Source organism: Narcine bancroftii, chromosome 7 (genome assembly GCF_036971445.1).
Source record: "Narcine bancroftii isolate sNarBan1 chromosome 7, sNarBan1.hap1, whole genome shotgun sequence".
Taxonomy (NCBI): Eukaryota; Metazoa; Chordata; class Chondrichthyes; order Torpediniformes; family Narcinidae; genus Narcine; species Narcine bancroftii.
The window spans coordinates 212,009,059-212,118,966 of record NC_091475.1 but is presented as its reverse complement, the minus strand read 5'-3'; the positions used below and the strand labels follow the sequence as shown (position 1 = coordinate 212,118,966).

At 47.2% G+C, this 109,908-nt stretch overlaps 3 protein-coding genes and 1 long non-coding RNA gene across 4 annotated transcripts; 2 read left to right on the top strand and 2 right to left on the bottom strand.

Moving 5' to 3' along the window:
• Nucleotides 1-13,025: 13,025 nt before the first annotated feature.
• Nucleotides 13,026-21,461, bottom strand: LOC138740166 (secreted frizzled-related protein 2-like). The gene is made up of 3 exons (XM_069892566.1): nucleotides 21,068-21,461; nucleotides 15,520-15,600; nucleotides 13,026-13,822 (listed from the first exon to the last, which is right to left on the bottom strand). Exons 1-3 carry the CDS (start codon nucleotides 21,426-21,428, stop codon nucleotides 13,509-13,511), a joined length of 756 nt encoding a protein of 251 aa, XP_069748667.1. The 5' UTR covers nucleotides 21,429-21,461; the 3' UTR covers nucleotides 13,026-13,508.
• A 12,902-nt stretch (nucleotides 21,462-34,363) lies between these two features.
• lamtor1 (late endosomal/lysosomal adaptor, MAPK and MTOR activator 1) lies at nucleotides 34,364-54,168 on the top strand. The gene is made up of 5 exons (XM_069892207.1): nucleotides 34,364-34,502; nucleotides 45,696-45,847; nucleotides 47,126-47,203; nucleotides 50,743-50,866; nucleotides 53,686-54,168. Exons 1-5 carry the CDS (start codon nucleotides 34,455-34,457, stop codon nucleotides 53,776-53,778), a joined length of 495 nt encoding a protein of 164 aa, XP_069748308.1. The 5' UTR covers nucleotides 34,364-34,454; the 3' UTR covers nucleotides 53,779-54,168.
• An 11,129-nt stretch (nucleotides 54,169-65,297) lies between these two features.
• Nucleotides 65,298-93,856, top strand: LOC138739673 (folate receptor gamma-like). The gene is made up of 5 exons (XM_069892205.1): nucleotides 65,298-65,487; nucleotides 73,463-73,592; nucleotides 79,733-79,921; nucleotides 81,546-81,681; nucleotides 90,620-93,856. Exons 1-5 carry the CDS (start codon nucleotides 65,324-65,326, stop codon nucleotides 90,907-90,909), a joined length of 909 nt encoding a protein of 302 aa, XP_069748306.1. The 5' UTR covers nucleotides 65,298-65,323; the 3' UTR covers nucleotides 90,910-93,856.
• A 1,116-nt stretch (nucleotides 93,857-94,972) lies between these two features.
• LOC138740165 (uncharacterized) lies at nucleotides 94,973-99,642 on the bottom strand. The gene is made up of 3 exons (XR_011342715.1): nucleotides 99,020-99,642; nucleotides 97,009-97,078; nucleotides 94,973-95,187 (listed from the first exon to the last, which is right to left on the bottom strand). It is a non-coding gene; the product is annotated as an uncharacterized lncRNA (long non-coding RNA).
• Between the last annotated feature and the right edge of the window lie 10,266 nt (nucleotides 99,643-109,908).

Sequence of the window (109,908 nt, the reverse complement as noted above, 5' to 3'; positions counted from 1 at the left end):
CCCGCCTCGACCACGTCTGCCAGAAGCTCATTCCACATCCCCACCACCCTCTGCGTAAAGAAATTTCCCCTCATGTTCCCCTTATAATTTTCCCCTTTCAATCTTAAACCATGTCCTCTAGTTTGAATCTCCCCCTTTCTTAATTGAAAAAGCCTATCCACATTTACTTTGTCTGTCCCTTTTAAAATCTTAAACACCTCTATCAAGTCCCCTCTCAATCTTCTACGCTCCAGAGAAAAAAAGCCCCAGTCTGCACAACCTTTCCCTGTAACTCAGACCCTGAAATACTGTCAACATTCTCATGAACCTTCTCTGCACTCTCAATGTGAGGTTATCCACTTTGATAATACAAACCGGAGGGCAGATTACTATTTGAATGGCAATAGATTAAGAGATGGGGAAGTGCAGAGAGACCTAGGGGTACTTGTACATCAGTCTCTGAAGGCGAGCATGCAGGTACAGCAGGCGGTTAAAAAGGCAAATGGGATGTTGGCCTTCATATCAAGAGGGTTTGAGTCTAGGAACAAGGATACCTTACTGCAGCTGTGAGACCCCACCTGGAGTATTGTGTGCAGTTTTGGTCACCTTATCTAAGGAAGGATGTTCTTGGAATGGAGGGAGTGCAGAGGCGATTCACCAGGCTGATACCTGGAATGGCAGGAATGACTTAGGAGGAAAGATTGCGCAAATTGGGATTGTACTCGCTGGAGTTTAGAAGATTGAGAGGGGATCTCATAGAGACCTATAAAATTCTGGCAGGACTGGACAGAATGGATGCAGATGGGATGTTTCCAAGGATGGGAAAATCCAGAACCCAGGGCCATGGTTTGAGGATAATAGGCAAACCATTTAGGACCGAGATGAGGAGGAATTTCTTGACCCAGAGGGTGGTGAATCTGTGGAATTCATTGCCACAGAGGGCAGTCGAGGCAGGTTCATTAAATATATTTAAGAGGGAATTAGATCTCGCTGGATGGGTCACGTCTCCAGAATGGAGGACCATCGCCTTCCCAAGATCGTGTTATATGGCGAGCTCTCCACTGGCCACCGTGACAGAGGTGCACCAAAGAAAAGGTACAAGGACTGCCTAAAGAAATCTCTTGGTGCCTGCCACATTGACCACCGCCAGTGGGCTGATAACGCCTCAAACCGTGCATCTTGGCGCCTCACAGTTTGGCGGGCAGCAACCTCCTTTGAAGAAGACCGCAGAGCCCACCTCACTGACAAAAGGCAAAGGAGGAAAAACCCAACACCCAACCCCAACCAACCAATTTTCCGCTGCAACCGTGTCTGCCTGTCCCGCATCGGACTTGTCAGCCACAAACGAGCCTGCAGCTGACGTGGACTTTTTACCCCCTCCATAAATCTTCGTCCGCGAAGCCAAGCCAAAGAGATCTATTTCTTCAGTATAAGGGTATTAAAGGTTACGGAGAGAAGGCGGGGACGGGTACTGAACTTTAAGATCAGCCATGATCTCGTTGAATGGCGGAGCAGGCTCGAAGGGCCGAATGACCTACTCCTGCTCCTATCTTCTATGTTTCTATGTTTCTATGAGAGGGATAGTTTGACAGGAAGTTTAAAGATTCGAGCGCCACTGGCGATGCATAAACATGGTTTAAATTAATTTAATCATTAGGACATTGTAATTGTCCCTCCATCAAGTCATTAATTGAAATGAGTGAAATTGGCCTTAGGATGTGGCTGAGATAAAGTGAGATAGAGTCAAATTTAGGTTCTTGGGAGTCATTATCTCGGAGGATCTTTCCTGGACCCAACACACTAACGGCTTCGTGAAGGAAGCACATCAGCCCCTCTACTTCTTCAGGAGTTTGTGGAGGTTTAGTACAGCCCCAGAAACCCTGGCAAATTTCTACAGAGGTGCAGTGGAAAAATGTGTTGGCCGGCTGCATCACGACCTGGTGTGGGGGACACCAATACCCCTGAGCGTAAAGTTCTCCAAAAGATCGTTGCCACAGCCCAGGGCATCACAGGCAAAACCCTCCCCACCATTGAGAACATCTATAGGGAACGCTGCCGTCGGAGAGCAGCAGCGATCACCAAGGACCCCCACCACCCAGCACATGCTCTGTTTTTGCTGCTGCCATCTGGAAAGAAGTCTCGGTACCACAAGATTCACATCAGCAGGTTTAGGAACAGCTGCTACTCCTCCCCATCAGACTTCTAAACAACAAACTTGATCAGGGACTCATTTAAGGACTCTTCCTTGGGAACTTTATTGGTTTTTTGGTTCTCTCCATATCGCACAGTCAGTTTGTTTACATTCATTATCTGCTTACAGGTCTTTATCTGATTACATGTTTATGCTGTGTACAACTTTGCACTACCAATAAGTGGTAATTCTACCTGGCTCATAGGGAAAAGGAATCTCAGGGTTGTATGTGATGTCATTTATGTTCTCTGACAATAAATCTGAAATCTGAAAAGCTCAGTTGTGCATGTTATCCAGCCATAATGAGAAAAGTCACCAGAGCCACAATGGGTTTACAAATTCACTGAATATAACGTGGAAGCGAAGTGATGGGATTAACTGTTTACCATTGTATAAACGGGGTTTTTGCATATCAGGCAAATCAGGTTCATTCCCAGTGGATTCCTGCCATTCCAGGAGCCCTTTGTCATCTTCGGAGGGACGGTATCCAGCACAGATGGTCGCTCCACGTCGCCAATCGCCATCCCCATAAGGGGAAGATCTTTCAAAATGGAAAACGCGAGAAGTGCAGACAGTTTAACCTCAAGCGAGAATGGTTCCTGATTGTGTTGGAGGTTTGGACCTGGACCTGGAGCTCGGGCGGCCGATGGATCGAACAGGAGTCCGTGCAGCTGCAGAGGCTGTGGGAATCACTGGAGGCAAATCCACGGACACTCAGTGTCTCTGACCAGACTCTCTTTGCTTCTCTTTCTCTCGTACTCTAAGAGGTACCAGGCGACAGTAATGGTGACTCTTTGTCTGCCTTACAGCAGCCAGAAGGCAATATCGTGTAATATTACATGACTATTACATGACAATAAAGTCTTAGGAACATAGGAACAGAGGAAGTAGGAACAGGAGTTGGCCAAAAATGGCCCATCGAGCCTGCTCCGCCATTCAATACGATCATGGCTGATCTAATTTATGACCTAACTCCACCTACCTTCTCCCCATATCCCCTAATTCCTCTTGAATCTTGAATCTTAAGACTCCGAGGAGCTGAGGGGGTGAATCTACAGAAAATTGCACCTACGGCAAGCACTGAAATTAAGCCCCTGCCCACACATCTGAACGTGCAAAACGGCATGATGGTAACAGAAATATCGCAATGGCGTACGCTGCTGCTTCTCCCCTCCCCCCCCCAATCCGAGGATGGCTTGTCTGACTTTAATAGGAACTGCTCAGTGGTGCCCCCCCCCCAGCTTTGTGGCGCCCAAGGCACGTGCCCATACCGCTGTCAGCAGGTCAGGCAGTATCTGTTGGGAGACCACCATAGAACATCTGTATAGGGTAAGCAGGTGGACATCAGAGGTAGATATCGGACTGATTGAAAGTGATGCTGGAGAAATTACAATGGGAAACAGAGAGATGGCAGAGGGACTCAACGAGTATTTTGCATCAGTCTTCACTGAGGAAGACAACAGAGGTCTCAGGGAATAGAATTAAGTACAGTCAGGATTACTAGAGAGTTAGTGCTTAATAATCTGAATGGACTAAAGTCTCCCGGACCGGGTGAGGTGCGCCCACGGGTTCTGAAGGAGGTGGTTTTGGAGATTGTGGAGGCATTGGAAATGATTTTCCAGAAATCAATAGCACGGTTCCACAGGATTGGAAGGTCGCAAATGTAGTTCCGTTGTTTAAGGAGGGAGACAGAGAAAAGGAAATAATAGGCCTATTAGTCTGACATTAGCGGTTGGAAAGTTATTGGAGTCCATCCTCAAGGACGAGGTTATGAAATAGCTCGAGGCCCATGACATGATCGGTCCAAGCCAGAGTGGGTTCATGAAGGGAAAATCCTGCCTGACTAACCTATTGGAATTTTTTTGAGGACATCTCAAGTAGGATGAACAAGGGAGAGGCTGTGGATGTCGTGTATCCAGATTTTCAAAAGGCCTTCAATAAGGTGCCACATAATGAGATGAGAGCCCATGGAATTCCAGGAACGATATTAGACTGGGTGGAGCATTGGCTGAAAGGCAGAAAGCAAAGGATGGGAATAAAGAGGTCCTGTCCTGCTTGGTTGCCGGTGACTAGTGGTGTCTGCAGGGGTCGGTGTTGGGGCCCCTTCTTTTTACAATGTATATCGATGATTTAGATTATGGAGTGAATGGTTTTGTGGCCAAGTTTACAGATGAGACCAAGATAGGGGGTGGAGTAGGAAGTGTTGAAGAAACTGAAAGGTTACAGAGAGATTTGGAGAATTTAGGAAAGTGAGATCTAATGTTGAGGGGCAAAGAAATGGCCGATGAGATCCAATGTTGAGAAATGTATGGTTGGACATTCTAGAAGAGGAAATAAACAGACAGATTATTATTTGGATGGGGAGAAATTTCAAAATTCGGAAGTGCAAAGGGACTCGTGCAGGATACCCTAAAGGTTAATCACTAGGTTGGATTAGCAGTAAAGAAAATGAATGCTACGTTGGCCTTCATTTCGAAGGGAAGAGTAAAAGAGATGTTGATGAGGTACTATGGGGCACTGGTGAGACCTCACTTGGGGAACTGTGTGCAGTTTTGGGCTCCTTATCTTAGAAGGGATGTAATGATGTTGGAGAGAGAAGATTTACCAGGATGGTTCCTGGAATGCAGGGGCTAACATATAATGAGGAAGGTTTATCGGCTCCTGGACTGTATTTATTGGAGTATAGAAGAATGAGAGGGGATCTCAGAAACATTTTGAATGCTAAAAGAATTGGACAGAGTAGATGTGAATAAGATGTTTCCCTTGGGGGTGAATCCAGGACAAGGGGGCACAGACTTAGAATTAGAAGGTACCCATTTAAAACAGAGATGAGGAGAAATTTCTATAGCCAGAGGGAGGTGGATTTGTGGAATTCGTTGCCACATACAACTGTGGAGGGCTGGTCACTGGGGAATTTTGAGGAGATTGATGGGTATCTAATTAGTCAGGAGATCAAGGGATAAGGGGAAAAGGCCAGAAATTGGAACTAGATATATGAATGGTTTAGCTCAGGGAGGATTTGCAGAGCAGACCCAATGGGCCGAATGGCCTACTTCTGTTCCTTTATCTCGTGTGACAATCCAGGATGAGCAATGAAGGGTGGTCTCCTGCGATCCCTGTACCCCACAAAGTCAATAAATGTAGCTGCATGGGAGATAGATAAATGAAAACTTAAAATCACCTTCCTCTCTCCCCCACTGCCCTCCTGCACTGGTTAGAGTTTTGCTGAGATTACCTTCCCTCGTTGAAGTCTCTCCGAATTTCAGGACTTGTCTAACACACTTCCCTCAAGTTGGTAGTACAGTATTGGCAGCACTAAATACTCTGGCACCTGAGCTCTGACATCCTTCTAACAGGGCAGTGAGCAGCCTCTTGGAATATGGTGTGCATTTCCTGTTAAACACTCCTGCATCTTAAAAGACCCTTGGGGCTGACTGAGCTCAACAATGTGCTGCAGACCATCTGTTACATTTCATTACATTAGGAGCTAATTCTCCCTGAACGCACTGCTCCCCTGTGTCTTTCACTGGAGCCTTGTTGCTAATTACATTATTATTAAACAACCCCGGGAGCACTGCTAGGATTTCAGTCCCCTGTTTTAATCGTTCCAAAGTACTTTGTCTGTCTGTATGTGCAGTCTGGATAATTCGCCAATAGAAGCACTGTTTAAAACGCCGGGGGCATTGAGTTGCAGACACAGAATCAGGATTTATTGTCACGAACAGTCACAAAAGTCGGTGATTTGCCGCAGCATCACAGGGTAAACATTCATATTATAACCATCTTATGACGTTACTATAAAAAAGTAAAAATAATAATGCACAAAAAGTAAGGCCGTATCTTTGGTTCACTTTGGAATCTGATGGCAGCTGGGAAGAAGCTGTCCTTGTGCCGCTGGGTGCTCACCTTTTCCCCGATGGTAACAGAGTGAAGAGGGCATGGCCTGGGTGGTAAACCACTGTCTGTATATTTATCTGTCAGGTCACACCCATTGACTGACTGTACCTGTAGCTCCACCCACAGCCCCCTCCCTGCCTAAGGACAGTCAACCAGTATTGCATAACTTGCAGTCTTTTGGAGTTATTGATGGTGCATCAGCCTGGCTGGTGGGGTCTTTGAGGATAGAGGTTGCTTTTTTAAGACACCGCCTCATGTAGATGTCCTTGATGGAGTGAAGTCTGGTGTCTGTGATGTCGCCAGCCAACTTAACAATCCTGTGGAGTATTTTCTTGTCCTGAGTGCTGGCACTTCTGAACCAGCCAGAATTTTCTCTCTACAGTACATCTGTAGAAGTTTTCAAGAGTTTTCAGTGACACCTTTCAAAGGCGAGTCTTCTTTGTGATTGCATCAACATGGAGGCTCCAGGATACCAAGGAATTTGAAGTCCTTGACCTTCTCCACTAGTGAGACTCTTGATGAGGACTGGGTCGTGTTCCCCTGACTTTCTCCTGAAGTCCACAATCATCTCCTTGGTTTTACTGACATTGAGCACAAGGTTGTTGTTGTTACACCACTCAACGAGCTGATTTATCTCCCTCCTGTACGCTTCCTTGTTGCTGTTTGTGGTTCTACCGACAACCGTGGTGTCATCGGCAAACATGTAGATGGCATTGGAATTGTGCCTGGCCAAGGTCGTGGGTGTATAATGAGTAGAGCAGTGGGCTAAGCACGCATCCTTGTGGTTGACCATAGGTCCAATTCAGAGCTGATTCCAAATTGGGAAGGAGGGCAGAACAGCAGGATGGGAAAGGATAGGGTGACATGGCAGCGTCAGTGGCCTGGATTTGAATCCCGCACTGTCTGAAAGAAGTTTGTACTTTCTCCTCCATGTCTGCTTGGGTTTCCTCTGGGGGCTCCCACTGTTCAAATACATACTGGAGTTGAAGGTTAATCAGGTGCAATTGGGCGGCTCGTGGGTCGAAATGGTCTGTTACAGAGCTTCGAGTGTAAATTTAAAAATAAGGCTTCACAGTCCCTTCAAGGTGTCCCCAAGTCCATTGCAAGCAAATAACGAGTAGCTGGAGAGACAGGGAGTGTGGGAGCATCTGTGGGGAGGAACGGTTCGGATCAGGATCCAAGATCCCACGAACATCCTGTGTATAAATACAGGCAAACCCTGCTCTACGCTACGGCCAATCAACGTGGAATTCAGTTACCGCGATTCGGAAAACCGCGACTGTCCCGTTTCACACTTATAATTATTCATTTACCGCGATTCGGAAAACTGCGACCGTGTCAAAATAATTTGGTTATGATGTAATTTTGAAATAAATGAAAAATATCTTGATTATTTTTTATTAATCTTAAAGCTTTGGCTTTATATGCAGCTAAAAGTTATTTTTGAAGGACATTTTTATGTCTTGGCAGACAATTTGAAAGGATGGGGATTCGTTGTAATTATTCCCGTCGATTCTATTAATCGCTCAACGTGAATTTGTCTTACGTGAGTAGAAATTGGGACGAATTAATCGCGTAAAGTGGGGTTGGTCTGTACAAAAGATGGGTTCACGTCTATTTGCTTGGTATAACCACTAGTCACCAGATCGAGGAAGAGGAGCAAGTGAAATGTGTAAGTCCACGGATGCTGAGATTGTGGTAAAGACACCGAAATGCTGGAGGACCCCAGCTGGTCCTGGTGGGGGCCGGGGTCTGTTGGAGGTAAAGGTGGATTCCCAACGACTCGGGCCTGAGCCCTTCTTCAAGGTATGAGTTAAAAAGCAGGCAGGTGTCGGGATTAAAAGGCAGGGGGGAGGAGCACAGTGCAGACCTAGAGAGCAGCAGGGAGTGCAGAGGTGGGTGCAGGCAGAGAGAGAGACTCTCACAGAACTCCCTTCAAAGGGAGGAGAACTTCTTCAGGGTTGGCATTCTTGGCGGAGATTTCACAGAGGATCAGCTGGATGGAGTGAAACGTGGAAGTCCACGGACGCTATGATTGTGGTAAATGCTGGAAGACCCCAGCCGGTCTTTTCTGCATCCATAGGAGACTGAGATACGTTTCAGGCCTGAGCCCTTCTTCAAGGAATGAGCCGGAAGCAGGAAATCTCAGAATTCAGACAATGGGGGAGGAATCTGGACCGACAAAAGGTGTTTAATTGGATGTGATCAGGGACGAGGTGAAAATTGATTTTGTCCGTGTGAAAGGAGACAGGGGGAAAAAGGGAGAGAGAGAGACAGGGCTGGGGGAAGGTGATAGGGGAAGAGGTCGGTGGGGGGGGGGGGTTAAATGAAAGCCGGAGAAGTCGATATTAATGCCATCTGGTTGGAGGGTCCCAGTTGGAAGATGAGGTGTTTTTCCTTTGATTTGCGGGTGGTCTTAGTCTGGCCGTGTATGAGACCACGGACAGACATGTCAGTGAGGGGATGGGATGGAGAATTGAAATAGGTGGACAGCAGACAGAGAACTCCTCCACCTGTCTTTTCTTTCCTTCCCAACCTTTTAATTCAGGCACTTGAAGAGGGGCTCAGGTTCGAAACATCGATAATATTTCGTAACCTCCTATGGAAGCCACGAGACCTGCTGAGTTCTTCCAGCAGTTTGGTGTCTTTAATGAAGAGAAGCCAACGAGGTGCCATTCAGAGGCACCAGGTAGCTTTGAATCTCGGCACCTCCTCCAGTGCCCCAGTGACCTCCATAGCCCCACGTTCTCCTGTCTGGTTCAGTAGTGACCCCGAGCACCAGGCGTCCGAGTCTCCCTCCTCGGTACCTTTTGTAGAACCTGGTAGGAAGGGGAGTTATCAATGAGATCGGGGGGAGGGGCAGGGGGAGCCTGAGAAGTAGTTGAGGTATTGGGCAGAAGGTGGGGGAGGTAAGTCAAGAGAGAGAAGGGGTAACTTTGGAGAGGAAGGTTGGAGGAGGAGGTGAAGAAGAGATGTGGAACCAGATGGGGGCGGAGTTTAGCTAAAACTAGAGAAATCAATGTTCATGTCATTGGGTTTCAGATTCCAGATTTATTGTCAGAGTCCGTGTACAACATCACATCCAACCCTGAGATACTTTTCCCTGTGGTGGGGCAGAATTACCACTAATTGGCAGTGCAAAAAAAAAACTGTACACGGCATAAACAAGTAAACAAATAAAGAAATGAAAACAGATCACGAATGTAAACAAACTGACTGTGCGAAACAGAGAGAATAAAAAGAAAATTAATAAAGTGCACAAGTATGAGTCCTTAATCGAGTTCCTGATTGAGTTTGTCGTTGAGGAGTCTGATGGGGGAGGGGGAGCGGCTGTTCCTGAACCTGCTGGTGCAAGTCTTGTGGCACCAATACCTCTTTCCTGTTGGCAGCAGTGAGAACAGAGCGTGTGCTGGGTGGTGTGGGTCTTTGATGACTGCTGCTGCTCTCCGATGGCAGCGTTCCCTGTAGATGATGGTGGGGAGGGTTTTGCCTCTGATGTCCTGGGCTGTGTCCACAACATTTTGGAGGGCTTTGCGCTCATGGGTATCGGTGTTCCCATACCAGGCCGTGATGCAACCAGTCAGCGCACTTTCTACTACACCTCTGTAGAAATTTGCCAGGGTACAAACTCCTGAGGAAGCAGATTATGTCCAGAAGAAATGAGACGTGTCATTTCCCTAAGTATCTCAAGTGTGAAGTACATTTCCCAGTGAGGATGGAAGTGTATGGGGCCCTGCTCTGTGTTCATTCGCCTCACACAGTCAAGGGGATGAGATTCCTAAAGGGGTGTTGCATGGGTGGGTAAGGGGGTGGTGAGAACTGGGTGCTAGCGAGAGTTCTCAGAGAGGTGCAAAGGTTTACAACTTGGCTGTGCAGGTTGTAGGGAGCAGGATTGCATATCGGTGGGATGACTCTTCCAGCACGGTAAGTACAACACTCTACAGAGCCAACGATTGGGACCCGTCTATGGTTCAAATCCCACACTGTCTGTAAGGAGTTTGTATGTTCTCCCTGTATCTGTGTGGGTTTTCCCCAGGGGCTCCAGTTTCCTCCTATCCTTCAAAACGTACCGGGGGGTGTAGTTAATGGGGTGTAAATTGGGCGTCACGGAGTCATGGGCTGAAGAGGCCTATTACCGTGTCTACATTAAAATCGGTGAGATAAGCCATCTATTCAAAAGGTGAAAGAGGAAACATTTAGGGGGAATGTTAAGGAGAAACCTCTTCATACAGAGAGTGGTGGTAGTGTGGATCGAGCTGCCGGCTGAAATGGTGAATTCGAGCTCAATGTTAACGTTTCAGAAGATTTGGACAAGTCCGTGGATAGGTGTCGTGTTGGGAAGAGTATGGGGTTCGGTGGATTGAGTCTGGACACAAATTTTACAATCACACGTAACTTGAATTAACAAAACAGGGGAGAATGTTAAATGGGACTCGATCACTCTTTCACATCAGCAATGTACAGAAATTCATCTCAGACTTAGGTTGGACTCTGACAATAGTGAATTCTCTACTCAACCCGCTCATACACTACAAACAGGGACTTTTACACACACACCCAGTTCTGACCAACGGGGGTGCAGCTCCCTGCAAGTATTCATCTATAATACAGTTCAGATTCAGTGTAGTGCATACCTTACCTGCGACACTTCCAGCGATGTCCACAGTAGTGACCTGGCATGGAGCGATGTCCAGGGCTTGGACCACGAGGCAGAGAGAAAGAATGTGCTGTGCATTGGTGTTATGTAGGGCTAATCTGTGCTTCTAGCCAATAATGACAGTGGGTGATTTAAATTAGCCAATGGCAAGGTGTGCACCAATGGGTGGCCGGAGTCCAGCCTTGATTGACAAGTGATATAACTTTGGAATAGGTTCCAGATGGGGAGGACATGTGACCACCTGCAATCCACACATTCCAGACAGGCAGGGAGGCCACGTTTCCTCCACACACAACAATGGGAGAGGTATGGAGGGCTAGGGACTGGGTGCATGTCAGTGGGACAGTTATGCTATAATTGGCTGCCATCGACTGGACATGCCTCCTGAGGCTGATCCTACCCATAGCCCCTTGCAGGCTACCCCTTTCATTTTGCTGTGATCGGTCAAGGAGGTGGATGGTTGTTCAATGGTGTTCCAGTCTTTAGCTATTAAAAGCCTGATGGCTTCACTACTCAGCCTTAGGTGAATTAGGTACATCAGGAACTAGGCAAAATAATAGTTTTGGCACCAACTAGAAGGGCCCATGGGCTAGTTTCATAGCTCCAATGTGCTATGTTCCATCAGTGAGATGAGCCATCAGTGGACCCCCTCCTCCTTCTCCTGCTCCTCCTGTGACCTGCTTATTGCACCCAGCTGAGTTCCTCCAGCATCTTTGTATTTTCACTGCAGCCACAGCGTCTGCAGACTTCCTTCCCTGTCTCACTCCATAAGATTTATTGCGATGCATCTTACCAATTATACTGCAGGACAAGCCATATGTTATGAAAAGAATGTTTATTTTTGGTAAATTTACAATTTGCAGATCAGTGGCAACTGTCCCAGTTTGGCAAGAAATCTTGGCTGTTTTTATATTCGACAGGTAGAGTTTGTATTAATACAATTTGTTGTTAATTTGAGTGAGAATAAGACGCCCCAGATTCAGAACAGGAAGTGATGAACGCTGCTGTAAGGTCCAGACTTTAACGGCCCTGTTAAAGGAGCCAACGATGATTTATTTTAAATGCTGCGACCGTGGGGTTTGTGCCCAATACAGCGCAGCCTATGACTGGCAGCAGCCACGAGGGGTTGCAGACTCTGGGAAAGAATGGGCCAGCGCAGGGAAATCGGGGAGACTAACCACCCTGCCCCCCCCCCCCCCATTGAGAAGGAGAAGCAGAGGAGACAACCCTGCAGGGCAGTGGCGGCAGGCCAGCGAAGGGCTCTGAAGCCTGAAGGACCCACGCAGACGAGGGGCTGTTGGTGACTCCGAGGTGAAGACTCACGCGGGCTGTGGGCTGCTGGCTCGAGACTGGCTGAGGGGGCGGTGGGAGGGGTAACTATGTACCGGAACTGGGATGCGAGGGGGCGCTGAAGGGTTCCTGACTGTGTCGGAGGTTCAGAGCTTGGGTTACTGATGGCTGTGTCAGAGACTGCGGGAGCACTGGAGGCGAATCGACGGACACTCTTTCTTTGTCTGGAAGGGGCGCTGGGCAATTTCTGCTGATGGCAAATCTTCTTTGGCCTGACAGTCAACTAAAGGAAATTTCATGCTTTACATTTTCTGTTTCATTACATGACAATGAAAGAATTTTGAATTTGCCTGGATTTTACTCTCTCTGCGCTGCACATCTCGATTTAAACCCGCAAATCCTGTTCAAAGGCTCTCAGCTCCCTCAACCGTCGAATTCCCAACCCAGGATCCCCGCTGGAAGGGCCAAAGGGCCTGTCTCTGTAATATTCTCTGGATCATCAGTGGACTTGCTCTGGGAACGGGTTCCCCCCTCCTCCGATGACCTGTTTCGGGCAATTCCTCCAGGGTTGTTACACAATTTACATAATTCCTGCCCCAGCTCCGTCCAATGTTGGGGCTGGATCTGGAGGCTGAAGGTGTTATTTACCATCACATCAAAGTGTTTCTCTTTATCATTTTAGAACATAGAATGCTACAACACAATACAGGCTCCTTGGGCCTCGATGTTGTGCAGACCCATATATTCTTTATAAAAAAGTACTAAAGACTCCCTACCCCGTAACCCTCTATTTCCTTTCCATGTATGTGTCTGTCTAAGAGTTTCTTAAATGTCCCCAATGTTTCAACCTCCACCACCAACCCGGGCAATGCATTCCTGGCCCCCACAACTCTCTGTGTAAGAAACTTACCCCCGACGTCTCCCCTAAACTTCCCTCCCTTCACTTTGTACACATATCCTCTGGTGTTTGCTATTCCCACCCTGGGAAATAGGTGCTGGCCATCCACCCTATCTATCCTTCCCAGAATCTTGGAGGTCCCTATTAAGTCTCCTCTCATCCTTCTTCGCTCCAAAGGTTTTTCTCTGTTTGTCAAATCATTCTCGGTTTCGCGGTGATCTGCCTGCAAGGAATCTAGGTAATAGTCTCAACTCAGTTCAGGATCACAACTGCCCATGACGGAGGTTCGTGGATGGGTTGGACCTTCCAGAATTCCCACGTCGTGGCTTCAAGACGACTGCAGTCAGCCTGGGATGTAGCCTATTCCAGATCTAGACAGATCATACTGAGGGAGCGTCACAATGAGGAGGAGAGAATGGTGCTTCAGGGTGGGGCTGTCAATGTGGATGAAGTGTTCTGGCATGGGGGGAGTTGCTGGTGACGTTCTGTGCTGGGGATCTGGTGTCTTTGACTGGCGGAGGTGAGGCAGGGGATCAGGATCAGAGTGCGGACCCCAGACTGCTGGTGCCAGACTCGGGGCGGTGGCGCCACCTTCCTCAGTTGTCCCTGGTTGTGTAGCAACGCACCCTCCTGAGGGCCCGGGCGAAGCGGCGGAGATCCCTCCTGCTACCCTGCCAACGTCTGACCAGGGAGACCAGCCACTTGCCCTGGGTCCAGGCTTGACCCATCAGCAGATAGGAACTGGCGTGGTCCCTCAGCTCCTCGCAGGTGCACGTGGAGCCGCCGGCCAACCACAGACCCTCGCTCATCTCCCCGGGGTCGGGCCCCCACAGTGACCTTCCCCGCGGCTCCAGGACAATCCGGGCATCTCCGTCGAGGTAGGCCACGGCCTTGACCTTGGCCTTGAGAACTGGGTGCGGGCAGAGACACCGGGAAGGGAAAGGAAGCAACAGTCAGAGGGGTCTGGTGAAGGATTTACACTTCCCCCAAGGCTAAAGAACACCCCAAACCCCTGGAGGTCATTGCTGGGTGAGGCACAGCATGATCCCATTAATGGCGGTCAGCTCATGGTTAGTTTATGGGTTAACTCTGGGCCCCATCCTCAGGGGGAAGTTTCCTCCTGCATCGCACACTCCTTCAGTACCCCCCCCGGTAACCCCTCTGTAACTCCCCCATAGCCCCCCTCTGTAACCACCCGTAACCCCCCTGTAACCCCCTCCCTCTGTAATCCCATCCTTCTGGAACCCCCGTCTGTAACCCCCCACTCTGTAACCCACCTTTCTGTAACCCCCTCCCTCTGTAACCCCCCTCTGTAACCCCTGTAATCCCCCCACTCTGTAAACCCCCTCTGTAACCCACCTCTGTAACCCCCCATCTGTAACCCCCCCATCTGTAACCCCCCCTTTCTGTAACCCCCCTCTGTAATCCCCTCCCTCTGTAACCCCAGCCCTCAACCCCCCTCTGTAACCCCCCTTTGTAACCCTCTGTTACCTCACTCTACAATCCCCCTGTAACCCCCCTCTGTAACCCCCCCTCTGTAACCCCACCCCCTCTGTAACCCTCTGTAACCCCCCTGTAACCCTTTCCCTCAGTAACCCTGTAACCCCACTCTGTAACCCCCTCCCTCTGTAACTCCCCCCCTGTAACCCCCTCTGTAACCCCCCCCTCTGTATCCCCCTCCATCTGTAAGCCCCTCCCTCTGTAACCCCCCTTAATCCCTTCTCCCTCCCTCAATCCCTTCTCCCTCTTTACCCCCTCCTTCAGTCCCTCTCCCTCAGTCACCCTCCCTCAATCCCTCCTTCCTCAGTACCTCCTCCCTCTGTACCCCCTCTCTCTGTACCCACTCCCTCAGTCACCCTCCCTCAATCCCTCCTCCCTCTGTACCCCCTCGGTTCCCCTCCCTCAGTCCCCCTCCCTCAGTCCCCCTCCCTCAATCCCTCCTTCTTCAGTACCCCTTACCTCTGTACCCCCTCCCTCAGTCCCCTCTCCCTCAGTGTCACCCTCAGTCTCACCCCCTTCCACAGCATCACCCTCCTTTTGTAGTGACCCTCCTGTAATGACCTCCCTCAGTGTCACCCCCTCCATTAGATTTGCCCCTCCAGTACCACCCCCTCAGTAGTCCCACCTCCCACAGTCCCTCAGTCCTGCAGCTCTGCTCCGTCTCTGAAGGATTACTGTCAAACATCTCAAGCCTTGTCTGTAAATTTGGAACTCAGAAAGGCCTGAATCCTACACCCCCATTGACTCCCTCAAATCGGACTCCTCACTTTCACACTGGGGACAACTAACCTACCTCCTTAAACCAGACCCCAAGGGGGTGGGGAAACCCACGGCAGAACGTGCAAACTCCACACAGACAGCAGCGGAGTTTGGGATCGAACCAGAGCTGTGAAGCCAGGGCTCCATCAGTGTATACTGTTGTGACTGTGCATTCAGTCGAGGTCCGGAGTTCCCTTTCTCAACTTCTCTTCCCTTTTAAGCCTTATCCTTCATGTCACCTACTGCACTAAACTCCTCTGAGTTGCTGACCAGTTTGTGTCTATTTATCTCCCCGGGATTCACCCTGATTCTGACCAGAAACGCCCAGCATTGTTTTCTGTGTCTTACCAAAGTCGTTTTTGCAGTAATTGGCAAGTATTTCTCTTTCAACTCCAGCTTCCGATCTGCAGGGATCACAGACCTTTGATTCTGAAATAAGAAACCAACAATCCGGTAACCAGTTAGAACTCACTCATTCCGTGGTGACCAGGGTGATGCTGGCACAAGCAGGGAACCTCTGATAGCATCTTGCAAACTCGTGGCTCTTCCTCAAGTTACAAGGGGGGGCATGACCTCTGAGTAAATGTGAAAAATCTCCGCCAACCCCTCACCCGACTGTCCAGAAATCCTGATGGTTCGGCATCTTCCCACTTCCCACTTCCCAGAAACTCTCCATATCCCAGTTATCACTCCCCAGAAACTCTCTGGGACCTCACTTCCCACTCCCCAGAAACTCTCTGGATCCCAGTACCCATTCTCTGAAATCTCTCTGGATCCCAGTACCCGTTCCCCAGAAACTCTCAAGATCCCTGTTGTCACTCCCAGAAAATCTCCATATCCCAGTACTCGCTCCCCCCGAAAGTCTCCGGGACCCCACTTCTCACTCTCAGAAACCCTAGGGAAACCCACTTCCCACTTCCAGAAATTCTCCGGGACCCCACTTCCTACTCACAGAAACTCTCTGGACCCCACTTCCCACTCCCAAAAGCTCTCTGGGACCCCACTTCCCAATCCCCAGAAACTCTCGGGGACCCCACTTCCCACTCCCAGAAACTCTCTGGACCCCACTTCCCAATCCCCAGAAACTCTCTGGGACCCCACTTCCCACTCCCAGAAACTCTCCGGGACCCCACTTCCCAATCCCAGAAACTCTCTGGACCCCACTTCCCAATCCCCAGAAACTCTCTGGACCCCACTTCCCAATCCCCAGAAACTCTCTGGGAACCCACTTCCCACTCCCAGAAACTCTCTGGGACCCCACTTCCCACTCCCAGAAACTCTCTGGGACCCCACTTCCCACTCCCAGAAACTCTCCGGGACCCCACTTCCCAATCCCCAGAAACTCTCCGGGCCCCCACTTCCCACTCCCAGAAATTCTCTGGATCCTACTTCCCATTCCCAAAAGTTCTCTGGGACCCCACTTCCCAATCCCCAGAAACTCTCAGAGACCCCACTTCCCACTCCCAGAAACTCTCTGGGACCCCACTTCCCAAACCCCAGAAACTCTCCGGGTTCCCACTTCCCAATCCGCAGAAACTCTCCGGGACCACACTTCCCACTCCCAGAAATTCTCTGGATCCCATTTCCCACTCCCAAAAGCTCTCTGGGACCCCACTTCCCACTCCCAGAAACTCTCTGGACCCCACTTCCCACTCCCAGACACTCTCCGGGACCCCACTTCCCAAACCCCAGAAACTCTCCAGGACCCTACTTCCCACTCCCAGAAACTCTCTGGACCTCACTTCCCACTCCCAGAAACTCTCTGGGACCCCACTTCCCAATCCCCAGAAACTCTCCAGGCCCCCACTTCCCACTCCCAGAAACTCTCTGGATCCCACTTCCCACTCCCAGAACCTCTCTGGGTTCCCACTTCCCAATCCCCAGAAACTCTCAGAGACCCCACTTCCCACTCCCAGAAACTCTCTGGGCTCCCATCTCTGTTCTAAAGGGACATCTTTTCATTCTGAGGCTGGGCCCTGTGGCCCCAGACTCTCCCATCAATATCAACTTCTCTGGCTTTCTTTAAGACTCTTCCCCCCCACCTTCTTCCCCGCTGCCTTTCCCCAGCTCTGTCTCTTCCTTCCACAGACATGATAAATTCTACCTCGTCTCTTATCGTATCCAATCAACACCTTTTACTGGTCTGGATTCCTCCCCCGGCCGACACTCTGAATTCTGAGATATCCTGCTCCTGGCTTATTCCTTGGTGAAGGGCTCAGGCCCGAAATGTCGCCAACGTATCTTTGTCTCCTGTAGATGCTGCAAGACCGGCTGAGTTCCTCCAGCATTTTGATGTGGTTTTACTACAATCACAGCGTCCACAGACTTCCGAGTTTCGCTCTCCCACCACCAGAAACGTCCACACTATTCAGCTTTCTCAATCCCTTCTCTGAAGGAATGTCAGTGAACTCCTGGGGTTTAGACCATACGACCATGACATCAGAGCAGAAATAGTCCATTCAGCCCATCGAGTCTGCCCTGCAATTTTATCATGAGCTGATCCATTTCCCCTCTCAGCTCCACTGCCCAGCCTTCTCCCCGTAATCTTTGATGCCCTGGCTAATCCAGAACCTATCAATCTCTGCCTTAAATACACCCAATGACCCAGCCTCCACAACTGCCCGTGGCCACACATTCCACAGATTCACCTCCCTCCACATTTCTGTTCTAAGTGGCCGCCCTTCAGTCCTGAAATTGTGCTTTCTTGTGCTGGGGGGGGGCAAAATATGGGGAGTGAAACACGAAAGTCTGTAGATGCCTGCTGTTGTAGAAAATAGCTCTCAACACTAGTAGAGGCCAATCAGCCCTCTCCCACTCTGCTGGCTTTCGAAAGAGGGACCAAACTCCCTGGAAGGAAGAATTCCAAGTCAGGGAATTCTATGCACCTTTCTCACTTTTGGGCACCTCATGCTGCAAGTTCAAGTTCATGTGTCATCTGATTGTACCAGTACAATCCGACGAAACAGCGTTCTCCGGTCCTCAGCGCAGAACCATGCAAACACACGTACAGATGTACACACGTACAAACATGTACAAGACGTGCAAAATGATATTTAAAATAAATATCATTGATAAATAGAGGAGAGTTGTCTTAGCAGTTCATCAAAGTAAAACATCAAGAAGCTGGAGGAACCCAGCCGGTCTCGCTGTGTCCATAGGACATTTCAGGGCTGACCCCATCTTCAAGCCCTTCTCTTGACCTAGACTCTCACCACGAGAAGCGACCTTTCCCCATCTACTCTGTCCATGCCTTTCAACATCCGAAATGTTTCAGTGAGATCCCCTCCCCTCCTTCTCCTAAATTCCAACGAATCTAGACCAAGGCCTGTCAAACACTCCTCATATGATAACCCTTTCATTCCTAGAATTGTCCTCGTGGACCTCCTCTGAACCCTCTCCAACGTCAGCATATCCTTTCTGAAATGAGGACCTCCTCACAGTCCTCCACATGAGGTCTCACCAGGGCTGTATAAAACCTCAACATCACAAACCTGCTCTTCTTTTCTATTCCCCTTGAAATGAACGCCAGTATCGCTTTGGACTTCTTCACCACCGACTCAATCTGCAAGTTCACCTTCTCGAGGACTCCCAGGGCCCTTTGCATTTTCAATTTTTTCCCCATTTAGAAAAATTGTCTGCCCATTTATGTTTTCTACCAAAGTAGACTTTCTGACACTGTATTTCATCTGCCCCTTCTCCTAATCTAAGTCCTTCTGCAGCCTCCATGTTTCCTCAATGAACGCCGTAAAAACGCAGAAATGCTGGAGGAGCTCGTCCATAGGAGGTAAAGACATATCAACCGAGGCTTCAGGGCCGAGCCCTTCCTCTCAGGCCTCCTGTGGACAGTACGAGAGCTGCTGAGCTCCTCCAGCATTTCTGCGTTTTTACTTCAATCACAGCATCTGCGGACTTTCGTGTTTCACTCCTCGAAGAACATTGGCAGCTTTACAAGTGCTTTTATTGAGATGTATTTTTTTTAAAGTTCATTTGTGTTTTGAAACTCTGTTGGGAATTGACTTTGTGTTCTCTGGCTCTGCCTGCTCCTGCTGTTAGGAAAACAGAGGCCCCATTGATTGGAGGGTCTAGATTTGAAACCTTTTAAAAAGAAGCTGTTTCAAACTCAGCGCATTCCCAAAGTGTTTTACAGCCAATTAGTTGCACTCCGTGGAGTTGTCCCAGAACTTGCCAGCACCAACGAAGTCTCTCAGTTATCCCCCGAATCCCACCTGGCTTCTGTGGGACAGCTCGTCATCCACCACTGTGAAGGTTGGACTCACCATCCCATCTTCCTTGTGCTGAAGCCCCAATGGCTGACCAAGCTAGCGGTGGCGGGGGTGGGGTGGGGATTCACCTCGTTCACAGCTCAAATATTCACGGCTTCGAGGAGGAAACGAGGTCAGCCTTCTGCGCAGTAATCCCTGTCCCATCCCCCTGCTGACACATCTGTCCATGGCCTCGTGCATGGCCAGACTGAGATGACCCGTAAACTGGAGGAACAACACCTCATCTTCCATCTTGGCACCTTCGAACCGAATGGCATTAATGTCGACTTCTCTGGTTTCTGTCAGCTCCCTAATCCTCCTCCCCCATGTCCCCTTTCCACTATCTCATCTCTCTCCCACCCTTTCCTTCTGTCTCCTTTCCCCCTGCTCAGCATTCACAGAGCCACTCCCTCCCCTCCCCTCATCTCTCCTCCTACACGTGCCCAATGATCACCCTTTGTCTGTTGGTCTCTGCCCCTCCCGCTGCCCTTTCTTTCCTTCTCCCCCAGCCTTTTGATTCAACTCGAAGGAGGGATCAGGCCTGTAACATCGGTTATCTCTCTTTACCTATGGACACTGTGAGACCAGCTGAGTTTCTCCAGCATTTCTGAGTTTTTACAACGGTCACAGTGTCACAGACATCCATGTTTCATTCTCTGCAGAGTTAATGCAAAGGGTTGTCCAGAGGGAGCAAGGAACATCATCCCTGCCTTTCTATGGTTGGTTGTCATCTGATCACTGACGATGGAGAAGGGTCAACATGGCGGTCATGAGAGCACGGAGGATGGGAGCCTTTGTATAAGAGCTGGCAGGTGCTTGATGGGCTGAGCATCCTCCTCTCCTGGGCTGCTTTGCCCCAGCCAGGAGTGGTCTGAAACCTAAGGCATGGTTGGCGTAGCGGACAGCACAATGCTGTAACAGCACCGGCGATCGGGACCGGGGGTTCAAATTCCACACTGTCTGTGAGGAGTTTGCATGTTCTCTCCATGGTCTGTGTGGGTTTCCTCCAAGGGCTCCGGTTTCCTCCCACCGTTCAAAACGTACCGGGGGTTGTCGGTTAATTGGGAGGAATTGGGTGGCTTGTGGGCCAAATGGCCTCATGTCTAAATCTAAAAATTAAAGAACAATTAAACTGGGGAAAACTCAAACAAAAACCAAGCTGCTGGAGGAACTCGGCTGGACGAGCATCATTGGGAGAGAGAAAGGGTGGTCGACGGGTCAGGCTTGGTGAAGAATTCGGACCCAAAACGTTGTCCCACGGACATTGCTCAACCCACTGAGATCCTTCAGCACATAGTTTTCCAAGGCAATTTGCCACCAAATGCCTGCTGTGGTGAGAAAGGTGCAGTGGGACAGTAAACTGACTTGCTTGAGTTTCTCCACCACTGTTTTACTGCATGGCGAGAAGGATTCTTCTATGAACAGACTGGCAGGTCACCTAACATTCATTTCCTGTAAGCTTGCTTGCAGGTGGACATTTTTTAGACTGCACCAGAAAAATAAAGATAATTTTCTGCAGTCTCCTTGTATAAAATTCAAACTGCGAGCGGACACTGTGGAAAAGCTGAGCGCAGGGGAAGGGGCACTGCTGATGTCTCAGCTCCATGGATGCTGTGCAGAAGAACCTCACTTACCCTCCTGTCGGACTCTGTCCTCCTCTGAGGTGGCGGAAGGGATGCACAGGTCGTCGTCCAACGGGAAACGGTTACAATCCAACATCTCGGGCCAAGGGAAACCAAATGCCGACATCACAGGGGTACAGCCGTCCCTCACCTCTTGGCAGAGTGAGCGGCAAGGTTGGACCGCTTCCTGGAGTTCGCTGAGGCAGACTGGGGCAAAGAGGGAGCAAAGGAACTTGCGGGTGTCCGGGTGACAGTGCTTGTTGAGCAGGGGAACCCAAGAGGCAGCTTGCTGCATCGCCTCCTTCATGGAGTCGTGGCCCAGCAGGTTGGGGAGCCTCATCTCGCTGTACCCCACCCCGTGGCACAGGGCCATGGTGTGCGGGATGGGTGTACAATCGCTCCGGCTGAAATCTGAGACCCCAAGTGGGGAGCTTTGCACTCTGACGGCACGGGCGAGACCTGAGCAGAGGGGCAGCAGGAAGTACCTCAGGATCCTCCAGCTGGCTGATGGGGGTGCTTTCTCCCCTCTGCCTCGGCCAGGTGAGGCACCCCAGCACATGATGTCGGCTTGGGCCTGCGGCGTAGTCTTCCCCGGGCGCCAACGCAAGAGGGCTTGAGGAGACTTGCTGAGCCAACAGTTGACCGCTTCAGTTTGGAGATAACTTGGTCGAACGCCTCAACTTCGAAGACTCTTCCCTCAAGGTTAATGCCCACGGGAAGATCTGAGACTTGAGAGTCTGTCAGAAGAAACCCATCTCTGACAAGTCCTGGCAACTGATCCAGACTTCACTCCTCGTTGAACCTGTGAGCAAAAGGAGAGGGAGGTTATCACTGCAGACAGGACGCAAAGGCTCCAGCTTCTCTCGCTGATCTTCGATTCAGTCTCGTTCCACGAGGAAATTGGAGGGGAAGGGGGTCAGGACTGTACAACGGGAAAAGCCCCTTCCACTGGCAGGACTGTGAGGAGTTGCCAACAATCACTGCCAGGGCAGGGACATGTAGGGGAGCTGTGGTGGAGAGTGTTGGACAGAGCAGCCCAGATCTTTCCGATTTCTTGTTAGGGTACATACATGACATCACACACAACCCTGAGATTCCTTTTTCCTGCAGGCCAGTCAGAATTACCACAAATTGATATGCAAAATTAAACTGTACACAGCGTAAACGTAGACAAACACTGTATTTCATTTGCCACCTCTTTGCCCATTGACTGTGTCAGTCTCTCTGCAGCCTGTCCGTGCCCTCCTCCCTACCCGCCCCTGCACCTGTCTTTGGATCATCTCCGTGAAATGTTGTCCTTGAGGTTGTCGGCTGTGGTTCTCATTTGAGTATTTAAGGAGGCTTCTCCTTAAGTTCCAGTTACAATCAATCCCTTGGCCCCCTGGTGAGAGGGGGGAGGCTGTCGGTGAGGGGAACTTCCTCGTCAGCCAGACAGGTTCAGCCAGACAGGTCCGGAGAGCGGACGATCGGGAGGTAACTCTAGCCATGACCTGCTCACTGGGATAGAGGAAGCTGCAACTTTTCCCAGACAGACAGTGAATCTGTTTTCTTAAGGTTTTAATGAAAACTAAATTTTCAAGAAACCATTATTCAAAGTTCGATCCACAAGGAGTGCATGTGTTAGACACAGAATGAAGCTCCCTCTCCACCCCCAACCCTCCTGTCCTGACAGGCACTCCCAGGGCATAGTTGAACACGAAGTAAATCTCCCTCTGCACTGTCCCATCATGTAGACTGGGTCAGGGGCAACACGTACAAGAAAGCAGACATGCAAGGCAAGGATGGTCAAATAAAAAGAGTCGGAGGGAAGAAACAGCAAACAGAGGCGTCTAGTCTCGGCAGGTAGGAGGAACAGGATGGAGAGAAAGAGAGACATGGTTAAAGAAGACATTAACACAGGGAAAATGACTGAGACAAGTAAAAACTCAATGCTGGAGAAACTCAGTAGGTCAAGCAGTGTCCTTTATATAGAAAAAATACATCAAGGGATGGTGTCGAGAAATTTTTGTGTTTTACTCAGGACTGAGACAAGAACGGGGAGAGAGCAAGTCAAACGTAAAGGGAGAACATGAAGATACGAGAGGGAGAGAGGGAGAAAGAGAAGGGGAGAGAGAGAGGAGGAGAGAGAAGTAGGTGGGAGAGGGAGAAAGAGAGAGAGGAGAGAGAGGGAGAGAGAGAGAGGAGGAGAGAGAGGTAGGTGGGAGAGGGAGAAAGAGAGAGGGGAGAGGGGGGAGAGACAGAGAGGAGGAGAGAGGTGGGAGAGGGAGAAAGAGAGAGAGGGGAGAGTTGGGGAGAGTGAGAGGAGGAGAGAGAGAGGGGAGAGGGAGAAAGAGAGAGAGGAGAGAGAGGGGTGGGAGGTGGGAGAGGGGGAGAGAGAGATAATGAACAAAGATAGAGAGGAAGAGAGGGTGTGGAAGGATGACAGAGAAAGAGAAAGAGAGAATAAATAGAAGGGGGTTGGAGGATTACAGAAAAAGAGAGGCTCTGCAGGGAGAGAGCACGATAGAAAGGGGGGGAGATAGCTAGAAAGGAGGGTAATCTGCAGTGAGAGGGAAAGGGGAGAGAGAGTAAAAGAAAGAGAGGGGCTCTGTAGTGAGAGAGAGAATGGGAGAGAGAGAAAAAGGGGCAGAGAAAGTGGATGAGCAAGAGAAAGAGTCAGAGAGAGAGAGGTGGAGGAGGTGGTCATCAAGCTGTTATCACCTATGTGGGCACGCTGCCCACTGTCTGCTTTATGGCCGGATTCCTGGTGACCATTCAAGCCCCCTCTTCCCTCTCTTGCTTCTTTTCCAACCTCTGCTGTTCCTGCCGGACCTAGGTTGGTGCTTTGGCTGATGAAGCCCAGGCGTTTTGCGAGGGAGGGTCGGTGACTGTGGGAAGTGAAAGCTGCCGTGGCAATAAATCTTCTGCAGGCCCCCAGCTCTCCGCCCATCACTGTCAGCCTTCTCTGCTCCACTCCTCTCTGGGACCCTTACAGCGTGTGCGTCCCGTGGGGGGTTGGGACAGGTTTAAGCACGTTGGCCCAGAAGGACTTGTTTTAATTTATTGCAGGCAATACTTCGGAGTGAGATGGCTGGTAAATCTTGGAGAAGGGATTGTGAGAGGGGGCACCAGGTGTGGGAGAGGCCAGTGAGACAGTCGTGCTGTGACCCCCACCACACTCTGCTCCTCCTCTCCTCTTTGTCCATGATTAATGAGGCTCTGCATCCCTGCCTTCTCCAGCAGTGGATCTGATGAACAACAGGGTTCAGTTAAACATCAATGTCTTCATTCATTCACCCCGGAAAAGGGCGGACGTGGGGGGTTTTGGGGGTGGGGAGGAGGAGAATGCACTCCGCTGTTAAACATAAGACTATAGGAGCAGACAGAGGCCATTTAGCCCATCGAGTCTGCCCTGCCATTCAATCATGAGCTGATCCATTTACCCACTCAGCTCCACTGCCCAGCCTTCTCCCCATAACCTTTGATGCCCTGGTTAATCAACAACCTATCAATCTCTGCCCTAAATACATCCAATGACTTGGCCTCCACAACCGCCCGTGGCCACACATTCCACACATTCACCTCCCTCCACATCTCTGTTCTAAGTGGCCGCCCTTCAATCCTGAAATTGTGCCCTCTTGTCCTAAGCTCCACAACCATGGGAACAACCTTTCTACATCTACTCCGTCCACGCCTTTCAACATTCAAAATGTTTCAATGAGACCCTCCCCCTCATTCTCCTAAATTCCAACGAGTCCAGGCCAAGAGCTGTCAAACGCACCTCAAATGATAGAATCATAGAACATCACATCACATCATTGCCCCCTTCGGCCCTTCTAGTCTACGCTGAATTATTTTACTGCCTGGTACCATTGACCTGCACCCAGTCCATAGCCCTCCATACCCTCCCATCCAAATTCTTCTTAAATGTTAAAACTGAGCCCACATTCACCACCTCAGCTGGCAGCTCGTACCACACCCCCCACCAATCTCTGTGCGAAGAAATTCCCTTCATGTCCCCCCTAAACTTCTCCCTTTTCACCCTTAACCCACGTCCTCTGGTTTGTATCTCACTTCCCCTCAGTGGAAAAAGCCTGTCTATATTTACTCTGTCTACCCCCGTCATCATTTTAAATACCTTGATTCAATCTCCCCTCATTCTCCTACACTCCAGGGAATAAAGTCCTACCCTATTTAACCTTTCAGATTTATTGTCAGAGAACATACATGACATCAGATAAAATCCTGAGATTCTTTTACCACAGTATACACTGCATAGAAATGTAAACAAATAAGGAACCGTGAACCGATAAAGAATGTAAACAAACTGTACAACACAGAGAGAATAAAAAAATCAATAAAGTGCACAAGTCAGGGCCCTTAAACGAGTCCCTGATTGAGTTTGTCGTTGAGGAGTCTGATGGAGGTGGGGGAGGGGGGGGTGGAAGCAGCTGTTCCTGAACCTGGTGGGGCGAGTCTTGTGGCACCGAGACCTCTTTCCTGATGGCAGCAGCGAGAACAGAGCGTGTGCTGGGTGGTGTGGATCCTTGAAGATTGCTGCTGCTCTCCGATGGCAGCATCCCCCGTAGATGTTCTCGATGGTGGGGAGGGGGTTTTGCCTGTGATGTCCTGGGCTGTGTCCACTATCTTTATGCTCAAGGGTATTGGGTATTCCCTGATAATCCTTTCATTCCCAGAATTACCCTTGTGAACCTCCTCTAACATCAGCACGTCATTTCTTAAATGAAGAGCCCAGACTGCTCACGTTACTTCAAGTGAGGTGAACGCATCCTTTCTCCATTATACAGGACGGATGGTCCTGACTAGTAAACCACACAGCAGGATGACAAAACTTCATGGCTCAGATACAGGCCTTTCAGCCCATCTAATCTGCACTGACCATTACCACTGATCCTACACCCATTCCATTTTATTCCCCCACATTCCCATCAACTCCACTTGGGCCAATTAACCCACTGACCTGCATTTCTTTGGGATGTCAGAGGAAAATGGACCCCCGGGGGAAACCCACGCGATCATAGGGGAAACAGGCAGCGTTGGTGGCTGGGATCGAAATGGGGTCGTGAAGCAACATAAATCACAGTGGCTGTACTTTCAGTCTCCTGGACCCAAATACCTTGAAGAAGGGCTCAGGCCCAAAACGTCAGTTATAAATCATTACCTCCGATGAACTGCTAAGTTCCTCCAGCATTTCCATGGTTTTACCACAATTGCGCGTCTACAGACTTTTGTGTGGTACTCTTAGCTGTTCATCATTCATTCAGTGTTCTTGCTGCCTGTAGGAAGAAGCTGTTCCTCAGCCTGGTGATGCAGGCTCTGATCCTCCTGTATCTCTTCCCCAATGGGAGCAGCTGGAAGATGCCATGTGCAGGGTGGAAGGGGCCCTCACTGATTTTGCATCCCCTCTTCAGACAACGATCCTGTCGATGGTGGGGGGTGGGGGGGGGAGGGAAACTACAGGGATCCTCTCTGCCGCTCTTATGGTCCTGTGGATTGACCTCTGATCCATTTCTCTGCAGCAACCGTACCCACACTGTGATGCAGCCGGCCAGGACGCTCTCGATAGAGCTCCTGTAGAAGGTTTTTTTAAAAATTTTTTATTTTTCACACCATAAACCACACTGACCAAGATACATACATTTTCCTTTTCAAATATATACAGTGTCATTTTCTCCCCCCCCTCCCTCCTCCCATCCCACCCTCCCTACTTCCCCCCCATTCATTTAAAGTACAAAATCTAAGACACATTAAACCAGTCAAACAATGTTGTCATTCAATAAAAATAAACAAGAAATTCCACTGAGTCAATTCTTTTCATTCCCTTCTCCTTCTGTCATTTTAGATGGTGAATGTCCCCGGTAGGTTTTCTCTATTGTGTTTCATCTATGGCTCCCATATTTGTTCAAATATTTCAATATTATTTCTTAAATTATCTGTTATTTTTTTCTAATGGAATACATTTATTCATTTCTACATACCATTGTTGTATTCTCAAATTATCTTCCAATTTCCTGTAGAAGGTTGACCTGATGGTGGCCGGTAGCCTTGCCCGCTCCAGTCTTCTCAGGAAGTGGAGACACTGTTGCACCTTCCTGACAAGTGAGGAGATGTTGAATGTTCCCGATAGATCACTAGTTAAAGTGGATTCCAAGGAACGGTGCTCTCCACTCTGTCCTCTACAGAGTTGTTGATTTGTAGTGGAGGGTGGTCCTTCCTAGTCCTCCTGAAGTCCACGATCATCTCCTTCATCTCATCCACGTCGAGACTCGGGTTGTTACGTTCACACCAGATCATGAGATTTTCCGCCTCTTCTCTGTAGTGTTTCTCATCGATGTTGCAGACAAGGCCGACAACTGTCATGTCATCTGCAAATATGATGACACTGTTGGAGCAGGATCTGGTAACGCAGTCGTGGGTCAGTGGCGTGAACGGGAGCGGGCTGAGCACACAGCCCTGAGGTGTGCCAGTGCTCTGCGTGAAGGTGATTAACACTTTGCTACCGATCCGGACAGACTGTGGTCGCTCCGTTAAGAAGCCCAGGATCCAGTGACAGAGATGGGTGCTGAATCCCTTCGAGGACAGCTTCTCCACCGGGCTCTTGGGGATGATCGAATTAAACTCGGAGCCCAAGGAAGAGAGGAAGGTGACGAGGATTCTTTCCTGGGACGAGAGAATCGAGGAAATGAGAGGAGGAGGAGGAGGTGGTACATCTTCACAATGTATTTACCGAGGGAGGACCTTGCCCCATTCCAGGAATCCCCCATTCTCAAGAATCAAGCCAATCACTTCCTCCTTTGGACCTGCAGATCAAAACTGCTCCTTGTTGAAAAGGTAGCCAAGGCCCGGACAATGACAAGGCTTCACTCTGCACTGCAGTCTTGTAGAGAGCAGGGCAAGACCGACGCATCATTTCACAAGGTCACGAAATCACAGGACAAAGGAACAGAAGTAGGCAACTGGGCCCATCGAGTCTGTTTCGTGTCATCGCTGCCTGTCCATTCAAGGCAAGCCGTGGTGATCCACAGTTCCTGACGTGGATGTTTCTATGCAATTTGCTTTAATCTGTTGGTTGCATCAGCTTCTCCTTCACTGCCTGGGAGAGGGAGGAGAAGGGAATCGACCAGGACGTTGCGAGGACTGCGGTCTGTGGATGCTCCCTTTTAGATAGATAACAGGTGCCGGAGTAGGCCATTCGGCCCTTCGATCCAGCCCCGCCATTCCCTGTGATCGTAGCTGATTGTCCACAATCTCCCCTCATCCCTTAACTCTGCTATCTTTAAGAGCTCTAACTCTTTCTTTGCAAGTTATCTCTTGCTACATAAGAGGTTTAATTGAAGAGCTCAAAATGATAAACCCAGTGGGAGTGAGGAGGAATGGAGGCCAATAACCAGGCAATTGTTAAATTGTTTATTGTCACATGCACCGAGATATGGTGAAAGCTTTGTTTTGCCTGCAATCCAGGTGGGTTGATCCATATTTGAGTAGAGCAGGATGTGGCAAGAATAAAAAGTGCAGGGTATGGTGTTACAGTGAAGTCAGAGTACAGGGAGTAGTATTCAGAGGAGATTGACCAGGATGTTGTCTGGATTGGAGAATGTGTCTTATGAGGCCAGGTTGACAGAGGTGGGGGGTTTTCCCTTTTGAGCAACGAAGGATGAGAGGAGACAATAGAGGGTCCACAAGATTAAGTGAGGCATAGATACAGTGGACAACCAGCACCTTTCTCCCAAGGTGACTAACACCAGAGGGCATCTGTACAAGGTGAGAGTGGAAAAGTTCAAGGGAGGTGTCAGAGGTACATTATTTTTACACAGAGAGTGGTGGGTGACTGGACTGCATTGCCAGGGGTGGTGGTGAAGGCTGCAACAAGAGGGACATTTAAAAGACTCTTAGACACATGGATGTAAGAAAAATAGAGGGTCGTGGGTGTGCAGGAGGGAAAGGTTAGAGCTGTGGTTCTTAACCTTTTCCTTCCCACTCACATCCCACTTTATGTAATCCCTATGCCATCGGGGCTCTGTGATAAATAAGGGATTGCTTAAGGTGGGATATGAGTGGGAAGAAAAAGTTTGAAAACCCCTGTTTTAATCGTCCCTCATGGACTCATTATGTGCAGGATTTCATAACTCCAAAGGAAATGGGCCAATGACAATTTTTCTCAAGCCAAATATTTCAGTAACAATTGGGTCTAGAGCAGTGATTCTCAACCTTCCCTTTCCATGTGAGTGGAAAGAAAAAAATTGAGAACTACTGGGTTAGACTGTTGTGAGGTTTATATAGGTTGGCAGACAGTGCAGGATGTAATGTTCAGTTAATTTGTGTCAGGTGACATCTTTTACCAGTGAGGGGCCCAACACGTGTGACGCGCTCTCAGTATCTCCAAAGAGTAGAAGTTACCTGGTTTTTATTACTATAAACAAATGGCGGGTCTCATGTTGCTGACCTGAGAGTGGGGGGGGGGGGGGGGTGGGTGGTATGGCATTGCCACCTTTATTAGGGGAATCAAGGGGGAGGAGCCACAATCCAGCAAGGGCCGAGCCAGCCATACACAGACAAACAGTAACACAGTAGCACCAGACTTCACTCCACTGAGAACATCGACGTGAGGCAGGGTCTTCAGAAGGCAGCCTCTATTCTCACTGTATAATGGTCCTTTGGCAAAAGTGGTAACAAATGAATATGTTTCAGACCACTTTAAATTGAGTAGGTCAACAAGACAGGGATGCCCATTATCACCATCCCTGTTTGCTTTGGCCATAGAACCATTGGCAGAACTGATAAGAAGGGAATAAAAGTAAAAGAGGAAGAATTTAAAATTAGTTTATTTGCGGATGATATTATAATATATTTAACAGCCCCAGATAAATCGATAAAAAGGTTATATACAAAATTGAAAGAATATGGGGCTGTGGTGCACTGAGGTAACAGTAAGCACAAAACTATCTTTTCTTTGGCTTGGCTTCGTTTGTGGCTGACAAGTCCGATGCGGGACAGGCAGACACGGTTGCACCGGTTGCAGGGGAAAATTGGTTGGTTGGGGGTTGGGCGTTGGGTTTTTCCTCCTTTGTCTTTTGTCAGTGAGGTGGGCTCTGCGGTCTTCTTCAAAGGAGGTTGCTGCCCGCCGAACTGTGAGGCGCCAAGATGTACGGTTGGAGGAGATATCAGCCCACTGGCAGTGGTCAATGTGGCAGGCACCAAGAGATTTCTTTAGACAGTCCTTGTACCCTGCCTCTCTCAAAACTATACAACTGGCTTTATTCTAGTAAAAGTCTGAACGCCAGTTCAAGCCTTGGTGGCTCCCTGTGTGACGTGACTGACTCAGGAGGGGCCGGCTCAGGTTTATATTCAGGTCGGCTGATTGACAGCCGTCCAGGTGGAGTCAGCCTTCAGGTGGTCTTCCTGCAGGAACAGAGATGGCCCCCTGCAATCGGCTGGAGGTCGTAGCACCACAGGGGCAATATAATATTGATAAAAATGAATTGACGCCAGTGAACAAAGTCGATTATACAAAATGTAAAAGGAATCCCCTTTTAAATGGCAATCACAGGCCAAACGCTATCTTGGTATCAGGATCGATAATAATTTAAATCATTTGTATAAATTAAATTACCCACCGTTAATAAATAAAATACAGGAGGACTTAGAGAAATGGAAAGATTTACTATTAACTTTAATAGGGAGAATAAACTGCATCAAGATGAATGTATTTCCACGGCTACAATATCTGTTCCAAACGCTGCCGATTCCCTTGACCGGGGATTTTTAAAATGAAATTAAATTAATTAATGAGAAAATTTCTATGGAAGGGTAAAAAATTAAGAGTAGCTTTGGAAAAATTAACATGGGTGTATAAACAAGGAGGATTGCAGCTACCAAATTTCAAAAACTATTACAGGGCAGCACAGTTAAGATATTTGTCAGGTTTTTATCAGATGGGAGAAAACCCGGATTGGCTCGAGATAGAATTATATAAATTAGGAGAAAAGGTCCCGGAACATTTACTCTATAAATGGGATGGGAAACTGGTGCAACACAGCAATCTACCAGTACTACATCACATACTAAAAACATGGAAGAGAATACACCTGGAGCGAAAGATGATAAATGATCAAATACCAAAAGTGTTACTAATGCAAAACCCATTAATTCCTTTTACAGTGGACAATTAATTTTTTTAAGGAATGGGAAAAAGAAGGAATTAAAAGAATAGAAGATTGCTTTTTGGGAAATAATTTATTAACATTTGAACAGTTAAAAGACAAATATGGAATATCACATGGTACAATATTTTCAGACTATTAGTTGAGAACTTACTTAAAAGGAAAGTTCTAGTCTAAGATTACCTGCTATTAATACTTAATCACAGACTCTGCGATTGTAAACAAATTGATCACATACATGTTCAGCAAGTTGCAATACAAGGACATTGATGAAGCAATGTAGAAACCCAAACAAGGCTGGGGAAAAGATTTAAATATACGAATAAAGAGTGAAACATGGAAAGAACTATACGCAGGGACCACGATTAATATGATTAATACTCGGTTTTGTATGATACAATACAATTGGCTCCATAGATTGTATGTTACACCTCAAAAGTTAAAAGAATGGAATCCAACAATATCGGACAGATGTTTCCGTTGTAAACAAGAAATTGGAACACAATTTGGACGTGCACAAATTGTATTTGGGAGGATTTAAACCTAATATTAAATAGAATTACAAAAATTAGGATACCAAAAGATCCAAAAATCGTCCTGTTAAACAACATAAAAGATAAGTTAGGTCTTAACATTAAATTAGACAGGGTTCAAAAAAGATTTATAATGATTGGCTCGCAGCAGCTAAAAAGTTCATAATGATAACTTGGAAAATGGAAACAACCTTAAAAATACAACAATGGGTTCATAGAAATGAACAAGTGGATTCCATTAGAAAAAAATTACTGACAACCTAAAAGACAATTATGCTCTATTTGAACAAATTTGGGAACCAGACATAGAGCATATTAGAAACCGCCGATTTCAGACTCCATCTCCCGACGTGATAAGATACAAGTACGAAAATAATTAAATATGGAATATTGGACAACACGATTTTTCTTTTCTCTCCTTTGTGTTCTTCTATTGTTTATTTATTTTTTCTTCTTTCTCACTTTTATTTGTTGCTTTAAGTTATAAGGGGTGGGGAGGGTAGGGGAAGTGGGGGAAAATGAAAATGTCACTGTGTATATTTTAATGCTTAATATTTGTATATATTGTTACTAACGTGAAGTATTAAATAAACATTTATATAAAGAAATAAAGCAGCCTCTATCATTAAAGACCCCCACCACCACCCAGGCCATGCCCTCTTCACTCTGCTACCATCAGGGAAAAGGTACAGGACCCTGAAGACGAGCACTCAGCGGCACAAGGACAGCTTCCTCCCCACTGCCATTAGATTCTTGAATAATCAACGAACCGCAGGCTCTGCTTTACTTTGACTTTTCTGCGCACTATTTTTATTGATTGTTGTAAGGTGGTTTATATGAACATTTGCCCTGTGACGCTGCCACAAAACAACGAATTTTGTGACTTGTTCATGACAATAAATTCTGATTCTCATTCCAGAGTCCGATAACAGCAGGAAAGGACAGAGATGTGTTGTCTTACAAATACCTCCTGATTTCAGATTTATTGTCAGAGTACATACACGACATCACATGCAACCCTGAGATTCTTTTTCCTGCAGCAGAATTACCACAGTGTAAACAAATAAAGAAATGTAAACAGATAACGAATGTAAATGCAGGAGGGGCATGGACTGGCAGCTCAATGTTCCAGAGTTCTGTTGTTTCAGGCGTGATAGAGGGGGAGGGATGAAAGGGGGAGGAGAGGCATTGCTAGTCAGGGAAAATATCACAGCTGTGCTGAGACAGGACAGCCTAGAAAGTTCACCTACAGAGGCAATATGGGTGGAGGTGAAGAGGTTGTATTGTAGACTGTCCAATAGTTAGAGAGAATTGGAGGTGCAAATCTGTAGAGATACCAGACCAATGTATGAAACAGAAAGTTGTGATAGGAGGAGATTTTGACTGGGATTCCCATACTGTGAAAGGGCTGGATGGCTTGGAATTTGTCAAATGTGTTCAGAAAAGTTTTCTAAATCAATATATTGAGGAACAAATGAGAGAGGATGCAATTCTTGATCTCTTATTAGGGAATCAGGCAGGTCAGGTGACAGAAGTATGTGCAGGTGAACGTTTTGGGTCCAGTGATCATGTCATTAGTTTCAAGTTAATTATGGAGAAGGATAGGTCTGGTTCTCGAGTTGAGATTTTAAATTGGAGAAAGGCTAATTTTGTGGAAATGTGAAAGGATCTAGGAAGAGGGGATTGAGATAAGTTGTTTTCTGGCAAGGACGTGTTCAGTAAGTGGAAGCCTTCAAAGGTGAGATTTTGAGAGGGCAGAGTTTGAATGTTGCCGTCAGGATAAAAGGCAAAAGCCTCTTTCAGGTGGCCAGAATACCCCGATGTAAAACCGCATATTCTACCCGAATGCGGCTGTCGGGAGGCCACCTGAAAGAGCCTGATGTGGCTCGGAGGCGTACTCAGCAACCCTCCTCCGGGAGGTACAATCTCCCCATCAGAGCAGTCCCCCAAGGCACCTGAATGTGGGTGGAGACCCAACTCCCCGCCGCCTGACAGCCCCGTCGTCCCATGCTGGCCGCCCCCGCCCTGACGTCCCGTGTGTTCGAGGCACCTGTCCTGCAGCCGTCCCTTTCAGGTGGACAGCACGGTGCTTTCAGGGCTGCCACTTGAACGACCATTCCACAGGGCTGTATCCACTTCTGCAGGCGCATTCTTGGCGGAGAATGCAACTGAAAGAGGCTAAAGTTAACAGGCAGAGGGAACCCTGGTTTTGAAGGGATATTGGCCAAGTGGTTAAGAAGAAGAGAGGGGTGTATAACAGGTCGAGGCAACAAGGAGCATCTGGAGGGCTCTGCATTTAGACGCTCGAGTTCTGCACGCCCAGTGACCATGGGGAATTGCACAAAAGATTCCACATCCATCACTGACCAACATCGCCAGGCTCCCGGCTCCTTGAAGTGGGCAACCACCCCAGAGCAGAAAAGGCCATGTACGCATGCGCGGTATGGAAGTCCCAGGGTCGAGCATTTGATTGACAGGGGAGGCAGTAGACGTGACGTCACCGCGTCCACCGCCGGCGTTCGAGGATGGTGCCGAGAATGATTGGCAGGCGGCGAGCGGAAGTGAGGTCATTGCCGTTGGGGTCCGTCAGGTGATGCTGTGAGGAGGAGAGGCGGCGAGCGGAAGTGAGGTCATTGCCGTTGGGGTCCGTCAGGTGATGCTGTGAGGAGGAGACGGCGGCGGCGCTGCCCGCGGATCGGTCCCGACATGGGCTGTTGTTACAGCAGCGGGGGCGACGGTGACGGCAGCGAGCAGGTGGGCGCAAGGCCGCGGGGAGGGGGGAAGGGGTCCTGGGCAGGTGGGTGTCATCCCGTCGGGTCGGGGCCCAGGCCCAGCGTCCGTATCCCGAAGAGGCCCAGGGACCGTATCGCGGGAGGCAGGGGCGGGAGGGGCTCCTTAAGGTCCGCGTCATGGGGGGGGCTCCCCGGGGCCCGTGTCACGATGATGGGGGGCCCTGATTCGCGTCATGGGGGGTGGCTCCCCAGGGTCTGCGATGCCGCTGGCCCAGCTCCTTAGGGTCTGAATCCATTTGCATTCGGGGTCCTAGGGATTTGCACCCAATATTTCTCAGTGTATCAATGATCTTCAGGGTCCTGTCTACTTGCCTCGTGTGTTTCCCCTCCCAAAGTGCAACTCCTCACACTTGTCTGTCAAAACTGGAGGAACTCAGCTGGTCTCACACCATCCATAGGATGTAAAGATAGATGGCGAACGTGTTGGGCCTGAGCCCTTCCTCAAAATGTGAGCAAAAATTGGGCAGGTGTCTGAATTAAAAGGCTGGGGGAGAGGGGAATAGAGGGAGAGGGGAATAGAGGGAGAGGGGAATAGAGGGAGAGGGGAATAGAGGGAGAGGGGAATAGAGGGAGAGGGGAATAGAGGGAGAGGGGAATAGAGGGAGAGGGGAATAGAGGGAGAGGGGAATAGAGGGAGAGGGGAATAGAGGGAGAGGGGAATAGAGGGAGAGGGGAATAGAGGGAGAGGGGAATAGAGGGAGAGGGGAATAGAGGGAGAGGGGAATAGAGGGAGAGGGGAATAGAGGGAGAGGGGAATAGAGGGAGAGGGGAATAGAGGGAGAGGGGAATAGAGGGAGAGGGGAATAGAGGGAGAGGGGAATAGAGGGACCGGAGGAGGAGCACAGACAAAAGGTGATGGACATTTGTATGTAGTGAAGGAGAGGAAAGGTGAGAATTGATCGGGGGAGGAGATGGATCTATGAATGTAGAGCTAGAGGAAAGGAGAAATAGGGATGGGGATCGACAGCAGTTGGGGAGGTTTTAATGGAATCCAGAGAAGTCGATGCTCTCTGCTGGAGGATGCCCAGATGGAAGATGAGAGAGTTGTTCCTCCAATTTGGAGCTGGTGTCAGAATATGAACAGGCATGCCAGCAAGGGAATATGACAGAAAATTGAAAATGGGTGGCCACTGGGAAATTCACCCTGTTGCAAGTGGATGGAGCTGACATGCTCAACAAATTGATTCTCAGTGTATCAATGATTGATACAATGACTGTGCCCAGTCTCTCCGATGTAGCCTGTAGCACACATGTCAAACTCTGGCCCGCGATATAATTATATTTGGCCCGCAAGATCATATTAAATATATATTAGAGTTAGCCCGCTGGCTGCCGCGCCAGTATAGCGCATGCACACTGAAGGTGAAAATTAAGACGCCGGAGGTGTGGAGGGATCTCAGAGTCCCGAATCCCGAGGATCGGAGCGCCGCACTCAGCCCGCCCGGCTCCTGGACACACAGATGCGGCTGGAGTTGGGGACCATCCTCGCTGGGTCTGCACTTCAGCGGCGACGCCGGACCGAACGTCTCGTAGGCGATGCCTTCCCCCTCGCTCCGTGCGTGGCGAACCCTGCCTCCCGCTCCTTTTGTTGGAGACGAGCCCGGCGCCGTGAGATCACAATTTAATCCCTCTCCAACCATGGGAGGGGGGTGGGAGCAACGCGCTCTGCTCAGCCAATTCCTCCACCGCCCCGGACGCCGGCGTTTCAACGGGGGGTTCGGGTGCCTTCGTCAGGCGACCGACCTGTTGGTCCAAGACAAGGGGAGAGCGTACAAACTCCACACAGACAGCACCTGAACTCGGGTGAATATGGAGCTGCGACCCCACATTCCACATCAGGACTGTGTGTAAGATTGGGAGCAGTGAGACAAGCTTATTTTGTTCCTGTGATTTAAGCCTTTCTTGGGGTGGGGGGGTCCTTCTCTGACCACTTGCCTAACAATTAACCTAATCAGATGTGGAGTTACCACAATGCAACAGTTCTCAACCTTTTTCTTTCCACTCGCGTCCCTGTGCCATTGGTGCTCTGTGATTAGTAAGGGATTGCTTAAGGTGGTCTGTGGGTGGGAAGAAAAAGTTTGAAGACCACTGCTTTAATCATCCCTCATTGACTCGTCATGTGCATGGTTTCAGAGCTCCAAAGGAAATGGGCCAATGACAATGAAAGAGTTTATCCAAAACTATTATTAAACATTTATTTTAATAAGAAAAAGTTTAACATTACATATGTTGAAAGAAGAGAAAACATGCAGATGTTGTTGAAAATTTTCAATAAATATTTAGTTCGGCCCTCGACTTAGTCCAAGTTTTTAATTTTGGCCCTCCGTAAATTTGAGTTTGACACCCCTGCTGTAGAGCAATAGTCTTCAAATAGCCCCCCTAAACTCACATCCCACTTTGAGTAATCCCTGTGCCTTCGGTGCTCTGTGATTAGTCAGGGATTGCATAAGGTGGGTTTTGAGCGGAAAGGGAAGCTGAGAACCACTGTTCTAGACTCAATTGTTACTGAAATATTTTGCTTGAGAAAAATTGTCATTGGTCCATTTCCTTTGGAGTTGTGAAACTGTGCACTTAACAAGTCAATGAGGGATGATTAAAACAGTGGTTTTCAAACTTTTTCTTTCTACCCACAAACCACTTCAAGTAATCCCTAATCACAGAGCACCTATGGCATCGGGATTGCATAAGGTGGTATGTGAGTGAAAAGAAAAAGTTTGAAAACCACTGTTTTAATCATATCTCATGGACTCGTTAAGTGCACAGTTTCAGAACTCCAAAGGAAATGGGCCATTGATAATTTTTCTCAAGCAAAATATTTAAGTAACAGTTGGGTCCAGAGCAGGGGTTCTCAATCTTTCCTCCCCACTCACATCCCCCCCTTACCAATCACAGAGCACATGGCATAGGGTCCACTTAAGGTGCAATGTGAGTTGGGCGAGAGCAGTTTAAAAATGACTGCTGCAGAGGATACCACAACGGGAGCACTGCATTCACTAGATGACCGAATCCCAATTTGCACTAAATGCTCTCCAGGTGTCGTTAGAGTTGGCAATGCTCCTGTACTTCTGGAGTTGCAAAGGACAAATAAGAGTTCCATCTCGTAGAGGGATGAAGTCAATCTTCTATTAGTTGAGTTGACCACAACACTGTTTAACTTTATTTAATCTTCCCTGGTTGTATGTGTGGGACTTGAGCTGATCCCTCAGGAACAATAGTCTTGCTTATCAATATTGTCCAGCATCAGGTGTACTTCACCTCCTCTCCACCATCTCCAAAGTCCCATTGCAGATCGGCAAGTTCCTCTATTGGTGACTTTCGTCTCCCAACATGGCTACCTGACCACTGATTCCATAACTGCTGTCTTTGGTCAACTCGGCCAATAGGTTGAGGAACAGCAGATAGAGGTTAAATGTGAGGTGTTGCATTTTGGAGGGACTTCGCAGAGCATGGAGATTCCCTGTGGAGTGTTGTAGACATCACTCCACAAAGGAGGCAATCCAGGTCGGCAGAGTGGCTTTAAAAAAAGGCGATCAGCTTGCTGGGCTTCAACAGTCAGGGTGCAGAGTGGAGGATTTAGCTGCACAAAACAGTACTGTGTGCATTTCTTAGCGCCTTGCTATCAGAAGGATGCCATTTTGTTGGAAAAGGTACAAAAAAGATTCATGAGATGGTACTGGCATTGGAGGTTAATGAAAAGTCTGGATAGGTTGGGACATTACCCCTAGAGTGTTGGAGTCTGAGAAGTGACCTTAGAGGTTTATAAAATCGTGACAGGCCTGGATAATGTGATCACCCTGGGGTAAGGTAATCGAAACCTAGAGAACATAGGTTGAAAGTGCGCTGGAAAGATTTAACAGGGATTTCAAGTGGACCAAGCAATCAGAGGAGGTGGTAGAAGTGGGGATAATTACTATGTCCGAAAGATATTTAGTCAGGAATACATATGGGAAGTGTTTAGATCAGCCATTCTCAACAGGGGCCCTACACCACAGCACATTTAAGTAAAAGCCTTGTTTTCTTTTCACCTCGTGACGTACACTTTTTTTGCTTTTCATGTAATTGGTTGGAGAGAAGTACAGAAGAAACCAACCAAAACTTGACTGTCTCACAGTGAAGGGGACCCATAAACTTTAAACAGAATCCTGGGAGTGGGGGGTTGCCGTAGCTGAGAAAAGGCATGTGGGCTGAATACAGGTGAATAAGCCTGAAGAAGGTGATAGTCAGCATGGACAAGATGGGCCAAAGGGTCAGTTTTGGCACTCCATGGCTCACCTCAGACTAACAAGCTCCACCTGATGCTCACTCCAGCCCTGTTAAATGAGCTGTTCCTGCTTTCACAGACTGGAGCAGTATACTACAGCACTGGAGGGAGTCAGCAGGTCACAAAGCATCCAGGGAAAGCAATAGGCAGTTGATGTTTCAGGTCTGTGTCCTTCTCACCTGAAATGTCGAGTGCTTTCCATGGATGCTGTGAGGCCAGCTGAGTCACTTTGCTGCTGCCTTCAGACTTAACTGTTCTCACACTGTCATGGTGGACCCCTCCTATTCTGTCCCTTTCCTCCAAACCCTCAACCCCTCTTCATCCCTAGTGTGCTGCCCTGTAATGAAACCAGTTCAGCAAAGACTCGCTTTAAAAAAAACCCCTCTGTGGCTTCACCTCTTTAACTGAAACCTACAGGTCTGCACTCCTCAGATCTCTGCTCTTCCCTGCTTTTAATTGTTGGACATAAGGCTCTCACACCTTGCCTTGGAGCAATTTCTTCATCCTTCAAGATGCTCCCCCTCCCAAATCTCTCTCAAAAAAAATTTTCAGTTAATTTCCCAGCCCTCCGGTCAAATTCTTGTTTCTAAATTTTTTAAAAGATTTAGACACAGCGTGCTAACAGGCCCTGACAGCCCGTGGGCCCGTGCCTCCCAATTAATCTACAACCCCCCCCCCCACACCCATACCTTTTGAAGGGTGGGAGGAAACCGGAGCAGCTGGGGAAAACCTCTGCATACATGGGGAAAATGTACAGTCTCCTTCCAGTGCTGGATTTGAACACGGTCACTGGTGCTTTGATAGTATTGCACTAACCGCCGCGCTAACCATGCCGTCCTTTTGTTCCTGCAGTGTTACAATAGCAGGTTCTTGGGTCAGTGTTTTGAATGCCCCACGTGGGTAGGGTGGCATGGTTAGTGTAGTAGTTAGCACAATGCCTTTACAGCGCCAGTGAATCTGGTGCTCTCTGTAAGGAGTTTGTACATTCTCCCTGTGCCTGCGTGGGTTTCCTCCCACCGCTCAAAATGTATCGGGGAGGTGTAGATTGATTGGGCGGCACAGACTTGTGGGCTGAAATGGCCCTATTACTGTGCTGTATGTGTATGTCTAAATCCGTTATCATAAAACAGGTCATTCAGCCCCTTTGCTCCATGCTGACATTTCTGCTCTGCACAGGTGAGGCCCACTGCTTGCCATTTTCCACCCCACTCCCTCCACTTGACTGAGATTAGGAAGGGTTAGATTGAAAGTGGAATAGGTAGGTTGGCACAACATTATAAAGGGCAATAACTGTTCCATATGTTCTGTTTATCAGCTTCCCTCTAAACCTACCTGTGCTCTTTGTTAGCCACTCCCAGTGGGAGCAAGTCCCACATTCCTTCGAACTCCTCAGATTTGTAACTGGGTTTATTGGGACCCACCTGGTATTGATGACCTCAGGATTTGGCTTCCCTACCAGAAACAATGTTTGTCCTCTCTAAACACTTCATTCACCGTTCTGCCAGGTTACCTAGAAAGAGATGCAGCATGCAAACAGGCCCTTGGGTCCAGCGAGTCTGCATTGACTGTCAAGCTCAATTTACACTGTTTTATTTTCCCCCGCATTCTCATCCCAGCAGCCAGCAACCCTAGCAACCTCCACATTTATGGGATAGAGATACCACAGGGAAAATGCAGAGTCACAGGGAGGATGTGCCAACTCCACTCAGACAGCACCAGAGGCCGGGACTGAATCGGTTCCTGTGTCCTCTCTACAAGTTTGGAGGTAGGGGTGAGACAAGCTCCCTGCAGCATCCATTCTCACTGGTGTGTCCTCAAATGTAGCAGAATCATTCCCCGTCCACATGTTCCTGCTTCTCCATTTGGTGGATAAATGGTTCCTGTTAGGTGTCAACATCAGCTAAGTGAGCAAGTCCATTTGCAGACAAACTCGTTGCAGACAGAGTATGGACTCTCTTCGGATTAATTGCCCAAGCAGAGAGTTCCATTACTTGTACAGATCTCCTGATACCAAACCTGTTTGTAGGTAAATTACTCTGCGTACAATTAATCAGCTTGTATCTGAGCTCCTTAAAAGTAAAAAAAAAAATGCAATTTTACAAAGCCTTTAAACTTATGGATGTGGAAAGTTAACGCGAAGGGAATTAGTGGTTAAAAATGCGTACCGTTTGCATACAGCAAGTACCTACATTCATTAGTGTGATAATGAATGAACGCCGAGGTAATTTATCTCAAACAATATTTTTTAACTACTGTTAAACAAGAAAATTGTACCTACTTTTAGCATAGCATTTAGCTCAATGCTTTGAATCCCACACTGTCTGCAAGGAGTTTGTACATTTGTAACTGGCTGCATGGGTCTTCCCTGGGTCCTCCAGTTTCCACCTACTCTTCAAAAAAAAGTGCTGGGGTGTAGGTCAATCAGGTGCAATTGGGTGGCCCGGGCTCGTGGATTGAGAGGGCCTGTTACCATGCTGTATGTCTAAATAAAATTAAAATTCTCTCCAACCTTCACCCCCACAGTGGTCTCTCCCTCTACCTGCATCTCCATCTCCCACTGCCAACCCAAACCCTATCACCTCTTGCCCTTCCTGTTTATTTTAACCCTCCTCAGTTTCTTCCACCCCTCGATGTTGCCATCTCCCCTTCCCTCTTCAGTCTCAATATTGGGTCCTGGCCTGAAACATTGATTGACTATTTCTCCCCATGGATGCTGTCTGACCTGTGAGATTTTCGTGCAGCTCATTGTTTGCAGGATCTGCAATTCTTGCTTCTCTCTAATTTATCCCTGTGATTTAAAAAAGAAAATTTGGGACAGGTACATGGATGGGAGGGCTATGGATGGGGTGCAGGTCAGTGGAATTAGAGAGAATAATAGTTCAGCACAGACAAGAACGACTGAATGACTTGTTTTCTGTGCTGTAATAGTCAATGGAAAACTAGATAGTTCTCCAATAATTGTCCAGAATTCCTCATTTTGAGCACACATAACCTTTTTAAATGGTGCAAGAACAACAACCTGAGTCTCAATGTGGACAAGACAAAGGAGATGATTGTGGAATTCAGGAAGATGAAGGTCGGCCACTCTGTTTTTTTGGTAATTCTTTATTTATCGCACTATGAACCATATCAGCCAATATATTTACAGATGCATCTCTTTAAATATTCACAGTGACATTATCTTTTTTTCGCCCCATCCCTCCCTTCCCCCTTCCTCCAAAAACAGTAAATATTGGACATATTAAATACATCAATAAAACATTATCTTTATACAAAAAGAATATAAACTAAAAAGACGCATCATCTACTTATTCAGATTAAATCTGATCGTGTGTATCTTCTTATCATTTTAGGTGGTGGTGGTCCAAGGCCTGCTCTTTCTGTTATGTTCCATATATAGTTGCCAGGTTTTATATGTGATTTTTTTTTTCCCAGTGGGATACACTTAAATTTGGTTATATATTCCATTAATGTTTATATTCATATAGTCCAACGTGCCCATCTTGTATCTTTATTTTCACTTTTCCGCCTCTTCACCACCTCCATCCCTTTTATCTATTACTGTTTTTTAAGTTTTCCTTTTTAATCTCAATATATGACAATGCCTAATTATAGGAAGGATATAAACAGAATGGAGAGAGTGCAGAGAAGGTTTACCAGAATGTTACCTGGGTTTAAGCATCTAGAGTATAGGGAGAGATTGGACAGATTAGGTCTTTATTCTTTGGAGCGTAGAAGGTTGAGAGGGGATTTGATAGAAGTATTTAAGATTATGAAAGGGATAGACAGAGTGGATGTGGATAGACTATTTCCGTTAAGAGGAGAAAAGATTAAAACAAGAGGACATGAGTTAAGAATTAAGGGGCAGAGGTTTAGAGGTAACATGAGGGGGAACTTCTTTACTCAGAGAGTGGTAGCCGTGTGGAATGAGCTTCCGGGAGAAATAGTGGCGGCGGAGTCAATTGTATTATTTAAGAAAAGGTTGGACAGGTATATGGATGAGAAGAAGATGGAGGGTTATGGGCATTGTGCAGGGAGGTGGGGCTAGAAAGGGGTGTTTGGTTCGGTGCGGACTAGAAGGGCCTAATGGCCTGTTTCCGTGCTGTAATTGTTATGTTACATGAAATACCCCAACAATCCCCACAAGCAATAATCCTTTAACCCCAAATGAACCTCCCCTCCTTGGATTGCCCCTTGTCCCTTGACAGCAACCACAACTCCCCTTTCCATTCAGTTTGCAAACTTACTCGGAAGTGTCAACCAATTTCGCAGTGACCATTATTCTCCCCCCCAGCCCCCCCAGAGAACACTATTTTCCTATACATATAACAAAGCTCTCTCTCTCTTTTTTTCCCTTCTTCCCCTTCTCTTATCCATCTTTAAATCTTTATGGATACATTATCTTTACTTTATATTTTTGTATATTTTCTTGTCAATCTTTCTTGTCTCTCTTCTCCTGTCCTGCAGATGTTCAGCAAATTCTTGGGCTTTCTTTGGGTCCAAGAACAGTCTATTCTGTTCCGCAGAAATAAATACTTTGAGTACTGCTGGATGTCTTTATATAAAGTTCTTCCATAAGATTGTTTTCGCCATGTTGAATTCCTTCCTCTTCTTTAAAAGTTCGAAGCTTATGTCCAGGTAAAAAAATATTTTTTGTCCCTTATATTCCAATGACTTATTGTCTTCTCTAATCTTCTTTCTTGCCCACTCAGTATGTTTTCTCTTGTCGTATATCTTAGAAATTTTACCACGATGGATCTCGGTTTTTGATGTGGTGGCAGGTTCGGTACTAGCGCTCTATGTGCCCTTTCGATTTCTAATTCTTCATGTGAATCTGTCGTTCCCAGCAACTTCGGGATCCATCCTTTTATAAATTCCTTCACATCTGACCCTTCTTTGCCTTCTTTCAGGCCACTATTTTTATGTTGTTTCGCCTACTGTAGTTTTCCAATACATCATTTTTTTGTGACAATAAATCTTGTGTCTCTAATTTTTTTTCGCTCTCTTCCAACTTCCCTCTTAAATCATTTATCTCCATTTCTACAGCAGTTTCTCGTTCCTCCACATTTTCTACTCTTTTCCCAATTTCAGTCATGACCAACTCGAAGCTTTTCATTCTGTCTTCAGCTCTTTTCATTTTTCTTTTGATTGAACTACATTCTAACGATGGCCATTCTTTTAATGACCTCATTTGTTCTTCGAGAAAGGCTTTATCTAAACTTTGTCCTTCTTTTTTACCTTCTTTCTTTTGAAGATCTTGGTCTTCTTCCTCCTCCTCTTCTGTGTCTGTATCTATGTCTGTCATCTTCGTCTCTATATCTTTGTATCTTCATCCTCTGGTGAGCTGCTTCTGTATCCTTGCTGAGCCTCCAGCTGGTGTGTCTCCTGTTGTTGGGCCCCCCGCTGCAGGCCGACCCGCTGCTGGGCCCCCCCGCTGCAGGCCGACCTCCTGCTGGTCGCCCCGTTGCTGCTCATCCTCTTCCCGCCCTTCGATCTCTTTCTCATTATTCTTCTTTCTTCTTTACTTTCCCCAGCCGAACGCCCCAATACTGGGCGTCTCTCAGCTGGCCACTCCTCAGCTGAGTCCCCCTCCTGTCGACATTGACCTTCTTTACTTGCGCACTGAGCATGCGTAACTCTTCGCGCCTTCGCAGTTACGCACCTCTTGGCTCTGAGAGCCATTTTTGAAGTCCGCCGGTCGTGAGGACACTGCTCCTCTGGGGACTCACCAACATTGGAGATCGGCCGCTCCTCTCCACGTTGGCTCTCTGCTCCGACATGCAGGTAAGGCCTTCTTTCTTCTCCAGTGATTTTCCTTCTTCCCTTTTCTCTATTAATCTTACTTTCTCTCTTTTGGGGGCCATCTTCTGTCTCTTCTCTGAAACTTTATCTTTCTCTTCCTGTCTTTTATGTTTATTAAGCTCTGTTTTTTTCACACTTTTTTTTCTTTGGAGAGGGCTGTTTCCACCTGACCAGCCACTACTCCATCCCATGATTCCCCCAAGGTCAGCCACTCTCCATTACACATCAATGGTTCTGTCATGTAGAGCACAAAGTTGCTTGGTGTGCATGTAATGGACGAACTATCCTGGTCCCACAACACCTCATTCGTCAGGGTGGCACTGCAGCGTCTCCATTTCTGAAGGAGGTTGACGACGAGGACAACTTTATACAGGAGCACAGTTGAGAGTGTTCTGTCTAGCTGCATCTCTGTGTGGGACGATGGCTGTAAAGCATCAGGCCAGACGTCAATGCAGAGGGTCATCAAAACTGCCAACAGGATGGAGGACGTTCACAGTCAACCTGCTGAAATTGGGCGGCAGGATATTTGACCCACTATCATTAGGAAGGAGGTACAGAAGTGTCAAAATCAGGGCTGCCAGACTGGGAAATAGCTTCTTCCCACAGGCTGTGAGATTGATGAACAGTATTCTGTAACAAAGAAAATCATTCTAAAATATTTATACATAGTTATTTTAAATTATATTTTCATGTATGTTGTGTGTGTGCACTGTGGTCCGGAGAAATGCTGTTTTGGCTGGTTGGATATGTACAGTAATGAACTTTAAATGCCATGGTATCAAGCCCTGACTGGAATCTCTCCTCAGAATTGAACTCAAAGTCTGAAAACAATGGTTGACTCAAAGTTGGAAGGTGTAAGAACACAAAACGCTGGAGAAGTTCAGCAGGTCAAACCGAGACAAAGATACAGAACCGACGTTTCGAACTTGAAGTGCGGTCAGATCAATTGTGGATTTGGGAGTGGGCAAGGGGGCTGGGGTCCGACTTCAGTTGAGCTGTCATCCTGCTGATGCACCTTGATTGCAAGTGTGTGGCTGGGGCTGTGATCTGTGAGAAAGCTGGAATGATGGTGCTTTTTTGTTTGCTCTCCAGAGCCGTGAGGAAGTCAAACGGCTGCTAATCCCGGATAACAACCAACCGAATAAATCGTCAGGGGGCAGTGACCACAATTACTCGAGTATTCCTTCATCTCGTTTCCCGGATGAACAAGCTCTGCTGAACACTATCCTTATCAAGACAGCGCAGTGAGTAGCAGCCAGAGTGGGGCGGCAGTGGGGTAAGTGCTGTGTTTGGGCTCCCTGGAGAAGGAGGGTGATGATCAGCAAGTCCTGCATCCATCTGTCTCTGGGTGCAGTTCTAAGGTTGTAACTGTGGCAGAGGGACAATGCCCATGGGTTCTGGACACAAGCACTGGTGTAGACACATGCTGATATGTGTGTGAAGGCTTCAGCTGTGAGCAGGCAAGGGTCTGACTAATACCTGCACTACCCCTCGTTTGGTTCCCCGTGTGAGCAGCCCACCTCTGCCTCTCAATTGGAGTCTGTCTGTCTCTCTCTCTCTCTCTCTCTCTCTCTCCATCTGTTGTGTTTTCTCTTTCTCTCCTCTCCCCTTCTCCTGCACAGGTATTATATTTCCGCAAAACCCACAATTATTTCTATTGGGACCTGCAGTGACCTGGAAATCGGATTCACATTTAGGTATGGGAAGATGGAATTCAGAAATTCAAAGCTGTATCCCCCCCTTGGAGAAAGTCACATGCAATTTGAGAAATGAATATGGTATATCTTTGTAAATTTGGAGCCAGTATATGCAAATTTCAGGGGGTGGTGACCTGCCCTCTTGAGACCTGAGTCAGCCTTCCCTAAATTGATCAAATAAACCTTGTTGGCGTTCAGTGTGTTGGAAAGCGATCTTCCGAACAATCCATGAAATATCTTTATATAGAATTTAGGGAGGGTTTATAACCATCAAGTAATGATTGAAACTCTCTTAAATTTAAATTCTTGTTCTGTTATATTATTTATTAATTACATGTATGGAAAAGTTTTAAATAAAATTTTTTAAAAACCTGTCAAAAGATTTTACAACTACAAACTATATAACAATTACAGCACGGAAACAGGCCATCTTGTCCCCTCTAGTCCATACTGATCTAAGCAATCTCCTGTAGTCCCACCTACCTGCACTTTGCCCATAACCCACCAATCCCCTCTCATCCATAATAACCATCCTTCCCGGGGATTCCCCGGTCGGCAGCAGCGATAGTTCAGGGGGAGAGGAGCAGTTTGTCTAAATGGGCTGTAGGTAGAGATTCCCACTGCTACAGTTACCCCTTGCTCCGAGGGCAGGTACCCCATGAAAGGCAGAAGAACTTGCACTTTCTTTTTTCCACTTCAGTTTGTCTTAAGTTCTTGCCCTGAGGGTGGTTTTGTTGAGCGGTTGTTGAGCCTTTGTGTGGATGTTGACAGCCAGCTGCATGTTTTTGTAGTAGGTCATTGATGCTTTTGTCCTTCTCTCCCCAGTAACATAATTGACGTATCGGCTGCAGATTCGCAGGGCATGGAGCAGCATGAGTATATGGACCGAGCTCGTCAGTACAGGTGAGGTCCACTTCATGATACTGAGATAAACAGATTCTCTGCTTTGCACCATTATTTAAACGCAGTGTTCTGTCAGCAGGGGGATCCGGAGTACTTCTGTATGAATCCGGGAGTACTTCTGTATGAATCCGGGAGTACTTCTGTATGAATCCGGGAGTACTTCTGTATGAATCTGTATGATTACAGTGGGTAATCAAAAAGGCAAATGGGACATTGGGGGGTTCTGCTGTATCGGTACAAGGTCTTGGTGAGGCCACATCTGGAGAACTGCGTGCCATCCTCACTGGAGAAAGGATATAAACAAGAACTGTTCCTGGAATGAAGGGATTAGCATATGAGGAATGTTTGATGGCTCTTAGACTGGACTCGTTGGAGTTCAGAAGAATGTGGGGGGGCCCTCAGAGAAACATTTCAAATGTTGAAAGGCATGGATAGAATGGTTGTGGCAAAGTAGTTTTCAAAGATCGGGGAATCAAGACCAAGAGGGCACAAATTCAGGATTGAAGGTTGTCCATTTAAAGCAGAGATGTGGAGGAATTTCTTTAGCCAAGAAGTGGTGAACCTCTGGAATTTGCTGCCACAGGCGACTGTGTAGGCCAGGCTGTAGAGAGTATTTAAGGCTGAGATTGATGAGTCTCTGAATAGTCAGGGCATCACAGGTTATGTGGAGAAGGCAGGGGAGGGGAGCTGAGTGGGACAATGGATCAGCTCATAGTGGAATGGTGGAGCAGACCTGATGGACTGAATGACCAACCTTTGTTCCTATATTTTGTGGTCTGCAGATGATGGAAAAAGTGCTGGAGGAACTCGGAGGGTTAGGCAGCCTCCGTGGACAGCAATGGACAGTCGATGTTTCATCAGGAAGGGTTTCCAGTCTGAGTTGTTGGCTGTTCATTGTGCTTCTGACCTGCTGACTTCCTCGAGCGCTCTGTGTGTTGATTGTGTGAGAAAGGATAATGGTGGCGATGCAGGTTGATTCCAGTGATGAGGGATGGCTTATCAGGAGAGATGGAGTTGAATAGGACTGTACTCAGAGTTTCGACCAGCCATTCTCAACCTTTTTTTGGCTAGGGCCCCCTTAGGATTCTGTTCAAAGTTTATAGGCCCCCCTTCCTTGTGAAGCAGTCAAGTTTTGGTTTCTTCCATACTTCTCACTTCCCGACATATATAAAAAATTGTTACCTGAGGTGAAAAGAAAAGCTTTCACTTGAATGTGTTGTGGCTTCTTTAGATTAATGAAGGGGATTTTTAGTGGCATAAAACTTTGAAAGGAATCTTTTGTCTTTGGCTTGGCTTCGCGGACGAAGATTTATGGAGGGGGTAAATGTCCACGTCAGCTGCAGGCTCGTTTGTGGCTGACAAGTCCGATGCGGGACAGGCATAGATAGGAATTAAACTGGGAGGTTGTTTCCACTGGCAGGTGAGAAGAGAATTGGGAAACATCACCTCAAGATTTAGGACAGAGATAAGGAGGAACTGCTTCTCCCAGAGAGCGGAGAATTTGTGGGGTTCTCTGCCAAGGGAAGCAGTAGAGGGCTGCCTCGTTGAAGGCACAATTTTTAGAAGAACACGAGTGAAGGATTATGGGGAACAGGCAGGAAAGTGGAGCAGACTCAATGGGCTACATGACCTGCACCTGATCCCAGGCAGTCGTTGCAGAGAATGATCCAGTAGGTGGCAGGGTTAGCTTGGCGAGAAAGGGAAGGTTAGTTAGGAAGGTTCAATCATTAGGTATTAGCATTGAGGTAGTCAAATGGATTCAACAGTGGTTGAATGAGAGATGCCAGAGAGTAGTGGTAGATAATTGTTTGTCAGATTGGAAGCTGGTGATGAGTCATTGGGTCCATTACTATTTTTATATATATCCATGATCTGGATGATGGGGTGGGAAATTGGATGAGTAAGTATGTGGATCATACTGATAGGTGGAGCTATGGATAGTGAGGAAGGGTCTCAAAGCTTGTAGAAGGATTTAGGCCAGTTAGAAGAGTGGGCTGAAAGATGGCAGATGGAGTTAATGCAGATCAGTGTGAGGTGTTACATTTGGGTAGGGCTCATCAAAATAGGACATACATGGTGAATGGTAGGGCATTAAAGAGTGCAGGAGAACAGAGGGATCTAGGAATAATGGTACATGGTTCCCTGAAGGTGAAGACACATGTGGATAAGATGGTGAAGAAAGGTTATTGTACATTGGCCTTTATAAATCAGAGCATTGAATCCAGGAACTGGGATGTAATGTTAAAATTATACAAGGTATTTGGTAAAGCCAAATTTGGAGTATTGTGTACAGTTTTGGTCACCAAAGTATAGGAAAGATATCAGAAAATTGGAAGAGTGCAGAGAAGATTGACTAGAACGTTGCTGGGGTTACAGGGTACAAGGTATAGGGAAAGGTTAAATAAGTTAGGTCTTTATTCTTTGGAGTGTAGAAAGTGGAGAGGGGATTTGATTGAGGTATTTAAATTATTAGGGGTATAGATAGATGTGGAGAGGCTTTTTTCCTTTAAGAAAGGGGGAGATACAAGCAAGAGGACATGAACTAAGAGTTAGGGGGCAAAAATTTAGAGGGGGGACTTCTTTACTCATAGACTTCTTTACGCAGAGGTGGAGGTGGGAGGGTCGGGCACCCAGCACGGAGGTGGGGGTGGGAGGGTCGGGCACCCAGTGCAGAGGTAGGGGTGTGTGGAACGAGCTTCCAGACGAAGTGGTGGAGGCAGGTTCGATATTAGCACTTAAGGAGAAGTTGGACATGGACGGGAAAGAATGGAGGGTCATGGGGCGAGTGGAGGTCAGTGGGGTTAGGCGGGAGAAAGGGCTTGGCATGGACTAGAAGGGCCAAGTTGGCCTGTCTCTGACCTGTAATAGTTATATGGTTATTTATGTTGGCCAAGAGAGACGGGGGTTTGGAGGCCCAATGAAAGGCAACTGCTGGGTGCAGGAGAATGTCAGTGAAACCAGAGACATGGCAACTGGGTATCTGAAATATAAATGTATAAATCTTATATAAACAAGGCCAGTCTCAGGTAGTTTGTTCTTTTTTAAAATAAAAAGTATCTGGTTGAGTCATAAATTTCAGCAGATCTAACGTTCTTACCCTGGGCTCCATTGTAAATGTAAAAGACTCAAAAGGCCTGTTGATGGGCTTGTGTGGGAGAGGACTCATAGGGAATGGGGTGGGGAGAGAATGGGACTGAGATTGGCAGGTTCTTGATTAGCCAGGGCATCAAAGGTGACACGGAGAAGGCCAGGCACTGGGGCTGAGTGGGCCAGACTCTGGTCTGAATGGGCTATTTCTGCTCCAAAGTCTTGTGGTCTTATGATGGGTTTGTTTTGCCAGGAGCTAGCATGGATCTGATGGGCTGAATATCCTTCAGTTTTTTTTAAGAAAGAATTGAGCTTGTCACCAGTAATTTGTACATGGATTGGGGAACTGGAGTTGCTGTTGAGCTGTTTAATACTAGTGCAGGAATGATGGGCTGAATGGTCTCGTAATCTGTGACTGCTGAGTTGGGTTTAACTGGGCTTTGTTTTCCCAGTACAAGGCTAGCCATGATCAGTGGTTCAACCCAGTGCAAACGAGCGATGACCTTGCCTACGCTGACCAGCCAGCCACACCAGGTATTGGCAAGTGACCCTGTGCCCTACTCAGACGTTCAGCAGGTACGTGCATTGCTCTCATTGTTGGTTCCGGTGCTTCCTTCAGTTGAAAACTGGCATGAGCCAGCGGAAGCAGAGGAGCTGGCTGTCATGGGAGACATGGGGAGTGTCAGGTGGGGTGGGGGGATATTGGTTCAGCATCCTTTCAAAGTTTATTAATTTTTTTATTTTTTACACTATAAACCACATTGATCAAGATACATACATTTTCCTTTTCAAATGTATACAGTCTCGTTTTCTCCCCCCCTCCCTCTTCCCATCCCATCCTCCCTACCTCCCCTCCCATTCATTTAAAGTACCGAATCTAAGATACATTAAACCTGTCAAACAATGTTGTCATTCAATAAAAATAAACAAGAAATTCCACTGAGTCAATTCTTTTCATTTCCTTCTCCTTCTGTCATTTTAGGTGGTAGATGTCCCCGGTAGGTTTTCTCTATTGTGTTTCATGTATGGCTCCCATATTTGTTTGAATATTGTAATGTTATTTCTTAAATTATATGTTATTTTTTCTAATGGAATACATTTATTCATTTCTATATACCATTGTTGAATTCTCAGATTATCTTCCAATTTCCAGGTTGACATAATACATTTTTTTGCTACGGCTAGGGCTATCTTAACAAATCTTTTTTGTGCACCATCCAAATCAAGTCCAAATTCTTTGTTTTTTATGTTACTTAGGAGGAAGATCTCTGGGTTTTTTGGTATATTGCTTTCTGTAATTTTATTTAATATCTGGTTTAGATCTTCCCAAAATTTTTCTACTTTCTCACCTGTCCAGATTGCATGAATTGTTGTTCCCATTTCTTTTTTACAACGAAAACATCTGTCAGATACTGTTGGGTCCCATTTATTTAACTTTTGAGGTGTAATGTATAGCCTGTGTATCCAGTTATATTGTATCATACGTAACCTCGTGTTTATTGTATATCCTTTCAAAGTTCGCATTTATTGTCACGTACAATCCTAAAATTCTTTTTTCTTGAAGGTGAGGCAGAATTTCTACTTGCTAATGCAAAAAAAACTGTACTCCAGAAAAGATATGTGTCCAAAAGAGAGAAATGTAAACAAAGAAAGAAATGTCAACAAACTGCAATTAACAGAAAAATTGTATTTTCTTCCACACAGTTTGTCTTACCAGACACAGGCAGGTGGGACTAGTGAGGGTGGGAAATTTTGGTCAACATGAGCGGGTTGGGCCAAAGGGCCAGTTTCCATACAGTGACTTTGATCGCTGCAGAGCACACCTGGTCTCAGATCTCAGTGATAGTCGTGCCCCTCCACCCTCTGTCTCCTGCGGCCAAGCTAACTTTGAATAGAATCTTCTGGATAAAACCTATCATGAGGGATCTTGTTGACTGTTGTAACTAAAGTCCATGGAGACAACATCCACTGACCTATTATCTTCTAGCACCAACATTTTTAAAAATCTCAAATCAGGCTTGTAAGATGTGACGTTCCCTGCACAAGGCCGTGCTGACGATGCCAAAAGTTATACCTGATTTAGATGGATCTTCAGTGATTGACCCAAGGCTGATAGTTTGCTGGCTTGGTGTCCTAGTTCCCCTTAAAGAAATGACTTTGGCTATTCTCCAAACCTTTGGGTTCTTGCCTGTCGCTAAAGGTCTAAGCAATGTCCTCTCTTGCCTCTCAAGCTGGGATAGTTCCCATCACACCCTGGGCTATTCATCTTAATGTTCAAGAGACTCACCAGCACGTTACTATCAACATGTTCGAGAATATCGGCATCCCCTCCCTCACCCCATTCTGCGTGTCCTCAGTGGGTACACATTAGCTATCTCATCACTTCCTGTCTTGGTCCTTAATCCTCGAGTGGATCTATCCTCTCCTTAGTTGCTTGTTCTTAATGTCGATTAAATTGTGCATTTGATTAAAGCTTAAAAAATCCTACTCATCAGGGACATTTTACCCTCACCCTTTCTGATTCCATATTTTGTTTATTTCCCCTGCTTTAGGGGACTGTCTAATTTAGCTGAAACATTGCATGAGCTTCCTTTTCCATTTTGCCCAAGTTTACAGCCTCTCTCGTTATTCCAGGGTTCCTGAACCTTGCCACTCTGGTCTTGTAGGAGCACACCAGTCCTATCTTCTGACCAACTGGCCATTGAAAGACTCTCGCAGTCAGATTTGTCCAAAGATGTGAACAGATAAGTTTGGCCCAGGATGCCGACTTGGTGCAGATGAGTTCAGCCAAGTGATCCTGCCCATTCATACGTGATCCCAATCCTGCTCCCAGCTCCTGCCTCACACTGTTGTAATTAGCCTTATGCCAACTTGGTATTTTCACCTGAAGTCCAATCTTACCCATAACAATCTGGAAACTTGAGAGATTTGACCACTGTTACCAAAACGCTTCCCAGTTGAAACTTTAATCACCTGGTCAGGTCTATTTCCCAATACAAGTTGTATTTTAAATTGAACATTGTCATGTGTACCATGACATGGGAAAGTTTTGTTTTAGAACATAGAACAGTCTGGTACAGTGCAGGACTTCAAGCCCTCGATGTTGTGCTGACCTATGTAAACCTTCCCTCCCTCACACCCGTAACCCTCTATTTTTCTTCCATCCATGGGCCTGTCTAAAAGTCTTTTAAATTTTCCTGTTGTACCAGTCTCCTCCACCACCCCCGGCAATGCATTTCAGGCACCCACACTCTAAAAACGAATGTATGTCTGATGTCTTCCCTAACCCTCCACTCACCGTAGAAAGCTGGTCAAGCTAGTCAGCTCGTGCATTGCTCGCATTGTTATTCTTCACTACCTATATTCTGAGCTGTGTTTGTTTCCTCCCTTCCCAGGTCTCCAAAATCGCTGCTTACGCATCAAGTGCACTTTCGCAAATAAAAGTGGATGCCAAGGAAGAGCTGGTGGTGCAGTTTGCCATTCCGTGATCACTTCTCCGGATCCCCTCCACCAAGACTTTAATATTGGAACTAACTATCCACAGAAGTAGACCTTCCGCCCAACGTCGACCCATTAATCACGCATTCTTTAAATTATGCTCCTTTACCTGATTTTCTAGACTTCCGACTTTTGTTTTAGAGTAAGAACTCTAGCACACTGGCAGACTTTGAAACACTTCACAGCTTTGAAGTAGCCATCGAGCTTTTGCCTTTCCACTATTCCGAGATCAATAGCGTCTCCATTTATCCCGAGGAGCAGCAGACGTTTGTCTGAGTTAACCCTTCGTTAGTGCTTGCCTGAGAATTTTGTTCATAACTTCCCTGCTTCTGATTTTAGTTTTGTTTGTTTTTTAAATTATAACAACGGATGTTTCTGAAGATTTGAGATGTCAATTGTGAATGTGTTTAGAGCTGGGGGGGGGGGTTTCTGCCCCAATCCTGGTGGGGAGGGGGAGAAGGGGCACACGAGTATGCCGTAGGTTACTGGAACACTGGTGCAGACTTGCCTTGTTCCCTCCTCTCCCGTGAGCTTCCTGCACACGTCTGCATGCAAGCCCGCGTGTGTTTGGAGGACTTGCCAGACTCAACATCCGTCGGCACATGTTTCCATGACTACAGGGTAACTTCAGTTAGATTGTAAGTTTTATTTTGGCTGAGCGGTGTTGTGGATGGAGTGGAGAGGGTGGGGGGGGGGGGGGTGGGAGCATGTGGCAAATTGAGATTTGAGTTCCTTATGCAGGATGGTACCAAGGTGTGATAAACAGCAGGGCTTACACAGTGGTGGTCAGCACCAGTGTGATTGCCTAAGTTGTCTACCTAGCAAGCTCTGCGTTGACTCCTTCCAGGATTAATGGAAATTGAACCAAGACCGTTTGATTGTTGAATAACTCACTGGTTCACTTTTCACTGAAATCCTGGTGACAATAACCATGGAGACCCTGATGTGTGATGTGCTTGGTCTGAACCTGACTGTTCGAGAGTTGTAGTAGTTCCCTGTTTGCCTGCTTTGATCTGAAGTTGCAGAGCAGAAAGGCAGTCTTCTGGCCAAAAAAATATGCAGGTTCTTACTGACCTGCATTACACATACCCTTTCCATTGCACATACCCCTTCCATTCAGCAATTAGTTTTAATGATTAAATTGGACTGTTCACCAGACTGGACGGGATATGGGTGTGGTCTGGTAACTGGGTTCTGATTCTGGGGAATGATTCCCTGGTTTTGTTAGTTCACGGACCCCTCGGGTCAGAGGTGGGAATGGTGAGGTTACAGAGCATTGTGGGTTTGGGATGATTAATTGTTTCTCAACCCTGATTCCTCTCCTATTTACAGCAATGAATAGAGCAAATAGAGCTGTGTAGGTCTTCTGCCCATTTAAAACTCCTTGTCTTAAATTTTAATTCTCTTCCCCTCACCCTCCAATCTCCACAGGATGCCTGCAAACTATAACTTAAAGGGCTTCGCCTAATGAACAGTTTGAGAGGCTGCTCTTTCTGTGGGAAGGGGTGTGAAGTTTCACGAACCTCGGTGGTGTTTAATTTCAGGGGTTGTAGGGTTTGAGTTTGACTGTACTGGCAGAAGTTGGAAGTCAGCAAAGTGCCAAACCTGGTGCCTAACACATTGTGGATTTGAGTTAACTTGGTGGATTTAACTCTCGGCACTGGCGCTTCCTGCTGACGAGAAGTGTTATTGACTATTTCCCTGTCAGGGTGATGGGTTAATCCCGGTCAACCACAGAATGCAGCCTGCTTCTGATGTGTAATCGGATTGATTTATTTATTTTCACTCCCCTCCCTCTTTCCTCCAGGTTCGGTGGGAAAACTCCATTTTGTAATTCAGGGTTTTTTTTTGGGTCGTTTTACTTTGGGTTTTTTTCTCTTGTTCCCGTCTGCAGTAGTTTAATTTAAACCTTGTGGTAGCAGCAGTGCAGATCACAGCAGGCCAAACTCCGAGTGGCTTTGCTGTTTCAATCCATTTCGTGGTGATATGTAATTCTTTATTAACCAAATAAAATGGGACATGTCTGAGAGCTGGTCTGAGCCCCGGTTACAACCCTTTCCGCATTTCCCTCGTTGCTTCAAATACTGGCATCTTGTGTGTTGCCTCTGGGTCAATGGGCAGCACCTTGCCTCATAGTCATGAGGCCGTGGGTTCACCCCCCCCTTCTCTCTGGCAAAGGGACCTGGGCGCTCGTTTTCGACTGAGAGTCTTAATGCTGATACTTGAAGGAGCCCCGTACTGGTTGGTGACCTTGTCTTTTGGATTGAGGTGGTGAAATAAGGATCGGACTGTTAATGGGTGAATGTAAGCAAAACCCGACCATTCTATTTTCTTGGAGAACATCAGTGTTGTGACAACAGTAATTGTCACTTTAAATGAGCTGATCTGGGTAATACTGTGTCTGTGAGGTCTGGCTATACACAATGTGCAGTCATTACAGCAAGGACTACATTTGAGGTAGTTAAAAGATAGTTTGGGATGTTCTGAAGTCTAGATAATCACTAGTCTTATTACCTCCCCCGAATCTGCTGAGCGACCTGAATTTAGATGGAGGGGTCACGTCATTGTCCAGTGACTCTCCTTGCTGTCTCCTGAACAGGGGCTGATGTGAGACAGGCTGTGATGCATTTCACCGTCGTATGGCAATCAATTTGGTACCCTGGATGGACACTGCAGCAAAACACCAGGGCACTGAGGAGGACCTGCCGCCCTGCTGGGGGCATTCATTTAACGGGTGTAATTTGAAATCAGAACTTGAGAAAGATGTGCTGAATTCAACCTGTCTTGGATTAAAAATAAACTTCAATGGTACATGTGATTTGTCTGCCTGCTCGCATTTCCAGGTGTTTCTCCTCCTGGCCATGTATCCTTTCCCTGAGGCAGACTGAATGAGGGACTTGGGAAACAAGAAACTGCAGTGGGGTCTTTAGATACCATCTCTTAAACAGATTTCACCTGTGGTTTCCTGAGCTGTTTAAAAAGAACGTGGCTCAGCTGGTTGTAAACTCAACATGTTCTTGTGGGAATGCACACGGCAGATGTCTCAATAATTCCCTGGCTGGGGCCTCCAGGATCAGATATCGGTCTCAAAATCAGGTGTGGCCTGTTCAGATCAAAGGTGATTCCTTGGAGTTCTACATTAACAAGGCACATGAAGTTCACTGTCTTAAGCATATGAGAAGGAGAGGTTGCCAGGTGTTTTGGGAGTTGGGGGGGAAATACAGAATTGGTTCAGGAAGGTGGGGCTGTGTAGGGTTCAGTAGCTGAAGGGCCTGTTCATATTTCTTGTGCAGTTGTGAGAAGTGTGGCAACCTTTCCTGATACCTCTGGAGGTGGGATCTGTAATGGATTTCGTGTTTATGATCTTGTGTTGATGCCATGAAGAGACGTTTTCCAATTCTTCACAACCCTGATGGATTGACCAAATAAGAGGTTTAGAGTTCATGTGGAAGTTACTCTTTCCTTTTCTCCATTTGGCAAGAAGCTCAAATCACCATGTCTCCATGGTACTATAGAACCATTACAGCCCAGAAACAGACCACCTTGGCCTCCAGTCTGAGAAGCAAACATCTACCACTACTCTGGCTTCTCCCGTCCAGCCACCATCGAATCCAGTTCACTCCTTCATCATGAATACCCAGTGTCTGAACCTTCCTGACTAACCTCCCATGTAGGACTTTGTCAAAGGCCTTACTAAAGTCCATGTAGACAACATCCACAGCCTTCATCAACTTTCCTGGTAACTTCAAAAAACTCTATAAGATTGGTTAAACACGACTAACCATTCACAAAGCCAGGCTGATTATCCCTAATCAGTTATTGGCTAATTAAATGCTCTCTTAAATCTAATCTCTTAGGACACCTTCCAATAATTTACCTACTACTGACATTAGGCTCATTGACCTAAAAAATTCAGGGTTACTTTTGGAGCCTTTTTTAAACATCAGAATAATATGAGCTACCCTCCAATCCTCCGGGACTATGCCCATGGCTGAGGAAATTTTAAATATTTCTGCCAGATTCCCTGCAATTTCTACACTCAAAAGTCCGAGGGAATATCTTGTATGGCCCTGGGGATTTATCCACCCTTATTTGCTTTAAGATAGCAAGCACTTCCTCTTTAATCTGTTTTGGTTCCATGACCTCACTGCTTTTCCTTATTTCCCACAACTCTGCCAGTTTCCTGAATCAATACTGATTAAAAAAAATGTGGCTCCATACAAAGCCAACCACTCTGATCTTCATGAGGACCGATTTTGTTCTTTATTGTCCTTTTGCTCTTAATATACCTGTAGAAACCCTGAGGATTTTCCTTCACTTTGTCTGCCAAAACAACCTTGTGTCTTTTAGCCTTCCTGATCTCTTGAGGTTTTTCTCACATTTTTTATACTCCATGTACCTCATTTGCTCCATGTTGCCTCTACCAGTGATACACCTTCTTCTGAGCCGGATCTCCAATATCCCTCAAAAACCAAAGTTTCCTGTGCCTACTAACTGCCTTTAATCCTGACAGGAGCATACAAACTCTACTCTTAGCATGTCACCCTTGAAGGTTCTCCACTTACCTCGCAAGTCCTTTTCCGAAAACAACTTACCCCAATCCACACATTCTAGATCCTTTCTCATTTCCTCAAAATTGGCCTTTCTCCAATTTAGAATCTCAACCCGAGACCCAGGCCCATCCTTCTCCATAATGAACTTGAAACTAATGGCATTAGGGTTAATGGACCCAAAATGTTCCCCTACACATATTTCTGTCACCTGCCCTGTCTCATTCCCTAAAAGGAGATACAGTATTGCACTCTCTCTAGTTGGTTCCTCTATATGTTGATTTAGAAAACTTTCCTGAACATATTTGACAAATTTTAAGCCATCCAGCCCCTTTATAGTATGGGAGTCCAGTCAATAAAGTTTAAATCTACCATCATAATTTTGTTTCCTGCGGCTGTCTGCCATCTCTCCACAGATTTGCTCCTCCAAATATCACTGACTATTGACCGGTCTCTCATACAACTCCATGAGTGTGGACATTTCCTGTTCCTCAGCTCCACCCATATAGCCTTAGTAGACAAACCCTCTGGTCTGTCCTGCCTGAGCACAGCTGTTGTATTTTTTTTCCTGATGAGCAATGCCATTCCCCCCCCCCCCCCCCATTGTGTCTAAAGCAGCGGAAGCCCAGAGCATTGAGCTGCCAGTCCTGCCTGCCCCCCCCCTCCCCCCGCAACCAAGTTTTACTAATAGCCACAGCCACAATGTCAATTCCAAATGCCAACCCTGCTCAGCTTGTCTGCCTTTGTGTTCCATTCTGGTCACCTCATTATAGGAAGGATGTGGAAGTTATGGAGAGGGTGCAGAAGAGATTTAACAGGATGTTACCTGGATTGGAAAATAAGTCTTATGAGGCAAGGATAGCAGAGCTGGGACTTTTTGGAGTGTAGAAGGATGAGAGGAGACTTGATAGAGGTCGACAAGATTATGGGAGGCATAGATGGGTAGACAGCCAGCACCTGTTTCCCAGGGCAGGATCAGCAAACACCAGAGGACGTGTGTACAAAGTGAAGGGAGGGAAGTTTAGGGGAGTTATCAGGAGTATGTTTTATTTACACTGAGAGTTGTGGGTGCCTGGAATACCTTGCCAGGGATGGCAGTGGAGGCTGGAACATTGGGGTCATTTAAGAGACTCTTAGGCAGGCCCATGGATGGAAGAAAAATAAAGGGTTGTGAGGTAGTGTATAGTTTTTTTAAAGGAATATTTGGGTTGACACAACATCGAGGGCTGAAGAGCCTGTACTGTGCTGTCGTGTTCTTCGTACTAGCGTCATATCAAAGATAAAGTTCTTCACTTGAGACCATAAACATGATGATAAAAGGCGTCATTGTCCTTGGCCTTCACCTCCACACTGTGATTTCTCTCCCACTATCCAGAGCTGGGATGAAAGTTTATTATCATATTGTTTAGTACAAAGTTCAGATGCAATGAAATTCTTGTTTATTCAGCAATACAAATGCAGTAACAGGGTGCGAGTTAAATTCAAGTGACATAAGAGGGAACAAAATGACAAATATTCACAGCTGGTGCAGTGTTGAAAAATGCACTATTTCTATAGAACTATAGAACATTACAGCACAGAAGCAGCCCCCTTCGGCCCTTCTAGTCTATACTAAGCTATTATTCTGCCTAGTCCCACTGACCTGCACCCAGTCCATAGCCCTCCATACCTCTCCCATCCATGTACCTGTTCAAATTCTTCTGAAATGTTGAAATTAAGCCTGCATTCAGCTGGCAGCTCGTTCCACACCCCCACCACTCTCTGTGTGTGTAGATGTTCCCCCTAAACTTGGTTCGCATGGTTGGTGTAGCGGTTAGCCTCTCCTTTTCAAACTTCACTGTGAACTCAAGGGCCCCTTTACCATAAGCTCTCTAATCACCTCTGGTTCATTACACAGCACCCAATCACACAGGTCTCATCAACAAGTTGCTCCAAAAAGCCATCCCGTAGGCTTTCCACAAACTCTTCTGGGATCCTGAAACAACCTGACTTTCCCCATCTCCTTTCATGTTAAAGTTCCCCAGGATTACTATAGCGTTGACCTTCTGACAGATCTTTTGTATTTACACTTGTATTTTGTAGTCCACATTCCAGCTGCTGTTTGGAGCCCTTTATGTACTGCCATTAGGATCCTTTTTACCTTAACTCAACCCGTAAGGATTCTTCTGATCCGGTCACCTCTTTCCAATGGTTTAATGATGTCACCACTTTTCAATGGTTTAATGTTGCTTCCCAGCAGAGTCATGCCAGCCCCTCTACCTGCTTATCCTTGCAATACACTGTGTATTCTTGGACGTTCAACTCCCAATGACACCCATCTTTTCGCCATGACTCAGTGATGGCCACAATGTCGTACCCTCTGATCTGTAGCTGTACTGCAAGATCATCCACCTTGTTTGTAATGCTGCGTGTCAACCTACAGACCAGTTTTTATTGTATTGAACTTGTCAGGAAATTTGTTATTTTGTGGCAGCGACACAGTGCAAATGTGCCATAAAACCACATCCAAAAAATAAATAAATTAGTGCAAAAATAGGAGAAAGTGAGGTAGCATCGTGGTTCGTTGTCCGTTCAGAAATCTGATGGCGGAGGGGAAGAAGCTGTCCTTGCACCTCTGTATGTTGGTCTTCAGGCTTCTGAACCTTCTCCCTGATGAGAGCAGTGAGAAGAGGGCTTTAGCCTGGGTGGTGAGGGTCCTTGAGGATTGACGCTGCTTTCTTAAGACACTTGTTTACATTTCTCTCTTTCGTCTATGCATCTTTTCTTGAGTACAGTAGGAGTTTTTTGCATTATCACTAAGTGGTCATTTGGCCTGGCCTACAGGTAAAAGAATCTCAGGGTTGTGTGTGAAGTCACGTATGTACTCTTAACAATAAATTTGAACTTTAGCAGGCCGCGCAATGCTGACTGGCTGGAGTTGGCTGCAAGAGACTAGTGGAGCAAATGTAAAAGAGTCTAAATATTGAGTCAGGAAATGAGTGGCCAGTTAGAGGCTTGTGTCAGTTTCAGATCTGCATTTCAATAAGATCATAAGGACAGAGGTTAGGAGGACAACTTCTGTCAGAGAGCAGCGAGTCTGTGGAATTCTCTGCCCAAGGAAGCAGTCGGGGCTGCCTCATTAAAAGTATTTAATGGATTTTTACAGAGTCAGGGAACTGAGAATTGTTGAGAAGAGGCGGGTTGGTGGAGCTGTGTCCACAGCCAGATCAGCCATGATGTTGATGAATGACAGAGGCCAGATGGTCGATTCCTGTTCTGACGTTCTCGTGATCTGGGTGCCTGCTTTCCCGAGGCAGCGGGCGGAGAAGATGGAGGCAACGAAGGATTTGCCTGATGGCCTGGGCTGAGTTCAAGAAATTGAGGCAATGTAACCAACAAGGTGGATAAGCTTTAATCTCTTGACTCCAGCAGCTTCCTCTTCTACCTTTGCCTGGGTCAAAAAACAAGCTGTTCCATAAATATCTTCTCGGACCGGTAGACTGGGATGGCTTGGTTCCACTCTGGGTCTGGTGAGGCTGTAGTGGGATTGGCAGACTCTACCACCAGTGGGGAAGGTGCAGGCTGATTTGGGGGGTGGGGGGGTGGTGGTTGGGAAGGGTGGGGTGGAGAGATTGTCAAGTGGTACAGTCCTTTCTGTTTCAATCACAGGATATATGAAACAGAAGCAGGAGTCGGCCCTCAGGCCCGCAAATTCATTTAATAAGATCACGGCTGATCTGGCCATAGATCCAGCTCCACCTTATCTGTCTGTTCCTCAAAACCCTTAATTCTTCTGCTTCAAAAATCTCCCATTGCAGGGACCTGAAGTTCTCAATGCCATCTCAATTCTTTGTTATGGGGCAGTCATGAGCCGGCGTTCCTGGAAGTTGGATGGTTCCTTGAGCATCTCCCACTCAGAATCAGATTTATTGTCATGAACACGTGTGAAATTTGTTGTTTTGAGGCAGCAGTAATTCTGTAGGACAGGATACAAAAATGACCATAAATTACAATTCTGTCAAAACGAGATTTAAAGAATAAATAACCAGTGCAAAAGATAGGAGAAAGTGAGGTGGTGTCTGTGGTTCGTTGTCCGTTCAGAAATCTGATGGCGGAGGGGAAGAAGCTGTCCTCGAACCACTGGGTGTTGGTCTTCAGGCTCCAGAACCTTCTCCCTGATGATAGCAGTGTGAAGAGGGCATGCCTGGGTGGACAGGGTCCTTGAGGATAGAGGCTGTTTTCTAGAGACACTGCCTCTTGTAGATGTCCTTAATGGAATTAAGACCAATGCCCTTGATGACATTGACCAAGTTCACCACCCTTTGTCGCCCGTTCCTGCCCTGTGCCTTGGCACCTCCACTCCAGACAGTGAAGTAACCAGTCAGAATGCTCCTCACGGTCTGTGTAGAGATTTGCAAGAGTCTTTGGTAACATACTGAATCTCCTCAAACTCCTAATGAAATATAGCTACAGGTGAGCCTTCTTCATGATTGCATGGACGTGACGGTCCCAGGATAGATCTTCAGTGATGTTGACACCCAGGAATCTGAAATTTCTTTCTCTTAGCACTGCTGACGCCTCGATGAGGACTGGGTTGTGTCCTCCTTGTTTCCCCTTGCTGAAGGCTGCAATCAGTTCCTTGGGTTTGCTAACGTTGAGAGCAAGGTTGTTGTTGTGACACCACTCAACGAGCTGATCCCTTTCACTCCTGTATGCTTCCTCATTGCCGTCCGTGATCCTGCCGACGATCATGGTGTCAACGGCAAATTTGTAGATGGCATCTCCCTTCCCACCTCAGTGCTGAGACCAGGTGGAGGGGGTGGTGTTAGGGGAGCAGTCATTTGTCCAAACATTCTCGGCTCAGCCTTTCTCTTGTTTCGCAGTCCCAAAGAGGGCAAGGGGACAGGCCTTTCAGCCCATCGAGTCAGTGTTCATTGACCAGTTCTTCAGCCCCCATATCCCACACGAGATTCTTTCCCCTCTTCTCTCCCATGTTCCCTCTTCAGTTCCGGCTGATCTCTCATTGTACATCTCTCCTTACCCAATTGCCCCTACTGCATGACCCCTCATCCTCTGCCTGATCCCTTTGATTCAATTGCCTCTCCTCTTCCTTTGTCTTCACCCATCAATCAACTCCATCTTCTTTCCCTTCTGGTGCACCAATCCCCTCCTGGCCCCTGGACACTTGCACCCACACCTCCTCCACCAGCACCATTTGGGGCCCCAAACAGTCCTTCCAAGTGAAGCAACATTTTACTTGTGAATCTGCAGAGGTCGTCTACTGCACCTGGTTCTCCCGTTGTGGTCTCCTCTACATCGGAGAGACTGGGTGCAGACTGGGAGATCACTTTGGCTCTGTCCGCTGCAATAGCCTGGATCTCCCAGTGGCCGCCCATTTCAATTCCCCGACCCATTCCCTGGCCAACGTGTCTCCATGGCCTCATGCACTGCCAGACTGGGACCACTAACAAATGGCATTAAAATGGACATCTCCAGTTTCCAATAGATTTACCCCTTCCCCCATCTTTCCCTGTCTTCTTTCTCTCTATCTTCCCTTTTACTTCTATCTCCTTTCACAGAGCTAAAAACAACCCCCCTCCCCATCAAATTTCATCTTTCCTCTGATCCTATCTAATTAACAACTTTTGCCTGTCGGTCTGTACTCATCCCCCTCCCTTCTTCTCATTTGGCCTCCCTTTTAATACAGACGCCTGCCTCTTTGTTACCTCCCATGGATGCTGCGATACCTGCTGTGTTCCTTCAGTATTTCTGTATTTTATCCCACCCTCTACACCAGCCACCTCCCCTCTGCTCTCTCGGTCCCAATGAAGGTCTCTGGTCTAAATCTATGATCTTCATTGACTTTACTCAACCTGCTGAGTTCCCCTAGAAGAGTGTTTCTTGCTCCAGGCTCCGGCCACTACAGACTGTGTTAATCCCAGTTTCCACCCCAACCCACGATTCTACCCCTCACCCACACACCAGCGGCAATTTGCAGCAAGCAACTGACCTGCAGGTTGTTGGGAGCCCCCAGTCACAGCCCCACACAGAGGTTGAGTTTGAGCCCAGGTCTCTGGCGCTGTGAGGCAGCAGAACTACCCGCTGGGCCACCACATGGTAAATGTTTCTTGGTATTTAATCGAGGCTGTGGATCAGGCCAGGACATCTGGAGTAACTGGCACCGGATTTGAGCATTTACATGGGAGAATTAAGGGATGTGGGGAAAAGGCAGGTCAGTGGAGATGAGCCTATCATCAGATCACATTGAATGGTGGAGTAGGCTCGACGGGCTGGATGGCCAACTTCTGCTCCTGTTTCGAACGCTCTTGTGCTCACGTATCTTTTTCTAGCTGACGGGAGGGGAGAAGAGAGTGTGGGCGGGGAGGGGTGAATACTTGACTGCTCTCCCCAGCTGGGGAAGGGATAGACATTGCCCATGGAGGGGAGGGTGGTGTCCACTACCTGCTGCAGCATCTTGGGCAGAGCAGTTGCAGGGAGCCCTGGACGATGTCTTTCTGCCCCACACCTTCAGGACCTTGCCAAAATCTCAGTCCCCTCTTGTGTTCTCATCATCTCAAGTTGAAGAAGCCACTCTCGGCCCTTCAAAGTCAAAACACAATGCTGGAGAAACTCAGCAGGTCAAACTGAACTTTATTCTTTCTTTCTTTCTTTTTCTCTTTTTCTTTGGCTTGGCTTCGCGGACGAAGATTTATGGAGGGGGTAAAAAGTCCACGTCAGCTGCAGGCTCGTTTGTGGCTGACAAGTCCGAGGAAAGGTAAAGATACAGAACCATCAAGGTATGAGCACATGCCTACATTTTTCTCAAACCTTGATGAAGGGCTCAGCCTGAAACCTTTGTTATGCATCTTTATCTTCTCTACATAAGGTACACTATATGACCTGCTGAGTTTCTCCAGCATTGTGTTTGATCATGAAGAGGTTAATGTGAGAACCGGTGATTTGCCCTATTGGAGCTCCACTAAGTGCTGTTGCATAAGCCTGTGAGATGGAGAGCTGCCAGGCACCAGTGCCCAGGAGGGTGGGGCTGAGCTCGGGGACGTCAAGATGGTTTGTTCTTGGTTCTCAGGAACTCGCTGTTTCACCCACTCGTGCCTACGGAGGGAGGGAGAGGGGGAGAGCTCTGAGGCTGCCAACTGAAGACAGTGCCAGGTCTGTTCACTCCTTTTTTTCTTCGTAACCCCTTCATTCCTTCAGTTCAAATATTTTCTTTGCACCCTCCCCCGAGCTTGCTTCAGTTTGTTTTCCGACACCCTCTCGAAGGAACTGCCCTCTCACCTGCTACTTATTGGGTTGAAAAATGGACTCTTTCCCAACTGCTGTTGGTCTCCTCACCACAATACTACCCCAGATTCCTGACAAAGGGCCCTGTCCTGAAACATTGGACACTCTTTACCGCCCATGGATGTCGTGTGACCTGCTGAGTTTCTCCAGCACGTTTGCATATTATGGCTCCACCACAGATCTGTCTGCATTGCTGAACACAGCCTATCTTTTCACATGACCAAGTCTGACAGTAGAGGGGGAGCAGCTGTTCCTGAACCTGGTGTTGCGAGTCTTGTGGCACCGATACCTCTTTCCCGATGGCAGCAGTGAGAACAGAGCGTGAACTGGGTGGTGGGGATCCTTGATGATTTCTGCTGCTCTCAGACGGCAGTGTTCCCTGTAGATGGTTCTCAATGGTGGGGAGGGTGGGAGTGTGGAGTGAGCTTCCAGCTGAAGTGGTGAATATGGACTCGATTTTGAAATTTAAGAAGAAATTGGGCAAGTACATGGATAGGAAGGGTAGGGAGGGATATGGTCCCAGTGGAAGTCAGCAGGACTGGAAAGAATAATAGACTAGATAGTCCTAAGGGCCTGTTTTCTGCACTGCAATGTTCTATGGTTGGATGAGGTGACCTCAGTGAAACGTACAAAACTGTTAGAGGATTCAGTAGGGTGTGGAGGTTGGTCCTGACTGAGGACCAGGGTTGAGTGTCTCCACCACAGGCAGGATAGGATGAAGCAAGTGCAGTGCGCAACCTTGCTGGGGAAACTGAGCAGGTCTCTCAGCATCCGGGGGATGTAAAAGGCGGTTACCTGATGAAGGGTTCAGGCCCAAAATGTCAACCACCTCTTCCTTGCTGTGGATGGTGTGTGACCTGCTGAGTTTCTCTGGAACTAACCCCAGCATCTGCAGCTTTCCTTGTTTAACTGTGACGAAGCTGGGAAAGGGTGAGGAATAGATTCATGAGGATTCCACTGGGTCTGGAGGATGTGAGTTCGAGGGAGAGGCTGGGACTTTTCTCCCTGGAGCATCGGAAGATGAGGAGGGATCTTCCAGACCAGCCATTGTAACACAATCAATGACCACCCACAGGCACGAAGCAAGAGTCAAAGGCTTTATTGATCAGAAGACCCAGACATGCCTCTACGTGTTGCTGGCTCACGTCCAAGGCAGATATGAGGGAGGAGACTAGGGCTCTCGGCCTTTATTAGGGGTCAGTGGGAGGGGCTAAGGTACAGAAGGTGGTCCAGCCTGCCCTGCCCAGTAAAGACATGCCTCCAAGACCGTGTTCCACCACAGCCATTTTCAACCCTTTTTCAGCTCTTTTTGGGACTCTATGCAAAGTTTTTGAGCCTCCATTCTGTGAAGCAGTCAAGTTTTGGTTTCTTCTGTACTTGTGTCTAACCAACTACGTAAAAAATATTTTTAAAAATGATGTCATTTGATGAGAAAAGAAAACAAGCCTTTTACTTAAATGTGCTGTGGACCGGGGGGTGGGCCATGCAAAGGACCTAGACAGACATGTTTTAGCTGAGTTCTCTGCGAAGAGTGCTAAGTAGATGGTCAAAACTTGAAAATCAAGATCTTCTTCTTCAAAAATGGGTAAAGCCGGTACGAAGGAGCCATGGCAGCCGAGAACCAAGACTGAAGAAGCTCCTCTTCAACCGGGAACATCGGTGAAAGTCGGAAAGGGAGTGAGGGCAAAAATGGCAATAGGACCAGCAGAACCAGGTCAAATTGAGGAATCAGGTCAAGAGCTGAGCATCGTCCTGGAGAATCTGAGTAACCAATTCATAAGTGCTAAGACGAGACAGAGAAAATTAGAGATTGTTGAAGACCTGATGGAGAGAATGGGTTGAGCAGAGATTGAACTGACGAAAATGCAAGAAAAACTCAAGAAAAAGAAGCGAAAGAATGGGAGTCAGATAACCAAGGACTGCTGGACAAAATTGACCACATGGGGAGAACTTCAGTGAATGGAAAATTATCTGAATGATTGGACTAAAGGAAGGAATCGAGGGAAGAAACCCAGTGAATGTTTTTCAAAAATGGATCCCACAAGTGTTGGGAAAAGACAAATTTGGAGAAAAACTGCACATCAAGAGAGCTCACCGAAGACTTGGACCCAGAAGAGCTGGTGATCAGAGACCAAGTTCAGTTCTGGTGAGACTTTGAAGCTACAGAGAATGGGAGATAATTCTGGGTGCGGCATATGATTACTCCAAGCAGAATAATGGCCCACCCGAAGTTGATGTTGTAAAAACTTGAAATACTCAATGATTTATCCCGCCACGTTGAGGGTTGAATTTAGGTGGTCAGATAATGGAATTAAATATTTAGGTATTAAAAATGATTAAATTTTGGATAATTTATACAAGTTGAATTACTTACCATTAGTGAATAAAATTGAAGAGGATTTAAATAGTTGGAACGATTTACCTATAACTTTAATAGGTAAAGTGAATTGTATTAAAATGAATATTTTTCCAAGAATTCCATATCTTTTTCAATCTATTCCTTGTGGTATACCTCAAGATTTTTTTAAGGATTTAAATTCAATAATTAGAAAACTTTTGTGGAAAAATTCTTTATTAAAACTACTGTACATATTTTGTATTAAAAGCCCTGTATACAATGGACCCTGTTCCCCCCCCCCCCCCTTTACCGGCAGCTCAAAGTCCCCATTCTCCTTGACAGCCTGAGGTCCCCATTAAAGGTTCATTTGTTGAATTTTGCATGATCTTGGGCATGTGTGGTAGAGGGAATCTGATTTACGACCAACCCAAGTTACAAGCAATTGTTTGGTCCCCATTACGGTCGTACTTCAGGGAATACGGGTAGTCTTTTTACAAGAAACACATCTCACTAAATTGAAGCATGCAAAATTAAAAAGTGATGGGTGGGACAAGTAATATTGTCTTCATTTGGACTTAAAGCAAGAGGTGCAGCAATTTTAATTAATAAAAATATACCAATAATAATAGAAGAGACATTAACTGATCAAGCTGGAAGATTTGTAATGGCACATAGTAAATTTTATGCAGAATTATGGATGTTTATGAATATTTATGCCCCAAATTATGATGAACTCTTTATAAGGGATTCTTTTTGAAAACCGCAGGGGGAAGACAAAATATATTGATTAGAGGAGATTTTTGTTTAGATCTAATACTGGACAAATCAGTGAACAATAACAAGGGTGAAACCTGAAATTATCATTTATGAAGGATTTAAATTTAATTGATATATGGAGGTGGCTCAACCCCTGAGAAAGAGATTATTAATTCTACTCAAGAGTACACGACTCACATACAAGGATTGAGCTATTTTTAATATTTGCCCAGTTACAAAGTAGAGTGGTAAAGACTTTTATCAGACCACATGCTGTTAACATTAACTAATATGATAATGGAAAAGCAAGAAATTATGTACAGATGGCACCTTAATGCTGCATTATTGAAGAGGAAGAATTTTTGTGAATTTACTAGGAGACAGATAGAAATATTATGTGAAAACAATCTTCATTCAACTGAACAGTTTTATAATATGGGATATGTTTAAAGCTTGTCTGATGGGACAAATGATCATTTATACTAAAAATTTTGACAGTATGCGAGAGACTTAGAAGGTTTAGAGAAGGATATAACAAAATCAGATATCAGGAACACAAATAAAATTTAGAATATTAGAAAATAAAAAGTTACAACATAATACACTCCAAACATATAGAATGGAAAAAATGATAGTTAAAACTAAACAAAAATATTGAGCTAGGAGAACAGGCACACAATGTTATCTTGGCAGATTAAAGGAGAGGATTTGTCCAGAATGATGAATCCAATAGAAACAGAAGCTGATACTATAACATACAATCAAAAATAAATAAATAATGTTTAGACAATACTAAATGAAACTGTATAAATCAGAATTAGTAGGAAATTAAAATGAGATGGAAGAATTTTTAACAATTGTTGAACTTCCTAAACTAGAAGAGAGAGAGAAAAAGATGATTTAGACGGTCCTTTTACAAATAGAGAAAGCTCTGGGTACTTTGCAAGCTAAGTCCTTGGGGGAAGATGGGTTCCCTCCTGAGTTCTATAGAGAATTTAAAGATTTGTCGATACTTCTGTTAATGGATGTGTTAGACGAGGCAGTAGAGACCCAAGCCCTGCTGGAAACCTTTTCAGCTGCTATTATTGACAGTGCTGCCGAAGAAAGGTAGAGACCCACTAACAACCTCATCATACAGACCAATATCACTTCTGAATGCAGACTATATAATTCTAGCAAAGGCCCCAGGCAACAGACTGGGTGAGTATTTACCAAAATGAATCCATCCTGATCAGGTGGGATCTGTTGAAGGAAGACGTTCTTCAAATAGTCTCGGTAGATTAGTCAATATTTCTTCTTCTTTGGCTTGGCTTCGCGGATGAAGATTTATGGAGGGGTGTGTCCACGTCTGCTGCAGGCTCGTTGGTGACTGACAAGTCTGATGCGGAACAGGCAGGCACAGTTGCAGCGGTTGCAAGGGAAAATTGGTGGGTTGGGGTTAGGTGTTGGGTTTTTCCTCCTTTGTCTTTTGTCAGTGAGGTGGGCTCTGCGGTCTTCTTCAAAGGAGGTTGCTGCCCGCCGAACTGTGAGGCACCAAGATGCACGGTTGGAGGTGAGATCAGCCCACTGGTGGTGGTCAATGTGGCAGGCACCAAGAGATTTCTTTAAGCAGTCCTTGTACCTCTTCTTTGGTGCACCTCTGTCTCGGTAGCCAGTGGAGAGCTATATGGAAAAATCAAGATCGAATCTCAACATAACTATTTCTTTAGATGCAGAAAGGCATTCGAACGACTAGAATGGACTTTCTTATACAAAATGTTGGAAAAATTTGGTGTAGGTAGAAAATTTATAAAACTCTATCATAAGCCAGAAGCTAACATTATAACTAATAGCCAAATGTCATCTATTTTTTTCCTTGAGTAGATTGAGTGGACAGGGGTGTCCCGTATCACCATTATTATTCATCCAAGCTATTGAACCTCTGGTGAAGATTATAAGAAGAGATCCGGATATTAAGGGCTTCAGAGTTGAATAGGAAGAACATAAAATTGCTGACGACGTGCTATTATACATGTCTGACCCAAATGAGTCACTGATTGATAAGAAAAATATGGAAGAATGTCAAGATATAAAATAGATATGGACAAAAGTGAGATAATGTCATTGCAGAACTTTCATTATGAAAGATACCAAAAAAGCTGTAGATTTAAATGGAAGAAAATGAAATTAAATACTTAGGAATAATGACAGATGATAATTTACAGAATTTATATGTTTAATTATACCCCTCTATTTAAAATAAGAAAAGATCGACAGAAATGGAAAGATCCTACATTAGTAGGAAGGGCAAATTGTATAAAAATGAAGGTAATGCCAAGACAACAGTATCTCTTCTGATCATTGCCTATTGTACTACTAAACATTTCTTTAAATTATTACATAATTGTTTAAGACAATTCCTGTGGAATAACAAAGTACCAAGAATTGCACTGGGAAAGTTAACATGGGAGAACTTAGACTCTTGGATTTTAAGAAGTATCATCGATCACAAGCAAAATTTCTATCATCGTTCACAAAGAAAACAGTTCCCTCGTGGAATCGAATGGGAATCTTCAATGAAAGAGGAGACAGAGAAGGATTTTATTTATAAGTGGAATGTTAAATTGTTAACAAAAAAACCAGATAATCCTATATTAATACTGTAGAGCTCGTCAAAAGAATCAAAGACTTGTTGATCCAAACCAAGGCTTTTATTAGCAAAAGACAGGAGCTCTTCAGAGGTGGCCGACCAGTCCGGAATGATCTGACCTGGCTAGGGACACAACCCTTTAAGGCCCAGACAATAGGCGTGGCTAAGCTCTCAGCCAATTCCTGCAAGCACAGTCTAGATACTGTAACTATATACATTGGTGATAGATCTGTACTATCACAAATACCCATGATTAGAATATGGCAAGAAATAAAGAAATGCATTGGGAATAAAACCAGGTATATCAATGAAGACACCATTATGTAAAAATGTATTACTACCTATGAATCTGGGTAACAATATATTGAATTCATGGTACGAGAAAGGAATAAGATGCGTTGATAATTGTTATAAGGAAGGATCTTGTGTCTTTTGAACAACTAAGAAATAAGTCGAGAACAGCTAAAGCATTCTTCTGCTTTCTCCAGTTAAGATCAATCTTAAGAGAAAGATGGCGACCAATCTTGGCCCCACCTGAAATTAGTGAGATGGAACAAACGATTTGGTGGGGGTCACACCTAAATTTAGATCTAATTGTAATTTGCTCTCCAAAATGAAAGTGCAAAACCAGGTTTACAGAGATCGAGAGAGAGATGGGAGTCAGATTTAGGAGTTGCAAAAATGGAGAGATGTTTGGTCTGATTGGTGTTTGGATAGCAGGACGTTAACTATAAATGCAAGATACAGATTAATATAATACAATTTTGTACACCTCAGAAACTACATCAATCCAAATTGGAAATATTGGAGATGTGTTTTAGATGTGGAATAGAAATAGGAACATTTGTACATATTACGTGGTCGTGTGTGAAGGTGAGACCTTCCTGGCAGGAGATTACTGAAATACTAACAAGGATTACAGGGGTGGCCTGTGTAGACAACCCAGAGCTTCATCTTCTGGGCAACTTTATTTAAATAAGTAACTAACTAAATTCCAAATTACATTTGTTAAAATAGCTTTAGATTTCTTGGAGATCTGACTCCCCTCTACAGATAGAACGATGGAAGAGAGATGAACAGTTATAGACCTATGGGGGGGGAGGGGGGGGGAATCACATATAATCTAAAGAACAAATATGGTTTATTTATAAAAATATGGCAACCATATTTAGAATATATTGGGGCCCAAATATATAAAGGAATTACTATCACAAGAATATGTGACCTCCCCAATGAAAATTTACTTTATTTAAAACCAAATTGTAAGCCCTGATGGTGAACTGATTTATACTGCAAAATTTTGATATGTATATTTATCGGGTAAAAACCGGTGGGTGGATGGGGAGGGGGCATATAGCTCCCATTGAATTAAAAAAATAAATTTAGACATCCAGCTTGGTAACAGGCTACTTTGGCCCATGGGTCCGTGCCACCCAATTACACCCAATTAAACTGCATCCCAGTATGTTTTGAACGGTGGGAGGAAACAAACCTGAGCCTCCGGGGAAACCGCACCCCCCCCCCCCCCCCCCCCCCCCACAGACACAAGGAGAATGTACAAACTCCTTATGGACAGCGCGGGATTCAAACCCTGGTCCCAATTGCTGGCCCTGTAACAGTGTTGCATTAGCCAACCATGTTGCCCTATTAACTGACATTTCAGACTTGAGCTTAGGCCCGAAACACCGATTATGTATTTTTACCTTTGCTGTTTGATCTGCTGAGTTTCTCCAGCTTTATGTTTTTACTTTAGCCATGGTGTCTGGAGACTTTTGTGTACGATTTCCAACTTGGACAGCTCCATGGGTTGGAAAGAGGGATGTAGGCTGCTCGAGTAGACATCTTGGTCAGCATGGACAAGTTGGGGCTCTGTATCTCGATGCTTCGGACAGAGATTTCTTCAGTCAGATGGTGGTGAAAGCTTGGTATTCAACATTCCGGCTCTGGGTGTCACTGTCAAAATAACAGAGCAGAGGTCCATTCCCGTCTGTGCCATCGAGGAATGGGCGGAGGTGGGGCATCAGTGTGGTGTGAAGGAGAGGGCAGGCTGGATGGGCTGAAGGGCCTGCCCACCCCCCCCCAGGATCTGACAATGACTTGGTGTGTGTGTGTGGTTGCAGGACAATGCTGGAGCTCCTTGTTCTGGTGTTCCCGCTGACTCTGGCGGCAGAGAAGGACATCCTCAACATCTGCATGGACGCCAAGCACCACAAAACACAGCCAGGGTACGAGGGGGATCTCTACAAACAGGTAAATGGGACACGGGCATGGCACCAGGAGGTGATGGAGGACACTGATACCAACCAATGCCCCTCCTAAAAATGCCCTTCTCACGATGTCCCCTTCCTGGGCAATCTTTTGCCTCAGATAATGCTCCCCCCAAACTGTCACTGGGCGATGCTTCTCCATATTCATAGGTTCACAGCACAGAAACAGGCCATTCAGTCTATCTTGTCCATGCTCCCCAAAGTGCCTGCCAAACTGTTCCCATTTACCTGTGTTTGGCCCATGTCACTGTGAACCCTTCCTGTCCGTAGACCAGTCCCAATGTCTGTTAACCATTCTAATTGCCCGAGCCTCTGCTCCTCCCTCTGGCAGCTTGATCCGTACACCCACTCTGTGAAACGAGGTCCCATCTACAAACCTATGAAGAATAGTGGTCAGAAAAATCTCCTCGGTCCTGTCACCCATACCCACAAATCACCCTCTCCCTAGTCCCCTCCATTCCCCTGTGAAGATCCTAGACACCCAACTTTTCCCTCCCCTCAACAAACATCAAGTTCCAGGTCACTGCCTCACTCCTCCAGAGACCCCTGGATCGATCCCCATCTCAGGTCCTGACCATGTGTAGAGTTTGTCGGTTCTAGCTGTGAGCCCATGAATCACCTGCCTTTCCCTCCACCCCCCCTTGACCCCCAAACTGAGAGCTCTTGCTTCACCCCCCACCCCATCCCAAAGAGGGGGGACCGCTGTAAATGGCTCCTTGCATGTGGGTGAGGGAGAGAATCTAGGGGGAGGGTGTTGACGGGAATATTACAGCACCAATGATCCATGTTCGGAATCGGAGCTGTCTATAAGGAGTTTGTACGTTCTCCCCGTGTCTGCGTTAGTTTCATCCAGGCCCTGGTTTCCTCCCACTCTTCAAAATGTACTGGTTAGTTGCGGGATTTGGGTGGCACTGGCTCATGGGCCGGAAGGGCCTGTTTCCATGCTGAATGTCTATTTTAAAAAGAGCTGTCAGGAGATATTCGTGAGGAATGGAGGTGTTAATGTTAAGCTGCTCTGTAATAAAACAAACTGCAGAACCAATTAGGCATACATCAGTTTCTTTATTCAGCCTAGATAATACTAGCGGGAGTGAGCTGTACAAAGAAATAGTTCAATAACTCGTTCTCTACACTGAGCCCCACTCAAAGCATACAGAGTGTTCAACCCACCTTTACACACCTTTTGGGCGGAGGTCTATGTCAGACTCTGTGATTTTCACACACCTGATGTTCTCTGTTTTTACACATCTTTCCATGTGGTGTCTGCAGACATCTGGAAAATGTCAAGGTTTCCTTGCTCTTGGCTTTGTTTACTTATTATGTTCTTTGTGGCATTAGTTACTTTCTCACTACAGCACAGGGAAGGTCATGTTAGAAGGCAATTACATTCCCACTATGTTTCAAGGCAACGACTGTTGCCTTAACTCTAACCCTTTGTTAGCATATTTATTAAACTTATTCTTCCACAGAGGCTCCATGGATTTGATGGGGCAGAATGTCATGTGGCCATCACCTGGGAGATGAGTGAGGCAGGGTACTTTGTACTTTGATCTTACCTCAATCACAGCATCTGCAGACTTTTGTGTTTCGCTCCACTGCGAAATCGCTTCAAGGGACGGTGACCCTGACGACGTTCTCCTCCTCTCATCGAAGGGAGTTTTGTGAGAGTCTTTCTTACTGCCCCCCATCCCATCTGCACTCCCTGCCACTCTGCAGCTCTCCGACCTTGGACTCGCCCAGACTCCCTTCCACAGCCATGTGTCCTTCCTGGCATCTGGTGCCAATTAACACCTCTTGGCTGTCGATCTGGACTCTCCATTCTTCCCCCTTTCTCTCTCCAGTCTTTATTCAGATAGCTGCCTGCTTTTTGCTTGTACCTTGAAGAAGGGCTGAGGCCCAAAATGTCGGTAATATGTCTGCCCTCCTATGGACACTGCGAGATGGGCCGAGTTCCTCCAACACTTAACTGAGTTTTTACTACAATCACAGCGTCTGCAGAATTTCATGATCCCACCTTGCCTGATGTGCTGGGATGTCCCAGAGCCTTTTCCAACAATGCAGTATGACTTCATTACTGGGGCGACACGGCTAGTGTAGTGCTGTTACAGCGCCAGCGACCTGGATTTGAGTCAGGTGCTGTCTATAAGGAGTTTGTACGTTCTCCCCATCTTTAAAGTACATCACAAGGTGAACTCAGTGCAGGCAACACCTATTTTCCTCTTACAGGGGAACTGCAGAAGGCCATTCAGCCCCTTGAATGTTCTGCTATTCATTTGTTTCCATTTCTCTATTTTGGTTTATCAGCGTTGATCCTGAAACCTGATCTCTCTGCCCCTCCCTCCCTGCACTAAGATTATTGTTGTGGACCCAAAATCCTTTCCATGGTTTGTCCTACAAAGACATGAGAGACGTGGAGTGGCCAGGGATCGCTCCGCACCTGGCGAACCGGTGACCTCACGGCCTGTATTCCGAGGTGAACCCGAGCTCGAGGTCTACCTCCCAGCACCCCCTTTCCCCACCACGTCCCGAATCATTCGCCCGAGACCCTGGTGAATCCCGGATCCCTCCTGGTTCACAGACTCTGGTCAGCCGCAGCCTGCGCACGCGATGTGAGACATTGGCTGAGACTCAAACTATCGTCAGCGATTGTGACCCTTCGTGCAGACAGGTTTGTGCACTCCCTTCTGTGGCCCTCTCCCGTGTGGTGCAGAGGGAAGAGCCTCCATTGAACTGCCCGTGGATTCATGGTTCGGAACTTTCAGCTAACGATCCCACAAAGTCCCTCTGCACACTTTGCCTTTTCTCCCCACCCTTCCTAATCATTCCCAACCTTGGCCTCCACTGGTGAGAAGAAACGAGCTGATTAAGACGCGAGGATGGCCTTCTGGCAAAGTTTTATTGATATTGTGCTGTGATTAATCTCCTCTGGAGACTTTGTGCTGATACTTTGCCAACTGCATCATGCCCTTAATGTCTTTATGTTCCCAGACTCTGTCAACACGAGGAGTGTTAATATTAAACCAGCAAACTTTGTCCCACCGAATGCCCCATTTTCTGAAGTTGCTTCTCTCCTCAGGACATTTTGCGATGTGATATTCCATGCAATGCTCAGATGATTAAAAAGCACAGATCTGCATTGTGTTAACTCCACAAGTCCCACTCCACAATAATAGTGGGTCTTGCTAATCTAAACATAAGAAACTGGATTCAGCAATCTGGCCCGTCCAGCCTGCTCCGCCATTTAATAGATCAAGGTGGATCTGGCTGTGGACTCGGCTCCACTTACCTGCTCATTCCCCAACTATGCAAAAATCTTATATACATTTAAAAAGGCAGCGTCCACTTCCTTAGGCAGAGATCCTCTACTCGCTGGGAGAAGAATTCGAGATCAAATTTCCTTTACTGTCATGTAATAGTACAGAACATGTACAATTACATGAAAGTTCCTTCTGCCTGCTGTAAGGTAAAGAGTCACCATTAGTGTCGCCCAGCACCCCTTATAGTATGAGAGAAAAACAAGCAAAAGAGAGTCCCTTCAGAGTCACTGAGTGTCCGTGGATTTGCCTCCATCGATTCCCGCACGCTCTGTAGCCACACAGACTCCTGTTCGATCCGTCAGCAACTGGAGTTCCAGGTCCAAACTTCTGACGTGATCAGGAAGCCTTCAGTGCCCGAGACCCCTACGGGAGCCCTTCTTGCCCTCGGCACTCATACAAATCCTGATTTCGTGAGACCCTCGATCGTAGGTTGCTGACTGCCTGCGGCCTGTTGGTCTTTCAGCCGCGGAGCCCCTTGCTGGTCTTTCGCCGTGGTCACCATCTTGTAGGGTCGTCTTTGCTTCTCAACTCTGTCCTAAATCGACCCCAAAAACTTGAGGCTGTAGCCCCTAGTTCTGGTCTCATCAATGGAACCAACTTTCCTGCCTTTATATGACCTACCCGTTTCATAATTTTATGTTTTCATAAGATCTTCTGTCACCCTTCTCAACTCCAGCGAGTACATCCACAGGCAACTCAATCTCTCATCATAGGCCAACCCCCTCATCCCTGAAATCAACCTGGTGAACCTCCTACTCCTCCACACCACCTCCAAATCCAGTCCATCCTTCCTCAGGTCAGGAGACCAGAACTGCCTGCAGTGCTCTACATGGGGCCTCACCAGGACCTTGTACAATTCCAGCTAAACCTCCCTGCTCCCTTCTTGATAACCTGCTGCACCTGCAAACCAACCTTCTGTGATTCATGTGCAGGGACACAGTCCTTTATCCAGACATCTAAAATCCGGAAAGCTCCAAAATCTGGCAAGTGGGGAGAGAGACGGCAGCGTGAGTCGGGTGGGCGAGGAGGAGAGACCGGCAGACTGATTCGGGCGTGTGAGGGCAGGAGACTGGCAGCGCGATTTGGGTGGGTGGTGGGGGGGAGACTGACTGGCAGCATGAGTCGGGTGGGTGAGGGTTAGGGGAGACCGGCAGCGTGACTGGAAGAGGGTGGGAGTGGATATGGCAGCACAATTCAGCTGGGTTTAAATCTTGCTTTCCGAAATCCAGAAAAGTCCAAAATTCGGAACACACTGTTCCCCAAGGGTTCTGGTTAAAGGATTGTGTAGCTGTTTTAGGGAAAATATTTGAAATCTTGCATTTATATAGCACCCTTCGCACACAGTAAAATTGTCTAAAAGTGCTTCACAGGAGAGATTCTCTGTCTTTTGCTCTTGCTGTCCCTTGTACATGCATGCATGCACACACTCACACACACACGCACACACCATGCACTCACTCACTCACTGCTCCCCCCTCTCTTGGGTCCACACAGGTGGAAGTACTGCTGTGACAGCAGGTTTTGCAGCACCGCCAAGTTTATTTGAGTAAGTTCAGGGAACAAGGTAGCAGGTTAAAGAGTGGACTTCTAGGGTTGTGATCTCAGGAGGAGACAGGTGAGGCGGGAAGATGGTGCAATTTAATGCATAGCTAAGGAGCTGGTGCAGGTGGGATTAAGATGTTTGATCTTTGAGCTCTCTTCCACAGGGTATTCATGACAGTACAGCCAGATTCTGTTCAAACGGAATCATCAAATTACAGATCATATAACAGTAGTTGGGCCTCATCGGCAACAATGATGAGTCGTCTGACGGAGAGAATGTTGGGAGGCTGGTAAAATGGGGCAAGAGCAACAACCTGAGTCTTGATGTGGACAAGAGGAAGGAGATGATTGTGGACTTCAGGAGGATGAAGGTCAGCCACTCTCCATTACACATCAATGGTTCCATCGTGGAGGGAGTGGGGAGAACCAAGTTCCTTGGTCTTCATATTGAAAGATGATCTATCCTGGACCCACAAAACCTCCTCGTTAGGAAGGTGCTGCAGCGCCTACACTTCCCAATGAGGTTGAGAAGGGCCAGACAGAACACACAGACAAATAATACATTCCGGTGATCCTCTCTTCCACTCTTATGGTCCTGTGGATTGACCACCGATCCCTTTCTCTACAGCAACCGTACCCACTCTGTGATGCAGCTGGCCAGGATGCTCTCAATAGATCTCCTGTAGAAGGTTGACATGATGGTGCCCGGTAGCCTTGCCCGCTCCAGCCTTCTCAGGAAGAGCGGTCGGTCACTGTTGTGCCTTCCTGACAAGTGAGGAAATGCGTCTCCACAATAGGTCACTAGTTCAGTGAAGTCCAAGGAACTGGGTTCTTTCCACTAGTGCATTGGAGGGTGGTTTTTTTTGGTCCTGCTGAAGCCCACGATCATTTCCTTCATCTTGTGCACATTGAGACTCAGGTTGTTACTCTCGATCCTTATGAGATTTCCCACCTCTTCCCTGTAGTGCGACCCATCAACTGCTGTGTCATCTGAAAACTTGGAGCTGGATCTGGAGATCTGGTCGTGGACAGGAGCGGCTGAGCACACAGCCCCGAGCAATATTACGGAGGGGCAGGATGTGGCAGGATCTGCGGGCACACGAGAGGCTTCTCTCTCTTTGGTTGGTTGTGGCACTGGACGAGTCGAGCCGCTGAGTGGACCTGCACAGGGCCAATGGAGGGGAAATTGTTCTTTGTGTATGTCTGGAATCCGTGAAGCAGCCCTGCTCTGCACTGCTTGATTCATTCCTCTCTCTGTGTACAGTGTGCACCGTGGAAGGAGAGCGCGTGCTGCACGGCCAACGTCAGCACGGAGGCACACAAAGAGCAGTCCAATCTCTACAACTTTGACTGGAATCACTGTGGCACAATGTCGGAGAAATGCAAGAGGCACTTCATCCAGGACACCTGTCTGTATGAGTGCTCTCCCAACCTGGGCCCTTGGATCCAGCAGGTGAGCATCGTGCACTGTTGCCCGTCAGAGTGAATGATGTTCATAGCATGACCTTTCCACATAAACTCCCCAGTCTCTGCTCTGGCACAGTGTGGAGGGAGCTTCACTCTGTGTCTGACCCTGGAGTGTGTGATGGGACAGTGTGGAAGGAGCTTCACTCTGTGTCTGACCCCGTGACTGTGTGATGGGACAATGTGGAGGGAGCTTCACTCTGTGTCTGACCCCGTGACTGTGTGATGGGACAGCGTGGAGGGAGCTTCACTCTGTGACTGACCCGGGAGTGTGTGATGGGACAGTGCGGAGGGAGCTTCACTCTGTGTCTGACCCCAGGAGTGTGTGATGAAACAGTGTGGAGGGAGCTTCACTCTGTGTCTGACCCTGAGAGTGTGTGATGGGACGGTGTGGAGGGAGCTTCACTCTGTGTCTGACCCCATGACTGTGTGATGGGACAATGTGGAGGGAGCTTCACTCTGTGTCTGACCCTGTGACTGTGTGATGGGACAGCGTTGACTGAGCTTCACTCTGTGACTGACCCGGGAGTGTGTGATGGGACAGTGTGGAGGGAGCTTCACTCTGTGTCTGACCTTGGGAGTGTGTGATGGGATGGTGCGGAGGGAGCTTCACTCTGTGTCTGACCCCGTGACTGTGTGATGGGACAATGTGGAGGGAGCTTCACTCTGTGTCTGACCCGCGAGTGTCTGATGGGACGGTGTGGAGGGAGCTTCACTCTGTGACTGACCCGGGAATGTGTGATGGGACAGTGTGGAGGGAGCTACACTCTGTGTCTGACCCCATGACTGTGTGATGGGACAATGTGGAGGGAGCTTCACTCTGTGTCTGACCCCAGGAGTGTGTGATGGGACGGTGTGGAGGGAGCTTCACTCAGTGTCTGACCCGGAAGTGTGTGATGGGACGGTGTGGAGGGAGCTTCACTCTGTGTCTGACCCCAGGAGTGTGTGATGGGACAGTGTGGAGGGAGCTTCACTCTGTGTCTGACCCCAGGAGTGTGTGATGGGACAGTGTGGAGGGAGCTTCACTCTGTGTCTGACCCCAGGAGTGTGTGATGGGACGGTGTGGAGGGAGCTTCACTCTGTGACTGACCCGGGAGTGTGTGATGGGACAGTGTGGAGGGAGCTTCACTCTGTGTCTGACCCCATGACTGTGTGATGGGACAATGTGGAGGGAGCTTCACTCTGTGTCTGACCCCGTGACTGTGTTATGGGACAGCGTGGAGGGAGCTTCACTCTGTGTCTAACCCGGGAGTGTGTGATGGGATGGTGCGGAGGGAGCTTCACTCCATGACTGACCCCGAGTGTGTGATGGGACAGTGTGGAGGGAGCTTCACTCTGTGTCTGACCCTGGGAATGTGTGATGGGATGGTGCGGAGGGAGCTTCACTCTGTGACTGACCCGGGAGTGTGTGATGGGACAGTGCGGAGGGAGCTTCAATCTGTGTCTGACTCCGGGAGTGTGCGATGCGACTGTGTGGGGGGAATTTCACTCCGTGTCTGATCCCAGGAGTATGTGGTGGGACATTACCTTTTGTTCTCAGACTACAGTATCTGCCTTTGGGGATGCGTGACAGACCTGAGGAACGGAGAGTAATTTTTCTCTCCCTGTGACAGGTCGACCAATCGTGGAGGAAGGAACGCATCCTCCACGTGCCCATCTGCAAGACGGACTGTGTCGATTGGTGGAATGACTGTCAGAACGACATCACTTGCAAGTCCAACTGGCACTATGGTTGGGACTGGAGCTCCGGTGAGCACAACCGCGGACACTGCCCCTCCCATAGCCACCCCCAGTGTTGGGAAATACTCAGGCTTGTTAACACGTGCTCCCAGATACCGTGATTGAGGTTGTTTTGCAAGCAGTCTCACACGTCCAAGTAAGACATGGTAGGAAAGGGCAGAGTCACAGGAGAGATCAGCTGGAACAGAGCAAACGCAGCATCATATTTCATGAGGTTCCTTCAGGGGTCTGATAACAGCAGATAAAATACCTCCTTGTATCTGGAGGTGAGTGATCTCACTCTCATGAATCTTCTTCCTAGTGGGAGGTGGGTGGCTGGGATCAAATGGGTCTTTTAATAAGTTGCCCTCTTCTAGGCAGTGGGAGTTGTCGATGGAGGGGAGGGGGTGGTTGAGTGATGGAGTTGATGGAGGGGAGGGGAGGGGTGTGTGTGATGAAGTCGATAGAGGGGAGGGGGGTGTGATGGAGTCAATGGAGGGGAGGGGGTATGATGGAGTCGATGGAAGGGAGGGGGTGTGTGATGGAGTTGATGAAGGGGAGGGGTGTGTGATGGAGTCGATGAAGGGGAGTGGGTGTGTAACAGTTGATGGAGGGGAAGGGGGTGTGTGACGAATTCGATGGAGGGGAGGGGGATGCGTGATGGTCTCAGCAGTGTTCACTACCCTCTGAAGTTTCTTATGGTCTTGGGCAGAACAGTTCCCATCCCATCCAGTGATGCGCCCTGACAGGATGGTGCATCTGTGGAAGGGAAGAGGGTGATCTGCTGAATTTTCTCAGGCTCCTGAGAAAGTCATGGTCCTGTTGTGCTCTCTTGGCCATTGCGTCGATGTGGATGGACCAGGCAGCAGAGATTTCTGGCGATTGAACGGGCTTCAAAATGCAGGACTGAAATAATGCTCCACCTTCCAGAGAACAGCTGGTCAATCCTGGAGCTTGTCCCTGTGTGACCTTCCTGTCAACAGATCTAACGATCTCTACCCGGACCACGCAGTCATAGGACTCACAGCCTCCTGGGAGCTGAGGTCCACAGTACCCTTCCGTAACGTCTTATCCTTGTCCTGAGACAAGATCCATGGCGTTCTGCAGCATAGACGCCCAGATCAGCCCATAATCCCTTTTTGTCCCATGTCCTTCCAAACCTTTCTGTTCATCTACCTGCCTCAACACCCTGGGAATATCCCAACTGTCCCCACCTCGACCACTTCTTCTGGCAGCTCGTTCCACTCATCCACCTCCCCTCCCTCAGTGTGAGGAAGGAGCTCCTCAGTTTCCCTTTAAATCTTTCCCTTCTCACCTTAAATTTGTGCCCTTATCCATGAAAAATTTTGTAAACCATGATAAGGTTAACCCTCAGCCTCCTGCACTTGGGGAGAAATATCCTCATCTATCCAGCCTCCCCTGATGATTCCCATCCCAGTATCATTCTCGTGAATTCTTTCTTCACCCTTTTATTATTTAATTACACACAAAACTCAAAACGGTCAACCAGTTTACCTATCTCGGCTGCACCATTTCATCAGATGCAAGGATCAACGACGAGATAGACAATAGACTCGCCAAGGCAAATAGCGCCTTTGGAAGACTACACAAAAGAGTCTGGAAAAACAACCAACTGAAAAACCTCACAAAGATAAGCGTATACAGAGCCGTTGTCATACCCACACTCCTGTTCGGCTCCGAATCATGGGTCCTTTACCGGCATCACCTACGGCTCCTAGAACGCTTCCACCAGCGTTGTCTCCGCTCCATCCTCAACATTCATTGGAGCGCTTTCATCCCTAACGTCGAAGTACTCGAGATGGCAGAGGCCGACAGCATCGAGTCCACGCTGCTGAAGATCCAGCTGCGCTGGGTGGGTCACGTCTCCAGAAAGGAGGACCATCGCCTTCCCAAGATGGTGTTATATGGCGAGTTCTTCACTGGCCACCGTGACAGAGGTACACCAAAGAAGAGGTACAAGGACTGCCTAAAGAAATCTCTTGGTGCCTGCCACATTGACCACCGCCAGTGGGCTGATATCGCCTCAAACCGTGCATCTTGGCGCCTCACAGTTTGGCGGGCAGCAACCTCCTTTGAAGAAGACCGCAGAGCCACTGACAAAAGGCAAAGAGGAAAAACCCAACACCCAACCCCAACCAACCAATTTTCCCTTGCAACCGCTGCAACCGTGTCTGCCTGTCCCACATCGGACTTGTCAGCCACAAACGAGCCTGCAGCTGACGTGGACATTTACCCCCTCCATAAATCTTCGTCCGTGAAGCCAAGCCAAAGAGAGAGAAGAGAAGAGACATTTCTCCAATTGCTGGGTGACCAAAACCATATAACCACTTACAGCACAGAACAGGCCAGTTCGGCCCTACTAGTCCATGCCGTAGCAAATCCCCACCCTCCTAGTCCCACTGACCAGCACCCGGTCCATACCCCTCTAGTCCCCTCCTATCCATGTAACGATCCAGTCTTTCCTTAAATGTAACCAATGATCCCGCCTTGACCACGTCTGCCGGAAGCTCATTCCACATCCCCTCCATCCTCTGCGTAAAGAAATTTCCCCTCATGTTCCCCTTATAATTTTCCTCCTTCAATCTTAAACCATGTCCTCTAGTTTGAATCTCCCCCTTTCTTAATTGAAAAAGCCTATCCACATTTACTCTGTCTGTCCCTTTTAAAATCTTAAACACTTCGATCAAGTCCCCCCTCAATCTTCTACGCTCCAGAGAAAAAAGCCCCAGTCTGCACAACCTTTCCCTGTAACTCAGACCCTGAAATCCTGTCAACATTCTCGTGAACCTTCTCTGCACTCTCTCTATTTTGTTTATATCTTTCCTATAATTTGGTGACCAGAACTGTACACAGTACTCCAAATTTGGCCTCACCAATGCCTTGTACAATTTCATCATAACATCCCAACTCTTGAATTCAATACTCCGATATATGAAGGCCAACATTCCAAATGCCTTCTTCACCACACCATCGACCTGAGTATCAGCCTTGAGGGTACTATTTACCATAACTCCTAAATCCCTTTGTTGCTCTGCTCTCCTCAATTGTCTACCATTCAATGTATAGGACCTGTTTAAATTTGCCTTTCCAAAATGTAACACCTCACACTTATCTGTATTAAATTCCATCAGCCATTTCTCAGCCCACACCTCCAGCCTTCCTATATCACCTTTTAATCTACGGTAATCTTCCTCACTGTCCACAACACCACCAATCTTTGTGTCATCCGCAAACTTGCTTATCCAATTCTCCACCCCTACATCCAGATCGTTAATATATATAACAAATAATAATGGACCCAGGACCGAACCCTGAGGAACTCCACTAGTCACCGGCCTCCAATTGGACAAACAATTGTCTACCACTACTCTCTGACACCTTCCATCCAACCACTGCTGAATCCATTTCACTACCTCCTTATTTATACCTAATGCCTCCACCTTTTTTCCTAACCTCCTGTGGGGAACTTTGTCAAAAGCTTTACTAAAGTCCAAATAGACAACATCCACAGCTTTCCCTTCATCAACCTTTTTTGTAACCCCCTCGAAGAACTCAATCAGGTTTGTCAAGCATGATCTACCCCTGACAAAACCATGCTGATTACTCCCTATCAATCCCTGTACCTCCAAAAATTTGTAAATAGCATCCCTCAGAACACTTTCCATCATCTTGCCCACCACAGACGTCAGACTTACAGGCCTATAATTCCCAGGTTTGCATTTGGACCCTTTCTTAAACAGAGGAACTACATGCGCCACCCTCCAATCCTTTGGCACCACCCCCGTGGCCAGTGACATCCTAAATATCTCCGTTAATGGCCCCACTAACTGTCCACTAGCCTCCCTGAGTGTCCTAGGGAATATTTTGTCCGGTCCGGGAGATTTATCCAACTTTATCTTTTTTAACACATCCATCACTACCTCCTCGGTTATCCTTATATGCTTCATGACCTCCCCACTATTTTTCTTTACTTCAACTGGTTCAACATTTTTTTCCCTAGTGAATACCGAGGCAAAGAAATCATTCAAAATTTCCCCCATTTCCTCAGACTTCTCACTCAGCCTACCCTCACTATCTACAAGGGGTCCAATTTTATCTCTCACTAATCTTTTACTTTTAATGTACTTATAGAAACCCTTTGGATTTATTTCTACTCTGTCAGCCAAAGCCTCTTCATGCCTTTTTTTGGCCTTTCTAATTTCTTTCTTAAGATTCCTTCTACACTCCTTGTAGACCTCCTTCAACTTCTCAGCTCTCTGTTCTTTATACCTCTTGTACACCTCCCTTTTCCTCCTAACCAAATTTCCAATATTCCTTGAAAACCAAGCCTCCCTATGACTTCCAGCCTTTCCTTTGATCCAGACTGGGACATAACTACTCTGAACCTTCAAAATTTCTTTTTTGAATATCCTCCATTTTTCATTAACATCCTTACCTGAAAATATCCTGTCCCACTCAATACTCCCCAAATCCCTTCTTATTCCTTCGAAATTTGCTCTTCTCCAATCCAGAACCTCAATTTTAGGCCCCTCCTTGCTCTTCCCTAAAACTACCCCAAAACTAACAGAGTTATGGTCACTAGACCCAATTGGTTCTCCAACATTAATGTCCGCCTCCTGATCTAGCTCGTTCCCTAACAGGAGATCCAGTATTACACCATCCCGAGTTGGTTCTTCTACTAACTGATTTAGAAAACAATCCTGAACACATTTAACGAACTCCAGCCCATCCAGCCCTCTAACCGTATGGGTATCCCAATCAATGTGTGGGAAGTTAAAATCTCCCATGATCACTACCCTATGATTTTCACAAATATACGTTATCTCCCTACAAATTTGTTCCTCTAATTCCCTTGGCCCATTTGGTGGTCTGTAATACACCCCTATTAGCACCCTCTTGCCTCCTCCACCCCTCAATTCCACCCAAACAGCCTCACTGGTCGATCCCTCCATACCATCCTGCCACCTCACGGCAGTAATGTCCTCCCTAACAAGCAGAGCAACTCCTCCTCCTTTTTTACGCCCTGATCTATCACATCTAAAACAAATGTATCCCGGAACATTAAGTTGCCAGTCCTGCCCCTCCTGTAGCCAGGTCTCACTAATTGCCACAATATCGTGACCCCAAGTATCTATCCAAGCTCTCAGCTCATCTACCGTACACATACTGAGTCCCCTCTCACCAACGTCTCGATCAGTTGTAAACTGATATCCCTGAACCGTGCACATACTGAGTCCCCTCTCACCAACGTCTCGACCAGTTGTATCCTGATATCCCTGAACCGTGCACATACCGAGTCCCCCTCACCAACGTCTCGACCAGTTGTAACCTGATATCCCTGAACTGTGCACATACCGAGTCCCCTCTCACCAACGTCTCGACCAGTTGTATCCTGATATCCCTGAACCGTGCACATACTGAGTCCCCTCTCACCAACGTCTCGACCAGTTGTAAACTGATATCCCTGAACCGTGCACATACCGAGTCCCCTCTCACCAACGTCTCGACCAGTTGTATCCTGATATCCCTGAACCGTGCACATACCGAGTCCCCTCTCACCAACGTCTCGACCAGTTGTATCCTGATATCCCTGAACCGTGCACATACTGAGTCCCCTCTCACCAACGTCTCGACCAGTTGTAAACTGATATCCCTGAACCGTGCACATACTGAGTCCCCTCTCACCAACGTCTCGACCAGTTGTGTCCTGATGTCCCTGAACCGTGCACATACTGAGTCCCCTCTCACCAATGTCTCGACCAGTTGTATCCTGATATCCCTGAACCGTGCACATACCGAGTCCCCTCTCACCAACGTCTCGACCAGTTGTAAACTGATATCCCTGAACCGTGCACATACTGAGTCCCCTCTCACCAACGTCTCGACCAGTTGTATCCTGATATCCCTGAACCGTGCACATACCGAGTCCCCTCTCACCAACGTCTCGACCAGTTGTAAACTGATATCCCTGAACCGTGCACATACTGAATCCCCTCTCACCAACGTCTCGACCAGTTGTATCCTGATATCCCTGAACCGTGCACATACTGAGTCCCCTCTCACCAACGTCTCGACCAGTTGTAGCCTGATATCCCTGAACCGTGCACATACTGAGTCCCCTCTCACCAACGTCTCGACCAGTTGTAGCCTGATATCCCTGAACCGTGCACATACTGAGTCCCCCCTCACCAACGTCTCGACCAGTTGTAACCTGATATTCCTGCTCCTGTACTGAGTGACCTGACAGATGAAGCCAGACTGGGAGATCCCTAGGCTGAGCACATTCACCCTGCCCCCATTAGTGACAGGGATCTCTCAGGAGCCAACAATTTCAATTCGGCACCCCCTCCTGCACTGACGTGTCTGTCCATAGCCTCATGCACTGTCAACCCAAGACCACCTGTAAATTGGAGGAGGAAGACTTCATTTTCCATCTGAGCCCTCTCCAATTGTTCCGCGTTAGCATCAACTTCTCCAGTTTCTGCTCGCCTACTCTCCGTCTCCCTCCCTCCCGTTCCTTTCTCTCCTTTCCTCCAGCTCTCCACCTCCTTACAGACTGAGGCAGATTTGAACCCTAGTTGCTGGTGCTGTCCTAACGTTGCATCAGCTGCTACATCATTGCAGAGCGGATTAGTTCAAGTCAGCGTGGATTTACGAAAGGGAAATCCTGTTGGTCAGAATAATTTTGAAGATGTCACCAGTCGAGTGGACAGTTGATATGGTGAATTTGGACAATCAAAAGGCTCTTGATGAGGTCCCGCACAAGAGACAGTTTTGTCCAATAAGACCACGTAGTCTTTGAGGTGATATACTGACGTGGATAGAGAACCAGTTGGCAGACAGGAAGCAGAGAGTGGGAATAAATGGGTCTGTTTCAGATTGACAGGCAGTTACTAGTGGGATATCTCAATGTTCAGCACTGGAACCCAGCTAGATACAATCTATATTGATGAGCTACATGAAGGAACTATACGTAATAGAAGAGGGTGAGTTAAGTTCTTGGGAGTCACGATCTCAGAGGATCTTTCCTGAACCTACACACTAATGGCATCATGAAGAAAGCACGTCAGACCCTCTACTTCCTCAGGAGTTTGCAGAGATTGGTATGACTTCGGAAATCCTGGCAAATTTCTACAGAGGTGTAGTGGAAAATGTGCTGACTGGCTGCATCATGGTCTGATACGCGTAAAGCCCCGCAAAAGCTAGTGAACACAGCCCAGGACATCACAGGAAAAACCCTCCCCACCATTATCTACAGGGAATGCTGCCGTCGGAGGACAGCAGCAGTCATCAAGGATCCACACCACTCATTCACTACCTAAATTAACGAAAGGAGAAGGAAATGAAAAGAATTGACTTGGTGGAATTTCTTGTTTATTTTTATTGAATGACAACATTGCTTGACTGGTTTAATGTATCCTAGATTTTGTACTTTAAATGGACGGGAGGGGGGAGGTAGGGAGGGTGGGATGGGAGGGGGGGGGGAGAAAATGGCACTGTATATATTTGAAAAGGAAAAAGTATGTATCATAGTCAATGTGGTTTATGGTGTGAAAAATAAAAAAATTTAAAAAAAAAGGATCCACACCACTCAGCACATGCCCTGTTCTTGCTGCTTCCATCAGGAAAGAGGTCTCGGTGCCACAAGACTCACACCAGCAGTTTAAGGAACAGCTGCTCCCCCTCCACCATCAGACTCAACGACAAACCCAATCAGGGACTCGTTTAAGAACTTTGACTTGCGCCCTTTTTGATATTTTTCCCTCTCTGTATTGCAGTTTGTTTATTTATGTGTGTACGTTGAGAACAGTTTTTTCCCCCTACCAATAAGTGGTAATTCTGGTGCGCTCACAGGAAAAGAATTTCAGGATTGGATGTGATGTCGTGTATGTTCTCTGACAATAAATCTGGAATCTTGTATCTCTACGTTTGCAGAAGACACTAGGCTGGGTGGGAGTGTGAGCGGTGAGGAAGTTTCCAAGAGGCTGCAGGGTGACTTGAGCAGAGTAGGGGAGTGAGCAAGAGCATGGCAGATGAAGAAGAATGTAGATAAATGTAAGGTTATCCATTTTGGTGGCAGTAACAGGCAGGCAGCTGACCATCTGAATGGTGACAAATTAGGAAAAGGCGTGGTGCAACGAGACCTGGAGATCACGGGGCATCAGTCAGTGACGGGTGAGGAAGACCTGGGGGTCTCGGGGCATCAGTCAGTGATGGGTGGGTTACAAGTACAGCAGGTGAGGAAGACCTGGGGTCACGGGCCATCAGTCAGTGACGGGTGGGGAAGACGTGGAGATCACGGGACATCAGTCAGTCATGGGTGGGCAAGACCTGGGGGTCAAGGGGCATCAGTCAGTGATGGGTGAGGAAGACCTGGGGGTCTCGGGGCATCGGTCAGTGACAGGTGGGTTGCAGGTACGGCAGGTGGGGAAGACCTGGGGGTCACGGGGCATCAGTCAATGACGGGTGGGTTGCAGGTACAGTAGGTGGGGAAGATCTGGGGGTCATGGGGCATCAGTCAGTGATGGGTGGGTTGTAGGTACAGCAGGTGGGGAAGACCTGGGGGGGTCACAGGGCATCAGTTAGTGATGGGTGGGGAAGACCTGGGGTTCTCTGGGCATCGGTCAGTGATGGGTGGGTTGCAGGTACAGCAGGTGGGGAAGACCTGGGGGTCACGGGACATCAGTCAATGACGGGTGGAGAAGACCTGGGGGGTCACGGGGCATCAGCCAGTGAAGGTGGGTTGCAGGTACAGTGGGTGGGAAGAAAGGAAATGGCACATTGGTCTTCATAGTGAGAGGTTTTGAATGAAGAAGCAGGTAGATGGGATCTGACTCCATGTAAAGAGCCTTGGTGAGGCCACTCCTAGAGTATTGAGCACAGTTTTGATCGGCAGGACTGATGGCCGTCACCTTCTCATACTAATCCAATTTAATTCTTTCACCAGGTATAAACACCTGCCCGGAAAACTCCAAGTGCCGGACATTTGCGAAGGTGTTCCCGACCCCTAAAGACCTCTGCGAGAAGTTGTGGAGCAACTCCTACACGTACACCTCCTACGATCGGGGGAGTGGGAGGTGCATCTCCATGTGGTTTGACGCCAGCACAAATCCCAACCCCAACACGGAGGTGGCTCGCTACTACGCCGTGCAGATGGGGCTGATTTCTTCCTCGTGCTCCTGCTCCCCTGGCCTCCTGCTCCCGCTGCTTCTCCTCCTAGCCCCCATCTTGTCCTAGCTCCCTGAGCCTGGCTGACAGGCGAGGAGCTCTCCTCAAAAACTTGCCTGAGGCCAGTCTTGGCCGCCAAGGTCACGCGTGACTTCTCCATCCTCAATTCCAATCAACTGCTTCTGCTGACCGGCTGAATCTTGGGTGCAGGAGAGGGGTTAAGGACATCTGCTTCCACCTTCCCAGAATGTCCCAAGGAGCTTCTCAACAGCTGGACCATCTTTAAAGAGCTGTTCCAATGTAGGGTACGCAACCCCCTCCCTGCCACTCTGTGCACAGCAAGATCTCACAAACAGACACATCAGTGTGCTTGCAATGCTTGCCTGGGATTGGGTGGGGGGGGGGAAGTAAATGTTTGCCTCTGGGTACTGGAGAGTGTTTCTATTTTGTCCCCAAGGTTGTGGGGTCCGTGGCAATTGACCCCAAAGAGCCAAAGGAGCTCGGTGCAAATCTTAGCGAAGTCTGACTCCTGAGGAAGGGTCGTTCCCTGCAACCTCCCTGCACTTCCTCAGCTCCTCTCCCTGTGGCCTCATCCAGAGGGAGAACCAATGGCAGATCCAGTGTTTCAGAGGTAGAATAAGACCATAAGGTATAGGAGTGGAAGAAGACCATTCGGCCCATCCTGTCCGCTCCGCCATTCCATCATGAGCTGATTCATTCTCCCACAGTCCCACTCCTCTTCCTTCTCCCCATAACCTTTGGTAGCCTGAATATACCAATACCGATTAATCTCTGCCTTAAACACACCCAACGACTTGCCTCCGCAGCTGCCCATGGCAGCAAATTTCACAGGTTCACCCCACTTTGGCTGGAGGAATTCCTCCACATCTCTGTTTTAAACAGGCACCCTTCAATCCTGAAGATGTGCCCTATTACCCTGAACTCCCCCACCGTGGGAAACAGCTTTTCCACATCTACTCTGTCCAGACCTTTCAACATTCACAATTCTTCAATGAGGTCTCCCCTCATTCTTCTGAAGAGTTAATAAAGAAAAGGTTTAAATTTTTAATATAGAGATACAACATGATCACAGACCCTTCTCACCCATGCCCCCGTGCTTCCCAAATACGCCCGTGTAACCTGGTGGAAACCCACACAGGTCACGGGGAGAACTTACAAACCTCTCACCGACAGCGACGGACCTTTGCACACAGGCTCATCGTCATTGTGGGAGAACAGCCAGAGTGGTTTTCTACAAGTCGCCAAATATTTCACCCACTCCCTACAACCCCCTCCCCGCCAAGTTTGTGGCCACCTTCTGCACCACCCCTTCCCACACTCAAATTGACCTCCCGCCCCCTCCTGCAACACCCAGTGTCTCTCTATGCTCTTGCCAGCTGGGTTCACCAGCTGCTGAGACTCTCCCCTGGAGAGGGAGATCATGGTGTGAGCCCAACACTCCCTTTTGTTCAGGGTCATTTTGTCTGGTTTGATTTGCACTGCAACATCCTACAAGGTGCATCCGTGAACGGTTGGCAAACACAGTTGGGTGTCTCCATCTATTTATTCCTTCCACTGGAACCCCTCCCCCACTGTGAACTCCCACCACTAGATTTCTCATGTCGACAAAAGAACCCCCTCCCTCCTGCTCTGGATGATGAGGTTTGGGGTGACCCCACATCTGGCCTCAGACCAGCCACTTGCTCCCCGTTATTTGTCCCTGGGGTAAACATCGTGCAGTTTGTGCGCACTCTGGTGTGGCTGCAACCTTCTTTCCTCTCTCTGTTGGGTGACAGAAAATGGGTTTTGGAACGTCCGCTCCTCTGTGGCTCGTCAGGAACTGTTTTGATTACCACCAGAGGATTCAATGGTTCTGTTTGATCTGCTCCTCATCGACCTGACGTGCATTTGTAACTCTAATTTGATAGCATTCCCTCGTCCCTTTAATTATCTGCATCCTTGTCCCACCTGCCATTGGTGCCCGCACGAGTCCTCCCTGAATGCTGAGCTACTGTTCCAGTTTTTCAATGTCCCGTAACCATGTAGATTGACCGACTTTCTTGCTTCCACTTGACCAGATCAGAGGATGTAGGAGCTGAATTAAGCTGGGGTCTGAGGGTGATGGGGCTGTTGGAGAGGCTGGGGTAACTAGTGGTTTCAGTGTATTTGTCACATTCTACCTGGTGTAGTGAGAAGAGTTCTTCTGCGAGCAGTCTAATAGGTTATCTCTAACATTCACACAGCTCTGTCAAGGGCACAGGATTACGATGAAAAGGACAGTGAGACCACTGTTGTGGGGTTCATTCAGGAGCCTGTCGGCTGCAGGGAAGGAACCTGTTGGCGTGCACTTTCACACTGTTGAACCTTCTCCCTGGCGGGTGTCCAGGGTGTGGTAGATCCTTCAGTATGTTGGCTGGCTCTCCCGGGCAGTGGGAGACGTGGAGGGAGGAGGGGAGTTTGTGTGATGTTCTGCAGCTTGTCCCACCCTCGAGTGGAGCATTTCCCATCCTGTGCTGTGATGCTCCCAGCAAGTCTGCTCTCCATGCGCCCCTGTAGATGTTGTCAAGGGACAGGGAGGTGGGGGATGTGTAGATGCTACCCTCTGCAGCCACTGGGGAGTGTTTGGGGTAAGGGTTAGGGTGCCCATTGAGTGGGCTGCTTTGTTCTGGATGGTGAGTTGTTGAAGTGGCTTACATCCAGGTAAGAGGGGAAGGTTCCCTCACACTCAGGGCCTGTGCCTTAGAGATCAAGGAATATCTGCACTGACAATTGTATTAATGAAAAAAATATAAATAACATTGGAAACATCAAAAACCTTTCTTCTATTTTCAGATCGTTTCATTAACTACCACTCCTTCTAACACATTGTTAACAGCCCCCATCCACCCCTCTGCTCCCCACAACCAGTGCGGATATTTATTGTGAGATTACGACAGTGTGAATGGATTTTGCTTTTGGACTTCAATAGAGCAAAGTGATTAAGGAATAAAGGATTTCTCAAAATGCTCACTGCAAATCTGTCCACATATGTTGATCAGATGTTTCGCCATGACTCCCTCACTCCTGTGCCTCTCGTTGATGAAGTCCTAGATCCCTGTGTAATGTGAGCCCCTTATGCTCTTGCCAGTGGTCCCAGGAATTGATGGCCAATCGGCCTTGAAAGTGTACAGTGTGAAAGCAAAATCGGCTCAACGCCGGCGTCAGATGACATCATCTCACACCGGGGATTGACAGCCTCAACCCCTAGTACAATCCTCCGCATCTGCAGACACTGTCATTGCAATCAGGCAAGTGCGAAATGGGAAATTGCATTGTGGGATTGAAATGACCCAGGTTTTTGCGTGAGTGCAGGAACATTGCAGCGGGGGAGAGAGGAAATAAGTAGCTATAAATAACAATAGCAGACAATTTTTAAACAGCGGGGGAAAGTTGGTTGCGTTATAATGCACAATTTATAAAGATTGTGGGGGGAAAGCAATGGCAGACTTGACTTCCCAGAATGCAGTGCAGCAGAGAAACCCCTCCATGCATGCTCCGTGCCCTTTCTCTGCCACATGGAATTCTGGGAGGGCAGGTCCACCATCACTTTTTCCCCCAAGGTGTTCATAAATTGTACATGACAACATTCCCACAATGTTTAAAAATTGTCCGTTATTGCTATTTACTGCTGGCACTTTCCCACGGTCCCTTATGAAGGTTTATATAGGTCGGCACAACAACAATGGGCTCATACTGTATTGTATAATTAATCTTGTTCAAATATAAGATTATAATACATTGATCAGGATTTAAGGCAGGTCCACCATCGCTCAATGCGTCATTTCATCACCAGTAGAAGGTAGAACAGTCCAGGGATGGCTCCTTGCAAGTGTGAACACGTTTAGTGTCCCAGTTAGGAGTGGTTAAGCGTGAAGAGCAAAAATACCCATTCCTATACCAGGACGCAAGTGTGAAAGGGGTTATGGGTCGGACTGACACAGTGAATGGTGCAGGTTAAGTCAAGTCACCTTTACTTACTCTTCATACCATGCTTGCACATTGAAGACGAGACCACTAGGACCACCAAGCATATTTACTCAAATATGAATTAGAAGTTAAACACGTTAAAATATTAAGACGTAAAAATCCATGATCCACTATCCACATATGTTCTGGGAATTCAGGAGTCTGATGGCTTGGGGGGAGAAAAAGTGCCCATTTGGATGTAAGGGCCTGAGAGCTGCAGTACCTCCCACCAAATAGTCGAGGGAGTCTGGAGGATCACTTCATAGAATTCATCCATGATAGCTTTATCGAGCAGCATGTTCAGGAACCAACAAGGGAGAATGCGGTTTTAGATCTAGTATTCTGCAATGAGACAGGTAAAATTAATGATCTAGTAGTTAAGGACCCTCTTGGAAAAAGAGATCATAGCGTGATTGAATTTCTCATGCAGATGGAGGGTGCAATAGTTAGATCTAAATATAGTGTATTAAGCTTGAACAGGGGAGACTACAACAGGATGAGGAAGGAATTGATCAGCGTGGCCTGGGAGCACAGGCTAGTTGGCAGAACAGTTGAGGAACAGAGGAAGACTTTCAAAGAGATTTTTCACACTGCTCAACAAAAATATATTCCCGTTAAAAATAAGGGCAATAAGAGAGGGAAGGGTCAGGTCAGCCTTGATTAACTAAGGAAATAAAGGAAAGTATAAAATTAAAAGCTCGTGTGTATAAAGTCGCCAAGAATAGAGGGAAACTGAAGGACTGGGAAAACTTTAAAAGGCAATTAAATGGGAAATAAGGAAAGGAAAGAAGGATCATGAAGGGAAATTAGCACAAAATATAAAAACGTAACAAAAAATTATATAAATATATAAAACAGAAGAGGGTGGCTAGAGTCAACATAGGTCCCTTGGAAGATGAGAAAGGGAGATTGATATTGAATCATGAGGAAATGGCCGAGGCATTGAACCGATATTGTGTGTCAGTCTTCACGGTGGAAGACACATCCAACATGCCAAAGAGTGGTGATAGGGATGCGAAGGGAGGTGAGGGCCTCGATAAAATGATTGTTACAAGAGCTAGTGATGAGCAAACTAATGGGACTGAAAGCGGACAAATCCCCTGGTCCTGATGGGATGCATCCCAGGGAACTGAAGGAAATGCCTAGAGTTATAGTCAATGAGTTGGAAGTCATTTACCAAAATTTTCTGGATTCTGGGCAGGTCCCGGCAGATTGGAAGACAGCAAATGTCACGCCACTTTTTAAAAAGGGATGTAGGCAGAAGACGGGTAACTATCGGCCAGTTAGTTTAACACCTGTAGTCGGGAAAATGCTTGAAGCTGTCATTAAGGATGAAATAGCGCGACATTTAAAACGAAGGGGTTCCATCAGGCAGATACAACATGGATTCAGAAAAGGCGGGTCTTGTTTTACAAACTTGCTGGAGTTCTTTGAGGAGATAATGGGTGTGGTAGATAGAAGGGAACAGGTTGATGTTGTATGTTTGGATTTCCAGAAGGTGTTTGATAAGGTGCCACACAAGAGACTTATCAATAGGATTCAGATGAATGGAGTCGGGAGATGTATATTGGCTTGGATTGAGGATTGGTTAACTGACAGAAAGCAGAGAGTCAGGATATATGGGTGTTTTTCTGACTGGCAGACAGTGGGAAGTGGGGTGCTGCAGAGGTCGGTGCTGGACCCGCAGCTGTTCACCATTTACATCGATGATTTGGAAAAGGGGACAGAGGGCCATGTAGCCAAGTTTGCGGATGATACTAAATTGAGTGGAAAAGCAAATTGTACAGAGGATGTGGAGAGGGTGCAGAAGGATCTAATTAAGTTAGGTGAGTGAGCAAAGGTCTGGCAGATGGAGGACAACGTTAGTAAACGCGAGGTCATCCACTTTGGTAGGAAAAATAGAAGAGCAGATTATTATTTAAATGGTGAAAAACTGCAGCCTGTTTAGTGCAGGACTTGGGAGGGCTTGTGCATGAATCGCAAAAGGTTGGGTTGCAGGTACAACAGGTTATTAAGAAGGCAAATGAAATGTTGGCCTTCATCGCTAGAGGAAATGGTGAAGAGCAGGGAGGTCATGCTGCAACTGTACAAGGCCCTGGTGAGGCCGCACCTGGAGTCCTGGGTGCAGTTCTGGTCTCCATGCTTGAGGAAGGATATACTGACCTTGGAGGCAGTTCAGAGGCGGTTCACCAGGTTGTCTGCAGAGATGAGGGGGTTGACCTACAAGGAGAGACTAAATCACCTTGGATTATACTCACTCAAATTCAGAAGAATGAGAGGAGATCTTATAGAGACATATGATATTATGAAGGGAATAGATAAGGTAGAGGTAACATAACATAACATAACAGTTACAGCACGGAAACAGGCCATTAGGCCCTTCTAGTCCGCACCGAACCAAACACCCCTTTCTAGTCCCACCTCCCTGCACAATGCCCATAACCCTCCATCTTCTTCTCATCCATATACCTGTCCAACCTTTTCTTAAATAATACAATTGATTCCGCCGCCACTATTTCTCCCGGAAGCTCATTCCACACAGCTACCACTCTCTGAGTAAAGAAGTTCCCCCTCATGTTACCTCTAAACCTCTGCCCCTTAATTCTTAACTCATGTCCTCTTGTTTTAATCTTTCCTCCTCTTAACGGAAATAGTCTATCCACATCCACTCTGTCTATCCCTTTCATAATCTTAAATACTTCTATCAAATCCCCTCTCAACCTTCTACGCTCCAAAGAATAAAGACCTAATCTGTCCAATCTCTCCCTATACTCTAGATGCTTAAACCCAGGTAACATTCTGGTAAACCTTCTCTGCACTCTCTCCACTCTGTTTATATCCTTCCTATAATTAGGCGACCAGAACTGCACACAGAACTCCAAATTAGGCCGCACCAACGTCTTATACAATCTCAACATCACCTCCCAACTCCTATATTCCATGCAATGATTGATAAAGGCCAGCATACTAAAAGCCTTCTTCACCACCCTATTCACGTGAGTTTCTACCTTCAGGGAACGATGTACCGTCACTCCTAAATCTTTCTGCTCTTCTGTATTCCTCAATGCTCTCCCATTTACCACGTATGTCCTATTCTGATTCTTCTTACCAAAATGAAGCACCTCACACTTATCAGCATTAAATTCCATCTGCCATTTTTCAGCCCACTTTTCTAAGCAGTCCAAATCCCTCTGCAATCCTTGAAAACCTTCTTCATTATCCACTATTCCACCTATCTTAGTATCGTCTGCATATTTACTAATCCAATTCACCACCCCATCATCTAGATCATTAATGTATATAACGAACAACAATGGGCCCAATACAGATCCTTGAGGCACACCACTGGTCACCGGCCTCCAACCTGACAGACAATTATCCACTACCACTCTCTGGCCTCTCCCTTTCAGCCAATGTTCAATCCATTTGACTATCTCAAAACTTATACCTAAAGACTGCGCCTTCCTAACTAACCTTCCATGTGGTACCTTATCGAAGGCCTTACTGAAGTCCATATAGACAACATCTACTGTGCTACCCTCATCCACATTCCTAGTCACCTCTTCAAAAAATTCAATCAGATTGGTCAAACATGACCTTCCTCCCACAAATCCATGTTGAGTGCTCCTGATCAGACCCTGTCTATCCAGATGTTTATAAGTACTATCTCTAAGAATTTTCTCCATTAATTTACCTACCACAGACGTCAAACTTACAGGCCGATAGTTGCCAGGCTTCCTCCTTGAACCCTTTTTAAATAACGGAACCACATGCGCAATGCACCAATCCTCCGGCACTATCCCCATATCTAATGACATTTGGAAAATTACTGCCAGAGCCTCTGCTATTTCCTCCTTCACTTCTCTCAATGTCCTGGGGAAGATCCCGTCTGGTCCCGGAGACTTATCCACCTTTGCATGCTTTCACTGGTAGGTGAGACCAGAATTAGGGGACACAGCCTCAAGATTCAGGGGAGTAGATTCAAGACAGACATAAGGAAAAACTGTTTTTCCCAGAGAGTCGTGAATCTGTGGAATTCTCTGCCTAGGGAAGTTGTTGAGGTGACTTCATTAAACATATATAAGGTTCAGTTAGCTAGATTGTTTCTTATAAAAGGAATGAAGGGATTTGGGGAAAAGGCAGGCGGGTGGAGTTGAATCAATGATCAGCTCACCGACGATCTTATTGAATGGTGGAGCAGGATTGACGGGCCAGATGGCCGACTCCTGAAACTATTTCTTATGTTCTTGTGGCAGAAGGGAGAACAGTTTACGTGAGGGGTGTGTGGAGTCCTTCACAATGTTTATTCCCCTTTGCCTGCATTGAGTGTTGTCGACGTCCTTCATGGTGAGAAGAATCTTTTCTGCTAACTTCACTCTCCTCTGCAGGGTCTTGCAGTCCGAGGTGGTACAGCTTCCAAACCAGGCGGTGATGCAGTTGCACAAGATGCTCTCAATACATCCTCTGTAGAATGTAGTGAGGATGGGGTTGGGAGATGGACTTTCCTCAGCCTTTGCAGGAAGTAGAGACGTTGCTGGGCTTTCTGGGACCAGGTGAGATTCTCTACCAAGAGCACTCCGAGGAACTTGATACCTAGTCGGTGGGATTAGGCAAAAGATAAATGGTTTGGCACAGACTGGAAGGGCCTATTTCTGTGCTGTAATGTTCTATAGTTGTATGATTGGGATCTGGGGAGTCTTGTCAAGCAGAGAGATCAAGGAATACAGGTGCATTAAACCCTGAAAGTGATGCCTCAGGTAGATAGGGTGGTACATCGACCTTCATCAGAGCATTGAATCCAGACAGTGGGACCTCGTATTTGTGTAAGTCTTTAGTGAGGCCACATTTGGGGATTATGTTTAGTTTTGGTCACTGTGCCTGCAGGGAAGATGTTGTTGAACTGGAGAGGGTGCAGAAAAATTAAAAAAAAAAAAAAAAAAAAGAGAGAGAGGGTGCAGAGAGGATTTACGAGAACATTGCCAGGATTTGAGCTACAGGGAGAGGTGGAACAGGCCAGGGCTTTATTCCATGGAGCTCAGGGGGATGAGGGCTGATCTCACAGAGGTGGACAGAATCACAAGGGGAATAGATCAGGTGAATGCCCCAGAGAACATGGGTTTAAGGGGGAGAGATTTGTTGTGGAGTAGGTTTACATAGGTTGACACAAGATTTGGGCTGAAGGACCTGTACTGTGTTGGAATGTTTTGTATTCATCGTGTTAACCCGACCCCATGGTTGGTCATTGGTGAATGTCCCAGGCCAACAAAAGGGGCTTTTGTTCCAGGTCAGTCAAAGAGTTGCTGGAGAAACTCAGCAGGTCGATATCCCTGAAGCTGGGATGTGTTGGTGGGGCCCAGAGGTGACGGGGGCCAGAGATGATGGGGTACAGGACCGAAGGTATGGAGATGGACACATCCCTCTGGGGTAGTGTCTGGTCTGCAGCCTGCCCATCTGGATGTGACCACCAGGGAGCAGTGTTGCTCTGTTTACCCACTCTATCTGATCCCATAAAGTGATGGCAGGAATTAACCCCTTTCTGACCAGGACTTGAAGCAAGTGCCACACTTGTGCTGACACCTCCTCCCTCACCAGGATTTGTGGCCCAAAACGGTCCTTTCAAGTGAAGCAACACTTCACGTGTGTATCTGCAGGACTGATCTACTACATCTGGTGGTCCCATTATGGCCTTCTCTTCTCTAGAGAGACGGGACACAAACTGGGAGATGGGTTCGCTGAGCACCTTCGCTCTGCCGCATCAACGACTGGACTTCCTAGTGGCCAATCACTTCAATTCCGCTCCCCATGTCTGTCCATGGCTTCATGTACTATCCCACCAAGACCATCTGTAAGTTGGAGGACCAACGCTTGAGTCTCCAATCGGACGGCATTAACATTGATTTCCTGGTTTCTGCTAGCCTCCTCTCCATTCTCCCTCCCTTCCCTTTCCCTCTGTATCCTTTCCTCCAGCTCTCCACCCCATTCTCTTTCCATTCACAGAGCATTTAATTACAACAGTGCAAAATTGGGTGCTTCCCCTTACCCTGGGAATACACACACATACTGGGCTCACCCAACTTTTATACAGTTCATTTCAGTGTAGAGGTACCCTCCCCCCATAACATTCTTCTGCCTCCTGGATTGGTTGGGCATTTGGTAATTCTGTCTGCCTACGTTTCTGTAAACTTGAAAGACCATGGGGTATCCTGTCTGTGTCCCATCATGTCATTGTCCTTATTCATAAACCTGCCTTTGTCCTCTTATTCACACCTTCCTGACCCTCAGGGCTTTCTTCTTCTTTGGCTTGGCTTCGCGGACGAAGATTTATGGAGGGGGTAAATGTCCACGTCAGCTGCAGGCTCGTTTGTGGCTGACAAGTCCGATGCGGGACAGGCAGACACGGTCGCAAGGGAAAATTGGTGGGTTGGGGTTGGGTGTTGGGTTTTTCCTCCTTTGTCTTTTGTCAGTGAGGTGGGCTCTGCGGTCTTCTTCAAAGGAGGTTGCTGCCCGCCAAACTGTGAGGCGCCAAGATGCACGGTTTGAGGCGATATCAGCCCACTGGCGGTGGTCAATGTGGCAGGCACCAAGAGATTTCTTTAGGCAGTCCTTGTACCTTTTCTTTGGTGCACCTCTGTCACGGTGGCCAGAGGAGAGCTCGCCATATAACACGATCTTGGGAAGGCAATGGTCCTCCATTCTGGAGATGTGACCCACCCAGCGCAGCTGGATCTTCAGCAGCGTGGACTCGATGCTGTCGACCTCTGCCATCTCGAGTACTTCGACGTAAGGGATGAAAGCGCTCCAATGGATGTTGAGGATGGAGCGGAGACCACGCTGGTGGAAGCGTTCTAGGAGCCGTAGGTGATGCTGGTAGAGGACCCATGATTCGGAGCCGAACAGGAGTGTGGGTATGACAATGGCTCTGTATACGCTTATCTTTGTGAGGTTTTTCAGTTGGTTGTTTTTCCAGACTCTTTTGTGTAGTCTTCCAAAGGCGCTATTTGCCTTGGAGAGTCTTTTGTCTATCTCATTGTCGATCCTTGCATCTGATGAAATGATGCACCCGAGATAGGTAAACTGGTTGACTGTTTTGAGTTTTGTGTGCCCAATGGAGATGTGGGGGGGGGGGGGGGCTGGTAGTCATGGTGGGGAGCTGGCTGATGGAGGACCTCAGTTTTCTTCAGGCTGACTTCCAGGTCAAACATTTTGGCAGTTTCCGCAAAGCAGGACGTCAAGCGCTGAAGAGCTGGCTCTGAATGGGCAACTAAAGCGGCATCGTCTGCAAAGAGTAGTTCACGGACAAGTTTCTCTTGTGTCTTGGTGTGAGCTTGCAGGCGCCTCAGATTGAAGAGACTGCCATCCGTGCGGTACCGGATGTAAACAGCGTCTTCATTGTTGAGGTCTTTCATGGCTTTACTAACTTCTTATATGCAGAACTTCCTAATTCTGTCTAAAAGGCTAGAAGACCCTTATCTTATTCAGACTAACTTTACTTCCTACATTCTATTATCTATTATCTATCCTTTCATACTGGCTTTATTTATATTTCATATTTTCTTATTAGTTTTACTCATCTCTCACACCCTGAAGGAGATTCCTTTCAGATCAGAATTTATTGTCATGAGGATGCCATTAAATTTGTTGTTTTCTGGCAGCGTCACAGAGTGAACTTTGCTAGAAATTCATTTAAAAATAAATAGAGAGCAAGAAAATAGGAGAAAGTGAAGCAGTATCTGTGGTCTGTTGTCTGTTCAGGAATGCGATGGCCGAGGGGAGGAAGCTGTCCTTGTGCCACTGGGTGTTTCCTTTCAGGCTCCTGCAACTCCTTCTTGATGGTAGCAGCATGAAGAGGGCACGGACCCCTTTGGGGTGGAGCTAGCCCAAGCCCGAGAAAAAATCATCGGTAAAGAGTTTCCACAGGACCCAGAGTTGTTCCTGTTGGGCAACGTCAACTTAAGATGAAGCTGTCCAAATTTCAGATACCTGGAGGTTGGACTCTCATCTGGGCATTGCGCGTTGGAATGTAGAAATGCAGAGCTGAGTTCCCCTGGAGAAAGTTACTTATAATCTAAAGAAAAAATATGAAACTTTTCCTTAAAATCTGGGAACCTTACCTGTGTTACATAGGTGCAAGTACATAGTGTGGCCACCTGTGCTTCGCTGCCTGCACCCCCCCTCCTCCCCTTGCCTTCCTCTTCTGAGGGAGGGGGGTCCATTCCTATCAGGCTAAATTGAGGTGACTATAGGAGACCTGGAGGACAGGCATTGAGCTCCAACGGACCCTGGGGTTAATGCGTTTTTCCTTTTTAATTTGTCATTTTGGTCAGTGTCGTCTTGTTTTTTTTGTGTTAAATGAGCGTTTTTTCCTTTTCCCTTGTGTTAATCGTCAGTTAGGAGGAGACATTGTTTCGAATTCATTCTGACTGTGGTCTTCCGATGAGGAAATCAAGGATCCAGTTGCAGAGGGGGGATGCAGAGGCCCAGGGTATGGAGCTTGTTGACCAGCACCGACAAGGTCAGGGTACCTGGTTTTGTGAAAAATGGCTGAAGATGATTAAACTAGCACCACTCTGCGAAGAGGGATGGAATGCAAAATATGTAGATTAGAGCTTGAAAATAGACAGCACTAACTAGTGGGCCCCTTTCTTAACTAAAATCTCAAGGATAAAGGAATCTGGTTCGGACTGGCACAGTGACCTAGGGTACCCCATAGTCACCATTGCACTTGCTTAATAAAGACATGAATATTAACTTTGACACCCCTAAGGATGGGACTGCCTAATTAACATAACATGCAATGTATGATGAGGGAGGGACTGTGTGGTATCTGCAGGAATGGAAGGGCAAAGGAGAAGGTTGTAAGGTATTGAAATTCCAATTGGAAGAGACTAAATGAAGATGTGGTGATATTGAGCACGGAACTGTACAAAAGAGTGATGATCCTGGACCTCTGGTGTGTCTTGGGACTAAGAGACACCTAGCTCTGCAGACCTGAAATAAAGCTGAACCTGTTCTCCAAGACTTTGTCTCCAGAGTAGTGATTGTGAACACTTTATATTTCACAAGCTTGGGGGCTCGTCCAAGATCACAACTCCCACTGCTTGGCAACTGGCTATCGAAGGACAAGAAGGTGCACCCCAGATTTCCTTGCTTGCCATCAGCGGTTTGAACGAGTGATATCCGCACAGGAGACTCTGGAGAACAGAACGAAAGGGAACTCTGTAGGAGGAGTGGTTCGATCGGGGGACTCTTGTGCACGAGACCCGGGTAAGAAAATTGACTATTAAGTATTACTCGGGTGACCAGGATTGTGTGATGTGACAGGGAGGAAAATGGGTAATCAGTGCACCAGGACTGATGAGTCCCGAGAGAAGAAGGGACCCCAGAGTGGGGGTCCCGGGGCTGACATTCCGCCAGATATTCCGTTGGGGTGGATGTTAGGGAACAGACCAGTGAAAGGGTCAGGAACAGACCTGTAAAAAGGTCAGGTCGGAGACCAAGGAATGTCTCCGGGGAGATCTCAGGGAGCTCAGTTAAGAGTTCAGGGAACTAGTCTGGTCAGGGACTGTTAGTGTGTTTGTGTGTATGTGTGTGCTCGGGGAGCTCAAGTTTTGGGAACCTGAGGTACAATGGGGAATTGTGCAAATACAACTATCTGGAGGTTGAAAATATAATTTGAAAAGTTTCTGAGACATTAAATAAAAGACTAGGAAGAGAAGGCTGGCCATTGGGGGGGTGGGGGGGTACTTGGGATGATGAATTCATTAAAGAGCTCATTGGAAAGTGGCGCCTGTTAGCACAAGAAAGAAAAGAGATAGGCTTGCAGGTTCCAAACTAACACTGTAAAACTGGCAGAAAGGGGGACAGTGAACCTATGGATGTCCTCCAGAAAGAATGTGCACATAGAAAGGAGCGGGACAGGAAAAATCAGGAAAGGAAAAAAAGCAAAGCCTCCTGCACAGGTGGATAAACAAAGACTACGTAGTCAAATGTGAGTCCTAAGGCTGATGGAGGAGGGAGAGACAAGTGGCCCCGAGTACTCCTTCGGGACCCCCTAAGGACCACCTCTAGCATATCATCTGCCTGTATCTAGACCCCTAGCAGCGGTCCCCTCTGTGCCAGCAATACCCAAAGTATTTTAGGATCCTGTTAGTGTTCGAACCCAGAGCCATGATAAATCATCCGGCAACTGTAACAAAGAAGTTAAGATTTAAAGAAAGTCTGTGGAAAATTCTAGAAGCTTTTGTTAAAACACGTTTGTCTGCATTTGCACAGTTTAAAAATTAAACTGTTCTCAGTCAGGACAGAGAGAACTCAGCATAAAAACATAAGATACCAGCCAGACAAATTGGCAGGAAGCCCAGAAGAAGAGATAACGCAGCCAGTTTGTGCAGAACACGACAGAGCAGAGAACGAAGACAGCCAGGAATACTCTTAAAGGGGCCACACAAGATACCAATTTGTTTGCAGTTTAAAGTTGAGCACAAACCCATGATAAAGATGTGATTTCTTAACTTAATGAGGCAGCAGATAAAGTAGCTAAAGTTGTACTGACAATAACCACACCAGTGGTGCGAGTATAAGACAGCTTTAATAAACTAATAGGTACACTAAGAGGACTTGTCTGTCTGCAAGACGAACCTGGGAGGCTCGACTGTAGCTCTGGACGGCTTTAGAGACAAGGTCACCGGGATGACCCCTGGTGACCTAGTGGTGGAATTACATATCACCACAAAAGTATCTAAAGGGTTATTAGGATTGGGACCCCAAAGATTTAGTTCAACATGAGTCCTCCTCAACGAGCCTTATACCTTCCATCCAGGAGATTAGACTCCACCAGAGAGATGGCTCTGATAGAGAAATTGAGCGATGGAAATGTTCCGGTTGTTATTATGTTGATGTATTTGAGTTTTGGGGAACCCCAGCAGGCAGGGGGTTACTATTGTGGGAAGGTGGGACATTTCAAACGGGAATGTCCCGAATTAAAGAGGGAAAGGGAAGCGATCCCTCTGATGACTTTTGGGAGGATTAGTGGGATCAGGGGTTTCTTCCTCCCGGGACCCACTGGGAACCTTTGATAAATTTCCAACAAAGAGGATGCCGTTTTTCTGGAGGACACAGAGGCCACTAGATCATCATTAAACGTTATACCGGAGGGAGTTAGATTATTCACTAGTCAACAATTAAAGGTATCAGGGGTAAAAGGGGAAGAGTTTTCTGTACCTATCTTGGGAGCCCATTCTGATCGGAACGGATCATGAGGAAGTAATGTGGTAATTATTATACATTCTGAATATTGAGAGTAACCTCCTGGGTTACAACTGGGGTAAGAAAAGGGGATAAAGTATTTGGGAGACTTAATAAGTAAGGGAAAAAGGAAAATGAGTTCCGAAAGGATTAAGGGGATATTGGAACTGGTTCTCCCGAAAACAAAGAAGGAACTAAGGAAGTTCCTGGAACTGATGGGTTATTGTCGACTGTGGATAGACGATGCACAAAAGATGAGAAACTTACACTTCACCTCTAGGATACTTCAAGAAACAATGCAAAAGTTAGAAATAACATGGGATTTTCATACCTCATGGCATCCCCCTTCCTCAGGATGGATAGAACGAATGAATCAGACATTGTCCAAATTGGTGCTAGAAACAAAAGTTATCCTGGACTAAATGCCTGCCTATAGCATTACTGCGAATTCGAACAGCACCTCGAAGGAATGTCAGATTATCCCCTTATGAGATGCTCTTCGGACTGCCATTTTTGGGAAGAGAAGGGGAATTGCCTACTGTAGAAGTCACTGACAAATTTCTAAGGAACTATGTCTTGGCGCTCGGTTCTTCTTTATTTGTTCTTAGGAAAAAGGGTCTGTGGGCCCAGACACCTCTGCTCAAATTTGCCATTCACAAAATACAACCAGGTGATTGGGTTCTGGTTAAGACGTGGAAGGATGCCAAGCTTCAGCCAAGTTGGGAGGGACCATTTCTAACCTTCCTGACCATTTGAGTCAATGATAAGAACTGCAGAAAAAGGTGGACACATCACACCAGAGTGAAAGGACCAGTGAGGACCCCTGCTGAGCCGCCAACTTTGCACATACATCCCTCCAAAAACACGCTCAAGATCCAGTTGAAAAGACATTGATGGTCAGTAGAACAGGACTTTGAATAGTTTGTGAAACATAAGTTAAATATCTATGTACAACCCTCCTCGTTCAGTAGAAAGAAACATGAGATGGTGGTGGATATGCTGAATAGAGTTGGTAAGTGGAAACCAGGATTGGGCTGATGGGATTCATACCCCAGTAAGGAGAGAATTGGAATCCATCGTCAAGCCCTCAGAGCCAGTAAAGTTCACCATTACCATTCCCAAGAGTTCTAAACCGCAGGTGATAGGGTTTGATGCTTGTAGTTTAATAAAATGTGGAAGGATCGAGAGTCAGAGATGATATAGTGTTCAGGAGAAATATGTGTCTGAATAGATACTGCCCCTATTGGAGTGATGTATGGTGGACTACCCAGAAAAAACCTACTCGAAAGGGGTAAATGGGAAAAATTTGGATTGGGGATAAACATCAGTGGAAAGGACCTGTTGGCGTGTTGTTTTAGAATAATTGTAGAAGGATCCAAGACCAATCTAACTGATAGTACCTTCACAATAATGCCCAACACGAAACCCTATATTTCACCCAATGATCCAAAAATAGTACAGATAGTAGAGGTAGAGGACCTTAGACAAATGAATGAGATTGAGACAGGATATGGGGATACAATGCTTGGGTAGAATGGATAAAATATACGGTGAAGAGTTTAAACAAGAGCAATTGCTATGCATGCGCTTCTGGATGTCCGATAGCACAGGTGGTTCCACCTCCGTTGGGGTGGGGTAAAGACAGACAAGAAATGAGGTGCATGATGACTTTGTATCAGGATAGAGAGGCCTGGGGTAACCAGTCCTGTAAATCTCTGTCCTTGGTGTTCCCTCCTCGAAAGAGGAAGGATGTCCAGATTCTGCCGGCCTTCTGGGTTGTGTCAGAGCATCACACAGCCTGCATTTCAAGACAAGGAAGACAGTTCACAAAGGACCAAGGAAAGCTACAAACTATGCACGAAGGTACAAGACATGACGAGGAGAGGGGAGGGAACCACTCAGCCTTGAATGTACCTCGAGCGGATCTATGGTGGTTCTGCGGAGGCAGAATCCTTGGACCAATTCTTCCTCCCAATTGGAAAAGCACCTGTGCAATGCATTTGAACGGGAGAAGGTAATAGGGATAAAGAAAAGTAAGAAGGAGTTCCTTCAATAACCAAATTTATATTGATTCAATTGGGGTGCCAAGGAGAGAACCTAACGAATTTTAGGCACGCAATCAGATAGCAGCAGGGTTTGATGTAGTTTAATCAAAGATGCATGGTAAAAAGATGGATTGTGAAAAATGGCTACGAAGGGTGATGGAATGCGAAATATGTAGATTAGAGCTTGAAAATTGACAGCAATAACTAGTGGGCTCCTTTCTTATCAGAAACCTCAAGGATGAAGGAATCTGGTTCGGACTGGCACTGTGACCTAGGGTATCCCATTGCACTTGCTTAATAAAGACATGAATATTAACTTCGACTCCCCTAAGGATGGGACTGCCTAATTAACAAAACAGGCGATGTATGATGAGGGAGGGACTGTGTGGTATCTGCAGGGATGGAAGGGAAAAGGGGAAGATTGTCAAGTACTGAAATTCCAATTGGAAGAGAATAAATAAAGATGTGGTGATGTTGAGCGCGGGACTGTACAAAAGAGTGATGATTCTGGACCTCCGGTGTGTCTTGGGACCGAGAGACACCCGGCTCTGCAGACCCAAAATAAAGCTGAACCTGTTCTCCAAGACTTTGTCTCCAGAGTAGTGATTGTGAACACTTTATATTTCACAGTTTCATCCCTTGCCATGCAGTCCGATGGTTCTGTTGGCCACTGAATTATCGCATGGAGTTTCCTTTTTTCTTTTTCATTCTAGTTTTTAACTGAATTTCTGCCTCTGCCATGGTGGGAACCAATCATTCAGCCCAGATTGTCTGGGGAAATTGGGGATGGGTCATCACTGCTGGCCTTGCCAAGATGCCTGGACCCAGGGGGACATTATTTTAACGTACCTCAACCTCCAACACCCTCGTGCCCCAACAAGTAGCCCCACCTCCAGCCCTGCCCCATCCACCAGCCCCACCTCCAGCCCCATTCCATCCAGCAGCCCCACCTCCAGCCCCGCCCCATCCAGCAGCCCCACCTCCAGCCCCGCCCCATCCAGCTGCCCCACCTCCAGCCCCGCCCCATCCAGCTGCCCCACCTCCAGCCCCGCCCCATCCAGCTGCCCCACCTCCAGCCCCGCCCCATCCAGCTGCCCCACCTCCAGCCCCATCCCATCCAGCTGCCCCACCTCCAGCCCCATCCCATCCAGCTGCCCCACCTCCAGCCCCATCCCATCCAGCTGCCCCACCTCCAGCCCTGCCCCATCCAGCTGCCCCACCTCCAGCCCCATCCCATCCAGCTGCCCCACCTCCAGCCCCGCCCCATCCAGCTGCCCCACCTCCAGCCCCGCCCCATCCAGCTGCCCCACCTCCAGCCCCGCCCCATCCAGCAGCCCCACCTCCAGCCCCATCCCATCCAGCTGCCCCACCTCCAGCCCTGCCCCATCCAGCTGCCCCACCTCCAGCCCCATCCCATCCAGCTGCCCCACCTCCAGCCCCGCCCCATCCAGCTGCCCCACCTCCAGCCCTGCCCCATCCAGCTGCCCCACCTCCAGCCCCGCCCCATCCAGCTGCCCCACCTCCAGCCCCGCCCCATCCAGCAGCCCCACCTCCAGCCCCGCCCCATCCAGCTGCCCCACCTCCAGCCCCGCCCCATCCAGCTGCCCCACCTCCAGCCCCGCCCCATCCTCCAGCCCCACCCCATCCTCCAGCCCCACCTCCAGCCCCGCCCCATCCAGCTGCCCCACCACCAGCCCCGCCCCATCCAGCTGCCCCACCTCCAGCCCCGCCCCATCCAGCTGCCCCACCTCCAGCCCCGCCCCATCCAGCTTCC

Coding starts and splice junctions, on each gene's coding strand:
- LOC138740166 (XM_069892566.1), bottom strand. CDS start 21,428: ATGGCCCTGTGCCACGGGGTGGGGTACAGCGAGATGAGGCTCCCCAAC. Junction 15,601..21,067: donor GGACAGAGTCCGACAGGAGG/GTAAGTGAGGTT, acceptor TTCTTATTTCAG/AATCAAAGGTCTGTGATCCC. Junction 13,823..15,519: donor TTACTGCAAAAACGACTTTG/GTAAGACACAGA, acceptor GCCCGCACCCAG/TTCTCAAGGCCAAGGTCAAG.
- lamtor1 (XM_069892207.1), top strand. CDS start 34,455: ATGGGCTGTTGTTACAGCAGCGGGGGCGACGGTGACGGCAGCGAGCAG. Junction 34,503..45,695: donor ACGGTGACGGCAGCGAGCAG/GTGGGCGCAAGG, acceptor TTTGCTCTCCAG/AGCCGTGAGGAAGTCAAACG. Junction 47,204..50,742: donor GACCGAGCTCGTCAGTACAG/GTGAGGTCCACT, acceptor TTGTTTTCCCAG/TACAAGGCTAGCCATGATCA.
- LOC138739673 (XM_069892205.1), top strand. CDS start 65,324: ATGGAGAGCTGCCAGGCACCAGTGCCCAGGAGGGTGGGGCTGAGCTCG. Junction 65,488..73,462: donor CCAACTGAAGACAGTGCCAG/GTCTGTTCACTC, acceptor GTGTGGTTGCAG/GACAATGCTGGAGCTCCTTG. Junction 81,682..90,619: donor TGGTTGGGACTGGAGCTCCG/GTGAGCACAACC, acceptor TTCTTTCACCAG/GTATAAACACCTGCCCGGAA.